Genomic DNA, 144179 nt, shown 5'->3' on the forward strand with positions numbered 1-144179 from the left:
TGATACAGATTGATTCCCCTAGCCCAACCACCAAGCAACTCACACATGTACAGTGTCTTCAGAAAGTATTCGCGCCCAATGACTTTTCCCACATTTTGTTGTTACAAAGTGGGGTTGAAATGGATTTCATTGTCCTTTTTGTGTCAACAATCTACACAAAATGTTCTATAATGTCAAAGTGGAAGAGAAATGATTCAACAAAATGTAAAGGCTGGGTGTATTGATATACCATCCAAAGCCTAATTAACAGTTTCACCATGCACAAAGGGATATTCAGTGTCTGCTTTTTAAATTTTTTACCATTCTACCAATCGGTGCCCTTTATGAGGCACTGGTCCCTGGTCTTTGTGGTGGAATCTGCTTGAAATTCACTACTCGTCTCAGGTACCTTACAGATGTATGTGTGGGGTACAGAGATTGGGTAGTCATTCAAAAATCATGTTAACCCCTATTATTGAGTCCATGCAACTTATTATGTGATTTGTTACTTATTTAGGCTTGTGATAAAGAAGAGGTTGAATACCTTTTGACTCAACTTTTCATTTTTATTTAATTTGTAAAAATGTCTAAAAACAAAAATCCACTTTAACATTATGGGGTATTATGTGTAAATCAGTGACCCAAAAACAGAATTTGGTACGTTTTATATTCAGGCTGTCACATTAAAATGTGGAAAAAGTCAAGGGGTGTGATTACTTTCTGAAGGCACTGTATGCATGCGCATGTACTATACAGGCTACTGGCCTACCTGAACATACATACAAACATTACATACTGTTATCTCACTGTGTTCCTTAGTCTCTCTCTGTCCCTCCCCTCTCGCTCTCTATCCCTCCCTCACTACTCTTCTTCCAGAGCTGGCACACTCATTTCCTTTAATATGAAACAATCTAATCTGAAGAATTAAAAAAGGAGAGCAAGGCTTCCAACTAATTCAAATAACTTGATTCCACTAAGAAGCTATTAATTGGCAACATTAAATATTTAACATTCCCCTGGGCCACTTTTAATGGCATTTAGAAAATGAATAGAAGACTGTTTAAAGTAAATAGGCCTTTGGTCATCTTGGGTTTCTTGTTCTTGTTATTCTATTCTTTGACCTTTGACCGGCCTCCGGTATAATGTCACAGATTGATTATGACAATGTACCATCTCCAACCAAATTAAGTATCTCTGATGTTACCATCCAAAATGTTGTTTCATTATCTGGAGACAATCTCCATATTAATTATGTATATAATAGCACTACTGAGATACATGCCTTGGAGAAAGAGGACACTATAATTACATGCCGAAAGCCATTGCTAACTTTTTCCTTCCCTTCTGGGTGCAGAGATTTCAAATGTTATTCGTCACATGCTTCATAAACAACAGGTGTGGACTAACAGTGAAATGCTTACTTGCGGGCCCTTCCCAGCAATGCAGAGAGAAAGCAAATAGAGAAATAATAGAAAAGTAAAACAAGTAATAATAAAAAGTAATAATAGATACACAATGAGTAACGATAACTTGCCGATATGCGAGGGGTACCAGTACCGAGTTACAATAGTGTGCCATGTAGTCTTTATTCCATCAGCAAAACAATGTATTTTTGCCCAGGAAATGACAATTATTTCATGTTAGAAACATTGTACTTAAGAAAATATGCATCCACAACACAATGCTGGGCTTATGTCTAAAGTACAAGTATCAAAACTCTCTACAAGTGCATTGAAGTAACCACTGCCCACTCAAGTCATTAAAACAGGATTATGCTACACTTAATATTGAGTAATAGACCGACAAGGAAAGGCATCATAAACGAAGATGATTAACTGGTCTTACCTCATCCTTTCTTTCAAGGATAATAAAGTAGGCTACTTGCAAACCACCAGCAGTTCTATGAACCCTTCCTGTCCCTTCATGTTTGTGGGGATATTTCAACAATTACTGTGATGATTAATCTAACAGTAATTTTATATTTTCAGTATCAAACTCTGCACATTGTGGCACACACTGGGACTGTGTCTTGGTAGCCAGCTCCTCTCTTTGCCCGGAGGCCTATCAATTACTACACTAATGTTATTTGTTGGTTTATATGAATCATTTTAAGATTACTTTGGATTTGATATTGTTTTAATTTAGTCTTGTTCCAAAATGGGATTAATAATACAGTTAAATATGCATTGAAGCACTCATAACCATTCATCACTGGGAAGTGACCAATCATGAAATGATCACGCCCACAATATGAATCTATGTTTAACCATGTCCAAATAAGCTAACTTCTCAATAACAGAGGATGTGATAAAAGTGAACCAATATTATAAGTATCTAGGATCCTCTTACCGTAAGTAGTAGCACACCTTGTGTACCATGATGTATACTCTGCACTTACACCCAACATCAAGAGTATTCTCATTGTAAATTTATGAGACTATAATCATCAGCAGATGTCCTCATCTCCTCTCTTCTTAATCAAGAGAGGAATTTATTACTTCCTAAAGATTGCTCCGACAGGTGGCATTTTATGCATATGGGAACCTTGCCTTTGTGACCTGAAAGCATTCCTTAAATAGCAGCAAACATATATTAGACATATTTGCCATATGATGTGTGTTATTTAAAGCTGCAATTTTGTTTATATAGATTTATGATGTGTTGGAGACTGAGGTCACTGGCCTATTGGAGATTTATTAAATAGCCATGAAGAGCCATTACCTAAACCCAATCAATCATGTGTGTTTTATTATTGTTGTGATTGGACCGTTACAACCTTTATCAAATGCATCTCAGGAGATTGGAGTTAGCTACACAATTTTACATAATATATACAATGTTGTATCACATATTAAACAGCTAAATAACGTGTCTGTTTGCCTGCCAACTACATGGCAATGTGTAAAACACATTTCAGCAAAAAAATGTAATTTTAACTTCTTCTTCTTCTATTCAAATTTTTTCCATTATTTTACAAAGAAACATCTTGGGTTGTATGGAAAAAACAAACAATCATATACAGTTTCTATGTGTCATACACATAATATGTCATTTCATGAATGTGAGGTCAGTTTTCAATATTGTAAGAACATTTTGGGAGTTATAAGAACTAGCACCTTGTGTTAGTGCTTCATTCTTATCAACACAATCTTTTCAGCTCCAGTGTGCAGCAACACAATTTAGCTTTTGCTTACGCTGTCACACCCTGATCAGTTTCACCTGTCCTCGTTGTCTCCACCCACTCTAGGTGTCACTTGTTTTCCCCAGTGTATTTATCCCTGTGTTTCCTGTCTCTCTGTGCCAGTTCGTCTTGTATGATTCCAAGTTAACCAGCGGTTTTTCCATTCTGCTTTTTGCATTCTCCTTTTTCTAGTCCTCCCGGTTTTGACCTTTGCCTGTTTCTGGACTTTGTACCCGCCTACCTGACCACGAGCCTGTCTGCCACTCTGTACCTCCTGGACTCTGATCTGGTTTTGACCTTTTGCCTGTCCACGACCATTCTCTTGCCTACCCCTTTGGATTAATAAACATTGTAAGACTCTGCCTCCTGTGTCTGCATTTGGGTCTCACCTTGATAAACGCGGCTATCTGAGTGGACAAGAATAAATGTTTTGGCAGCATTTTCACATCTTTTAATGTAGCTCTCCTTTTCATCGAGGCTGGTGGGTGTGTTTCGTTCTTGTGGGCAGGAACAGTTTATGTCCCAGATCTTCAGTATGAATAAAGTCATATTGTAAAGTGAGTGTTGGCAGATATGCTTGGCAGTCAACTCTGACAAGTAGATTAGTTCTCGCAGGGCCACCTCTGAATGGCATGCATACGACTCATGTGCGTTTTCCATCTCAACGCCATACACAGTATCAAACATCTAACACATGGCAACAAGGATGAAGGCACATCAAAACATTGAAAAAACGGCTGTATTTGATGTGGCTTCTCTATGGTTGTGATGGTTAACGTGACTGAAAATTTGCCATGTCTAAAGTGGGATAATGATTATAAATGTGACAGGCTGAAAACTAATTACAATTGTCTCACTGCGTTTTCCAATAATGCCTCTAACATTTCCATAAAACTAATTTAAATCTTCCACAAGTCCAAAACACAGTCTTGCTCTAAAGCCATTTGGCCCATTTTTCCTCAGTTTACAGTTAGAGGATTAGCTGAAGAGCTGAAAATAATCATGCCAGATGTCTTTTATACCAAGAAAACTGCCTCCCCAGTGGGCATTCCATTTTATTGTGTTTTTATCAATCTTAAGTGAACGCACACTTGGGTCCTTAGAATGCATAGCCTCATGTTGGTATGTCATGTAAGCAAATTGAATATCCTGTCACATTTTCTGATAATAGATTTTTTTTTTTCACCAGAAAGACTGCTCTCTGATGCAATTGTTCAGGGAAGGGTTAAAAAAAAGAAAGGCAGCAATTGTCTATTTATGCACACACTCCAATGAGACAGAAATAAACATTCAATGGCAGGTTTGAATACTTTTGTACAGAAACTTAACCACATCTGTAGAGTTTGTAAAAACCATACCATCTAGTCTCTCTACAAAAGGTGTGTGAACAATTTTAAAGACTGTAATTTCAAAGGCCTTACTGTGCCACTTTGTTTGGTAGGCTGAGGGATGAGTCTGGGGAAATGTAACCATTGTCAAATGACAGAGCTATGAATGCATGAACTGACTGTCCATGAGATTGACAGACATGGTTGTTTTAAACATATTTTGTTTTGTATTTAAGCAATATGTTATTTGTTTACAAAGAATCAATGACATAAAAAACACCCACAAGTCCTAAAACCCACAAGTCATAAAACAACCTCATAAATATTGAAACAAATAATGGGTATATCTGGCATTTGATTAGGACAACAATTGGAAAGTACTGCAAAGTAGGACATGCAGATTGTGGCTTTAGGAAAACATTTTATTGTGCAGCTGTCAATCATAAATAACATGCTGTTTAAAATGATTTGTTAGTTAGATTCTACACTTCGATGTGAGATTCCACATCAACTAACACTAACTGTAACTGTATTACCTCAATTACTTCAACTATTTCGTACCCCTGCACATTGACTCGGTACTGGTACTCGTTATTGTTTTTGTTGTGTTCCTATTTACTTTTTTATTTAGCAGATATTTGTCTTACTTTTAATTCTGCACTGTTGGGAATGGGCTCGTCAGTATGCATTTCACTGTAAAGTCTACACCTGTTGTACTCAGTGCATGTAACCAATAAAACTTTTCTTGATTTTGACAACTGTAAGCCACACTACAATTCTCACTTTACTGCAGATGAAGGCCCTTCGGTAAACACAGGCAGCTATTATGTTCCACATAATTGTTCCTCTGCTGACTACATAGTCAGTCCATCCTACAATGTTGTGACTGGTGCACTGTTTGTGGAAGTTATGTTTTAGCTTTAATTAGCCCGGCTGGAATGCAGTTTCTCCCACGTCTAGCAACGGGCGGAGCCATCTTATTGCTGCCACATGTTGGGCTCCTAGTGGCTCTTCCAGGCCTGTGTGGTCAGCCCAGTTCAAAGGCTCCAGCCTCATTTGTTATACAACTTTACGTAACAACGAACCGATGCTTCAGTGCGTCTGAAGAGGCAACAAAGGAATGCCGCCCTCTTGCCTCCTCCAAAAGTGGGCTTGGACTTTGAATCATCTGGTTCAGTAATTAACATGTTTGAAACACAAAATGTGGAGTGGGAGGGATTGAACTTTCAAACAGCTCAGGGGCTCTCTACCTTGAGAAGTTTTTTAGGATTTGAACTCCAAGTGATCATGTCAAGTCCATTGTGGAGATGATGGGGACACTGCACAGTAGTAGTTGATCACTGTCATTGTGTGAGCGGTGCTCCGTGCCACATATGGCAACAATCTGACATGGCAATCCAGTCTTGAGGTTATGAGAGACTGGGTATGGGCTCCCTGGATCATACAGACTCCATCAATTTTTCTGTTAGCCATTTTTAAGAGATAGAGGCAGGAACCCCTGGTAGTAGTTGACAGAAGAACTCAGCAGGAGCGCTGAGTCTGGCCTCAGTAAAGTCCCTCAATGCAGCTGTGATGCATTTAAAGTAACAAGGGAGATGGGTGAAAATAATATGTCACTTTTTAGATGTTGCCTACTAGGCTATTTTACTGGATGTTGAACTCATATACGATTGAAGTCGGAAGTTTACATGCACTTAGGTTGGAGTCATTAAAACTAGTTTCTCAACCTCTCCAAAATTTCTTATTAACAAACTATAGTTTTGGCAAGTCGGTTAGGACATCTACTTTGTGCATGACACAATTAATTGTTTACAATTGTTTACAGACAGATTATTTCACTTATAATTCACTGTATCACAATTCCAGTGGCTCAGAAGTTTACATACACTAAGTTGACTGTGCCTTTAAACAGCTTGGAAAATTCCAGAAAATGATGTCATGGCCTTAGAAGCTTCTGATAGGCTAATTGACATCATTTGAGTCAATTGGAGGTGTACCTGCCTCTTTGCTTGACATCATGGAAAAATCTAAAGAAATCAGCCAAGACCTCACCTCAGCAATTTCCAAACGCCTGAAGGTACCACGTTCATCTGTACAAACAATAGTACGCAAGTATAAACACCATGGGACCATGCAGCCGTCATACAGCTCAGGAAGGAGATGCATTCTGTCTCTTAGAGATGAACGTACTTTGGTGCGAAAAGTGCAAATCAATCCCAGAACAACAGCAAAGGACCTTGTGAAGATGCTGGAGGAAACAGGTACAAAAGTATCTATATCCACAGTAAAACGAGTCCTTTATCGACATCACCTGAAAGGCCGCTCAGCAAGGAAGAAGCCACTGCTCCAAAACCGCCATAAAAAAGCCACACTACGGGTTGCAACTGCACATGGGGAAAAATATCATACTTTTTGGAGAAACGTCCTCTGGTCTGATGAAACAAAAATAGAACTGTTTGGCCATAATGACCATCGTTATGTTTGGAGGAAAAAGGGGAGGATTGCAAGCTGAAGAACACCATCCCAACCGTGAAGCACAGGGGTGGTGGCATCATGTTGTGGGGGTGCTTTGCTGCAGGAGGTACTGGTGTACTTCACAAAATAGATGGCATCATGAGGAAGGAAAATTATGTGGATATATTGAAGCAACATCTCAAGACATCAGTCAGGAAGTTAAAGCTTGGTCGCAAATGGACAAGGACTCCAAGCATACTTCCAAAGTTGTGGCAAAATGGCTTAAGGACAACAAAGTCAAGGTATTGGAGTGGCCATCACAAAGCCCTGACCTCAATCCTATAGAAAATGTATGGGCATAACTGAAAAAGCGTGCGCGAGCAAGGAGACCTACAAACCTGACTCAGTTACACCAGCTCTGTCAGGAGGAATGGGCCAAAATTTACCCAACTTATTGTGGGAAGCTTGTGGAAGGCGACCCTGAAACATTTGACCCAAGTTAAACAATTTAAAGGCAATGCTACCAAATACTAATTGAGTGTATGTAAACTTCTGACACACTGGGAATGTGATGAAAAAAATAAAAGCTGAAATAAATCATTCTCTCTACTATTATTCTGACATTTCACATTCTTAAAATAAAGTGGTGATCCTAACCAACCTAAGACAGGGAATTTTTACTAGAATTAAATGTCAGGAATTGTGAAAAACTGAGTTTAAATGTATTTGGCTAAGGTGTATGTAAACTTCCGACTTCAACTGTATACTGTAGTTCCAATACATTCCTTCCAACCGCACCAATATTAAATGTGGATATTTTGTTTAAAAATGTAATCCTATGTCCCTTACATGCTAAACAGTGAATGTTTAATTTCATAACACACAGTATATTGGAGTGGAGCTGAGAGGATGTTAACTGTACACTTTGACCACCACTCTTGACCTTCAACCCCCTGAACCGCACCCTCACTGTAGCATACAGGGTTTCCTTTTTCGTTTTCACAGATAAGTCGGTACCGATAAGTCCCTAAGGAGTTTGAAGCATCTTCAGGGACCATGCAGGTACGCTTGCTGCGTGTGCTGGCTAGTACTCATTTGCAATAATCTCCTTTTTATCATTTAGAGGCTAATTGTGTAACATTACACCTGCCTCCCCGAGCCTTGGTTTTGGCATGGCGCAGAATGAGTTTCTTTTTTTCTCTCCTCATAGGGTGGTTAGAGTTTCTTAATGAGATTACCCTAAAGCCGAGATCTGCTTTGTGTCCCTGGTATATGGCGAGATTCTGGATCAAGTAAAGTGTGGGGGAATCAATGGAAGATGCAGGCGGCCGGCCTTGTTTCGGTATCCCCCCCTGCGTGTAACTTGGACAGGATCCGTCGCTATCACACATGACATTGTGTGCAAGCTTTGCATAGGAAATATCTTTGTCTCGCTGTCATGCATGCTTGCTGCAGTTTTCGTGCTTTTCCTTTATCTTGCCGTCCAGTTCATATTTATTGTTGGATCAAACTTCCTCAATAATCATTTTGCTGCCGAAAAGACAGATGGGTTGAATATTGAGCAAAATGAAAAGACAGCCTACCCATTGTCTGGCAAGTGGCATAAACTTGTTTAGTTGTGGTTAGGGTATACCGTATATTGCTCTCTTTTCTGTCTTTATTTAGTCACAATATATGGTATTGTACCACAACTTTTAAGACCTAGTCTATTAATTCTATTACTAGGGTGGTAGTACAGCCGTAATGTACAAGACAGAGTCATATAAAACACAGACCTACACACCCATAACAACCCATCTACAACTAAAAGCCTTTCTTCTACTCATTTATTTGGATTGTAATGTCCTTGTGAATTTCAACCCAGAGAAAGGAGCGGAAGCTGTCAACTGAACTGGGGCAAAATCATACATACACACCCACACAAACAACTGGAATGTAAAATTCCCAGACTGAGAGTGAATTCTCACTGAACATAGCGAGAACTAACATGTAAATATTGTTGCCCCTTTGCTCACGATATGATTTTGATTAAGAGAGTAAAGGTTAGGGTTAGGGAAGGGGCAAGGATTAGTACTGTGGACTGTGTCTAGGGTTACCATAACAGCCAGGCTAGTGGGACTAGTAATAACAACAGAAGTAATAATAATCACAGACTAATTGATTGAACCTTGTGGCTTCTTTGCAAGAGGGATATTTTGTCAAGCTGAATGCCTCTCTAAGAAATGTAGGCATCTTTCATTGTTATGTGTTAGGATATTTTGCACCTTGAAAACATTTATATTAAATCAAGAATATAGCTGTGTTGAGATTCAAAAGTGAAAACCACCGTTCATTTATGGAATATCTTCATTTCATAACAGTCTTCCGTTCAATATTTTTTGAAAGCGATCTGGACAACTATTACATATATTTGAAACATTCTAGGGTTTCTCTATAACATTGTAGTTGTGTTGAATGTACAAAGGACCCTAGAAGCCCTTGGGCTATATGCTGCTGCTACAGAGAGGTATTTGCACTGCGTCAGTGGAGTATCCTGTCATGGATAGAAAATCCTGTTTGAAGTATGGCCCCCATCTTTCACACTGACGATAATGCTGCTGGCTTTATCATGTCCTCCGTGCAAAGCCCATGTCTTCCCCTTTTGTCCGGCTCCCTCTCCCCCACTCCTGCGCACCCCCTGGCTTTCCTCTTTTGTGTCGCTCTCTGTCACATTGCCCACAGTTCACTGTGAGGAGAAGGATTCCAAACCTTGACGCATGCTGGGAAATGTAGTTGGAACATGGCTCGAGAATTCTAAGCTTCAGTCTTAGACTACAGTAGACTGAGATCTGCCGGTGCAGATGGATGATGGTTTAATATTGAGTGAAACATGAAAGACTGTTAGAATTACATGTATGGTGTAAATTGAGCTAAAATATATATTTCATTGCAAGTAAAGGAAATGTATTTTAATGTTTAGTACAGAAAAAATCTAATTGAGATGAATGGTTAAATACAAATGTCTTATGATCATACTCATATTTTAATAATGATCAAATTAAAAGATATGGTAAATACTTAGCATTTTAAATAAGATACATTCTTATTATTCATTATTCTCTCGCTGGTCCTAAATCCATCCATGGCTCTTCCATCCATGGCTTTGTTGGCCTCTCAGAAATCGTAAGCCGGCATCTTAAATAGGGGCCTCTCGTGGCATATGCATTTGCAGTACCTTATCTGGAGAATATCACAAACATTCTCTAGGACATTAAATATTTAAACAAGCCATACAAACAATAGACCGTGGAGAATGCTGGAAACACGCTATGAGGGGTTCCTTTGGGAAACAATTAATGTGCTACCAGACCCTCAATATTTTCATATTCAATGACTCTGTATGATCCATATGATCCCAACATAAAGTGGGTCTGCGAACCCTCTCTCTTAAACTGAAGCAGGCATATATTACCAGGCTTAGAGCTTGGCAAGCCCCGTATCCCAAAATAGAATTCAACAATACTCTACGAGGATGCATTAAATAAATCTCTGCTCAGCTAATCCGTGGAACAGTTCACATTTTCGAGAGAGACACTCCGGTTGCACAAAAGCATCCGCTCTGCTCGCCGCGCCTTCATCTGGGGACAGACACACATAAAGAGAGATATTTAGAGAGTGAGGATGGGGTTGGGGGGAGAGAGAGAAGAAGAAATCCTCCTCTAATGTGAGAGAGAATTCTCCCCAAAAATCAACATTGTGCTACTCCTGCACTGCAAAACAGATTTGATATCACTGCATATCTTTTTTTATTTTTCTGGGAGTAAGTGCAATACTTAATCTAGCGGCAAATATGGACATGAGGGCCATTTCGAAACATGTTGTACATAAATGTTAATCACATTAGCATTTCCTAGACTTCCGTAAATCTCCATAAATAGCATATTGAGGTTGATCCCTCCTTTTTTGCCCATTGAGAGAAAATTATAGTTGATGAATTGCTTTTGCCATGCATGTAGGCTAATGAAAGCTTTGCTCCTGGGCTTTCCTCAACAAAGGCTCATAATTTTTCTACTTTCCACTAAAATAAGAACCTGTTCCACTTTTAATTAATAGTTCCATTCAGTAGCACATGCATACTTTCAAATTGATTTTGTATAGGTGAGGCTTGGTTATTAATACTAAAGAAACAAGCCCATTGTGTTCAGGTGGGCGGTAGGTAATGTGATCCTGCAGGTTTATAGAGACTTTCTTCTGCCATGATCTACCTCACTGCACAATGAAGTCATAAAAGCTCAACCACCTTCAAACAAACGCTGGCATCTCCATACAATTCTTGACACCATTTTTTCAAAGGAAACTTTTATATGACGAAGTATTTGTTGTCTAACACACTCTCTTAACACATTTTGCTGGACCATATACTGTATGTGTCGTTACACAATGTGCAACATCCACATATTCTGTGATGGTGAGATAGGAAAGAGAGGATACAAGAGTTACCGTTCTCTTTTTTTATTGAAAGGTTGGAAACCTTGATTCTGAGACATGGCAAAGAAAGTGGCATTTTACTGATATATGGAAAGTGTGCTATATTACGACTGTTAGGCTTGGATCAGACACTGTATGTAGGGGCATTTGTAAGGTAGTTCCCCACACTTATCTGATCCGTTCATGAACAACTTGATGCTATCATGTGCATGGTGACAGTTACTTTAATTCATCCAGGAGATATGAAATACAAGCCAGAACTGTGCTCTCGCATAACACAATGAAAGTGTACTGCAAACGTCAATACAATATTAGAATAACTATTTCCAAAGAGAATATGGGCTTATATATGACAATATATTAGAAATATATGAGAATATGTGCAGCCTATTCCTCTGCGTTTTTCAGAAAATACAGTTTTGCTATCTTATTCCTGACCATGAAAACACAGGACTAGCAATTAGCCATTAGCATGCATAAGCTGTAGGTGCACACTGCCATGCATAATTCCAAGGCACTTGACTTGAGTATGATAACCCAGACTGCTTTGTGTTTGACTGAGCAAACATCCCCTGTCTAGCCATATGTATGTTGACGGGACAGCCTACCTATCCTTTGACACATCTAAATGAGCAGGGTTTTTTTGCATTGGCTCTCAGACCATTTCCCTTACTCTAGTGTTTAACCACTTAACAGATGCTTGTCACCATATTTGTTTTCAGAATGATGTTCATGGCCTAAGATGATAGTGATTGTCTGTCATTCCCTGAGTTCAACAGAGGTCAGTTAAATGTACATATATGGTGATTATTACATTATAAAACCTCTTTAGTTTATTCCTACAGTTAAATTTGGCCCATTCAGAGGCCTTCCCAAATCACTGCAGTTGAAGTCATTAATCATGTTTTTATTGCTTTTAGGTCTCATATTCATACATTTATTTGACACTGAACAAAAATTTGAACACAACATGTAAAGTGTTGGTCCCATGTTTCATGAGCTAAAATAAAAGATCCCAGACATTTTACATACGCACAAAAAGCTTATTTCTCTCAAATTCTGTGCACACATTTATCATCCCTGTTAGTGAGTATTTCTCCTTTGCCAAGATAATACATCCACCTGACAGGTGTGGCACATCAAGAAGCTGATTAAACAGCATGATCATTACACAGGTGCACCTTGTGCTGGGGACAATAAAAGGCCACTCTAAAATCTGCAGTTTTGTCACACAACACAATTCAACAGATGTCTCAAGTTTCGAGGGAGTGTGCAATTGGCATGCTGACTGCAGGAATGTCCACCAGAGCTGTTTCCAGAGAATTGAAAGTACTTTTCTCTACCACAAGCCACCTTCAACATAGTTTTACAGAATTTGCCAGTACATCCAACCGGCCACACAACCGCAGGCCACATGTAACCATGCCAGCCCAGAACCGCCACAACCGGCTTCTTTACTTGCGGGATCGCCTGAGACCAGCCACCAAGACAGCTGATGAAACTGTGTGTTTGCACGACCAAAGAATTTCTACACAAACTGTCAGAAACGGTCTCAGGGAAGCTCATCTGCATACTAGTCATCCTCACCAAGGTCTTTACCTGACTGCAGTTTGGCATTGTAACTGACTTCAGTGGGCAAATTCTTACCTTCGATGGCCACTGGCATGCTGGAGAAGTGTGCTCTTCACGGATTAATCCCGGTTTCAACTGTACCGGGCAGTTGGCAGGCAGACAGCATGTATGGTGTTGTGTGGGCGAGTGGTTTGCTGATGTCAACGTTGTGAACAGAGTGCCCCATAGTGGTGGTGGGGTTATGGCATGGGCAGGCACAAGCTACAGATAACGAACACAATTGCCTTTTATCAATGGCAATTTGAATGCGCGGAGATACCGTGACGAGATCCTGAGACCCATTGTCGTGCCATTCATCCTCCGCCATCAATTCATGTTTCAGCATAATAATGCACAGCCCCATGTCGCACGATTCTATACAAAATTCCTGGAAGCTGAAAATGCCCCAGTTCTTTCATGGCCTGCATACTCACCAGAAATGTCACCGATTGAGCATGTTTGGGATGCTCTGGATTGATGTGTACGACAGCGTGTTCCATGTTCCAGTTCCCGCCAATATCCAGCAGCTTTGCACAGCCATTGAACAGGAGTGGGACAACATTCAACAGGCTACAATCAACAGCCTGATCAACTCTACGGAAGGAGATGTGTCGCACTGCATGAGGCAAATGGTGGTCACTCTTGATACTGAATGCTTTTCTGATCCACACCGCAATCTTTTTTTTGAAGGTATTTTTTGAAGATGCATATCTACATTCCCAGTCATGTGAAATCCATAGATTAGAGCCTAATGAATTTCTTTCAATTGACTGATTTCCTTATATGAACTGTAATCTTTGAAATTGTTGCATGTTGCGTTTATATTTTTGTTCAGTGTAATTGCAAGATCAATGCAAACAATTCCAAAGAGAATCAAGCCAATGAGGAATCAATGCTGTTCTAAATCTGCTCCGCTGTACCTGTGAGTAAAGGTCTCGAAGTGGGCGATCCATATGGCGATTTGGTATTTGTATTTTGAAGCTGTCAGAACGAATTGGCCCTGACACTGAACAGAGCCAGCTTAACAGCAGCGGTAGCTGCACTTAAGCATGGTGGGTGATTTCATACCGATTAGCACAAATCATGGAGCACTTAACGTTATTGCCCTGTGAGTCTAACAACACTTTGACACCTCCTCTGGATCTGACCTCTCTCAGGTTTATTTCCCCGCATAGCATTTAGATTTCATCAAACTTAAAAGGAATTCATCCAGACCAGTTTTCAAATGCATTGTTGTTTAAATATGGCCCAAAGCGATGTATCTGGGTTCTCGCTGAGGCCAAGCTTCCCCTCTTGTTTGGAGAGGAGTGGGGGTTTATAGGAGGGTTGGGGTGAACAGGGACACCCTGGTGGCCCCCTCCTGCTGCCCCCTCATCTTGGGGCCTGTGCCAAAACTGCTCTGGCACGGAGCTGGAGCTGCAGTCTCCATGGTGACAAGCCACTTCAGCTCCACTAGCTTTGCCCAGTGCTACTGGGCTCTGATTCAGACTGATGCAAAACAAAAACATTACAATAAATAATATACATTTTCACCATTCTCCCTCCCTATTGTGTCTGCTACTAAAGAAAAGCCCAATGTGGGTGCATTTTGCTGCTGCCTTGTATTGTGGCTGAAGAATGTTGCACTAAATAGCTGATGTGATGGTGTAACAGGCTAATGGAGGAGCCTTTGGCAGCGTTGTACCCTAGTGTGGAAGGATAGAGAGAGGCAGTCCCAGTGGAGTGGATGTGGCTGCTGTGATAGTTCTGAACTCTCCCAGTGTTTGTGTGTCAGCCAGCAGCCTAGAGAAGGAGACTTGAGACATTCTCCACATCATCTTGCAGACGGGAAACATTCCCCTCAATTAAAATGAGTTAATTTGAAAGCATAAGCTTGTTCTTAATTAAGAGGAGCTTAGACATCTCCTGAAATTAAATTCCTGAAATGAGAGTAATGTTGACGATATATTCCTTTGTTCGTCTAGTGGTGCTCCTTCCCTCTTCCATTCTGGAATACAGTAGCCACAGCCCACCTTTAATGCAAAACCTAGATAAAACCTGAAAAGGGGATAACCTTAGCCATTTGTACGAGTACATATTTGAGGGGAGAAGTTTCCATTTCAAAGAAGATTCACAGTGGACTCCCACCATATCCTCCCTCTCACCACTCTCCCTGTCTGCCTGGCTCTCTGCATCCACGTAGCCAGAGAGAGAAGAATGAGAGAGGAGGAGAGGGAGAGAGGGAACGAGATTGTGGCATTAAGTAAATAATTTGTATGATAATTCATTACAGCACAGTCTTTTTCATCTTTAATTGGTCTAAATGAAGAGACATTTCACACCATTTAGATAAAAAAAGAAAAAGGAGGCCAGCGTAATGAAAAGGGGCCTGCCTATCGGACTTCAGAGGTTTGCTCTAAATGAAAATGTAATTGCAGGCGGAATGGTACAAGAGGAGAGACCTGCGCTGTAGATCCGGGGGTATCTTCAGACAGCCGAGCAAAAGCTAATGACTGAGCAATTTGGAACATTTACTCACCCCAAAGACTCTCATTAAGTCAATCACAGGCTTAGCCGAGACCCACTCGCAGAGACGGAGCGGGCCCCGCATTTATTCCAACATCAATCAGGAGGGGCCGGCTTCTTCTTTCAGAACCCCATGAAAAACGCCCAAGTAATTTATTCGGGATCTTTGAGAGGATAATGGCCAATTATTTGTTTATAACACTGGTTAAATTTTCATTAGGCAGATTAATGGAATATCATGTACCGTCAACACTGGACTGAGGGGTGGTGTGTCAGAGATAAACGGCCAAACAGATGATGTCGCTCTGTTGGTAAATTGGTTTTTCCGCATCCCCACTTCTCTCCATATGAAAATGTGAAGGTGGCCTAGGTGCTCAGAGGGGGACCCTTCAGCAGAGGCTGAGATGGGGTGAAACGGACAAAACAGGGGAGAGCTAGCAGGTCTTTTGGTTTTTGTTTGGTAATATGTAAATACATCTCAATGTATAAACAAATGTGTTATTATTCTATTTGTAATATTATTACATTTGCTTACAATGTTTGAGTTATATCTTTTTCCATGCTGTTCATCTTTAATTCAATACCAAACATTTTTATGATTGTGTGACGCCTGCACTAATGTTTATACTCTTTCGCTTCATTCCATCTCTTAAATGACCAGTTTTATCAAGCATTGGAAGTCAGCACATATACTGCATATCTCATATACTACCACAAGTTTGAAATGATAATTCAGGTGCGTTTTTTAACAGTTATCTTTTTTAATGAATACATGCAAAGATATATATTTTTTTGTGGTGACTCTGGGTGCTAGCATAATCTGCCATTATGCAGGCGACACCAGATACCTGTAAGTGACAGTTATGAGTGAAGTGGCTACTACAAGGTAAGCAGGTTGGCGAATTGCTGACCCCTTATGATGATAAAGATTATAAACAGCAGTTTGAACCTTGAGCTGCCGTTTCTCAGACCTCCACTTGAAAGATGTCTGAGAATTATCATTTTGAGTGCTGCATAGTTTGCCCTCAAATAGCCTCTTTCCTTTTGCCTTTTTCCAACAGAGAAAGACGTTTTGGAATTCAGTAGGCCTATGTACAAAATGTCATGTATTATAATTTCTAACTAATATTTGAAATATATAGTAATGTTCTCAAATTGCTACATAAATGTTCTTCCCAATCAATAAAAAATTGTGCACAAATGAAAGAGGTTGTGCCAGTAACTCTTGAAGGGATGCTGAGGTGGAGATACCGTAGGAGAGAGTGGCTACAGCTGAAACTACCCTGAAAACCATTACCAAAACAAGTAAACCTTTGTTCAAGCACTGCTCTATTGCTACACCAAACTAAAAAATATGCCACTTTCTCTTTGGAGAAGCAGGGATCTCTTCTGAAATATTGCAGTGCGCCTCGTCTGACCTTTGACGATAGTTCGGCAGTCTCTGCCGCTCTTTTGGCGCAGTGCGGGTGAAGCACGCCTCTGTTTCATTCAGCAGCTTGAGCAGTTCTTCCACTGTCGAAAAATGGTCATGCATATTAATATACAGTGCCTTCGGAAAGTATTCAGACCACTTACACATTTTGTTAGATTACAGCCTTATTCTAAAATTGATTAAATCGTTTTTTTCCTCCTCATCAATCTACACACAATACACCATAACGACAAAGCAAAAACTGTTTGTTTTTTTCTTGCTAAAAAAATATGAATAAAAAATATGAATAAAACATTTACATAAGTATTCAGACCCTTTACTCAGTACTTTGTTGAAGCACCTTTCGCAGCGATTACAGTCTTGAGTCTTCTTGGGTATGACGCTACAAGCTTGGCACACCTGTATTTGGGGAGTTTCTCCCATTCTTCTCTGCAGATCCTCTCAATTTCTGTCAGGTTGGATGGGGAGCGTTACTGCACAACTATTTTCAGGTCTCACCAGAGATGCTCAATCTGGTTCAAGTCCGGGCTCTGGCTGGGCCACTCAAGGACATTCAGAGACTTGTCCCAAAGCCACTCCTGTGTTCTCTTGGCTGTGTGCTTAGGGTTGTTGTCCTGTTGGAAGGTGAACCTTCGTCCCAGTCTGAGGTCCTGAGCTCTCTGGAGCAGGTTTTCATCAAGGGTCTCTCTGTACTTTGCTCCATTCATCTTTGCCTCGATCCTGACTAGTCTCCCAGTCCCTGCCGCTGAAAAACATCCCCACAGCATGATGCTGCCACCTCCATGTTTCACCGTTGGGATGGAGCCAGGTTTCTTCCAGACATGACGCTTGGCATTCAGGCCAAAGAGTTCAATCTTGGTTTCATCAGATCATAGAATCTTGTTTCTCATGGTCTGAGAGTCTTTAGGTGACTTTTGGCAAACTCCAAGTGGGCTGTCATGTGCCTTTTACTGAAGATTGGCTTCTGTCTAGCCACTCTAACATAAAGGCCTGCTTATTGGAGTGCTGCAGAGATGGTTGTCCTTCTGGAAGTTTTTCCCATCTCCACAGAGGAACTCTGGAGCTCTGTCAGAGTCACCATCGGGTTCTTGGTTACCTCCCTGAACAAGGCCCTTCTCCCCCGATTGCTCAGTTTGGCCGGGTGGCCACCTCTAGGAAGAGTCTTGGTGGTTCCAAACTTCTTCCAAACTTCACTGTGTTCTTGGGGACCTTCAATGCTGCAGAAATGTTTTGGTACCCTTCCCCAGATCTGTGCCTCAACACAATCCTGTCTCGTAGCTCTTTTGCACACCAGTATTTCTACTTGCACATCATCATCTGCTATTTATCACTCCAGTGTTCATTTGCTAAACTGTAATTACTTCGCTACTGTGGCCTATTTATTGCCTTACCTCCTCACACCATTTGCACACACTGTAAATATACTTTTTTCCTATTTCTTTTCTTCTATTGTGTTATTGACTGTACACTTGTTTATTCCATGTGTAACTCTGTGTTGTTGTTGTGTCGCACTGCTTTGCTTTATCTTGGCCAGGTCTCAGTTGTAAATGAGAACTTGTTCTCAACTAGCTTACCTGGTTAAATAAAGGTGAAATAAAAAAGATATATATATTTTTTAAATGGCTTGGTTTTTTGCTCTGACATGCACTGTCAAATGTGGGATGCTATTTAGACAGGTGTGTGCTTTTCCAAATCATGTCCAATCAATTGAATTTACTGCAGGTGGACTCCAATAAAGTTGTAGAAACATCTCAAGGATGATCAATGAGGCACCTGTGTTCAATTTCGAGTCTCATAGCAAAGGGTCTGAGTACTTAAAAAAAATTAAAAAATAAATAAATATATATATATATATATATATATATATATATATATATATATATATATATATATATATATATATAATATACATTTGCAAAAATATCTAAAAACCTGTTTTCGCTTTGTCATTATGGGGTATTGTGTGTAGACTGCTGAGGATTTTTAATTTATTTAATCCTATTTAGAATAAGGCTGTAACGTAACAAAATGTGTAAAAAGTCAATGGGTCTGAATACTTTCCGAAGGCATGTTATTTGCATGCAAATAAAGGTTGCTTCGCTACTAGACCCACAACGGAAGCACAATCATGGCCTCGGATTAGCAGGTGGTTGCGTTAGAACAGACCCAGTGTCTGTTTCTGTGGCGGTAGAAATGCTAAGGCTCATGGTTAGTGTCATTTTTGGTGCTCTTTGAAACCAGGAAATGATGGTAAAAATACGACTTCTCAACACTGAAATATTCATAACCGATGGGCACTACATCAACATATGAATTGTTTTGCAGTCTTGGGAGAAAATCAATGGTCTATGTCGCAAGTAGGCCTAATATTGGTGACAGATCTCAAGGTTTATATCAGGGATGAGGAGACTCTTCGTGATTCCTTAGTAAAAGGGAGTTATAAAATCTGAAGACAAGTTACTTTAACCGAGACACATTAAACCGATCATATTCACTGTTTCAAACATTAACTTCCGCGCTGCACTGGTGTGTAAATCGTCTTTATTTGTCTAGCTTTGTTGTGCTAACTGGCAAACGGCGATGCTAACTGTTTAGCTGGCGTTTGCTAGCAAGTGAACTAGCACAGGCAGTGTGGGATAATGGACAGTGAATTAAATGATGTCTTCATCATCTTGCTATATAGCTAGCTTGGTAAAGTATTTAGTGTTGTGTGCATTGTGCTGCACTTACCACCCCATTTGTTTCATATGATTTTTTCCCCCCTTTTTATTGTCTTCTGTTCATACTCCTTTTCGGCTCCCCCACGTGGGGGGTCCGTGCTCTCTGATTTGCTCAATGTCAAGTTGTCAGCCACTGAAGGGCATTTCGACTGTACATGAACAAATGGCAGGTTCGTTGGTACCAGGTCGATATGCAACAGGGGGTTGCATCTCAGGTTCCTTCTCAGGTTGTTCTACCAAGAGAAGGAACGGCCTCCTACTTTGCTAAGTACCTATCAACGGTCAGTCTTCTCCATGTGTCTGAGCTATAACACAAGAGGTTGCTATCATTCCTGAATTTGACCCAAAACCAAAGAGGAAGCCTGCAATGTTGAGAGCGATTGTATGGAACGAATCAGTACGTCAGGCAAAGCTCTCAACCGTGCCAGCCCGCTCTTAATTTCTATTCAGTTTGACACTGAATAAGTTCGTCATCTGAACTGTGCATAAGTGAGTGACAATTGAATCTGCACGCCCTCATACTGTAGTTAATGACTTAAAGCTCAGACTGGTAGGAATGTCAAACGTTTGCCTGCCAACAGTACTTAGTGCCTCTGAACAGTGTAGGCAGTCAATCTCTTTTGTGTTCACACAGCAAAGACCTTGGAAGTCGTGAGCAGCTCAACCTTGTTAAAATACACCAAACCAGAAGGTGGCATTGTGGCGTTGCTTGGCAATGCATGTCCGTGTGTTGCTAATGGTGTAGATTCCAAGCTAGCTGCACTAATGTTGCTATTTTGTAGAAATAAATTATTATCTCCATAATCCCATACTGCCAGTGCCAGCCCATAGCCAAAGTATATATATTAGTATGTTCGCAAGCTAGCACAACATAGCTATTTACCTAGCTAGCTAAGGACACTGCACAAACTTGGCAGCTAACACAGGCAGCTGTTTCATGGAAACTAGTTAACCCATTGTGATTTAATTATGTCTATACTAGCTGCAGTGGTTAGCTAGCTTGGAGGAAGTATTTAGTGTTGTGTGCATTGCGTCTGTGCACTTAGCTATCTACCATCCCATAGCCTACATTGCATATGAAGTGTGACTGGCTCATCCGTGGATGTACGGAGAAAATGCCCACTGGGCACACACTGGTTGAATCAACGTTGTTTCCACATAATTTCAATTAAATTACGTTTAAACAACATGGAATAGATGTTGAATTGACGTCTGTGCCCAGTGGGTGCCCCCCTTTTTTAGGACACCCCTATGTGGCTGTTCGTTCTCGTTGGCTCAAAGTCAAGATGTTGGCCACTGACGAGGGTTACGATTCTACAAGTAGAAATGGTATGTTCGTTGCTACCGGTCAGCACCCAGCACGTACCGCTTTTGTTCTAGCAAGAAAAGGAACGGCCTCCCACTGTGAAAAGTACCTATCAGCAGTCTATCTGCAGTGAGATTCTTGGTGTCTTTCATGCCTTTAACACTTGATAAAAGCAAAGTTTGGTCAAAACATGAAGTGTGCTAAACTTTATTTTGGTTCCTTTTTGACAGTTTCACATGATCCAACATGCAAGACTAGACAATGTAAGGTGTTCTCTCCATCTCAAAACAATTGGAAAGAGGGAATTTAATTGAAGACTGTTTATAAATGTATTTCAGCATGTAAAATGTAAGTCTGCTTGTTAAAATTGAAAATGACATACAAAACGAATCAGCTGATGACAAGCATGGCTGTGGGTTTTCCTACTTAGTCACCATCTAGGCTATCACTGTTGACAGACTTGTCATGAACTGTCACGCATAGTACCCCTACACTTAAACATTCCTTAGTATTCATCCATCATTGGCCTCACTTAGGACCAGGCGCTTTGGACGCAAATATTAATTTAGACTCCTGGGTCCCAATCTACCAACCTTAGGGTGCCTAACGTGCCCACTAGCTCCCCTATCAAAACAATCGTCAGCTAAAAGAGGTTGTCGTTGGGCCGAGCTATCTGACACCCGGCCACCAGTAGCCAGCAGGACACAAAGGCCATTTAATTAGGCCTACTGCTCCTCTCTGGTGTGAAAGACACTCAGGCCCGTTTGATTCCCCACCGCTCTCCCAGCAGGAAGTGGTTGGTGATAATTGACACAGGATTTCCTTGTTAACCAGCGGCAGACTGTGGATTAAAGTGACAGAGATCTCCAGAAGAAAGTGGGGATCAGATAAGAGGGAGGGGAGACGGGAGGGGGTGCAGGGGAAGAAGGAATGGAGGGGGTAGCCGCTATTTACCGCTCTCGAGAAACCAGGAAGGAAATAGCAATAACAGAGCGGAGTGCGGTCCTGCCGCGAGATGTAGCTCCCACTTATCTTAGCCATTCAGCTTGGCTGATCAAAGATTGGCTTCCCTTAAAATAACCTGGGCCCAAGGTTGACTACATGCTTCCACGCCATGGGTTTTTTGGCAAATTATCACTTTTTTCCAATCCTCCCTATAAAGATGGATTGCTGTTTGTGGAGGACTAGAGGACTAGAGAGATAATCTCTTTTCAGTTGTACAATTATACACTATCATGGAATGAAAGCACATTTGCAAATGATGTAATTTCCCGCTTTGTACCAACTGGGTCATGAGCCTTGACAAAAGCTATTATCATACAGACAGGAGACATACCCAGCCGGCTGTAGGGCAAAGATGGAGGCTTTCAGAGTGCATAATCCATTTGATTTATTATTAGGTTCCTCTTCAACTTATTCAGCTACTACAGAGCTTACCAACAGACATTTTACAAGTGCTCATTGGTAGGGTTTAGGGTTTAGCATAGGTCCTCCAGTGATCCAGTGAGGATAACAAATGGCTGTACTCGTTGGCTTTCTTAAAGTCTTTACCAACAGGCCTTTCCATAATTTATTCCCATTACATTCCCTTTTATTTGTATTGAACATCCCATGATGTGTTCCCATTAGGAAAGGGAAAGGGGGACACCTAGTCAGTTGTACAACTGAATGCCTTCAACTGAAATGTGTCTTCCGCATTTAACCCAAACCCTCTGAATCAGAGTACCATTTATTTGCATTATTTAACTTAAAACAAATGGTGATTTCTGTCAAGGCTCAGGAGAAGACCCAGATGCAGACACTTTCGAAGTAACAAAAGTTATTACTCAAACAGGGGGGCAGGCAAACGACAGGTCCGAAAGGTACAGAACAGCAGGCAGGCTCAAGGCAGGCAGAGGTCAGTAATCCAGGGTGGTATGGCAAGGTACAGAACGACAGGCAGGTAGAATGGTCAAAACCAGGAAAGCTAGAAAACCAGACAGACAGACAGACAGACAGACAGACAGACAGACAGACAGACAGACAGACAGACAGACAGACAGACAGACAGACAGACAGACAGACAGACAGACAGACAGACAGACAGACAGACAGACAGACAGACAGACAGACAGACAGACAGACAGACAGACAGACAGGAAAAACCGCTGGTAGGCTTGATGAAAAAAACCGAATTGGCAACAGACAAACAGAGAACACAGGTACAGTGGGGGGAAAAAGTATTTGATCCCCTGCTGATTTTGTACGTTTGCCCACTTACAAAGAAATGATCAGTCTATAATTTTAATGGTAGGTTTATATGAACAGTGAGAGACAGAATAACAACAAAAAAATCCAGAAAAACGCATGTCAAAAATGTTATAAATTGATTTGCATTTTAATGAGGGAAATAAGTATTTGACCCCTCTGCAAAACATGACTTAGTACTTGGTGGCAAAACCCTTGTTGGCAATCACAGAGGTCAGACGTTTTTTGTAGTTGGTCACCAGGTTTGCACACATCTCAGGAGGGATTTTGTCCCACTCCTCTTTGCAGATCTTCTCCAAGTCATTAAGGTTTCGAGGCTGACGTGTGGCAACTCGAACCTTCAGCTCCCTCCACAGATTTTCTAAGGGATTAAGGTCTGGAGACTGGCTAGGCCACTCCAGGACCTTAATGTGCTTCTTCTTGAGCCACTCCTTTGTTGCCTTGGCCATGTGTTTTGGGTCATTGTCACTCTGGAATACTCATCCACGACCCATTTTCAATGCCCTGGCTGAGGGAAGGAGTTTCTCACCCAAGATTTGACAGTACATGGCCCCGTCAAATGATGCGGTGAAGTTGTCCTGTCTCCTTAGCAGAAAAACACACCCAAAGCATAATGTTTCCACCTCCATGTTTGACGGTGGAGATGGTGTTCTTGGGGTCATAGGCAGCATTCCTTCTCCTCCAAACACGGCGAGTTGAGTTGATGCCAAAGAGCTCCATTTTGGTCTCATCTGACCACAACACTTTCACCAGTTGTCGTCTGAATCATTCAGATGTTCATTGGCAAACTTCAGATGGGCATGTATATGTATTCTTGAGCAGTGGGACTATGCGGGCGCTGCAGGATTTCAGTCCTTCACGGCATAGTGTGTTACCAATTGTTTTCTTGGTGACTATGGTCCCAGCTGCCTTGAGATCATTAACAAGATCCTCCCGTGTAGTTCTGGGCTGATTCCTCACCGTTCTCATGCTCATTGCAACTCTACGAGGTGAGATCTTGCATGGAGCTCCAGGCCGAGGGATATTGACAGTTCTTTTGTGTTTCTTCCATTTGCGAATTATCGCACCAAATGTTGTCAACTTCTCACCAAGCTGCTTGGCGATGGTCTTGTAGCCCATTCCAGCCTTGTGTAGGTCTACAATCTTGTCCCTGACATCTTTGGAGAGCTCTTTGGTCTTGGCCATGGTGGAGAGTTTGGAATCTGATTGATTGATTGCTTCTGTGGACTGGTGTCTTTTATACAGGTAACAAACTGAGATTAGGAGCACTCCCTTTAAGAGTGTGCTCCTAATCTCAGCTCGTTACCTGTATAAAAGACACCTGGGAGCCAGAAATCTTTCTGATTGAGAGGGGGTCAAATACTTATTTCCCTCATTAAAATGCAAATCAATTTATAACATTTTTTACATGCGTTTTTCTCTATATTTTTGTTGTTATTCTGCCTCTCACTGTTCAAATAAACCTACCATTAAAATTATAGACTGATAATTTCTTTGTCAGTGGGCACTCGGGATAAGTACACTCGGGATAATGGGGAAGGTGGACGACACCTGGAAGGGGGTGGAGACAAGCACTAGACAGGTGAAACAGATCAGGGTGTGACAATTTCAATGTTATGTGGTTTGTAATTGGATTATTGTGATGATTTATGACTGCCATTAATACTCTGTTGCCATTAGCATGATCTGTGAACTTTTAAATGGCTTAGTGCAAGGTGGACAGCAGAAGGTGTCGTCCCATTCAACTCCACAAGTGAGCCCACCCACCAAACACCTTCCACAAACCATGTACTGTTGAAGTCGGAAGTTTACATACACTTAGGATGGAGTCATTAAAACTCACTTTTCAACCACTCCACAAATGTCATGTTAACAAACTATAGTTTTGGCAAGTCGGTTAGGACATCTACTTTGTGCATGACACAAGTCATTTTTCCAACAATTGTTTACAGACAGATTATTTCACTTATAATTCACTGTATCACAATTCCAGTGGCTCAGAAGTTTACATACACTAAGTTGACTGTGCCTTTAAACAGCTTGGAAAATTCCAGAAAATTATGTCATGGCTTTAGAAGCTTCTGATAAGCTAATTGACATAATTTGAATCAATTGGAGGTGTACCTGTGGATGTATTTCAAGGCCTACCTACAAACTCAGTGCCTCTTTGTTTGACATCCTGGGAAAATCAAAAGAAATCAGCCAAGACCTCACCTCAGGAAAAAAATTGTAGACCTCCACAAGTCTGGTTCATCCTTGGGAGCAATTTCCAAACGCCTGAAGGTACCACGTTCATCTGTACAAACAATAGTACGCAAGTATAAACACCATGGGACCATGCAGCCATCATTCCGCTCAGGAAGGAGATGCTTTCTGTCTTCTAGAGATGAACTTACTTTGGTGTGAAAAGTGCAAATCAATCCCAGAACAACAGCAAAGGACCTTGTGAAGATGCTGGAGGAAACAGGTACAAAAGTATCTATATCTACAGTAAAACGAGTCCTATATCGACATCACCTGAAAGGCTGCTCAGCAAGGAAGAAGCCACTGCTCCAATCCGCCATAAAAAAGCCACACTACGGTTTGCAACTGCACATGGGGACAAAGATCGGACTTTTTGGTGAAATGTCTGATGAAACAAAAATAGAACTGTTTGGCCATAATGACCATCATTATGTTTGGAGGAAAAATGGGGAGGCTTGCAAGCCGAAGAACACCATCCCAACCGTGAGGTATGGGGGTGGCAGCATCATGTTGTGGGGGTGCTTTGCTGCAGGAGGGACTGGTGCACTTCACAAAATGGATGGCACCATGAGGAAGGAAAATGATGTGAAGCAACATCTCAAGACATCAGTCAGGAAGTTAAAGCTTCGTTGCAAATGGGTCTTCCAAATGAACAATGACCCCAAGCATACTTCCAAAGTTGTGGCAAAATGGCTTAAGGACAACAAAGTCAAGGTATTGGAGTGGCCATCACAAAGCCCTGACCTCAATCCTAAAGAAAAATTGTGGGCAGAACTGAAAAAGCGTGTGCGAGCAAGGAGGCCTATAAACCTGATTCAGTTACACCAGCTCTGTCAGGAGGAATTGGCCAAAATTCACCCAACTTATTATGGAAGGCTACCCAAAACGTTTGACCCAAGTTAAACAATTTAAAAGCAATGCTACCAAATACTACTTGAGCATATGTAAACTTCTGACCCACTGGGAATTTGATGAAAGAAATAAAAGCTGAATAAATAATTCTCTCTACTATTATTCCGACATTTCACATTCTTAAAATAAGTGGTGATCCTAACTGACCTAAGACAGGGAATTTTTACTAGGATTAAATGTCAGGAATTGTGAAAAACTGAGTTTAAATGTATTTGGCTAAGGTGTATGTAAACTTCCGATTTCAACTGTATTCCAAACAACAACCAAGTCAAGAAATGTGTGTCTAAATATGTCCTCTGAACTATGAACTTTTCTGAAGCCAAAGGCCAAATATGAAACAATACATTTCCTCCCAAGCTCCATAATTTCAGCAAGGCAATATAATGTGAGTGCTTCCTGTCAATGTTGAGTGGTGCAGCATGGGAGTGTGACAGATTTACTCACACACCTGATGTGAGGCCCTCCACTTCTGAAACACCCAACACGCCCAGCATGAACCAAACCCAGTGTAAAATGCTATCTGGTCACCTTTAACAGCAAACTAATAACTGCCACTGTGATGGCATGCATTCAGCACATACGGTTGGGTTAAAACCAGGTCCATCATATAAATCAGAACAGGAATTCCACTCCCCACATCCCACAGACAGTGCATGCAGCTGTGGATAGGTGAGAAGGGAAAGAATAAGAACGGAGTAGTTTATGAACATTACAAAAACTATAAACCGAGTGGCTGTCACACAAGTTAGGATTTGGAATCTGAGAACTTTTTTGATCGTTTCTGACAGTGGCAGCTGGTGACTTTAAAAGGTGAGGAAGAGGAGCAAGTGTGCACAGACACAAACTGCATTTATTAGTGGCAGTTGCAATGATGCCTCACTCCCAGAGAAATAACAACAGAAACAATTGCAATTTATCCACCATCATCAGTGAGTAAGACAGAATGTGTTTGACTTTGCAGTGCAACTGATGAATGGAAAAAGTCCTCAGCACCTAAACAGCTTTGTGTTATACTTAGTCCTTACATCCACAAACTCTACAGCCAATATACAGTATGCCTGGGAGGTCATAAATGGCTTGATCTGGATGAAATATGTTCTACAGACTGCACTCACAACATTCAAGGTGCAAATTCCAAAGAGGAGTCAAATCACCTTTTAAGTGATTAAACGCAATATTACATGAACATGCACTGGAGAAACTTGACATCGCTGTTTACTCCTTCTTATCTGTGTGTTTCCTCATAGGTACTGTATCTTAACCATGCTGTAAGACTTCAATATGTGAGCATTAACACGCTTCAGGGTCCTTGACTTCTCCTCAGGAATTACTGTATGGCAAAACAGTGAGAGAGGCAAGACACAGGGCTGAAGATTTGGTGTTCCATCAGTCTAAAGTAAATAGGATAGGCAGGGAAGCAATCACACAACCAACACATGCTCTGCTATCAAGAAAACACAGGAGTCTAGATTAAGATTTTGTCATGAACAAAATCCTTGCTGGTTAATTTAATCGGTCTTCAGATAAACTATTTTACCATTTCCACCCTGGAGTGATAAACAAGTTCAATAAGAATTATATGAAGACGCATTAAGGATCTCTCTCGCCACTTTTTGGCACTTCTTAGACACAGCTTTTTTTAAAACAAGCAATATGCCTATAGATTCACAAATGAACCATGAATAATCATCTCTCATTCTCTCAGTGTAGAGAAGGGTCATGGTGTTCTGAGTATGTCAGTCCATTGTGAGTCACCACTCAGAGAACAGGAGAGGCATCAGCATAGGAAAATGGAGTGCAAATGACTGACATACACATTTAGAGAGGGATTAGTAGGGGGATAGCAGATGACCCTGACCATCAAACTGCTACTCAGAAAACTATATTTTGTTGGAGTCATGCTTTGAAAAACATTTGAGTTACATTTCTGTAGCCCTTTCCTGCAGTCAATGACCAAAAGCGCCCTCTTTGGCCTCATGGGTGGAATGTTATTAATATTTTTAATAATTTCATAATTAATAACAATTATTTAAAAAACAAAATGATGAAAATCTGGTGTTTCTATGTCAAACAGTTTCGTTATATTTCAGTCTGCTGTGATGTATATAAAATCTAATTAGTTCTTTATTTTACTAGGCAAGTCAGTCAAGAACAAATCCTTATTTACAAGGACGGCCTACCCCGGACGACCTGGGCCAATAGTGCACCGCACTATGGGACTCCCAATCAAGGCTGGATGTGATACAACCTGGATATGAACCAGGGACTGTCGTGACCCCTCTTGCACTGAGATGCAGTGCCTTAGACTGCTGCGCCCCTCAGGAACCCAATATTGGATGTAAACTCAAAATGTAATACATTTCATATATATATATCTGACACAGTCGTGAAGCAGGCACGACAACACTTCTTCCCCCTCAGGAGGCTGAAAAGATTTGGCATGGGCCCACAGATCCTCAAAAAGTTATAATGCTGCACCATTGAGAGCATCTTGACTGGCTGCATCTTCGCTTGGTATTACAACTGCTTGACATCTGACCGCAAGGCACTACAGAGAGTATAGTGCGTACTGTCTAGTATATCACTGGGGTCAAGTTCCCTTCCATCAAATCAAATTTTATTTGTCACATACAACAGGTGTAGACCTTACAGTGAAATGATTACTTACAAGCCCTTAAACAACAATGCAGATTTAAGAAAAAATACCAAAAAAATACCAAAATAAAAGTAACAAATAATTAAAGAGCAGCAGTAAAATAACAATAAGGAGGCTATATACAGGGGTTACCTGTACAGAGTCAATGTGCGGGGGGCACCGGTTAGTTGAGTTAATTGAGGTAATATGTACATGTAGGTAGAGTTATTAAAGTGACTATGCATAGATAATAAACAGAGAGTAGCAGCAGCGTAAAAGAGGGGGGGGGCAATGCAAATACCTGGACTTGATTTGGTATTCCGGTACTGCTTGCCGTGCGGTAGCAGAGAGAACAGTCTATGACTAGGGCGGCTGGAGTCTTTGACAATTTTTAGGGCCTTCCTCTGACACCACCTAGTACAGAGGTCCTGGAAGGCAGGAAGCTTGGCCCCAGTGATGTACTGGGCCGTACGCACTACCCTCTGTAGTGCCTTGCGGTCAGAGGCCGAGCAGTTGCCATACCAGGCAGTGATGCAACCAGTCAGGATACTCTCAATGGTGCAGCTGTAGAACCTTTTGAGGATCTGAGGACCCATGCCAAATCTTTTCAGTTTCCCAGGGGAAATAGGTTTTGTCGTGACCTCTTCACAACTGTCTTGGTGTGCTTGGACCATGTTAGTTTGTTGGTGATGTGGACACCGCCTGGTACTTAATGATGGTGTTGGAGTCGTGCCTGGCGTGCCTGGCCATGCAGTCATGAGTGAACAGGGAGTACAGGAGGGGGCTGAGCACGCAGGACCTCTATACCAGGCAGTGTCAGAGGAAGGCCGTACAAATTGTCAAAGACTCCAGCCACCCAAATCATAGACTGCTCTCTCTGCTACCGCACGGGAAGCGGTACTGACGCACCAAGTCTGGAACCAACAAGACCCTGAACAGCTTCTACCTCCAAGCCATAAGACTGCTAAATAGTTGGTTAAATAGTTAATCCAATGAGATCCACCATAACACTGGTTCATTTTGCACTTTTAAACATTATGTGCTTGAGACTTCTGGGTTTTACCATTGGATTCAGCGATTTCTTCTGCATCCGCACATACCAACCACTAGTTTATGTGATTAACGAGGGCTGAGCTGGAGCGGTGTTTGTGAGAAAAAAGCGGCTCCCGAAGCCCTGGGCTGTTTTTTTTTACAAAAACATCTGTGAGTCAGAATGGTTTGAGTTACAAACTATAAAATGCTATTCATAAAAAGCTGAGATGCTCATGAACATGCACATTTACAAGAACATGTCTTGCTCTATGACACGCACAAGCTACACAAGAGTCAGTAGAAGGTAAGTAGTTCTTCTACATAGAAAATCATAGGAAATCCCAGGACATAGTGTCTATAATACTGTAATAAAGTCATATCATTGCTGTCACAAACTACAAACTCCACACAGTTGTCATTGACTAGTTGGATATTAATTTCCCACTGATCAAAAATGTCTGTATGTACAGAATTCATTTCAATTATTTTTGTCAGGTTTTTGCATTGGCAGACCTTGTTTTTTTGTCAGTAAAACTCATAAATACATCTGTTTATGTCAAATTGTTTTGACCTGGTTGTCCTCAAAAAAAATGTGTAAAAACATTTCATAATGAGGCTGAATATAAGGGCTGGATGTTCAGATAAATGAAAGTCTGATAAATGAAAAGCCGATTTTTGCCGGGGTCTTGGGACTGATAGGGTTAACCAATACTTACCCTGACAATCTGCATTGCCCTTTTTGCAATTTGTAAATCGGGAGGTGCCGGAACAAAAAGTGAGCGCAAGAGGAGGGTGGCCTGGGGAGTTCTGAGGTACTGTAATGCATTTTTGGCCTTTTATAAACACATTTCATGCAATTCTACGTCATTTTACATGACAGGAGACTTTGGCACAAACAAACTGAGATTATGAGATCAATAAAAACGACCTTGTCTTAACTCCATCAATAGCCTAGGCCTAGGGGTGTGGATATACATATTGTAGGCTACAATATGAGGAGGAAATTATAGTCCTAAAATTGCTTTCCAGTTTCACTGACTCACCCAATGATGCGTAGCTCACTCGCTGGTGATGGCTGATGCGCTCATGCCAACATAACTCTCTTGTTTTATTTTGTAAAACTATTTTTGGAAGTTTATCAAATATTTTGGTAGCCCGTGCAGCATAGTCTTCTCTTTTCAGCAGGAGCCATTTGCTTTCCAACCTGTAATTTCCCTCGATTGTATTTGAAATATTGCGAAAGGCATGTTCTGTCTGCATGTTGTTTTTTCACTGACAGATTTGCTGCGCGTTCCCGACTGTAGGCTATTCGTTGTTATTGGGCTACAATCCACAGCTAGGCTATATATACACTGCTCAAAAAAATAAAGGGAACACTAAAATAACACATCCTAGATCTGAATGAATGAAATAATCTTATTAAATACTTTTTCCTTTACATAGTTGAATGTGCTGACAACAAAATCACACAAAAATGATCAATGGAAATCCAATTTATCGACACATGGAGGACTGGATTTGGAGTCACACTCAAAATTAAAGTGGAAAACCACACTACAGGTTGATCCAACTTTGATGTAATGTCCTTAAAACAAGTCAAAATGAGGCTCAGTAGTGTGTGTGGTCTCCACGTGCCTGTATGACCTCCCTACAATGCCTGGGCATGCTCCTGATGAGGTGGCGGATGGTCTCCTGAGGGATCTCCTCCCAGACCTGGACTAAAGCATCCGCCAACTCCTGGACAGTCTGTGGTGCAACGTGGCGTTGGTGGATGGAGCGAGACATGATGTCCCAGATGTGCTCAATTTGATTCAGGTCTGGGGAACGGGCGGGCCAGTCCATAGCATCAATGCCTTCCTCTTGCAGGAACTGCTGACACACTCCAGCCACATGAGGTCTAGCATTGTCTTGCATTAGGAGGAACCCAGGGCCAACCGCACCAGCATATGGTCTCACAAGGGGTCTGAGGATCTCATCTCGGTACCTAACGGCAGTCAGGCTACCTCTGGCGAGCACATGGAGGGCTGTGCAGCCCCACAAAGAAATGCCACCTCACACCATGACTGACCCACCGCCAAACCGGTCATGCTGGAGGATGTTGCAGGCAGCAGAACGTTCTCCACGGAGTCTCCAGACTCTGTCACGTCTGTCACATGTGCTCAGTGTGAACCTGCTTTCATCTGTGAAGAGCACAGGGCGCCAGTGGCGAATTTGCCAATCTTGGTGTTCTCTGGCAAATGCCAAACGTCCTGCACGGTGTTGGGCTGTAAGCACAACCCCCACCTGTGGACGTCGGGCCCTCATACCACCCTCATGGAGTCTGTTTCTGACCGTTTGAGCAGACACATGCACATTTGTGGCCTGCTGGAGGTCATTTTGCAGGGCTCAGGCAGTGCTCCTCCTGCTCCTCCTTGCACAAAGGCGGAGGTAGCGGTCCTGCTGCTGGGTTGTTGCCCTCCTACAGCCTCCTCCACGTCTCCTGATGTACTGGCCTGTCTCCTGGTAGCGCCTCCATGCTCTGGACACTACGCTGACAGACACAGCAAACCTTCTTGCCATAGCTCGCATTGATGTGCCATCCTGGATGAGCTGCACTACCTGAGCCACTTGTGTGGGTTGTAGACTCCGTCTCATGCTACAACTAGAGTGAAAGCACCGCCAGCATTCAAAAGTGACCAAAACATCAGCCAGGAAGCATAGGAACTGAGAAGTGGTCTGTGGTCACCACCTGCAGAACCACTCCTTTATTGGGGGTGTCTTGCTAATTGCCTATAATTTCCACCTGTTGTCTATTCCATTTGCACAACAGCATGTGAAATGTATTGTCAATCAGTGTTGCTTCCTAAGTGGACAGTTTAATTTCACAGAAGTGTGATCGACTTGGAGTTACATTGTGTTGTTTAAGTGTTCCCTTTATTTTTTTTAGCAGTGTATATATTTTAAACGATTGATCCTATTTGGCTAAATTATAGGCCTTCTCATGTTGTAGTAGGCAATTCTGAATTATTTAATTTATATCTGAACAGACAGCAGTGATTATATAACTGGCAAATGTATTTAAATTCATCAGGGGTGCTGCAGTTCCTTCAGAACCCTTCGCAGAACCCTGATGAAGTGCAACCCTGGAAAGATGAGAGTTGCAGACTCATGTCTATCAGAGCAGGGAGGGATCATAGAAAGTGAATCTCATTCTAGTTATGTGAGAGATACTGGCGCGCTTCTCACACAGCCACCCGTTGGTCTCAAACATAGGTTACAATGTTGCGCAAACCATAAACCCGGGCCTGCCCAAACCGAATGAACTCTTAGAATATTAGGCATGGGCTGAAAATGGACTTTTTCACATGACTTTTTTTGTGGGCGCTGGATAAATAACGAATTGTCAACTCGAATGATCTTTGATCTCTTTTGTTCGAATTTTTACATTGCAAAATGAGAAACAAACGTTATGCCAGGAGAGGTACCGGATCCGGTCAAATAGGTTCAGGAACAAAACCGTCCAAAATGGAGAAGTGCCGGATCATGTTCTGGCAGGATCCGACTCATATTAAGCACTGGCAACTCTTTTGACTCATCACATATGCTGCGGCTACTGTTTATTATCTATCCTGCTGCCTAGTCACTTTATTCCGACCTATATGTACACTCAATATCTACCTCAACTACTTCGTACCTCTGCACATCGACTCGGTAGTGGTACCCCTTGTATATAGCCAAGTTATCAATACTCATTGTGTATTTATTCCTCGTGTTATTATTTTGGTTTTATTTGTCTTTTTTTCTCTCTGGATTGTTTGAAAGGGCCAGTAACATTTCACTGTTAGTCTACAACCGTTGTTTACGAAGCATGTAACAAATAATATGTGATTGGATTTGATTTGATTTGAATGCACTCATGACTCCATTATATGTGCACCAGAATTAGGATCTGCTTCTCCGAATTGCCTAGTGAAAGTCTAATACTGTAAGATTGTATTTTATAATTTAGCTACTGTAGTCATGTTGGCAATAGAACAAGCTATGAAATTATGGCCACCTGACCCAGATAGTGATTTATAATGGACCGTTTTTGGATTGTGTAAACAACAACAGTAATTGTGTTAAAGACAGGGATGCAGGGCTGTGTTCCAAAGAAAACAACTACAAGTGTGCTTGCTCTAGCTCCTCAACGGCACAGCTAGGAGAGAAAAAAAAAAGAAAAGCACCTTATAGCTGTAGACTCTTCTTTGAGTCATAAAAGTGCATTGAAATTACTTAGGAACTGTGCACACTTTGGAGAGGTGTGTGGCACCTTGGAAACACCAGTTAGATCTCTCACTTAAACCCTTCAAATTTTTTGGTCTGATGTTGCACCTATCCCAAATGTTCAAAAAATATTTTTTATCATATTAGTGAATGTATCCAGAGTATTTTCAGATTTCTTTATCAACAAATGCAGCGAAAAGTACAATAAATGTAAAACGCACATAAAATCAAAAACAGTGTAGTGTTTGGATTCAGTATTGTGTCAGGTGAACTGTTGTGTCCTCACCTTTAGTCTAATAATTTCCCCATAATCTATGTTTGTTCCCTTTTAATTGCTACCATGATTGTGCATATGTTTTCCATATTTCTTCTGTAAGAAACATTTCGATTTAGCCCTATCCATATAGGCCAATTCCCAAGGGTCTAAGGGGTTCAGGTTTGGGATAGGGTAAAAAAACTACAAAAAAAGTGTCCAGTATTGGGATTGAATAAGCAACCCTCGGAGCCGGAGCTCGTGGTTTGGGATAACGTTAAAACAAATTAACTTGTTGGGGATAGGGGGCAGTATTTACACGGCCGGATAAAAAACGTACCCGATTTAATCTGGTTACTACTCCTGCCCAGTAACTAGAATATGCATATAATTATTGGCTTTGGATAGAAAACACTCCAAAGTTTCTAAAACTGTTTGAATGGTGTCTGTGAGTATAACAGAACTCATATGGCAGGCAAAAACCTGAGAAGATTTCATGCAGGAAGTGGCCTGTCTGACAAGGTGTCGTTCTTCTTGTCTCTGTTTATTGAAGAGTGAGGATCTTAGCTGTCCCGTGACACTTCCTACGGCTGCCATAGGTTCTCAGAAGGCGGCAAAAAGCTGAATCGTGGCTTTGCAGGCTCTGGCTGAAACAAAGTAGCGCGTTTGGGTAGTGGCTGGTTACAGTACTGTGAGACTCAGGCTCGTGCCCGCGTCGACCGAAAGCTTTGTTTTCTTTCCTCTGTTAAGCTAAATGGACATTCACGGTCGGAATATTATAATAGTAAATTTAATATTGGTGAGTGCTAAACTTGCCGGGTGTCTAAATAGCTAGCCCGTGATGCCTGGGCTATGTACTTAGAATATTGCAAAATGTGCTTTCACCAAAAAGCTATTTTAAAATCGGACATATCGAGTGCATAGAGAAGTTCTTTATCTATAATTCTTCAAATAATTGTTATGCTTTTTGTGAACGTTTATCGTGAGTAATTTAGTAAATTGTTAGCAAATTCCCCGGAAGTTTGCGGGGGGTATGCTAGTTCTGAACGTCACATGCTAATGTAAAAAGCAGTTTTTTTATATAAATATGAACTTGATTGAACAAAACATGCATGTATTGTATAACATAATGTCCTAGGTGTGTCATCTGATGAAGATCATCAAAGGTTAGTGCTGCATTTAGCTGTCTTCTGGGTTTTTGTGACATTATATGCTAGCTTGAAAAATGGGTGTGTGATTATTTCTGGCTTGGTGCTCTGCTGACATAATCTAATGTTTTGCTTTCGCTGTAAAGCCTTTTTGAAATCGGACAGTGTGGTTAGATAAAGGAGAGTCTTGTCTTTAAAATGCTGTGAAATAGTCATATGTTTGAAAAATTGAAGTTTTTGTATTTTTGAGGAATTTGTAATTCGCGCCACGCCTATCATTGGATATTGGAGCAGGTGTTCCGCTAGCGGAACGTCTAGATGTAAGAGGTTAACTCCATGGTTAAGTTTACGTATTTATTCGGAATAATTAAATTAAGAATTAAAGACATGCTCCGGTTGTCACGTCCTGACCAGTAAAAGGGGTTATTTGTCATTGTAGTTTGGTCAGGGCGTGGCAGGGGGTGTTTGTTTTGTGTGTTTCGGTGTTTTTGGTTTAGGTTCTATATTTTCTATTTCTATGTGTATATCTAGTTTTCTATTTCTATGTTGGGTTTTGGCAATGACCTCCAATTAGAGGCAGCTGGTTGTTGTTGTCTCTAATTGGAGGCCATATTTAGTTGGGTTTGTTTTCACTTGTGTTTTGTGGGTGGTTATTTTCTGTATAGCCTGGGAGCCTTATGGAACTGTTTTTCGTCATTTGTTTATTTTGTTTAAGTGTTTTCTTTAAATAAATGAAAAAGATGAGCACTTTACCCGCTGCGCCTTGGTCCAATCCTTACAATGCCCATGACAGAACCACCCACCAAAAGAGGACCAAGCAGCGGAAGAAGGAGCAGCAAGAATGGACATGGGAGCAAATATTGGACGGCAAGGGATCCTGGACATGGGAGGAGATCCAGAAGGGATTGAATCGCCGTCCATGGGAAGAAGTGGAGGCAGTAAGGGCAGAACGACGTTTCTGGGAGAGGGAATTAAGGGAGCTACTTGAGGCCGAGAGGCATCCCCCAAACAAATTTGGGGGGGGCACACGGGGAGTTTTGCAGAGTCAGGATGGAGACCTGAGCCAACTCCCCGTGCTTACTATGGGGAGCGACGGATCGAGCAAGCGCCTTGTTATGCGGAGATACGCACTGTGTCACCCATACGCACACACAGTTCAGTGCGGTCAATAAGGGCTCTGCAGCGTTGCCGGGCGAGAGTTGGCCGGCAGCCAGAGAGAAGTGCGCCGGCGCAGCGCATCTGGCCACCAGTGCATCTTTGGAGGCGCCAGACTAGTAACATGCACCTCAGGGCTAGTGCGGGGAGCAGGAACAGGACGTACTGGACTGGGCAGGCACACTAGATGCCTGATGCGTGGGGCTGGCTTTGGAGGCGCCAGACTAGTAACATGCACCTCAGGGCTAGTGCGCGGAGCAGGAGCAGGACGTACTGGACTGGACAGGCGCACTAGAGGCCTGATGCGTAGGGCTGGCTTTGGAGGCGCCAGACTAGTAACACGCACCTCAGGGCTAGTGCGGGGAGCTAAAAAGCGATAATATTCCGACCGGGAATCTGCGTTTAGGTAAAAAGACGAAAGAAAATAAAGCATGGGGTCAATTCGGGCAAGAGCCTGAGTCTCACAGTACTGTGACCAGCCACTATCCAAACGAGCTACTTTTTTTCAGCCAGAGCTTGCAAAGCCACGATTCAGCTTTTTGCCGCCTCCTGAGAGCCCATGGGAGCCGTAGGAAGTGTCACGTCCGATTTCAAAAAGGCTTTACAACGAAAGCAAAACATTAGATTATGTCAGCAGAGTACCCAGCCAGAAATAATCAGACACCCATTTTTCAAGCTAGCATATAATGTCACATAAACCCAAACCACAGCTAAATGCAGCACTAACCTTTGATGATCTTCATCAGATGACAATCCTAGGACATTATGTTATACAATACATGCATGTTTTGTTCAATCAAGTTCATATTTATATCAAAAACCAGCTTTTTACATTAGCATGTGACGTTCAGAACTAGCATACCCCCCGCAAACTTCCGGTGAATTTACTAAATTACTCACGATAAACGTTCACAAAAAACATAACAATTATTTTAAGAATTATAGATACAGATCTCCTTTATGCACTCGCTATGTCCGATTTTAAAATAGCTTTTCGGTGAAAGCACATTTTGCAATATTCTGAGTAGATAGCCCGGCATCACAGGGCTAGCTATTTAGACACCCACCAAGTTTAGCCCTCACCAAAGTCAGATTTACTATAAGAAAAATGTTATTACCTTTGCTGTTCTTCGTCAGAATGCACTCCCAGGACTTCTACTTCAATAACAAATGTTGGTTTGGTTCAAAATAATCCATAGTTATGTTCAAATATCCTCTGTTTTGTTCGTGCGTTCAAGACACTATCCGAAGTGTAAATAAGGGTGACGCGCCCGACGCGTTTCGTGACAAAAAATTTATAAATATTCCATTACTGTACTTCGAAGCATGTCAACCGCTGTTTAAAATCAATTTTTATGCCATTTTTCTCGTAAAAAAGTGATAATATTCCGACCGGGAAACCGTGTTTACGTTCAAAGAGAGAGAAAATAAAAACATGGGGTCGCCTCGTGCACGCGCCTCAGTCTCATTGTCCTCTGATAGACCACTTACCAAAGGCGCTAATGTTTTTCAGCCAGGGGCTGCAAAGACATCATTCAGCTTTTTCCCGGGTTCTGAGAGCCTATGGGAGCCGTAGGAAGTGTCACGTTACAGCAAAGATCCTACATTTTCAATAAAGTGAGTCAAGAAGCCCAAGGAATGGTCAGAGAGGGCACTTCCTGTACAGAATCTTCTCAGGTTTTTGCCTGCCATATGAGTTCTGTTATACTCACAGACACCATTCAAACAGTTTTAGAAACTTTAGGGTGTTTTCTATCCAAAGCCAATAATTATATGCATATTCTAGTTTCTGGGCAGTAGTAATAACCAGATTAAATCGGGTACGTTTTTTATCCGGCCGTGCAAATACTGCCCCCTACCCTCAACAGGATAAATGGGGTGAAAAGGAGACTGGAGTGTGTATATATACATATTTTAATGTCATGTACTCAAGAGCACTTAAAGAGATTCTCCGGTACTTTTGTGCACTTTTTAGCAAGTTGTTCTGAAACTAGTGCTCGCGAGCCAAAAGTGGTCCCCAAAAATTGCGTACTCACATATGTTCAGATATGTGCACCACGTCATTACTCTCTCTCTCTCTCTGCTGAGTGTGCGTCTTGCTCGCTGTCACTCATATGGCGATGGGCTGAAGCTCATTGGCTGGAAATCGAATTGCTAGGGGCCTATTACACGAGGGGGAAAATGTGGGGAAAATGCTTCCAGTACACAGTCACTTTCAAATGACAGATTTCATTTTAATTGAGGTAAGACAGTAATTCTGCTCATTGATTATGCATGAACTACATATTGATACATCCAGCCCAAAGCGAGGGTTTAAAAACTACTGCTAGTCGCCAAAGCTCCCAGAGTATGTCTTCAAGAGCAATAACATATACAGTGTATTCATATGCAAAGTATTTAGAACCCTTCATTATTTAAAAAGGTTGTTACGTTACAGCCTTATTCTAAAATGGATTAATAAAAAAAACTAATCAATCTACATAGTTTTTTTGAATTGTTTGCATATATATATATATATAAACAGAAATACCTTATTTACATACTGTAAGTATTCAGACCCTTTGCTATGAGATTCAGAATTGAGCTCAGGTGCATTCTGTTTCCATTGATCATCCTTCAGATGTTTCTACATCTTCATTGGCGTCCACCTGTGGTAAATTCAATTGATTAGACATGATTTGGAAAGGCACACACACCTGTCTATGTAAGGTCCCACAGTTGACAGTGCATGTCAGAGTAAAAACCAAGCCATGAGGTTGAAGGAATTGTCCGTAGAGCTCCGAGACCGGATTGTGTTGAGGCACAGATCTGGGGAAGGGTTTGAAGGTCCCCAAGAACACAGTGGCCTCTATCATTCTTAAATGGAAGAAGTTTGGAACCAGCAAAATTCTTCCTAGAGCTGGCTGCCTGAGCAATCGGCAGAAAAGGGCCTTGGTCAGGGATGTAACCAAGAACCCGATGGTGACTCTGACAGAGCTCCAGAGTTCCTCTGTGGAGATGGGAGAAACTTCCAGAAGGACAACCATCTGTGCAGCACACCACCAATCAGAAACCAGACACCACTCATCCCCTGTCCAATACCATCCCTACGGTGAAGCATGGTGGTGGCAGCATTATGCTGTGGGGATGTTTTTCAGCGACAGGGACTGGGAGACTAGTCAGGATCTAGGGAAAGATGAACGCAGCAAAGCACAGAGAGATCCTTGATGAAAACCTGCTCCAGAGCGCTTCCAGTCTGATGCGTGTAGAATATCCACATCTCAGTAAATCGTTTGCGAGCTGATGTTTGATGGCCCGAATGTCTGGCGAATATCGAAACTCAAGCCAATTTTAGCACTTTTTTTCAACAAGTTTTTCGCTTTGGACGTTTTTATCTGCTCTACCATGCACCTGTCGGGTAAGGTTGAACGCCGCCTCTCCTCCTCAGCCTCCCGAAAAAGCTTCTCCCAAGCGGGTGTGACACCTACTCCCGTTGCCTGTTGCGCTGCTGATCCCACCTGGCAATCTGTTCCCTGGCCTGTCTCCCCCTGTCTGGTACAGGTACCCCCGCCACATTCCCCCCTCTCTCCCAAGCTTTTGCTCGTCTCCAGCACACACGCACATACACACACACCGCAGACTTTAGACTGACTTGTGACCTGTGGCTGCTTCACATGATGTATTGTTGTCGCTATCTTATTGCTCTTTGTGCTCTTGTCTGTGTCCAGTAATGTTTGTACCATGTTTTGTGCTGCTACCATGTTGTGCTTCTGCCATGTTGTGTTGCTACCGTGTTGTTGTCATGTATTGCTACCATGCTGTGTTGTCATGTACTGGTGCCATGATGTGTTGTTGTCTTCGGTCTCTCTTTATGTAGTGTTGTGGTGTCTCTCTTGTCGTGATGTGTGTTTTGTCCTATATTTTAGATTTTTAATCCCAGCCCCCGTCCCCGCAGGAGGCCTTTTGCCTTTTGGTAGGCTGTCATTGTAAATAAGAATTTGTTCTTAACTGACTTACAGTGAGGGAAAAAAGTATTTGATCCCCTGCTGATTTTGTACATTTGCCCACTGATAAAGAAAGGATCAGTCTATCATTTTAATGGCAGGTTTATTTGAACAGTGAGAGACAGAATAACAACAAAAAAATCATGAAAAACGCATGTCAAAAATGTTAGAAATTGATTTGCATTTTAATGAGGGAAATAAGTATTTGACCCCCTCTCAATCAGAAATATTTCTGGCTACCAGGTGTCTTTTACACAGGTAACAAACTGAGATTAGGAGCACACTCTTAAAGGGAGTGCTCCTAATCTCAGTTTGTTACCTGTATAAAAGACACCTGTCCACAGAAACAATCAATCAATCAGATTCCAAACTCTCCACCATGGCCAAGACCAAAGAGCTCTCTAAGGATGTCAGGGACAAGATTGTAGACCTACACACGGCTGGAATGGGCTACAAGACCATCGCCAAGCAGCTTGGTGAGAAGGTGACAACAGTTGGTGCGATTGTTCGCAAATGGAAGAAACACAAAAGAACTGTCAATATCCCTTGGCCTGGGGCTTCATGCAAGATCTCACCTCGTAGAGTTTCAATGATTATGATAATGGTGAGGAATCAGCCCAGAACGACACGGGAGGATCTTGTCAATGATCTCAAGGCAGCTGGGACCATAGTCACCAAGAAAACAATTGGTAACACACTACGCCGTGAAGGACTGAAATCCTGCAGCGCCCGCAAGGTCCCCCTGCTCAAGAAAGCACATATACATGCCCGTCTGAAGTTTGCCAATGAACATCTGAATGATTCAGAGGACAACTGGGTGAAAGTGTTGTGGTCAGATGAGACCAAAATGGAGCTTTTTGGCATCAACTCAACTCGCCGTGTTTGGAGGAGGAGGAATGCTACCTATGATCCCAAGAATACCATCCCCACCGTCAAACATGGAGGTGGAAACATTATGCTTTGGGGGTGTTTTTCAGCTAAGGGGACAGGACAACTTCACCGCATCAAAGGGACGATGGACGGGGCCATGTACCGTCAAATCTTGGGTGAGAACCTCCTTCCCTCAGCCAGGGCATTGAAAATGGGTCGTGGGTGGTTATTCCAGCATGACAATGACCCAAAACACACGGCCAAGGCAACAAAGGAGTGGCTCAAGAAGAAGCACATTAAGGTCCTGGAGTGGCCTAGCCAGTCTCCAGACCTTAATCCCTTAGAAAATCTGTGGGAGCTGAAGGAGCTGAAGGTTCGAGTTGCCAAACATCAGCCTCGAAACCTTAATGACTTGGAAAAGATCTGCAAAGAGAAGTGGGACAAAATCCCTCCTGAGATGTGTGCAAACCTGGTGGCCTACTACAAGAAACGTCTGACCTCTGTGATTGCCAACAAGGGTTTTGCCACCAAGTACTAAGTCATGTTTTGCAGAGGGGTCAAATGCTTATTTCCCTCATTAAAATGCAAATCATTTTATAACATTTTTGACATGCGTTTTTCTGGATTTTTTTGTTGTTATTCTGTCTCTCACTGTTCAAATAAACCTACCATTAAAATTATAGACTGATCATTTCTTTGTCAGTGGGCAAACGTACAAAATCAGCAGGGGATCAAATACTTTTCCCCCCTCACTGTACCTAGTTAACTAAAGGTTAAATAAAAATAAAAAGACCTCAGACTGGGGTGAAGGTGCACCTTCCAACAGGACAACAACCCTAAGCACACAGCCAAGACAATGCAGGAGTGGCTTCGGGACAAGTCTCTGAATGTCCTTGAGTGGCCCAGCCAGAGCCCAGACTTAAACCCGATCGAACATCTCTGGAGAGACCTGAAAATAGTTGTGCAGCGACGCTCCTCATCCAACCTGACAGAGCTTGAGAGGATCTTTAGAGAAGAATGGGAAAATCTCCCAAACTCCCAAAGGTTCTTCAACAAAGTACTGAGTAAATGGTATGAATAATTATGTAAATGTTATATTTCATTTATTTTTTGCAAAAATGTCAACAAACCTGTTTTTGCTTTGTCGTTATGGTGTATTGTGTATAGATTGATGAGGGGGGAAAACAATGTAATAAATGTTAGAAATAAGGCTGTAACGTAACAAAATGTGGAAAATTCACTGTATGACTCATTAATTGTGGTACGGTAGGGTAGCCTAGTGGTTAGAGTGTTGGATTAGTAACTGGAAGGTTGCAAAATCGAACCCCCGAGGTAGGTAAAAATCTGTCATTCTGCCCCTGAACAAGGTAGTTAACCCACTGTTTCTAGGCTGTCATTGTAAATAAGAATTTCTTCTTAACTGACTTGGTCTAGTTAAATAAAGGTAAAAGAAAAAAATTGTTCACTACACATTGCAGCTGAAATTAAACTATTACAATTTTTCTGTCAATAGATTGACATCTAAATTAAATATGCTTCATCCTGTGCACCCACAGGGAGAAAATTAACAAAAGAGAAACCACATTTAATACAAGTATAAACTTAAACAAGGTATATTGGTTATTTGGCAAACTGCAATAAAGTTGTGGAATAAACAACAAAAACGTAGCCTAATTTTTACAAGAAAGGACTTCTAACAGCGGTCAAAACGGCTAGCCGATTGAACCAGCCAAAAGGAGCCTAGTCCAGAGCAGAGCCAGCGGGTGAGTTTATTTCAACAGCAGCCAGAATCAAATGATCAGAAGCTCCTTTTCTTCTCTAACACTTCGCAATCAGGAGAAGGGGGTCCATTTCTGGTCTTTGTGTAACGATACAGCCAGACGTTGTGGTCTAATCTAGTAACGTCAGTCTTAACCTCATTATTAGTATACAAAGCAGGCTGCTTTCCTGTGCTTTCTATACCCTTTGTGCCATTGGTTTATGTTTTGGTGAGATACAGGGGGAAAAGCCCAAGTCTCCTGCAGGGGTGGAGTATTAACTTATGAAACAGTCCCTCTGGGAGCTTTGGGGTTCAACAGAGGAGGTTGTCAACTTTCCTCAGGCTCTTTTTTGCGTTTCTAATTCACATTGATATTGCGTAAAACAAATACATACTCCACAGTGACTGCCTATTGACACTGTAAGTAACCCATGACATATTTCATACCATATTCAGGATTACTATGAGTAAATGTTCACAGTCATTAATGATTTTATCTCTTTTCATAATAATCTACTTGGATAATGATGATTTAAATTGGCGTAAATTTGTATTAGGCCACTCACATAAAAAAAAATATGTAGAGGAATGCTTTCTTGTCACTACAGCTGTACATAAAACATTTTGACGTAATACATCTGGTTAATTCAAAAAGGAAGTAATGGCAACAGTAAGAGGCCTACTCAAAAACACCCAATTAAGATTCATTGGCAATAGCAAACCAATCACAAATGTACAAATATGTGCCTCCAGCTTCACTTCAGATTACTGCAAGGATAAGCAAACAAAAATGACTCGGGTAGGAGAGCAGACATCCCAAGGGCTGCAGACCTCAGGACAGCAGTCCAGGGAAAGAGAAGAGAACAGAGAGAGGAGGAAGGCATAACCTCTCCCAGACAGGCCAATTTGGCCAAAGGATTAACCAAACAGCGGCAACTGATAAAGATCAGGAAACAAGAACCATATGCTCAAAGGGAGGTGCACTGAGGTGCTTATTTGGTTTTGCTAAATTGATGGCGTCTAATTGATAATACCATTACATCATGGGAGGGGCACAGGGGAGGGGAGGAGGGAACACAGAGGAATGTTGCCAATCAATCCGCTTGGAATACCACAGATGCTGGGCCCAGTCCACCCTCAGAAAAAGATTTGTCCTGCTAACCAAGAGCAGACCTGCCAGCCTATTATGTTCATGACACTCCATCCCATTCCTTTTCTCCTCTAAGTAGGGTGTGAAACAGCCTCAGTTGCAATCTGACACTTCAGACTAACTGATATCTCCTATATCGCTAAAAACATTTTACTGAGTTATAAACCTTCATCTAAAATGTTTTATTTACTGTATATGCTAGGACTTCAAATCATTGTAAATATTGGTTGATGATTGGTTGATGATTATTACACCTAGGTTATTCATCAAATATGACATTTCTGTGCACAATTTCTCCTAATTTGGTCAGTTTAGTAGTGCTCAGACCAAGTTCAGTTCTATAGTGTATGGATTGGACGCTGCTCCTGCAGCAGAACGCTGTAAGGCGCCCATAGCTGAGTGAAAGAGAGAATGGTGGCCAGTTCGCTGAAGCCGTGATTTAGATGACAGCTAGGGCTTTAGAAAAGGCAAACAAGTTCATTACACTTCTACATACTTCCCTATCACTCCCCGAGGACCTGTCAATGAAGACAGTGAAGAAATGAGCAGACCCTGTCCTCTTCTCCAAAACCTATTAGTGGAGGCCCAGGGGTAAGAATGCCATTTACAATCCTCACACCCTTGACCTCCTCTCAAAAGGGTCAGCTTCTTCTTTCAACTTCAACTTGTATTAATTTGTGTTCCCCAAAGCGCAACTTTGATGCTTCTTCTCTGACAAACAGATGAGGAATGGAAAATGGTGTGTGTATGTGTGTGTGTGTGTGTGTGCGTGTGTGTTGGTTGGGGGAGGGGGGTTAGTTGGATGCTTGGTTGGATGGATGGCGAATGATTACAAATGTCCCCGTTCTAGCATAATTGGATCAAGCTGACTCACGGATTATTGAACAAGATGTTGCTTGTCTCAATGCAGATAGATTAACAATTAAATTTGTTTGGTAATTCGGCAGAATATACCTCGAACAGAAAATAAGGCGCATTAACATGAATAAATTAACATTCTTCCCACAGGGAATATCATTAGCAGTGAATTTCATCTTATTGCCTCCCCCTAAGACTTGGCAACACATTTCATATTTCAAAGAGAAGAAAAATATCTAATACTCTTTTACAATGCCTTCTCTGTCAAAGTTTGTGTATTTGCATAGAGGTAATCAATTTCACAGTGCGTGCTCTGGATAACATATCCTCTTAATTGCAAGCTAAACATCCCAATGAAAGGTAGTGGGGTCACTAATATAAAATGTAAAATGTGAGCTACTTGCATTCATATAAGAATATAATTGATATGTTATTCTTGATTTATGCATGAAGGATCAACTTAGCACTGAATGAGTGACCCTGAAAGTGATTATCTTCGTCTGCCTGTCTGACAGTCTCCAACCAAAAAACTGGGGGTGCCTTCCAAGTTGATAAAACCAGTCGTCTTGACCGAGAAAATGAGCCAGCTCAGATAAATACCATACCAAGACATAAGTTTGATTTGTGTGTGAAGAACCAAAGTAATAGAAGTCAGCTCTCTCGCGGAGGCTAACCACGCACATAAAGAGGTTGTTCTCATAAAAAAATCAACTGGCAAGCCATTAAACTAGTGCAGAGCCTCCCCAAAATAACTTTCCATTGCACTGTATCACCCACTGGCCAAAGATAAAGCCTCTGTCTCTGCGCAGCCTTGCCTGCAGTTGGTGTTTTACTTTGACAAAGGAAAATAATTTGTCAAAACCGTATTTTAAAGCACCATGAATGTCATCCTGTGCTGTCGCTCTTAATTGAAATGTAGTTGGCGAGTGGGGGCAATAATGGGCACACATGGCTGGTGTCGGCAGAATGGTTTATGGTGATGGTGACCACACCTGTTTTATATTAGCATCCTCCCTACTGTATACTTTACATTCCACATGTCCATTTTACTTTGATTTATCCAAAGAGAGGTTAGCAGGAGATAAAACGTATGTTTTATGTTTAATCATATTGCTGATTTTCCGATAGCTCGCACTAAATAAATAAACATCTATATTTTACAAATGATATTTGCTCAAGGTCATTTCTAAGACAACTGTGAGCATTGCAATAATATCCTGATAATGATTTACGGGCAGCCTCTCGAGATTTGTCATCTGCAAATGATTCAAACTCAGGAATAAGCCATTTCACGTGACTAAGATCGTCAGAGGTACATTTAATCCGTGGAGGCTGGGTTGGAAGTCCAACAGCTGCGCCACAGGTAATAATTGACTTGGTCTGTGCTCATCTTTAGTGAAGTTATCTGTCATTCCGATGGCTCAATTAAATCTCTGTTAATCACCAACCTTAAATATCGCAATGGAAAATTCTCAACCTGTGTAGCCTATACTCTCCAAATACAACATGGAACATGGTTTCTCTTGATGTTCTGATCTGAGATGAGCTTTTCCGAATGAACAGCAAATTAAGTGCATTCTAGATTACGCGGAATGAAACAATTCTCACCATCTGTGCACACAAACACACCCATGCTTACTCTCTCTCTCTCTCTCGCTCTCTCTCTCTCTCTCTCTCTCTTCAGACACAGAAAGTTAATATGAGAAAGGGGTTGATCGCCCATCCCCCCTCCGTCAACCTTGCCACAACCCTGGGCTCCTGAACTCACTTGTTCATTTTAGACCTGATAATAAACCAACATCTGCAGAACTTACAAGTGCTTTACCAGAGTTAATTGAGTAAATTGAAGCAAGCTGCAGCGCAGTGGTGATCTATGATCCCCGGTTGAGGGCCCAGAAGGGAGACAACAGATTTACTGCAAGGACAGTGGGCGGCCTTTTGTTCAGGCCCTGGTTCATGGGAAGTTTGAGGTCAGTCGGGATTAAAATATCTCCAGGAACAAATGAAGTAATTTGAGTGTAATATAAGGAGCCCTGTGCCAGTTTCTACCACGGATTCCAGGTGTGATTTATTTGATTTTGAGCCCCATGTCCCTTTTTGATCTTTCCCCCCCTCAACCTATTATTTTGGATTTATAGATAAGAGGAAGATTGGCCCTTATTAACTGTCCCTTTAGTTCTGGTTGACATAAGCGAAAGAGAGGGAGTCGTGCATTATCAACACAAACAAGTACCAAGAAGGGAAAAGTCAGGCAGCCTCCACTTCGGGGGATGCCGCTACTAGTGCCTCTAACTTTCGCTTTAAGAGTCTCGGTGAGATTGCAGTTCTTAGTTGTTCTAAACTACGTACAGGGTCATAACTAGGCACATTGGGGACTGGGGTTGTGAGAGGACTGAGCCAGCTGGCCAAGGTGGAGGTGATCCTATCGTGTGGTGATTGCGTTAAATTGAGACCTCAGAGGAACCACTCAAGAATCCTGGTAAAATGTGAATGTGGAGATGTGATTGACAATGATAGGGCAAAAAAACCCTGTGTGTGCTGGAAGAACCGGTGTGAACAGATACTCCTCAAAATGCGACTGCTTATTTTCTCTCCTTAGCCCATATTTACATTTAGGACATGAATTAAACCTTGCCTGTTTTTAAAGACATATCAGGAGTTTAGTGTGTCTAAATTATGTTGGAACTCAGACAATCTTTGTCAAATGTTTGCCTGCTGACAGTACTTAGCACCTCTGAACAGAGTGTCGGCAGTCAATCTCGTTTATGTTCACACAGCAAAGACCTTGATGTCGTCAGCGACTCAGCCTTGTTAAAATACTCCAAACCAGAAGGTGGCAGTAGCGTTGTTTGGAAATGTGTTGCTTTATGGTCTAGTCAATGTTAGCTATCTAGCTAGCTGAGCTAATGTTGCTATTGTTGTAGAAAGCTCTTGTATGTACTAGCCAGATGGCCACAGCGATATAACTAGCTAGCAAGATGACAGAGAAACTATTTAATTCACTCTCCATAACCGCATACAGCCCATAGATACATTTTAGTTAGCTGGGTCATTCCTACTGTGCAGTGCCTTTTGGACCTCATAACCTTTGGGGAAAAAGTATATCTTTAAAAAGAAAAACATATTGGTCAAGCGAGGGCATTTACATTTTTTTGGGTGCATTTTCCAACCTGTTAGGTGCATAATCCTAACAGGGTGGAACCTAACAGGTTAGACTTTTGGAGCCTAAATTAGCCATAGCTCTGTGAGTGAGCAAGATTGAGCTAGCATAATAGTGAAAACTTTAAACTTCCCTTTCAAGTATTTAAATCTCCCTTTCAAACATATTTACATTTTCTCTATAATGTAGCCTAACAAGGTGGAGATTTATGAGATTTACAGACTAACAACATGAAACATGGAAAAATAGATTAAACTGAGTGTTTATATTTATTTATCTTTGCACCATTGTTTTCCCACCAAAGAAATGATGACACTTCCTGAATGTGGTGTCACTGGGTGCATTAGTAAATTCACTCTGGAGTGCCAGAGCGCGCTCAGAGTGTGCTCTGGGCGTTTGTAAATTCAGAGCGTTGTCATATTTTCCGTTCATAAATTCAAAGCGTTTCGCTCTCGGGGCGTTCAGAGCGCACATTGGACGCTCTGGCCCAGGAGTAGGGTTGATCCGAGCTTTCTGACCACACAATGGCAGTCAAGCACCCAAGCTAACTGGCTAAGTTTGGCTAGCTTGCTAGCTACTTCCAGACATAAATGAAAGAACACCTCACTCTGACCATTTTACTCATCCTAGCAGAGCATGTTATCTAGAGCATTGGTGACTGTAACTGTGCTGCTGGAAACTTTTTAAATACGCTTTTTTGCCGACGTTTACTGACACCGGCCATATTCAATGGGTGTTGAGCATTTGTAAATTCATCAGTTATTCTGCGCTCTGGCATACTCAGACGAGAGTTCTCTGAAATCGGAGTAGATAGCCAGAGCGAACTTACGAATTTGACCATTGTAGGAAGGGGTTGTTTTCTTAAATGGAGAATTACAACAAACTAACAGGATGGAAAATTAAATAATAACAATTAAAAAACATTGATGAGAGAGAATTTAAGTAGCACAATTTTTTTTATTTAACTAGGCAAGTCAGTTAAAAACAAATTCTTATTTACAATGACGGCCAACCCTGGCCAATTGTGCACCGCCCTATCGTACTCCCAATCACAGCCAGATGTGATGCAGCCTGGATTTGAACCAGGAACTGTAGTGACACTTCTTGCACTGAGATGCAGTGCCTTAGACCACTGCACCACTCGGGAGCCCACTATAAAGTTATAAAGAAAGATTTAAAACATTGTATTATTTTGTGGCTTATATTTCTTGATGAATAACATCCGGGGACATGGCAAAAACGCTTACATCCACTGACAAAAAGTTAAGGTAAAGGATACCTGACCTTGTATTTAAAGCCTTTTGGAATCCACATTTTACACTAAATAAGAAGAGATATTTCCTGGGGACTGAAAAATCACTGCACAGTAGGAATGTCCCAGTAGGAATGTCCCAGCTGGCTAACGTTAGCTAAATGGTTAGCATGATTCGCTAGCTAGCTGTTCTGCTAGCTAGCTGTTGTGCTAGCTAGGTAAAATAAAAACAGTGCATTGACTCTCAGCAGCTAGCTACAGCTGATTCATGGAAACAAATCCATGATTTAATTATGATCTTAGTAGCCAAATATCTAGCTTGGTAAAGCATTTAGTGTTGTGTGCATTGTGCTGCACTTTCCACCCCATCCATGTGTGTGACAGCTTTGCTCATTTAGCAAGCAAATGTTAGCTAACTAATAAGCTAGTGCACGTTATCAAACCTTACCAAAAAAGCCTGCAAGCACAAAATTCCTCAGCTAGACGTAAAAGATGTAAAGACTTGCTTTCTAAAAAAAAAAGTTGTAGACTGATGCAGCTTTATTGTTTTATTTAGAATAATTTTGATGAAAAGGTGGTTTATTTCCCTTTTTCTTGTCACTCCTGTCGGCTCCTCCACGTGAAAGTTTGTGCTTTCTGATTAGCTCAAAGTCAAGTTGTCGGCCGCTGCAGAGCATTGCGATTCTACAAGTAGAAACGGCAGGTTCGTCGGTACGCAGTAGGTACGTCTGTTCTGGCAAGAGAAGGAACGGCCTTCTACTGTGATAAGTACCTATCGGCAGTCTATCGTCCAGTCTATCGGCTGTCAAATTCTCGGTGTGTTTCATGCTTTACACACCTTCTGTGCATTTTGTTTCTACTGAAAGGGAAAATCTGCAGTTCAAACTATGACAAAGCGGATTACCCCTCAACTGTTTTGGTAATCGACTGAGGGATTGAGCTGGAGAAATGAAACCACTCTCAAATTCATAGAAAGTGTTATGAATGCAAGGACTGACCATCCAGGGTATCAAAAGTATAGTTTTGAAGCTGTACAGTGTTTGTTTACGATCACATTGTTTACAAACAATGGACTAAAACAAGCTTATATTTTAGGTTCTAATGGACTACGACAGTTGAACTAAGCTCATGAGGCATTTAAGTTATATTATTCAAGAATTAATGGGTACATACAGTACATCATTCATTCATTTAAAAGTACAAACAATGGATGTAGCAACAACAGTTTCTCCAAACATACAAATCATCTTTATGTTTCCTCTTTCTTGTCTAATGTCATAAAGTAGCCTCCTTGACATATGTATATGCAGTGTGCATTGGCATCTGCACCAAATGAAGACTACTCATTAAGTGGTGATATAGTAATGCTTGATTCATCCAAAATGAATGCAGCTCCTCTCCTTCCAAGGGTTAATGGAACACACACAGATAACAGAGAAAAGGAAAGACAAAAGCTTCATCCAGTACAGAATAATCAAATTACAATTATGATTGAATTACATTAATTACTTTCCCTCTTCCCCCTCCCCCCCCCCCCCCCACACACACACACACACACACACACACACACACACACACACACACACACACACACACACACACACACACACACACACACAAACCCCATCTGTCTAATAAGGGCAGACGCAAGCCCAAATTGAAGCGTATGCTATCATCATTGAAGATGATTAAACATTTATGTCAAATTTGGCTCTATTCCCAGCTCGACTTTACTTCCAGATCTTTGCATGTTTCTCGTCATTTAATGTGAAGGCACAAAAGGATCATTATCTTGCATCAAATGAAAGCCAGTGTAGGCTGCACCAATAAACTAGTCCATGAGTGGCTGCTAAAGATAATTAACCATGTTGTGCCAACCAACATACCTCTGACTCTATACGCAGGGTCACACAAATGGAGAGAGAGAGAGAGAGAAAGAGAGAAAGGAGAGAGAGAGGGAGGGAGAGGGAAAAGAGAAAGGGAGGGGGGTGGAGAGGAGGAATAAATAGCGGGCCAAACTCGTTTTCCGCTTGATGGGTTAGCTGCAGAGAATGCGCCTCCACTAGGTGAATGATTAAGGGGGGAGAAACCTTTGCTACTCTGCCATTATGTACTTCAAAGGCAGGTTAAATGAAAAGCAAATGTGTTGCCCTGCTGCTCAAATACCTAAAATGTTTTAGCAGGTGCAAGCAATAAAGAGGTGGGCAGTGACAGCAGTGCAGTGGCTGCACCTTGCTTGGGAAAGCCTCCAGGAAATGTTGACTGGTGTCCTGTGACTTCCACGTTTCTGTTCAATGTTCTCACCACTCTGACTGACCTTTGGATAGACTCTGGTGAAAAGGCAGTTAAAGGTCCAACGCAGCCGTTTTTATCTCAATATCAAATCCTTTCTGGGTAAAAATTAAGTACTGTGATTGTTCTCAATTAAAATGGTCAAAAATAAACAAAAATACCTTTCTTAGCAAAAAGCTATTTCTCAAGCAAGAATTCTGCTAGGACTGTCTGTGAGTGGGGAGGGAAAAACTGAAAGCTAGCTGTTATTGGCGGAGAGGTTATGAACTCTCTATCTTATTGGTCTATTAACTCGTGATGTCACCAGGCAGGCCAAAACTCCATCCCACCAAAGCAGGCAGAAATTTCAGACAGTCTTCTCAAGCAGCGCTTACACTGAAAGAGCATTATCATCATTTTCACAATTTCAAAGTATTATTCTGACGGCATAGTGTGGAAACTGGAAATATATATAAAACACAGAAAAATCACATTTTTGACTGCACTAAGCCTTGAAAAGGACATTCAGCAGTTATTTTATATTTTTTTACCTTTATTTAACTAGACCAAGTCAGTTAAGAACAAATTCTTATTTACAATGACAGCCTAGAAACAGTGGGTTAACTGCCTTGTTCAGGGGCAGAACGACAGATTTTTACCTTGTCAGCTCAGGGATTCAATCTAGCACCCTTTTGGATACTGGCCCAACACTCTAACCGCTAGGCTACCTGACGCCCCGCTACCTAAATTGTTGTTAATGATATGTGCCCATTGATTCTTAAAGAATATAACTTATGAATGCTTTATGAGCTTAATTCAACTGTCGTACCCCATCAGAACCCAAAATATAAGCTTGTTTTATTCCAATGTTTGTAAACAATTTTTTTTTAAACAAATACTACAGCCTCAAAGCAAGGTTAAAACAATAATTTTGATATCATGGATGGTTAATCCCTGCATCCATATCTCTGTCAATGAACTTGACAGTGGTTACATTTCCTTTACCCCATCCCTCAGCCTTTTACCGAAACAGGGACGAGGAATCGCTGTTATTGCTGTTACTCTTACAAGGGGTGCCTTGTAAGAATTCGCTGACAAGTAGGTAAACCACCACTTCCCTCCGAATTAGTGGCCCAGCATCGTCCGGGTTTGGCCAGGGTAGGCCGTCATTGTAAATAAACATTTGTTCTTAACTGACTTGCCTAGTTAAATAAAACATTTCAAAATGTAAATGACGAACGTGCAATCATTGGAAAACAAATTGACGATCTACGATTAAGACTATCCTACCAACGGGACATAAAAAATTGTAATATCTTATGTTTCACCAAGACGTAGCTGAACAATGACAAAGATAATATAGAGCTGGCTGGCTTCTCCGTGCATCGGCAGGACAGAGCAGCTACATCTGGTAAAATGAGAGGCGGGGGTGTGTGTCATTTGTCAATAACTGCCGGTGCACGATATCTAATATTAATTAAGTATTGAGGTATTGCTCACCTGAGGTAGAATACCTCATGATAAGCAGTAGACCAGCACTATCTCCCAAGAGAGTTCTCATCTATATTATTCGTAGCCGTCTACTTACCACCACAAACAGATGCTCGCATACAAAGCTCTCCCTCACCCTCCATTTGGCAAATCTGACCATAATTCTATTCTCCTGATTCCTGCTTACAAGCAAAAACGAAAGCAGGAAGTACCAGTGACTCGCTCAATACGGAAGTGGTCAGATGACGTGGATGCTAAGCTACAGTACTGTTTTGCTAGCACAGACTGAAGTATGTTCCGGGATTCATCCAATAGCATTGAGGAGTATACCATCTCAGTCTTCGGCTTCATCAATAAGTGCAATGACGACATCATCCCCACAGTGACCGTACGTACACTTCCCAACCAAAAGCCATGGATTACAGGCAACATCCACACCGAGCTAAAGCCTTGAGCTTCCGCTTTCAAGGGGCGGGACACTAATCTGGACGCTTATAAGAAATCCCGCTATGCCCTCAGATGAACCATCAAGCAGTTAAAGCGCCAATACAGGACTAAGATTGAATCCTACTACACCGGCTCTGACGCTCGTCAGATGTAGCAGGGCTTGAAAAATAGTACGGACTACAAAGGGAAACCCAGCCGCGAGCTGCCCAGTGACGCGAGCCTGCCAGATTGAGCTAAATGCATTTTATGCTCGCTTTGAGGCAAGCAACATTGAAGCATGCATGAGAGCATCAGCTGTTCCGGATGACTGTGTGATCCCGCTCTCCATAGCCGATGTGACCAAGACCTTTAAACAGGTCAACATTCACAAAACCGCAGGGGCCAGATGGATTACCAGGATGTGTACTCAAAGCATGCATGGACCAAGTGGCAAGTGTCTTCACCTACATTTCAACCTCTCCCTGACTGAGTCTGTAACACCTACATGTTTCAAACAGTCCACCATAGTCCCTGTGCTCATGAAAGTGAAGGTAACCTGCCTAAATGATTACCGCCCCATAGCATTCACGTCGGTAGCCATGAAGTGCTTTGAAAGGCTGGTCATGGCTCACATCAACACCATTATGTCGGAAACCCTAGATCCACTTCAATTCGCATACCGCCCCAACATATCCACAGATGACGCAATCTCAATCGCACTCCATACTGCCCTTTCCCACCTTGACAAAAGGAACAGCTATGTGAGAATGCTGTTCAAATGTTTTTGGTCACATACTCATGGTTAGCAGTGTAGCGAAATGCTTTTTAAAAAATGCTTAATTGACTACAGCTCAGCGTTCAACACCATAGCGCCCACAAAGCTCATCACTAAACTAAGGACCTTAGGACTAAATACCTCCCTCTGCAACTGAATCCTGGACTTGCTAACGGACCACCCACAGGTGGTAAGAGTAGGCAACAACATATCTGCCACGCTGCTCCTCAACACTGTGGCCCCTCAGGTGTCACGCCCTGACCTGAGAGAGAGGGTTTGTTTCTCTGTGTGGTTAGGTCAGGGTGTGGGGTGGGCAGACGTTACAGAAGATCCCACCACCAAAGGACCAAGCAGCGTGGGCCGATGGACTGGACATGGGAGGACATCCTGGATGGCAAAGGATCCTGGACGTGGGAGGAGATCCAGGCCGGAAGGGATCACCTCCCATGGGAACAGGTGGAAGCAGCGAGGGAGGTACAGCGACGAGATCAACAGGCAAGGCAACAACGGAAGGGGGGCACACGGGTAGATTGGCTAAGGCGGTTTTAAGACCTGAGCCAACTCCCCGTGCTTACCGTGGGGAGCGAGTGACCGAGCAAGCACCGTGTTATGCGGTGATGCGCACTGTGTCGCCAGTGCGCAATCACAGCCCGGCACGCTCGGTGCAAGCTCCTCACCGTTGCCGTGCTAGAGTTGGCCGTCAGCCAGGAAGAAGTGCGCCGGCTCAGTGTATCTGGTCTCCAGTGCGTCTCTACGGCCAAGGTTATCCTGCGCCTGCTCTACGCACGGTACCCCCCGTTCACCAGCGCAGCACAGTCCGTCCTGTACCAGCGCCCCACCCTTGCTGGGCTACAGTGACCATCCAGCCAGGACGGGGTGTGCCAGCCCTGAGCTCCAGACCTCCGGTGCGCCTCCACGGCCCAGTGTGCCCTGTGCCTGCTCTGCGCACCCAGTCTCCTGTGAGTCTCCCCAGTCCGGTGAGACCGGTTCCAGCTCCATGTAGGAGGCCTCCAGCGATGCTCCCCAGTCCGGAGCCTCCAGCGACGAACCCCAGTCCGGAGCCTATAGCGACGCTCCCCAGCCCGGAGCCTCCAGCGACGTTCCTCAGCCCGGAGCCTCCAGCGACGCTCCTCAGCCCAGAGCCTCAAGCGACGCTCCTCAGCCCGGAGCCTCCAGCGACGCTCTCCAGTCCGGAGCCTCCAACGACGCTTTCCAGCCCCGAGTCTTCAGCGACGGTCTGCAGCCCCGAGTCTTCAGCGACGGTCTGCAGCCCTGAGTCTTCAGTGACGGTCTGCAGCCCCGAGTCTTCAGCAACGGTCTGCAGCCCCGAGTCTTCAGCGGCGGCCTGCAGCCCAGAGTCTTCAGCGGCGTTCGGCAGTTCAGAGCCTCCGGCGCTAATCCACGGTCTGGTTCCTCCGGCGACACAGAAGCGGGGGGATCAGCGGGCGGTGTGGGGGCTACGCCCCGAATCAGAGCCGCCGCCAAGTATAGATGCCCACCCGAACCCTCCCCTATAGGTTCAGGTTTGCGGGGCGTAGCCCCCACACCGCCCGCTGATCCCCCCGCTTCTGTGTTGCCGGAGGAACCAGACCGTGGATCAGCGCCGGAGGCTGATGAACTGCCGACCGCCGCTGAATACTCTGAGTCCGCACCTTTGGGGGGGGTACTGTCACGCCCTGACCTGAGAGAGAGGGTTTGTTTCTCTATGTGGTTAGGTCAGGGTGTGGGGTGGGCATTCTGTTTTATTTTCTATGTTTTGGCCGGGTATGGTTTCCAATCAGAGGCAAGTGTCTATCGTTGTCTCTGATTAGAAGCCATACTTAGGCACCCTTTTTTCCACCTGTGTTTGTGGGATCTTGTTTTTGTATTGCTGTTAGTAGCCTGCAAAACTTTTCGTTCGTTGTGTTGTTCATTGTTTTGTTTGTTGCCGGTTCACCGTTAAATAAAATATGATGAACCCAACCCACGCTGCGCCTTGGTCTACCTTTAACGACGGACGTTACATCAGGGGTGTGTGCTTAGTCCCCTCCTGTACTCCCTGTTCACCCACGACTATGTGGCCAAGCACGACTCCAACACCATCATTAACCCTTGTGTGGTGTTCATGTTTTTGTTATTCAGCCAATGTTTGCGGGTCTGATGGACCCACAACATTATTGGGTTTTTAAAACAATACAGCCATAACAATTTACGAAAAAATACTTAATACTAATATGTTGACTTATATCAATTACAAGCAATATAGACAGCATACATGGTTAATATTATTTGAAATAAAATGTGTAAACAAAAAATCTATCATAATCAAGACATGGGTAGAATAAATCATGTTTATCTTGAACAAATATTAATGTAGCAAGATTTTCATTACTATTGATGTTTATTGCTTTGAACTGGACAAATTGGAAGGACACATTTTACATACGGTAATTCATGGAAATGATAAATGAGCCCCATTGAACACAAATTAAGGCCGGTCTACACACCACATGAGGGATAGAGGTTTACTGTGTATGTGTGTTGCAAATGTGTTTCTTGTACTTCTTGCATGTGTACTGTGTCTTCCTGTCCTTCTTTGGTCCACACACATCGCAGCGCTTCTTCTTGTTGCTACCGGCTGCAATCTAGAATGATGAAAACACTTTTACTAACAACTCACTCACTCACTACTCACTCACTCACTCACTCACTCACTCACTCACATACATACATAGTCACCCAAGGCCAAGGTAGGAGAGTCAGACACACACACACAAGCAACATCATCACTCACACTTAAATCCGGTATTGGAGTTATTGGTTCTGTGGGTCGGGCGGATGGGCGGATGTGGCAACAGCATCCTCCTCCTGAATCCTCCACACGATGGGGAAGCTGGGGTCCTTGAGATATGTTGCCGCCTCTGGATTGTAGGTCTTACCAATGCCCTGCCCAGCTCCTCGAGAAAGAGCCTTTCTCCTCTGGAGCTTCCCTCGTTTCCAATCTGGGTTCAACGCCGTCCAGATGACAAACGTGTTGTACGCTGAGATGTCCAAGATGTTGAGGAATATCACAAGTGGCCAGTGTAGGGTTCTTCTTTTGCAGCTGTAGCCAGTCACCAGCTTGTCTAAATTGTCCACCCCTCCTTTTGTGGCATTGTAATCCATTATAATTTCAGTTTTTTGATGTTCCTGGCCACAGATTCTCCCATCCCTATGCAGAGTAATCATGAGTACCACATTTTTTACTTTTTTTGGCACATGGGACAATAAAGAGGTGTCGGCCATGAACACAAACTTAGAGGAATTGATGGGCCTGTCCCGTTTATTGAACAGCTGAGGTGGGAGCTCTGGCTTGTTTTTTCGTACTGTTCCTACCATCGTCAGCTTCGTCTTGTGGAGCTCCTGAACCAGTTTGTGCAAAGTAAAAAAGTTATTGCACGTCCAGGACAACCAGCATCCCTTTGTTTTTCTTAGTGGCTCCTCCATCTGGCTTCCTCGTATACACTTGCAAGTTCCACGCATATGATGAAGCAGCATCACAGGCAGCCCAGATCTTGATTCCATATTTTGCGGGTTTAGACAGTATGTACTGCTAGAAAGGGCAGCGGCCCCTAAATGGCATAAGCTGCTCTTCAACCATAACGTTGGGCCCAGGGTTGTAAAACAGGGGAAGGCGGTCCACCCACTTGTCCCACACTGACCTGATTGCAGCTAGCTTGTCTCTCTGCCGCCGAGCTGGTCTGGAGTCTAGGTTATTGAAGTGGATAATCCTGGACATAACGTGGAAGTTTTCCAGAGACATTGTTGTACGGAAAAGTTATCCGCCAGTTTCTGCATCCCACAGGGATTCAGTGGATTCCCCATTGGATCTGAAAACACCAGCAAGGATAAGCACCCCAAAGTATGCATGTAAATGAGTTTGGTCCATCTCCTTCCATCTCTCTCCAAAAACACACCTTCCCTCCAAATTAGTGCAGTCCAGAATGATTTTCTGTATGGTGTCTGAACAGTTTCTGAACAGTTCAAAAGAAGACTTTATGTCCTCACATGAGTAACCGCCATTCTCATTGGTCCTGGTTGCATCCTTATCATATTGGCAGCAATGCGATGTGGCTCATTCCTTTGGCAAGAAGACCATTACATTTCACAATTTTTTGACATCCATATTTCTCCTCCTGCAGGCTGCTGATGAGTTGGTCCTGGGGCTGGCTGCTAACTGGCTGGTCCTGGGGCTGGCTGAGGGTTAATCTCATCCTCTTTTTCCCACTCACTGTCAGACTCCGAATTGACAGAGACATGATCCTCATATTTTGAAAATTCTTCATCTTCCAAAGTGGAAGAGGCTCCTTCCACACTAGCTTCTCTCTCTGCAAAGATTATTTGTAAGGCCCTCTGAGAAGAGGGCCTTTCCTGTAGCTCAGTTGGTAGAGCATGGTGTTTGCAACGCCAGGGTTGTGGGTTCGATTCCCACGGGGGGCCAGCACAGAAAAAATATGTATGAAATGAAATGTATGCATTCACTACTGTAAGTCGCTCTGGATAAGAGCATCTGCTAAATGACTAAAATGTAAATGTAAGAGATTATTTTTGCCATACTGATTGATTGTGGTAAGGAGCCAAACATGCAAAGCTATTTATTTGTTGTGTCCCTCCCCCAATTTGCACATGGCTGGGGTAGAGTGTGGGAAAATACAGAATTTTTTACAATGTATCAAAATAATGAACTGTAATTACATTGTGCAGGTTCCTGCAAGACATTGTGTAGTTTCACACACTTCAAAGGGTAAAGAGTGCGAGAAAAGCGGGACACGGGCAGACAGGCAGGGAGACAGACAGGTTCTTGGTTCTATGTTGAAACAGCAGGCCCAGGGAGGAGGAAGACAGAGTGAAGGCACACAGTAAACCTTTTTGTTTCATTTTTACTTGTTTTCACCTACACACACACTTTTCCACACTTTTATTACCCTCAGGTCCAGTGGATCCGAACACCACACATGTAATAAAAATGTGTAGGGGGGTGCACAGTGTGCACTCAATGAAAATGTGTTATTTTACATATTCATCACAGAAAATGAGCCAAGGCCAATGAGTCTCAGGTTTGAAAAATAATTAATCGAATCATTTTTCTTTTAGTAAACATTGAAAATGGGTCCCACAGACCCGAACACCACACAAGGGTTAAGTTTGCTGACAACACAACAGTGGTAGGCCTGATCACCGACAACGATGAGACAGCCTATAGGGAGGAGGTCAGAAACCTGGGAGTGTGGTGCCAGTACAACAACCTCTCCCTCAATGTGAGCAAAACAAAGGAACTGATCGTGGACTATAGAAAAAGGAGGGTCGAACAGGCCCCAATTAACATCGAAGGGGCTGAAGTGGAGCGGGTCGAGAGTTTCAAGTTCCTTGGTGTCCACATCCCCAACGAACTATCATGGCCCAAAGACAGTTGTGAAGAGGGCACAACAACACCTTTCCCCCCTCAAAGATTTGGCATGGGTCCCCAGATCCTCAAAAAGTTATACATTTGCACCATCGAAAGCATCCTGACCGGTTGCATCACCTCCAACTGCTCGGTATCTGACAGTAAGGCGCTACAGAGGGTAGTGCGTATGGCCCAGTACATCACTAGGGCCAAGCTCCCTGACATCCAGGACCTATATACTAGGTGGTGTCAGAGGAAGCCCCAAAAAATTGTCAAAGACTCCAGTCACCCAAGTCATAGACTGTTCTCTCTGCTACCGCACAGCAAGCGGTACCGGAGCGCCAAGTCTAGGACCAAAAGGCGGGACAGTTGTAAATCATGCAGCGCCTTGTGTCAAGATCGCAGATTTTAGAGAAACAACAAATGTTGCTACATATAAGTGTCTTATATTCTTGTTAATATAACTGCACTGTCCAATTTACAGTAGCTATTACTGCGAAGACATGCCATGCTATTGTTTGAGGTGAGCTCCAAACAACAAAACACTTTTGTCAATGCGATAGGTTTGATAAATTCACCTCTGAAGGTGAAATGTGTACTTACATTCCGAAATCTTGCTCTGATTTATCATCCAAAGGATCCCAGAGATAACATGAAGTGTCGTTTGTTAAATAAAATCATTTTTCATATCCTAAAAAGGTCCATATAGCATGCACGATCAATTTTGTATTTCCACTCGTTCAATTTGCAAAGAAAGGAATCTGTGAAAATCTAACCCTAAACGTTGTTTCAACCAGTCAAATCACATTCGTATGTATTCCTCAGAGATCCTAGAACGTAACCAGACTTCACTATATCATTAGGAGTGTAGTATATCCTATAGGACACCATATTTGGTCAGAGAGCAACGCCTTCATGGCACGCCGATGACGCGGGCAGTCTTCACTTGAACAGCTCTAACTTTGTCAAATAAGCACCAAAGCTAAATAGCCAATGATCTGGGCTTTACGGGAACTTATAATATGGCTACTAATACTGGAAAAGCTAAATCAAAGTCCATGTATACAGATTTGACGATATTCTTGAAGAGAAAATGTATATGAATGCAAATGTCTCCTTCACGATTGCCTAAATGTACCTGGGTGACTTTATTTAACTAGGCGAGTGAGTTAAGAACAAACTCTTATTTTCAATGATGGCCTAGGAACAGTGGATTAATTGCCTTGTTCAGGGGCAGAATGACAGATTTTTACCTTGTCAGCACAGAAATCTGATCTTGCAACCCTTTGGTTAATAGTCCAAAGCTCTAACCACTAGGCTACCTGCCACCCCACTTAACACTAAATGTCATGTAGTTCACTCATACTTCAAGTTATCAGTCTGAAACTTTGCACATACACTGCTCCCATCTGGTGGACACCATCGGAATTACAACCAGAGTGATGGCTAGAACTGGGACCTTTCTGTTGCATTTCAAAGATGGTGGTAGAAAAAAAAAACGCTTGTTTTTTCTTTGTATTTTCTTCTACCAAATCTATTGTGTTATATTCTCCTACATTCAATTCAGATTTCCACAAAGTTCAAAAGTGCTTCCTTTCAAATGGTACCAAGAATATGCATATCCTTGCTTCAGGGCCTGAGCTATAGGCAATTATGTATTTGTTTTGTGTTATTTTTTAAATATTTATATTTTTTTCACTTTAGTTTATTTAGTAAATATTTAACTCTATTTCTTGAACTGCATTGTTGGTTATGGGCTTGTAAGTAAGCATTTCACGGTAATGTCTACACTTGTTGTATTTGACACGTGACAAATAACATTTGATTTGATTTTCTTTGATTTACTGCTGATTGCCATGTTAAGTGAGGCAGCAAGACAAGTGTTCCATGTTATCTTTTATGATCAAACCAGATTTAACCAGATTCAACCTTGCTAAATTCAACCTACTTTTTTTTAGAAACAGCGATCAATATTATTTTCATTTTATTAAGTGAAATTCCACATTTGAAATCTTGACAATATGTAATGTTTTTTTTTCTTGGAAAGTGAAATGCGTCTAACTTTTTCACTGTAATATCAAATAGGATTTAATATGAATTACATAGATTTTTTTAAAGTGACATACTGCATAAATGAACCTAGCAGTTCACCAACAGTTGTCACTGTTTCTCAAGTCTAGCACAAATCCTCCAAGTCCATTTTAGTTCACCTGTTCCATATCAGCATTGTTCATTACATTATCACACCATTACTGTTTTTTACAATCGCTAACATCCTTTTGTCTAATCTGTAGTCACATTTTCAAAACTCTAAACACTATTAGCACAACATCCATCTGTTGTGAACCACACCATTAAAACAATTTGTGTTTTTTTTCACAGAACATGCAGCCAATTAACAAGTTTCTAAAATGCTTACATTTTCTTTACATACAAGCTTACCCAATACCAAAATTATGGATCTTTCTTGTCTTATTTACAAATGCTTGCACACAGCATGGCGGAAATGAAGACTTAATATTCAAAACCTTAAATATAGTATAAAGCCTCTAATTCTGCAACAACAGCAGCTCAAAAGCTATATTGAAACAGCTGATAAGCATTTTCGAATGAACAGATCATTGAAACATTGAGAAAGAGCTGATTTACTGTAAGTTGTGTAAAATAGACCAACCACAGCTGATTCCAATCTTAAATCGGCGACATAGCCAGGTGTTGAAGTTCTTTCAATTACATGGACATACACAGTGAAAAGGGACTCTGGATTGATTTTGTTCAATGTGGATACAGAACAACACAAAATATGTCTGGACAAGGGAGAGGAATAGTTGGACCAGGGAGAGGAGCAGTTGGACCAGGCAGAGGAGTAGTTGGACCAGGCAGAGGAGTAGCTGGACCAGGGAGAGGAGTAGTTGGACAAGGGAGAGGAATAGTTGGACCAGGGAGAGGAGCAGTTGGACCAGGGAGAGGAGTAGTTGGACCATGCAGAGGAGTAGCTGGACCAGGGAGAGGAGTAGTTGGACCAGGGAGAGGAGTAGTTGGACCAGGCAGAGGAGTAGTTGGTCCAGGCAGAGGAGTAGCTGGACCAGGCAGAGGAGTAGCTGGACCAGGCAGAGGAGTAGTTGGACCAGGACAAGGGAGAAGGAGAGGTAGGGGGAGAGGAGTAAGAATGCATGGTGATGTTCAAAGGAGAGTAAGAGCTGTTGTCACTGATGAAATAAGAGCCACCATCATAGACCATGTTATAAACCATGGTCTATCACTGAGAGAGGCTGGTGAAAGAGTCCAGCCTAATACCATGTTCTATCACTGAGAGAGACTAGTGAAAGAGTCCAGACTAATCTCAGACGGTCAACCGTGGCTTCCATTATCCAGCATTTTCAACAAACCAACCGGTAAGTAATGTATTTCACAAGGGCTTCTTCTATCATTACTGTTGCTATGTCCCACAGTAACTGTAGGCCACCAGTCCAAATGCAAATACATGTGTTGTATTTTTGTTCCTCTAAAGGACGCAACATCTTCCTCCCTCTGGGGGAAGAGGAATGCTCCTCAGTGAAGACCAAGAGCATGCCATTGTAGGATTGGTCATTGCTGACAATGCAATAAAACTGAGAGAAATTCAGATTATAATTGTAGAGGACAACCTGGTATTTCACAATGTGGAAAGCATCAGCCTGACTACCATTGCTCAGACTCTGACCAAACACAGAGTTGGAATGAAACAGTTGTACAGTTGTGAGCGGGTCAGGGAACTCCAGCACCAATAAGTCCAGGTATGGTGTCTATCCAATATGTCTTGTTCTATAGTGAGTTTTACACTATGCTACTCTACATGTTAACATGGGTTACAGTACATACAGTAGGACATACTGAAAAGCATTTACACATACTGTGTTTGATTTCTTTCAGAGAGTCATGAAGTTGGAAGCTATTCAGACACCACATGAAATCGTTTATGTAGACGAGGAAGGGTTTAACCTGGCAAAAACACATCGGCGGGGAAGAAACGTCATCAGGAGAAGGGCCACCGTTGATGTGCCAGGTCAGAGAGGAGCAAATATCACAATGTGTACTACAATCTCGAGTGCTGGTTTGGTCCTGCAGAAATGCCAGATGGGTCCCTACAACACTGAGCTCCTTCTTTTGTTTTTAGATGACCTCCACCAACAACTGGTGCCAGAAGCAGAAAGGGAACAGGTGGGATGAAACATGAGGATATTTGTGATTGCATGGGAAAATGTAACATTCCACCATTCATATGCAATCACAAACTGGTTTGCAGCACATCCAAGAACGGTTTCCCTTTTCCTCCCCCCCTACTCGTCTTTCCTCAATCCCATTGAGGAATTGTTTCCTGCCTGGAGGTGGAAAGTGTATGATCAACGGCCACATGACCAAATGTCCCTCCTGAATGCAATGGATGCCGGCTGCAGAGACATCTCAGCTGAAGACTGCCATAAGGCATGCCAAGCGTTTCCATCCAAGGTGCATAGCGAGAGACGACATAAGATGTGATGTGGTTGAGAACATGTGGCCAAATACTGAAGATCGTATAGATTCAAAAAGGACTGTGCATTTTTTTTTTTTCCTTCTGTGCCTTTTTTTTTTACTGTAATTGTGTTTTATTTTTACACATTTGGAACCAAAGGCCATGTATGCTAGATTTTTTGTTGATCATTGGCAGGAATTTCATGTTGCTAATAAAGCTTTTACTGCAGCAATTCTGTCAATTGCTATTTTTTTCAACTGTACATTCTATAAAGTAAAGATGACTCATTCACTTTTAGATAGTATGTTGCCAAAAATGCACATAAACAACACTCAACCAAAAACATTTAGAGTGGTTTACAGTAAAAGGAAACTGAATTATAAAAAAAACTATGGCTTTCATATTGTCTATTGTATGCAGGTAGAACTTAAACATGAAAAGTAATGCAGTTTTTGTAATGCCATCAACTGTTAGTATTTTGAAAGTCGTTGTGCTATGATTGACTATATGTTCCTCTTGGACAGAAAATATGTGCTAGTGTTTTGACAGAATGATTAGATATTGAGTCGGGTTTGCCATGTTTTGATCGAGTTAGTGTATGTAGAGAAAGTTTTTCAGCATTTTGAAATGTAGAGGTGGTATTTAATGAACAAAATGTGGTTTTGAGCAGAAAATTAACTATTTGGCCAATTGTGTGATGTAGGTGTGTTGCTGTTTTAAGAGTTTAGAAAAAGTATCTTAAGTATAGGTAAACGCTTGTTAGCAATTGTAAGAAACTGTAATGCTAATTAGTGATAAAGCTCAGTACAGTCTCACAAAATCTTGTCACGTCATAGATGTCCAAACAACACATTTGTATGCATCAAGTCAGGAGACCACTTTCGTGTTCCAGAACGTTTAAAAAGCACATTACCAGAGGTCCATTGATGTGGATGGCTAAATCTATTTCAGTCTCAGTCCTTCACATACAGTACATTCCATACACATTAACTTTAGTAGTAACCGGTGCACTGACATCTCCTTGCAAAGATGACAAAAGTCCAAAAGTCTGACAAACAAACCTTTCCCTTGCAATGTATGCCGCAGCAAATTAGAGTAAAGTTTACTCACTGCATCTATCTGCATATGATGAATAAGAGGAGGTGGATGCTGCTGAGTTTGCTCTTTGTTTACCTTTCCTTCATTCCCTTCCTCTTAGTCTATCTGCCATTTGTAAATCCACATCCGTGCAGTGCAGGTGTTGATTAATCCTCTCGACATTTCCCCCAGACATTCTTTCACTCTTATTGACATTCTTACTGCCACCAAGCGAGCACAGGGAAAATAAAGAGTTGCCCTGGTATTTTGGAAGCTCCTCTGTAGTCCAACTTACACGGGCTAGCTGCTGTGATGGCTTACATTATGGCGTTTATGGGCTGGGGGGGTGTGGGTGTGTGTGTGTGTGTGTGTGGTGTGTGTGTGTGGTGTGTGTGTGTGTGTGTGTGTGTGTGTGTGGGTGTGTGTGTGTGTGTGTGTGTGTGTGTGTGTGTGTGTGTGGTGTGTGTGTGTGTGCGCATACAGTACCAGTCAAAAGTTTGGACACCTCTACACATTCAAGGGTTTTTCTTTATTTTTACTATTTTCTACGTTATAGAATAATAGTGAAGACATCAAAACTATTAAATAACACATATGGAATCATGTAGTAACCAAAAAAGTGTTAAACAAATCAAAATATATTTTATATTTGAGATTTTTCAAAGTAGCCATCCTTTCCCTTGATGACAGCTTTGCACACTCTTGGTATTCTCTCAATCAGATTCACCTCGAATGCTTTTCCAACTGTCTTGAAGGAGTTCCCACATATGCTGAGCACTTGTTGGCTGCTTTTCCTTCACTCTGCGGTCCAACTAATCCCAAACCATCTCAATTGGGTTGAGGTCGGGTGATTGTGGAGGCCAGGTCATCTAATGCAGCACTCCATCACTCTCCTTAGTCAAATAGCCCTTACACAGCCTGGAGTTGTGTTTTGGGTCATTGTCCTGTTGAAAAACAAATTATAGTCCCACTAAGCGCAAACCAGATGGGATGGCGTGTCGGTGCAGAATGCTGTGGTAGCCATGTTGGTTAAATGTGCCTTAAATTCTAAATAAATCACAGACAGTGTCACCAGCAAAGCACCCCCACACCATCACACCTCCTCCTCCATGCTTCACGGTGGGAACCACACAAGTAGAGATCATCCGTTCGGCTACTCTGCGTCTCACAAAGACAGGGCGGTTGGAACCAAAAATCTCAGATTTGGACTCATCAGACCAAAGGACAGATTTCCACCGGTCTAATGTCCATTGTTCATGTGCCTTGGCCCAAGCAAGTCTCTTCTTCCGATTGGTGTCCTTTAGTAGTGGTTTCTTTGCAGCAATTCGGCCATGGAGGCCTGATTCACGCAGTCTCCTCTGAACAGTTGATGTTGAGATGTGTCTGGTACTTGAACTCTGTGAAGCATTTATTTGGGCTGCAATCTGAGGTGCAGTTAAGTCCAATGAACTTATCTTCTGCAGCAGAGGTAACTCTGCGTCTTCCTTTCCTGTGGCGGTCCTCATGAGAGCCAGTTTCATCATAGCTGTAACGGTCGTCGTGAACACAGGACCAAAACGCAGCGGGAATATGAATGCTCATCTTTTTTAATATTGAGAAAATGTAACACTTACAAAATAAACAAAACAACGACTACACAGTTCCATAAGGCAAAGTAGCTATACGGAAAACATCTACCCACAAAACCCAAAGGAAAAACAGGCTGCCTAAGTATGACTCCCAATCAGCAACAACGATATACAGCTGTTCCTGATTGAGAGTCATACCCGGCCGAAACAAAGAAATCCCAAACATAGAAACCCGGACATAGAATGCCCACCCAAATCACACCCTGACCAAACCTAAATAGAGACATAAAAAGGCTCTCTCAGGTCAGGGCGTGACAATAGCTCTTTATGGTTTTTACAACTGCATTTGAAGAAACTTTTAAAGTTCTTGACATTTTCCGGATTGACTGACCGTGTCTTAAAGTAATGATGGACAAGTATTTCTCTTTGCTTATTTCAGCTGTTCTTGCCATAATATGGACTTGGTCTTTTACCAAATAGGGCTATCTTCTGTATACCACCCCTACCTTGTCATAACACAACTGATTGGCTCAAACACATTAAGAAGGAAAGAAATTCCACAAATTAACTTTTAACAAGGCACACCTGTTAATTGAAATGCACTCCTGGTGACTACCTCATGAATCTGGTTGAGAGTATGCCAAGAATGTGCAAAGCTGTAATCAAGGCAAAGGGTGGCTACTTTGAAGAATCTCAAATATAAAATGTATTTTGACTTGTTTAACAATTTTTTGGTTACTACATGATGTGTTATTTCATAGTTTTGATGTCTTCACTATTATTCTACAATGTAGAAATGAGTAAAAATAAAGAAAATCCCTTGAATGAGTAGATGTGTCCAAACCTTTGACTGGTACTGTATGTGTGTGTGTACGGGGGATTGGGGGTGGCTGCTATCTCCTGCACAATGGGATAGTAAAATACCTTCCCCTGTCTGGCTTAGCCACATGCCAATCTCGACATTAACTCTTTACACTTTTACAGCATGTCTGTCAGACATGATCCAGCATCACTACATCTGCCTGGTGAGAAAATCAATCTGTGTCTTTGCCGAACCAGCATCCTCACACACCCATACCCAATGCTACCTTACCATTGTTTGTGCAAAAGATGACTGTACAGACCTGCTGAGCTACAGGGCTTAAACATTACAAGTACACCTTGAGTACTTTTAGAGTTACTTTATTTTGTATGCAACATAAGAGGTCATAACTGTGGACGTACAGTATTTGTGAATCGTCTCTGAAATCCCACTATGTGTAGGTGTATGGGATTGCTATGTACATGGGATGGATGTTTGTGTTTGTATGTGTGGCACTGGCACAGCAGTATCGAGCAGCAATGTGTGCTGCCGTTGTGACTTTACTGTGACTGTGATACGCCTGACTGTGGTTGACTCCACTAAGGAGCTGAAATGAATTTCATGGTGGCAGTTCAGCCACAGATAAAGGTTTCTGTTCATTAAAAAATAAATAAGTGAAAGGGGGAAGAAAATGATATGTCAACACGTATTTTATGTAAGGCTTTTTTTTCTGTCTCATTACAATTTCAGAGCGGTGTTTTTCCCCCCCAAATTCAGATGGAACATTGTGCTCCAACTAATCAAACTAAAAGTTTGATCGTATTTTGTAATGGGTGCTTTGAACTTCTGAGAACTCCCTGACGCACAACAGATGCATGTACGTACGTGTACACACACACACACACACACACACACACACACACACACACACACACACACACACACACACACACACACACACACACACACACACACACACACACTGTGTGCGGAGTACTTCAGACTATTCTTTCATGTTATTTACAGTGCCTTCAGAAAGTATTCACACCCCTTGACCTTGTCCACACAGCCTGAATTTAAATTTGATCACATTTAGATTTTGTGTCACTGGTCTACACACAATACCTCATAATGTCAAAGTGGAATTATGTTTTGAGAATCTTTTACAAATGAATTCCAAATGAAAAGCTGAAATGTCTCGAGTCAATAAGTATTCAACCCCTTTGTTATGGCAAGCCTAAATAAGTTCAGGAGTAAACATTTACTTACTAAGTCACAGTTGTATGGACTCACTCTGTGTGCAGTAATAGTGTTTACAATGATTTCTGAATGACTACCACATCTCTGTACCCCCCACACACAATTATCTGTAAGGTCCCTCAGTCGAGCAATGCATTTCAAGCACAGATTCAACCACAAAGACCAGGGAGGCCTCGGCAAGGGCACCTATGGGTAGATGGGTAAAAAAAGCAGACATTGAATAGACCTTTAAGCATGGTGAAGTTATTACACTTTGGATGGTGTATCAATACACCCAGTTACTACAAAGACACAGGTGTCTTTCCTATCTCAGTTGCCGGAGAGTAAGGAAATTGTTTATGGATTTCACCATGAGACCAAAGGTGACTATCAAACAGTTTAATGGCTGTGATAGGAGAAAACTGATGACGGATCAACAACTTTGTAGTTGCTCCACAATACTAACCTAAATGACAGAGTGAAAAGAAGGAAGCCTGTACAGAATAAAAAATATTCCAAAACATGAATCCTGTTTGCAATAAGGCACTAAAGTAAAACTGCCAAAAATGTAACAAAGAAATGAACTTTATGTCCTGAATACAAAGCGTTATTATGTTTGGTGTCACGTGTGCTCCCTCTCCGGCCTCTAGGTCACCAGGCTGCTTGTTATGGCGCACACCTGTCACCATCGTTATGCTCAGCTGGACTCCATCACTTCCCTGATTACCTTCCCTATATATGTCACTCCCTTTGGTTTCTTCCTCAGGCATCATTGTTTCTGTTTCAGTTTCCTGTCTGTGTGTTGTTCGTGTTTCTTGGTTTGTAATATGTTTCATTTATTTATTAAAACACTCACTCCCTGAACTTGCTTCCCGACTCGCAGCGCACATCATTACAGAATGACGCCTCAACAAAGGAAAGCATTAGGGAGTGTTTTTTTTTCTTTCGGTGGGAATGACGTCGGGTCCGGGAGCAGCTACAGGCTCTCATACCTCCGACAGATCGCCAGGCTCCCCTGCCTCCGCCGGTTCGTCAGGCTCTCATGCCTCAGCCGGATCGCCAGGCTCCCCTGCTACAGCTGGCTCGTCGGGCTTTCATGCCTTCACCGGATCACCAGGCTCCCCTGCTTCCCCCGGCTCGTCAGGCTCTAATGCCTCAGCCGGATCGCTATGCTCCCCTGCCTCAGCCGGTCTGTCAGGTTCCCACAACCCAGCAGGCGACAGGTTCCTGCGCATCAGCAGGGGTGATCGGTCTGCTCCTGATCCCTGGGATCGTCCCATTGGTTGGCGTCCTACGGCTGGAGCCGAACGCGTCGGGGAGGGGATACCGTCACGTGTGCTCTCTCCGGTGCTCTAGGTCGCCATGCTCCCGCGTCTCAGTCGGACTGACAGGTTTCCCGTGCCTCAGCAGAGGTGGCCGGTCCACTCCTGATCCCCAGGATTGTCAGTTTGGTCAGCGTCCTGCGGCTGGAGCCGCGCATCAGAGAGGGGGTACTGTCACGTGTGCTCCCTTTCCGGTCTATAGGTCACCAGGCTGCTCGTTATGCCGCACACCTGTCACCATCGTTATGCTCAGCTGGACTCCATCTCTTTCCTGATTACCTTCCCAATATATGTCACTCCCTTTGGTTTCTTCCCCAGGCGTCATTGTTTCTGTTTCAGTTTCTTGTCTGTGCATTGTTCGTGTTTCTTGTTTTGTATTATGTTTAATTTATTAAAACACTCACTCCCTGAACTTGCTTCCCAACTCTCAGCGCACATCGTTACATTTTGTGGCAAATCCAACACAACACATCACTGAGTACCACTTTTCGTATTTTCAAGCATGGTGGTTGCTGCATCATGTTATGGGCATGCTTGCCATTGGCATGGAGTAGGATGTATGGAGTGGCGCAGCAGTCTAAGGCCCTGCATCTCAGTGCTAGAGGCATCAGTACAGGCACCCTGGTTTGAATGCAGGCTGTATCACAACTGGCCGCGATTGGGAGTCCCATAGGGCGGCGCACAATTGGCCCCGCGTCGTCCGAGTTTGGCTGGTGTAGGCCGTCATTGTAAATAAGAATTTGTTCTTAACCTACTTGCCTAGCTAAATAAAAAAACTGAAAAACAATAGAGCTAAGCACAGGCAAAACCTTAGAGGAAAACCTGGTTCAGTCTGCTTTCCAACAGACACTGGGAGACAAATTCACATTTCAGCAGGTCAATAACCTAAACTACAAGGCCAAATCTATGCTGGAGTTGCTTACCAAGGATGACATTGAATGTTTCTGAGTGGCCTACTTCCAGTTTTGACTTAAATTGGCTGAAAATCTATTGCAAGACTTGCAAATGGCTGTCTAGCAATGATCAACAACCAACTTGACAGAGCTTTAACCTGTTAGGGCTAGGGGGCAGTATTGACACAGCCGGATAAAAAACGTACCCGATTTAATCTGGTTACTACTCCTGCCCAGTAACTAGAATATGCATATAATTATTGGCTTTGGATAGAAAACACCCTAAAGTTTCTAAAACTGTTTGAATGGTGTCTGTGAGTATAACAGAACTCATATGGCAGGCCAAAACCTGAGAAGATTTCATGCAGGAAGTGGCCTGTCTGAGAAGTAGTGTTTCATCTTGGCTCTTTTTATTGAAGACTGAGGATCTGTGCAATAACGTGACACTTCCTACGGCTCCCATAGGCTCTCAGAGCCCGGGAAAAAGCTGAACGATATCGAGGCAGGCTCTGGCTGAAACACTTTATCGCTTTTGGCAAGTGGCCGCTCAGAGTACTATGGGCTTAGGCGCGTGCCCGAGTCGACCGAATGCTTTCTTTTCTTTTGTCTGTTTACCTAAACGCAGATTCCCGGTCGGAATATTATCGCTTTTTTATGAGAAAAATGGCATAAAAATTGATTTTAAACAGCGGTTGACATGCTTCGAAGTACGGTAATGGAATATTTAGAATTTTTTTGTCACGAATTGCGCCATGCTCGCCACCCTTATTTACCCTTTCGGATAGTGTCTTGAACGCACGAACAAAACGCCGCTGTTTGGATATAACGATGGATTATTTTGGACCAAACCAACATTTGTTATTGAAGTAGAAGTCCTGGGAGTGCATTCTGACGAAGACAGAAAAGGTAATAACATTTTTCTTATAGTAAATCTGACTATGATGAGTGCTAAACTTGCTGGGTGTCTAAATAGCTAGCCCTGTGATGCCGGGCTATCTACTGAGAATATTGCAAAATGTGCTTTCACCGAAAAGCTATTTTAAAATCGGACATATCGAGTGCATAGAGGAGTTCTGTATCTATAATTCTTAAAATAATTGTTATGCTTTTTGTGAACGTTTATCGTGAGTGATTTAGTAAATTCACCGGCAGTGTTCGGTGGGAATGCTAGTCACATGCTAATGTAAAAAGCTGGTTTTTGATATAAATATGAACTTCATTGAACAAAACATGCATGTATTGTATAACATAATGTCCTAGGGTTGTCATCTGATGAAGATCATCAAAGGTTAGTGCTACATTTAGCTGTGGTTTGGGTTTATGTGACATTATATGCTAGCTTGAAAAATGGGTGTCTGATTATTTCTGGCTGGGTACTCTGCTGACATAATCTAATGTTTCGCTTTCGTTGTAAAGCCTTTTTGAAATCGGTCAGTGTGGTTAGATTAACGAGAGTCTTATCTTTAAAATGATGTAAAATAGTCATATTTTTGAAAAATTTAAGGTTTTGCATTTCTAAGGTATTTGAATAACGTGCCACGGGATTACACTGGCTGTTGAGTAGGTGGGACGCAAGCGTCCCACCTAGCCCATAGAGGTTAAGAATTTGAAAAATAATCATTTGAAAATATTCTACAATCCAGGTGTGCATGTAATGGGTTTCGTCAGAAGGAGTGGACCAAAGCACAGCGTGGTAAGTGTTCATGATTTTTATTCTCAAAAAACACTCAAACAAAATAACATACGGGAAAAACGAAAGCGCACAGTTCTGTCAGGTACAGATAACAAAACAGAAAACTACCCACAAACACAGGTGGGAAAAGGCTGCCTAAGTATGATTCCCAATCAGAGACAACGATAGACAGCTGCCTCTGATTGGGAACCCTACTTGGCCAAAACAAAGAAATAGATAACATAGAATGCCCACCCCACATCACACCCTGACCTAACCAAATAGAGAAATAAAGCGGCTCTCTAAGGTCAGGGCGTGACAGTACCCCCCCCAAAGGTGCGCACTCCCTGCCGCAAACCTGAACCTATAGGGGCGGATCCGGGTGGGCATCTATCCTTGGTGGTGGCGCCGGTTCGGTGCGTAGCCCCCGCTCCGCCCGCTGATCCCTCCGCTTTTGTGTCACCGGACCGTGGATCGTCGCCGGATCCACGGCGACGATCCACGTCACCGGGGGGTACTGTCACGTCCTGACCATAGAAAGCTGTTATTTTCTATGCTAAAGTAGGTCAGGGCGTGACGGGGGGGTTTTCTAGTTTAGATTTTCTATGTTGTTATGTTCTAGTTTGGGTTTTGTTTGGGATGATCTCCAATTAGAGGCAGCTGGTCATTGTTGTCTCTAATTGGAGATCATACTTAAGTAGGTGATTTTCCCACCTGGGTTTGTGGGAGATTGTGTATGTTTAACCTTGGTGACTTTCAGGTTTAACTGATAAAATGTCCAATTATAATCACATGGCAGGCAAGTCACCAAATGATCGATGTTCAGCGGTCATTTAACACTTCAAACCAATGCCCAATACTACTGCCACACTCTTCGTCACAGTTTGTTGTTTTTGTTCATTCAGTTTATTTTGTATGTATTGCATAGTTTCACAGTTCAATAAAATATGTGGAACGATAATCACGCTGCACTTTGGTCCGCTTCATCCTACGACAACCGTGACAGTGCAAAGCTATCAGAGACTTACCCAGAAAGACTCACAGCTGTAATCGTTGCCAAAGGTGATTCTGACATGTAACGACCTAGGGGTGTGAATACTTTTGCATATTAGATAGTTCTGTATTACATTTTCAAAACATTAGCAAACATTTCTAAAAACATGTTTTCACTGTGTCATTGTGGGTGAGAAGAAACAAATATTTAATACATTTTGAATTCAGGCTGTTACACAATAAAATGTGGACTAAGTCAAGGGGTATGAATACTTTCTGAAGGCACTGTAATTCCACTTGAATTTATGTTTTTAGCTTTCATAATTCATATCTCGAAATTCATAACAAACCAAATGCCTCTGTAGCACATTTTTTAGCATAAGCCTATTTATTTCTGCAACAACACACTTACTCATCATCACAAATTGTAAGCAATCTAGTGGTGGTGCCTCTTAAAGAAATTGACATTGGGAAAAGGTGGGCTATCAGCTAATCATTGATGTTGATGATTGATGTAATCTGCTAGTTAGCTAGCTTCATTTCTTTTACTGGTTGTAATTTACCTCTATGTCTTTCTGCCTGTTTCTGCTATGCATATTAGCCAACCAGACCAAATACTGATGATGATGTAGGCTAAATCAAGTGTTATCAAGTGTTAATACAATGTTATGCTGCTGTGGCAGTGCTGTTGATATTTAAACTAGGTAGCTAGCTATGCATGCTTGACCGGTGACCGTATCTCTCGAGCCATGTACATTCGGATACTGTACGTGTGTAATCTCCATACAGGTCAGACTGGGAAAAAGGCGTACAGGGCAGATCAACAGGCGCAACCAATGGACAGGGTGGAGGGTGGCGAACTTGACGACAACTTGAGGGCAGTGGGTTCCAAACAACAATGACCAAAAATAAACTATTATGTGGAAATGATACCAGTACCCAAAAGGGCACTTTGGAGACTGAAAGGGCACGTGCGTGCCTAATAGCATGCAATGTAATGTACACGTATTGGGCTTCTGAGAATGGTTATTAGGGAGTGTGGGTTTAAGCTTGACAAGAAATCGCAAACAATACTTGAGCATGTGTAAAATCTCCATGTAAGCAGATTGTAAAGCACTAATGTTAAGGTGTTTATTACATTTGTTTTGGATTTCCGTAATGGAAAACCAGATAATTTCTGTTCCACACTGCTGGAATCATGGTGCAAAGTTAACTTCTGAAGTTCGATTTGAATCCCTTCTCCCCAGGATTGCTAAACACAGTGCAGTGTTCAGTCTTATAGTTCAAGACTATTTTGAGAGGGATCGATTATATTTAATTCCTTAGAAAATTGTTTGCCGTACCCAACCAAAGTTTTTTTTTAGGGTCAGGTCGAGAGCTTACTGATGGAGTAGTGTGAGGAATCTTGGCTTCGGCACTTATCTGGTGTGTGGAGCGTGGGGCACTTTCCTCCCTCTCTCCTCCATTTATTATTATTATTTATCTCTGGCACCAAACTTATCAAAATAATGTGGTGTAAGATCATTTTTTGGCTTGCGCCTGACAAACTGATATAAATTTCAATCTGACTCTGACAGAAGTTTTCGTTTTGCCAAGAGTGCAAAAAAAAAAAAAGGCATGGGGATGGGGGGGTACACACGTCTTGTGAACACAAGTTAAAATGTTACCATGGGAAAAGAGTAGTTGGCTATCGCGTTCTAACAGACATGATTTTGACTTGATTTGTGAAACTTCAATTCTTTACTAATTGCATCTACTACTGCCAACATGTTTCCTCTCCATTACTGGTCCGCGAATCACCAAATTTAGATCACCATTCTATATTGTTTACATTTGATCATTATTACCACCTGTTGTGAACTCCAGTTCACAGTGTGGTGAGAATATTCTGTGAATTAGATCCAGGCCCTCTCTAACATGATACAGACTCAATGTGTTTCAGACTGGGTCTCCTCGGAGCTCATGAGAGCTCAGAATACCAGACTGAGCTAAACCTACCGAGGTGGCAAACCCGTCTGGCTGGGATGCCAGTCCATGGTGTGTGCCATCTCCAACCGGGTCCAGTTTGGCACTGGAAATAGTGAGGGGCAATCTTGCACCCTCATTACACCTCAGCCACTCTAATTAGAACCTGCTCAAGAGCTGTTATCCTACACCTCACGGTGACAATGACAGCGCCTCCTCTTAGGAGCCCGCTTCTCTCGGCTTTGTGACAACCAGGGACGGGGTCCGTGACGCAACACACACCCCTGCAAATAAATGAAGGGACTCCTGCCTCCTGGAAAGTTGCCTCAGCAGGGACTGACTAAACGGTGATCTGTTGAGGGCATTGGTATGGATTAGTAATAGCATTTGTAGTAGTAGATTAGTAGTAGTAGTAGTAGTAGTAGTAGTAGTAGCTGCAGTTGTTGCTGATGATGAAGATGATGACGATAATGAGGAAGATTATGGCGATGATGATATAGTTCATTCTGTCAGAGGTTAGTTAAACCAGTGTGAGTCATACTACAGAGAAATCCATTTGTACAGCAGCAAGCAAGGTGTTCCATGGTCTCCTATCACACACACACAGTATTGTTTGAGATCCTATGTTATGCTGACAAATCCTCTTGTGGCAGCAATCACCTAAGCGTCTTCCATGAAAGGGATGTACTTACTCCACTTATTTCAGAATTGATTGTGTTCATCACTAATCCAAAGATGTTTTTTTTTAATGTAATACCCACCATCTAATCATTCTTCGCATACCAGGGGCTTGTTAGACAAGATATAACAGAATGTAATTGTTTTGTCAATTGATCGTGTAGAAAAGCCTAGATAACTCCTGGAATAGGAAACAAAATCAATGGCATGCAATTAGAACGAGAGAAATTCACTCATACACTCCAATAAATAACCAGATTTGATCATAATAAATGTTGTTAGTACATGCAATTGGAAAATCTATGATAGATAATTCTATGATAAAGTCATAGATAATAAATATATAATTCAGGGAGTTGAATTTCTAAAATCCATAAGCAGCTCACGTGAATTCTCATAAAATAGACGTGTGTTTAAGTATATTGTCCAATAAATAAAGTCCTTGAGAACTATAGCGTGAAGCGATAGCTTCCTCAGTCCTTGCTGAACATAAACATGTTACACAGCCTAATGTTTTTATGGGAGGTCACATTAGGCTGCTCAGCTCTTAAAAGGTTTATGATGACCATTTAGCATCACGAGAGCGAAGCTTAACATGGCCATGTCAAGATAACATGCAAGCATCAGTGTTGTTTTCATTGGCTGTCAGAATAGATTCTACAGTGGCTAGTGGGAAGAGGGGGATATTATTCTCCAGCTAGGGCTGCCACTGCTGGAGAGGGAGGACAGGGACAACAGCCTCAAAAATATAACATGAAAAGGAAAGAGTCTTTGTGTCCAAAAAGACGACGAGGAAGTGTACCAGACAGAAGATAACCCACAGAAATAGAATTACTAGAACATGCATCCCTATTCAAGTCAATGTAGCCATGACAAATTGCAGTGGTCTGCAGGGCTTTTCCATTCCAGTATTTATATTTCTATCGAAAAACTACCCCAGAGTAAGAGGATGATGAGGGCTGCATTCTATTACAGACGATTGTTCCCTCCGATCTGTCCCTGTTTACTTTCCTTTGCAGCGCTGATGGGAATGGATAGGGCTGAAACTAGGTGGAGCTATTGCTGATACATCTTCCCAGGCGTTTGACATTTGCGAAGGGGAGTGTACACGAGCAGAAGAGAAGTGTACAAGAGGGGAGGGGACAATGTTTTGGAATGAAATGTGGGCTAAGAGGCGGGGAAACAAGTGTAAAGGGAGAGAGGGTATGGGGGGACTGGGTCAGAATAAGATGTTATGGGGAAGTAGTAAGAAGCACCTGTCCTACAGAGTTAGGAAGTGGACTCAGACAATGAATTTAGGCCTGGATATAGCCTAAAAGTTCAAATATGTCATCTTCTCTGTAGTCTCATTATCTTACTCGTGGCCCTTTAGTCTCCTGAAGATGACACCCAACAGAAAATAATCTCAGGGGAGATTGTGTAGCAGTAATGCTGAGTTGAAATCTGCGGACTAAATGATTACTCTTTGCCTCTATCGCCCCTATCATCCATGCATACATAATAAATTAAGGCTGGGGTTTGGGAGAGATGAGTAATCTGGTTTCATTGCGTCTCTCGCCTCTCTCTCTCTCTCTCTCATCCACTCACCCCACCACACAATTGTCAGATGGCGCAGGCAGCTTAGTCAACCCTTAGCTATAGGCCAGGATAATAATTGCTGTATTAATTGGTGTTGTCCAGGCTAGACAGAATATAAGAGATCCCACTGGGGCTAATAATTCATGTTTTTTTCCCCCCTCTCTCCCGCTCTACTCTCCCGCTCCTTCTTTCCCTCCCTTTTCACCCTCCCCCTCTCCCGCCCGCTCTCCCTGTGTCTGCTGTAGTGTCATTAAGAAAGGGCTTCTTCCAAGAATCGAGTAGTTAGCTATCAGAGTCTCACTAGAGTATTTTTAGTTAAGACATGGGCAACAAGAGTATTGCCTGTGCTCATTATGTTTATTTAGATTCTGTAATCTTGTGCATTCAGAAGAAGAAAAAAAAACAATATGTGGATATCATGTTAGCCCTACCAGTTCACAGTTGTATATAGGGATGAGGCGGTCTGATAAAGCCTGCTGTAGAAGCCTGTACTAAATAAATGACGTAGCCTTGATGAGAGCTTGACTCGACTGTAGTCCGGTCAGTTACAAAGCACTAATGCCAAGGAAGCCTAATGTACAGCAGACTTTACAGCTTTAAGTCTGATCCTCATCCTTTACCGCCCTCAGTTATGGGTTAAACACTGCTGTTTCTCAACGGTTTTCACATCCACTCTATTTATACAGGCATTCTGTACAGTTCTGCTTTTACAAATAGTAGGCTCATGACTAGATTGTCTGTTTATAGAGAGTGGTTTAGCTACCGGTGTCCTTGCTGGTGTGAAGCTTCTTAATTTGCTTAGGTAAGGATCCAGCTGGGTAAATGGGTAATGTGGAGCTATAAGCTCTGTGAGTCAGTCTGTAGATTTGACTGCCAAGCAAACATTATGAAGCGCATAGAGGAGCTCAGAGCATTTTCATACAGCCACCTTCAGGAAATGGATAATTACATACTGTATTATGTCGTATCATGTCTAAAAGCACAGTAACTGGCTGCACAGTGTTAGTGAATACACAATATTTTCCCCTCTAACAGGAAAATAGTAATAACAACAGAGAGTAGGCATGGTCTCATACTTTTCACTTGGATACCTATATTACTCAAAAGTGTCTGTCTCACAAATTGAAAGAACAAGTTGAGTTCATGTTGAAATTTCTACATTTTCTAACCTTTTAATAGCATGAAACGTTTGTCTTTGTTGACCATAAGCCGGATATGGAAGTACCACTGGCTTGAGTGACTTTCCAGCCTAAAGCCAGCATTAGCAATAGATAAACATCTCTCCAGAGCAACCCGCTTCATTAAAAGGACATTTGTCTGGCATAAGGAAATGTAATACATATATAGGAGAATATGATTTAGCATACCTTCTATAACTTGTTATGGGGTAGTTAGTCCCGAAACAGAAGATATTACAATTAACAAGCTTCTCTAACAGTAATTTGAGGTTATATCTGGCATGTTAGCAAGACAGCCGAATAAATGTCTTCCCTGATGTCCTCTCCCAACAGTATTTACTATACAAGGTAACTGTACCCACAGCCATAATAAGACAGAATCGAAGCCCAGCAACAAACAACTTCACTGTAACAACGTGCTGAGGGAATTGGCCTGAGGAACACAGGTAAGCGAAGCTTTTCTTTTGCAAACAGACAGGGAATTAGGAGCTTGTTCAGGCCTCACTTTGTTAACCGTCTTGACAGGGTCATTTGACCATCTGGTTTAATTACAGGTACTGACACACTCCCAGGCTAATGCTTAGGTGTCACCCATGCAGAGGTGCAAATTACTTTCCACTTTAGAGAAACGGGGTTGTGCCACAAATCAAACTAATGGCATTGATCGCCCCCAAGCTATAGCACAATGAACTTAAGTGACCATGCTAATCAATTTCTAGGGTTTCCTCTTTTTTATTCTGTTCGGTCACCCAGATGCCCCCTGTTAAGTTGTATTGCTTCATAAGCATGAACATAAAATACTGTGGATATGATTATAGTGTAGCTTTTAGGACATAAAGGATAGGTGATCAAATTTGAGGAATGGAATCCTATTTCAGTGTATAAAACTGTAGAAACTTTGAAGACTTGAATGTAAACATAGCTTTGTGTCCCTTCCACGTGTCAACACCCTGTGAAAATCTGTAGTTGTAGTAAGTAAGTGCCTCACTTGACTCCACATTACATGTGTACACATGTACACAATGTAGGAAAGAATGTTCCCTTACAAAAAAACACATTTGAAATCGCATTTTCACATTTCAAATTTAGAGTTCACATGTTAACACCACCTTTTCACGTGAGAAGAAAAACACGTATTTGCATGTGACTTTCAGTTGCACATGTAAAACATGTGAAAAAGTTTCTCGTGAAAATCTCACTTTCACATGTGGAGTTGCAAGTTCACATGTGAAAATCAGTCACGTGAAAATCAGTCACATGTGAAAATGTAGTTTGCAGTTTCACATGTAAGAAAACTCCACATTGCAAGTTCACATGTGGTGGTGAAATAGTGTTATTCTCCTCACATGTGAAAGGGTGTTGTTAACATGTTGCAGTAGCAATGTTTCCACATATGGAATTGCAAATTCTGTAATGCTATTCTGTAAAAAAGTAACTTAGCCTACCTGAGTATAATAAAAATAATACTTGTTTATTTCTGAGCCATCCATCCGGAGTGTTACTGCTGCAGGCGCATGCTTCTCTTCTTCTTACATTGGTCAGTGATCGTTGGAAGAAGCTAGCGTGCTCCTTATTTACCCTTTTTTTCATGTTCAAATTTGTGCTGTCAGAGTTATCAGTTAACTAAATTTAACTTTTAGTCATTTTAGAGCACACATTTTTTATTGCATTGTCTGAAAGCATTCAAAATACACTGAAAACATCCAAAATGCATTATCTGTACAGCTTAAAACAACAATTTGATGTCAAAACAAGTTGCCTTTGAGGTTAAAGAACGTGCGTTTATCAATTCACCTGTTCTTTTCACATGCTTTTTTCACATATTTTTCTGTAAGGGTTTCCACCCGCTTCTTATTTTCGAGGCAAAGGTTTATGAAGCCGTAAGGCAAATTCAAACAGCTGCATTCTCAACATACCTAGCTTGCAACACACTGGCAGTTAACTTGGATTGTAGTGAATGCTTGATTCTTGGTATGTGTTGGTGGTACACCCTTGCGGGTCTAACTATCCCTCTTTCTCTCCCATTTCAGTTGACGTGGTGACAAAGCCACAGTCATACTGCACTGTCTGTTGACTCCATCAGAACCTGTTGAAAGAGAGTCCTTCACTTCTTTATTCATAAAAATACATCCCTCCAAGACAAATGGAGTGACTGAAATGCTTTCTTTCTGTGGTAGGTTGGTTTCAGTTAAAATGGAGTTGTAACCTCACCGTCGTTCAGGTCTAAACCAGTCGTTATAGCGTATGAACAGAATGTCCTTTCTTTCAGCTCTTCTGTCATTCAGATTAACAAGCCTGAGCGCTGATACACGATCCCTTTAACACACACACAACCTGTCCTAAAGGACTAAGGGGACCAATGGTAATTAGGGAGGAGTCACATGGAGGCATCAGTGTCACATGCCAAATGCCACATTATACAGTATCCTACACTCTAGACATGAATCCCACTTATTAATCTATAAAAAAAAATGTATACAAATATGAATATTTTAGTAGACTGTATGGTCTCACTTGAAATGAACAACAGCTACAATGACATTTTTAAATTTGACTTTCTTATTTGCACTATAAGGTGTTGACCAGGGTCCCACTTTAGATGAACAACAACCTTAACGGCTTTATGGCCTTCATAGATGCTTCACTATTTATTTATTAGCACATTTCCCTCAACATACAGGCCTAAATAGGCCTTATAAAGGGTATACAAGGCTTGGATTTGAGAACGGTGAACTGAAACTCAAATCAAAAAGATGTGCCTTTTCACATGGGTACACAGTCGTTTTTTTTATCCAAGCAGAACGGTGGCTTACTGATCTGTTCCTGCAGGAGCCTGGTGTGCCGTCAACCACCCAACCCAGGCAATAACTGTCATTAATTAGTCTGATAAATTACGTTCAAAACAATGACATGTTTAAATAGTCCAATTTAGCTCAAATCCTAAATGAGATATTACATCAAAAGCCAGCCATTTCTCACATTTTTTCCCATTTGAAAAGCCATGCTGCCTTCCTGAAAGCATTTTAAACGTTACGATTTCCTCAGATGATAAAGAGGCACCTTTTAATGAAATTCTAATTAGTAATTTCATGGACTTTGTAACTAACCATATCTGATTAGTGCACATTTTCACAGCCCTGCTTTAATTAAGAACACTTATAGTACAGTTTCAAACAATTCCCCTTTCAAAGATCAAGCAAATGTATTGGAAACTTACTTCGTAAACAATGAATGTTGCAATTTTGGAGTGTTAGATTTTACTTTCCTTTTTTCGCTCCATATTTGGTTTGTTGTTCTTTAATGCTTTTTGTCCATGTGCATGAAAAAAAAACACATTAACAGTCTTGCAGAAATGATTTAGTTCTGCTGATGAGGAACAAAAATCTTGTTCCTCATCATCAGTTCTGCAAAGATTTGACTATATGTAGTCTTCTTTTAAACTTTACAAAGGAAGAAAGCAGGGTTCCCCCGCCATGGCGGCCGGCCCGCGGGTGGTTTTATTTGGCTCCTGAAGTTTTCGGAGCAAAAAAATACGAAAAAAAACCCAACAGGAAATCATCTCCAAATAATTTTAATTTAAGAAATCTGTTCCCAAGTATTCCATTCATAATAGAGAAACACTTGTGATCATATACAAATGTAAGCAAAGTTTGAAATGATAATGTTTTTGTCAAACATTATATCTGTTTGGGCTTCTTGGGGTCAATCTGCAGTCTATAAATTATGTGTAACTATTTTCCGGCCCCCTGACCATCCTCTCAATAACAAATTGACAGAATCTAGTTGATTATCCCTGGAATAAAGGCTAATAAACTTTGAATTCTTATTCACTTGATTTCATCAGACCATATTTGTCTGTCTACACTCAGAGTATGTGATTTTACTCACTGTTCCTTTAGGATATCATAGGTCCTTAGCTTTACATGTTTTCACATTTTGTAAAAAATTATTATGCACTGGTCTGTAGTAGAAACGTACAAACTGTTGACCAGAGCCCCAAGAAAACATAATATGATTTCACTTCCATTTAAATATTTTTGTACTCGAGAAATAAATCTAGGTTCTTGAATTTGAACTTTGGCCCGGAGTATGAACTGGACTGGAATTAGTATTAATGTTCATCAGGCCTCTGTGTGGGAGTCTTTTCCTCACAATGTAGTGCTTTTGACACAGACTTTACCCAGTGGCCCTAGAGTCGGCCCCAGAGAGGGCCCCTGTGGAACCTCTCAGGTCCCTAACCACTGAAGTGTTTCCACGGTGGTGAACTGTTTCAATCTGACTGACATCCCAGCATTGGAGAACACATTTAACCATGCACCGAGCGTGACAGACCCCCTCACCCCCACCCTCTGCGAGGTCGATAACAACCGGATGACGTGGTTTCCGCTTTTGGACGATAACAAGGCGACACTCCATCTTAACTCTTCCTCCACATTTACTAGATTGGTTCAACAGTGCAGAAAAGGACCAGACAGAAAGAAACATGGCTCAGGCATTTTTTTTACGTCTGCTACGTTAGGTTACCTCACCCCCTACCTCCTTGCCCCATCCATCTTTTTTAAACATGGAGTTCACCTTGTCAAGTCAAATGCCGGACCCGTAATTTGGACTAATAATTACCAGACATCACCACAATGAAACATCAGTGTCTGAACTTCTTTGGGCCAAACTGAATTTTAATACATTTGGAAAAGGTTGGCCAGAGGCAGGAACCCTGCACACTGGGAAAAGGAGCGCACATGTGGAAGCACTTTAGGAAGTGATAAATGATTTGAAATCCACAGCTTTCCACAGAATGGAAATTAGGGCGAACAGGTGTTAAATGTGGACCACTGGTGCATTTTTAATCTGAAAGAAAACGTCCCAGGTCTTTGGGGCCAGATGTTGGGGGGCTGGGGATGGGAATCGGCTGGGGCAATGGTGAGTGTTCATGGCCTGAGGTGGATGATGTGCGGAGGCCCTATTTGCATGACCTCTCTCTCCACTGAGAAATAACGGGTCGCTTGTATCAGCTGTTCTCCTATAGGGAAAAATAACTTTCATTTTGCCCGATCGGCGACCACACTGCACCTCTGCTATTCCAAGACAAGACAGGCTTTTTTTCTGTAGAGCTTGGACAGATATAATTCAAAATAGTGTTTTAGGGCTGAAGTAATATAATAACATCCAAACGTCCACAGCAGAACATTTCCAACACTTCTGGCAATATTACAAATTTGTATTGGTCCATAAAATGGATAACTGCCATAAATTGGGCTTTAGTCAGGAAATGGTCAAGCATAATATCCATCCGAAATGTCTCTGTTTTCCCATCGGAAATTTTCAGCCAGGAGTCAAACTTGACTATTACCTAAATGCCCATGATTAAATTAACCTTAGGTGTTCACCTAAGAGAGAGAGACATGTTGGATGTGATGAGTCATTTACATTGTCAGAGATAATGAATGAATAACAGAAAGGCAAATACAACCCCGGCTCCACAGAAAACAACTCCAATACAAGTGAAGAGAAGGAGAATGGGATCATGTTTAATTGTTGGAGGCACAATACATTGCCTCTAATTTTGGATAGCCTCAATCTGAGCATTATGCCAGTATGCCAGCCTCCCCATAATTTCCACGGATTATTTGGTGGCATTACACCATCATGTAATTTTCAAGGATCTCTCTCACTCAATTATATACCCTCAACACCCCCCCCCCCCCCTTTCTCACACACACGTACCGTACACACAAACACTAAATCATGTGCTGTATGCAGGTTGACGCTTATTGTCATGAGTCTTGCCCTGGAGGCAGAACTACATTTCATAAAAATGCATGAAAATAACAATTTGCTTTTTGGTCTTAATAAAAGGTTAAGTTAAGGCATTAGGGTTAACAGTGTATTTAAGGTTAGAGGTAAGGTTAGGGTTAGCTTTAAAATCAGATTTTATGACACCGCACAGTATACTAAGCACTCTGTTCTCCGTTTCTCTCTACCTCCCTTACCTTCCCTCCTCTGTCAATCTCACTTTCACTATTGATTTCATGGAAAGTTTCTCAGACACACATGGATTGTCCACTTGTTTTCACTTGAAACACTCTCAGGTTGTTTTGTCCCAGCTGTCTAAACAAGGACATTAGGCACGTTTTGAGGCTGGAGTGATGTTGATGCGTTCTATATTTTCTTCGTCCTGAGAGGATCCCACAGTATGCCTCATTCTGTGGTACTATGGTACTTTATATAAAGCTGACATTCTGGAGGGAAATAGACAGCTGCTGAGACTATCTGCTGTAATTCAAGTGAATTGACATCATACCTGTAGGATGGCATGGTGCCCAGATAGAGCTTAATGTAATACTATCTTGACTCCAACCATTTCATTAGCAGCGTGTGACCCCTCTTCTCCTATAGCCTCTGCAAAGGTAGGCTATAGACCAGCATTGTTTTGCCATGATGACAGTGCTTTCCGGGAGTCTAATTGGCTGTTGCATTAATAACATGGACAAACAAATTTAGCAGAACCTGTCCTCTTTAAAACTGAGGGAACAAAGAGGTGGGTGGAAATCAATCTTGGCTTTGTGCCTGAGCCGCTGACCCTTTCACGCTTTGAAGATTGTTGCTATAAAAAAAACAGCATCTGAGAAGTTATTTAACTACAAACAGAGTCCTACCTTCCCCATTCCAGCTGCATAATCAGGCATAATAAGTGGCTGCAAAGGTCCACTTAATGTATTTCTAACACTGGAGACCTGCTAATCTTGTCAGGGGAATGAGATGGAGGGAGAAACGTGTTGGAAGCCCCGGCTGGGCATGGAGCTGAGCGTTTAACTCCATAACCATGCAGGCAAATGCCTGGGCGCCTTTTCACAGAAAAAGAGAAAGGAGAGGGGTGGAATAAGCCCCAGTTTCATATTTCAGCCCAAAGTGGGGTTCCATTTTTCCGCTTTAGTTGCCATCGAGGAACAGTGGCAAGGACAACAACAGCAGCCCCTGCAGTAACAGCCTGCCTCAGCAGGCTGAAGCGTCATAAACCGGAGCCATTATCAGTCAGTATGAGCCTTTAAATAGAGAGCCCTTCACATCAGGCATGTGTGTGTGCTCTGTTAGGTGAACATCAACCCCTTCCTCATTCATGGATGGAGTATGTATGGCTGCAGACCACTGTATGTGATTATTGGACAGTATTTTCTTTTTTTTTTAAGACATGTCCTTTAAACTGAAAGAACATCACATTTTTTGGGCTCTATAACACAATTTTAAAGTTTCCTAGTGTATTGAAACAAATACTGTGTTTGTCTGATTTTGTCCATTACAATATTAGCACGTAATGTTGTTTGTGGCTGGTCAATATTGTTTAATGGCCATCTGCTTGGAGTCTGCTCCAAATTCATGCTTTGTATAGGCCTATTTGGCACTTCCAAATGTGCAAAAAAATAAGTTGCATTACAGAATAGGCCTATCAAAATCACATGTGATATATGAAGTGCAATTATGCGCTACATTTCAGGACAGATTGTATAGTATCCTGCTTTTGATCCAAATGAAACTATTAAAATGACAGCTTAGTATACCATCATACATGCCCAGTGAAATCACTTCTGAAACACAAAAGCAAGTGAAGCCAGAGAAAACACAAAAGGAAGATGAAACAAATAAAGACTTTCAAAACAACACTCAAACTCATCAGATATCCCATTCCCTCCACTGTATTTGTCAAAACACCTTTATGGAGGTCTTTAAAATGCAGCGTTCCCATTAACAGCTCAAGCATATAATCACTACGTAATGAGGTATTAATTAAGCAAAGGGCATCTATTGCCCTCACTAACAGCCTCATAAACAACTGACAGGAGATTTGTGATTTTTGACTCCCTGACACCATTAAACAAATCAATATTGGGTTGTGCAGCCGTGTACTTTGGCTGGCTCTTCCTAGTCTTAGCCAATCAGCCATGCTGAATACTAATGAGGGAATTAACTGCCTCATATTCGGCATGTGTCCCATCAAACAGATCCTTATCACGGGGGAGATGAACGTCTCATTTGCATGGAAAAAGACTGCTTTGTAGGTAAAGATTTCACAAAATGTCACTCATTATGTACCCCACGCACCTCCTTTCTCTCCTTTCTCCCTTGTTTCCCCTCTCACTCACACACGCACGCACAAACACACACACACACACACACACACAAACACACAGCCACCACCGCACTACATTACATAGTTGTCTGACATTCAGCATCCACTACAGTGGCTTACATGTGCCGTGGGGGAGGGGCTTGAAGATGCATCTTACAATAATGCATTACCATTCATGCCAGCACTGTGTTGAACATTCTTCATTTATTTTTCCAGACACATTCTTTTTCTAATCACGTCTGTGATTTATTTGAAATATTTCTGTCTGTGTGTTGAGACAGACAACCTCACTTGGCATTCTGGTCCTTTTGATTGTTGCAGTAATCTTATTTGATCAATATTGCTCTCAGTGTACTTAATGAGGTTTGCTGTTCAAATCACAATGGTGAGCCTTCCAAGCCTGTCAGGTATAATACCATTTAAAAGAGTGTCAGATAATACGGAGACTGCCGTGTTGTATTGGGTAAAAAGCATACTATGTGTAAAATACAGGCACTAGCTTAGAGCTATACAGTAGGTGCCATTCCTTCCTATAATGCATGGTCCGTCGAGCCAGATTCGAACCGATGGCTATCAGAAACACAGGTTATACCAGCCACAGATCCAATACAAGTTTGTTAGTTGCTGGTTTATTTTCATTGTTGATCAATTTATCAACGTCATATAGAGTAATATCCCAAATAAGAAACAGTAGTTTATATAATTAAATATAAACATTTTCTCTCCAGATCATAAAAACATATCTTTTCTCTAGGCTGAAGTTTGACGAAGAGAAGCCCAGAATGCCAGAGCATCGTCTAATTTAGTCCCTCTCACTGATCAGCCCAGTGAAATGAATGACAGGGGGGACGGCCTGTTGTCTTTGTTCCGTGTGTGTGGCCGCGGGGCGGCGAGTTAATGCAGGAGATTGACTCTTAATTGCACTGGGGGAACGAACGCTCATCTTTTCTCATTAATGAGACGCAGCGAGAGCCCGGAGATTTTCTCATCACACAAATACGTCTCCTCCATCTGTCAGGTTAAGTGCAGTTTAGATTATTGCCTTGAACTTCCAGAACATATCATTTCTCTGTGCACTTTGTCTTCAATTGTTGAACTTTGGGAGAGTAGGTGGGGCCTAGAGAGTCAGATCGGGGTTAAGGGGTGGACCTCTGAAGTGAGGCAGCCGCATATGTGATAGGAGGGCAGAAGGGGCAGAGGTCAACCTACAGTCCATAGTGAAACCTCTTCACAGAGCCTAACGAGGCAGATGAGAAGGCCATTTATAAGATCAGGTTTCAATTGCGTTTTGTCCATTCTCCAGATCAAAAGACAATCTTAATTTGAGTGCTGTTCCAAAAGAAAAGTTGTCCTATTGTAATACAGATGATGAGGGTGAAATGGATAGAGAGAGAAGGAGAGGGAATGAGAATGGAGTAATGTCGGGCTTTCTGGAGGTGTGAGCTGACCTCTGTCTGAGGAAATGACCATTGCCTCCTCATGAGCACAAAGCAGCAGACTTTTTTGGTGTAGCACTAAAATGTGCTCCTCTGGGGCTCATTGAAAAATGATAGCCGAATAAGTGTTTGAAGTCTGCCAAAGAAGATTCTAGTGGGATGGCGATGAAACTCTTATGCAGGCAATTTTCCCTCTCTTTTTTTCCCACTAACTGTACCATGGTGCGTGTTCTCTTGTCGCGCCTGGAGTGGAGGTTGCCAAACTCATTTCACCTCTTGGACCTCAGCTTGACTAGAAGCCAGACAACCAAAAGTGATAAGGCTGAATTAAGCTGCTACTCTCCTGTGGGAATGTTATTATACTGCCAGAAATAGGCATTGATTTCCCTATTAGAACAACAGGTAATGTTGTATAAAATAACTCTGAGCCCTCTTAAATGGCAGGTAATACTGAGTGAATAAAGACACAATTATGTTTATGGATATAAAGAGGATTATACCATACCCTCCAAGGTCCATTTAAATATGAAAAATTCGCACATCACAATGTTTTGAGAACCATAATCATCATCCTGTCTACTATATTCCACTATGGAACCACTATGTAAATGCTGCTGAAATAAGTCTATTTTTGTAATTTATTGAACTTTTTTGAATTTTTTGGGGTAGTGTAAAAAAAATATTTGGGCTGGAGACAATGTGTAGACAGTGATGACAAGCCTAGCTTAGTGTTTCCATGGTTGCACCTCAATTCCCTCGAAACTGCAGCCCTCCCCGATATACGATCATGTTACACTCATTTGTTTTCATTATTGCATCAAAGACGAACTGGTCGTGAAGCGGCCATTTGCCTCTGCACCACAGCGCATGCAGGCCCGAAGAACAAATGTGATTCTGAAGTCACTTCGGGGTTACGTAAGCAATAAGGAATCTGTACTTTAATAAAAGGTTAGAATCACATTCTTATGTTACGACCTAAAGAGAGGAACAGCCACTGAACTTTTAGGAAATAAATCCTGTATTACCCCTTATTAAAGCTGGTTGATTTTAAAATCCTGATCTGGAGTTAAAGTTCATCCGTGCCACACTGTGTAACTTTTATGAAATAAAAGACAAACCTCTTCTGTAAAAAAGTCAAATTCAACAAAAATGGAGCTTTCCCACTCAAAAAATAATAATTCTCCTCAGAATGACAAGTGTTGGTAAACGACGTTGATATTTGGTTTAAGGAGCTCAGCAGGGTATGTTAAGTAGTCTGTGCCGTGAATCACAAAAGAGCTGGAGGGTAAGGGGTGAAGGGAAATTCTGACCCCAGTGGACAGGTGGAGGTAAACTGAGACCCGTACCACCCGAGGGGAGGATGAACTTAAGACGTGTCCCTCACCGTCCTTTCGAGGTGGTCAGCAGACTTCCTTCGCTGATCTTCCAAACTGCTCTAATCAGAGGTCAAGACCACCCCTTTTTCACCAGATGAAGTAGAACCAATCACCAGGGCAGGGCAGTCACAATTAGGAGTCATAAAATATAATAAAAACCTCAAAAACCGAGCTGTAGTAACTGGGGTAGTCAGAGGAAGAACAGAGAAGATCTTTGTACAGGGAAAAATATGAATCATGAATGAAACAGACACACCTTGTTCAAATGACTAAGATGTGTCTTAGTCACTCTCGCCATCACAAGGGAACTCACCATCTTCGCCAGATGGAATACAATCCCCTCACATTTATACTTCTCAATCAATAATAATAATAAAAAAGATCAATTTATATCATAAGTATACACTGGTGAAAGGGACACAACGCATGCACTTTGACCCTTCAAGTCTTCAAAGTTATGATTGCATGAATCTACATTCACAAAGACGTAAGGATGTAAAGATAACTGTCTGAAATCACACAGGGTGTTTGTCTTTCCACGAGCATCTCTAAGACAGTGTTATTGTTTGTTTTTCGAAATCCTGTAATTAAGACAGCCGCAAATTTGTATTTCTGTTGTCTGAGGCCTTAGGCCAGGCTTAACAGTATTTATAGCATTGTAGAGTGTACCCCCCATCCAATAGGATAGATCAAAAACAGGGTAACAAGGAGAAAAATAGCATGTGGTCTCATAATCCACACAGTGAAATTGCAGACATTTTGTAAGCATGTATTATATACAGTAGGTCAAAAGTATTGATGTCATACAAACTTAAGGGGCACGGCAATAAACTTTTGCTCTATTAATGTGTATTCACTACTCATTTATAGAAGAAAGTCAACATTAGTATCACACTAGTCATTTGCTGGCACATTTTTACCAAGAAACCAAGGTATGGGTATAGATATTGGGCATTTCAACTGTGTAGCGTACCTAGAGTGAGTCTGCCCCTTTAGTAATAATGTCAGCTCTCATCACTGAGTCTAAGATTAGCTAGACTTTGGCCAAACATTACCTAATGCAGACATGAACTATCTGACATCACTACTTCAACCTTAACAGAAATATTTACTGATTGAAGCCAACGGGAATTACAATGTCTTATTTCATACAATCAAAGCCAACTCACAGACAACTCTAACACACAACCTCTACTCAACGTAACAATGTTCCTCTTACAGCTGGTTGGGTTGTCAGCTTGACACAGAAAGTGATAGATGATGCCAAAAGGTATTTGGAAACGCCTTGAGTTCTTGACACTCATTACGTTGGGATTACAAGATGTCAAGCTTGAACATAATTCTCATTTCTAAAGTATACCTCGAACAAAGAGTTACATTACAGGCCAGGAATCCTCAGGTACCCACCAGGTTGTGTTTGCACAGGGCACTGCTCACGGGTGATATCTCAACTCCCAACGTTACTGAACCTGGCCATCACCCGTCAGGTCCCAACCACGACAAACAAACCATTAGCTGTCAAAGTGTGACCCGCCTGCAATATCGACCGCTCATAAGTTTACACACAATACACTAACATACACTTCAGTGGAAGTTTTCTGTCAACATAGACAAATACTTTGAGTGCTGATCAAGGGATACTTCTTCTTTGAGCTGGTAATGAATTTGATTAGCTTGTAATGAAATATATTGTTTCAGAGAGATTCTTGTATATTGATTTATTTTCTACTTTCATGTAGTGGGTTCCACAAATTAAACTCCTAAGATACAGATAGCAGATATAGAGAATGGCAATGTATCCAGCTTGGTTCAGGTGGATATCAGTGCACTTTAAAAGTGCCTTGCTTCCTCTGAGTCTCAATCATCAGTCAATCCACACCTAATGTTTCTTGCTTGTGCAGTCAAACATTTAACTATGTTACAGTGCATTGCTGTGACTTCATCACTTCAAAACTTCACTGCATGTCAAAACAGGGCTGCTAAGGGTCTGTCTGTGGTAGTGTTGTGAGATATCTGTGACATCGCTAAGGGAAAGGCCTGGCAACACCCCCCTGTGTTTGTGTCTTCGAGGTTGCTGCTTCCTTCCTCCTTCAGAAGGATATTGGTGAGGATTTGTTACATTCCTCCTCAACGCTGCTTGCATCCAATCAGCACATTTTATTTTCTCGTTTTTCGCAGTCCCCGCCCTTTTGAACTCAGGAAATGCCGCAAAGAGCAGGAATAGCTGCCCAAGGGGTCAGTGGTTGGATGACGTGGGAGGGAGTGTGGGTCTTGCTCGGCGGGAGGTGGGGCACTCAATCCCTGATTTGCCTGTAGTACTGAGACGGATGGGAGATGGAGAGATGTGGAGTGTGGGAGTTTAGCTAGAGCTAGACCTTTGGTATGCCCTGATGGTCCTGTAAAATCACAGCGGAACCATGTGTTAACTACAAGAAAAAGTCAGATGTAACCAGGAATGAATGGGAATTAACTATCTTAAGGAACAGCGGAGGGCACTGACTGAGATCAGGCCTAATGCAGCACATACAGTGTCTTCTGAAAGTATTCAGACCTCTTTACTTTTTCCACATTTTGTTACGTTACAGCCTTCTTCTAAAATTGATTGAATAGTTTTTTCCCCTCATCAATCTACCACAACACCACATAAAGACAAAGCAAAAACAGGTTACATTTTTTTGTTGCTAATCTATTAAAAAAAATGAAATATTACATTTACATAAGTATTCAGACACTTTACTCAGTATCAAATCAAATCAAATCAAATTTATTTATATAGCCCTTCGTACATCAGCTGATATCTCAAAGTGCTGTACAGAAACCCAGCCTAAAACCCCAAACAGCAAGCAATGCATGTGAAAGAAGCACGGTGGCTAGCAAAACTCCCTAGGAAAAACTCCCAAGAAAGGCCAAAAACCTAGGAAGAAACCTAGAGAGGAACCAGGCTATGAGGGGTGGCCAGTCCTCTTCTGGCTGTGCCGGGTGGATATTATAACAGAACATGGTCAAGATGTTAAAATGTTCATAAATGACCAGCATGGTCAAATAATAATAATCATAGTAGTTGTTGAGGGTGCAACAAGCACGTCCGGTGAACAGGTCAGGGTTCCATAGCCGCAGGCAGAACAGTTGAAACTGGAGCAGCAGCACGGCCAGGTGGACTGGGGACAGCAAGGAGTCATCATGCCAGGTAGTCCTGAGGCATGGTCCTAGGGCTCAGGTCCTCCGAGAGAAAGAAAGAAAGAGAGAAAGAGAGAATTAGAGAGAGCATATTTAAATTCACACAGGACACCGGATAAGACAAGAGAAATACTCCAGATGTAACAGACTGACCCTAGCCCCCCGACACATAAACTACTGCAGCATAAATACTGGAGGCTGAGACAGGAGGGATCAGAAGACACTGTGGCCCCATCCGATGATACCCCCGGACAGGGCCAAACAGGCAGGATATAACCCCACCCACTTTGCCAAAGCACAGCCCCCACACCACTAGAGGGATGTCTCCAACCACCAACTTACCGTCCTAAGACAAGGCCGAGTATAGCCCACAAAGATCTCCGCCACGGCACAACCCAAGGGGGGGGGGGGGGGGCAACCCAGACAGGAAGACCACGTCAGTGACTCAATCCACTCAAGTGACGCACCCCTCCCATGGACGGCATGGAAGAACACCAGTAAGCCAGTGACTCAGCCCCTGTAATAGGGTTAGAGGCAGAGAATCCCAGTGGAGAGAGGGGAACCGGCAAGGCAGAGACAGCAAGGGCGGTTCGTTGCTCCAGCCTTTCCGTTCACCTTCACACTCCTGGGCCAGACTATACTTAATCATAGGACCTACTGAAGAGATAAGTCTTCAGTAAAGACTTAAAGGTTGAGACTGAGTCTGCGTCTCTCACATGGGTAGGCAGACCATTCCATAAAAATGGAGCTCTATAGGAGAAAGCCCTACCTCCAGCTGTTTGCTTAGAAATTCTAGGGACAATTAGGAGGCCTGCGTCTTGTGACCGTAGCGTACGTGTAGGTATGTACGGCAGGACCAAATCGGGAAAGATAGGTAGGAGCAAGCCCATGTAATGCTTTGTAGGTTAGCAGTAAAACCTTGAAATCAGCCCTTGCCTTAACAGGAAGCCAGTGTAGGGAGGCTAGCACTGGAGTAATATGATCAAATGTTTTGGTTCTAGTCAGGATTCTAGCAGCCGTATTTAGCACTAACTGAAGTTTGTTTAGTGCTTTATCCGGGTAGCCGGAAAGTAGAGCATTGCAGTAGTCCAGCCTAGAAGTAACAAAAGCATGGATTCATTTTTCTGCATCATTTTTGGACAGAAAGTTTCTGATTTTTGCAATGTTACGTAGATGGAAAAAAGCTGTCCTTGAAACAGTCTTGATATGTTCTTCAAAAGAGAGATCAGGGTCCAGAGTAACGCCGAGGTCCTTCACAGTTTTATTTGAGACGACTGTACAACCATCCAGATTAATTGTCAGATTCAACAGAAGATCTCTTTGTTTCTTGGGACCTAGAACAAGCATCTCTGTTTTGTCCGAGTTTAAAAGTAGAAAGTTTGCAGCCATCCACTTCTTTATGTCTGAAACACAGGCTTCTAGCGAGGGCAATTTTGGGGCTTCACCATGTTTCATTGAAATGTACAGCTGTGTGTCGTCCGCATAGCAGTGAAATTTAACATTATGTTTTCGAATGACATCCCCAAGAGGTAAAATATATAGTGAAAACAATAGTGGTCCTAAAACGGAACCTTGAGGAACACCGAAATTTACAATTGATTTCTCAGAGGACAAACCATTCACAGAGACAAACTGATATCTTTCCGACAGATAAGATCTATGGTATCGATGGTATCAAAAGCAGCACTAAGATCTAGGAGCACAAGGACAGATGCAAGCTGTCAACCAAGCTCTGTACTTGGTTGAAGCACCTTTGGCAGTGATTACAGCATCAAGTCTTCTTGGGTATGATGCTACAAGCTTGGCACACATGTATTTGGGAAGTTCCTCCCATTCTTCTCTGCAGATCCTCTCAAGCTCTGTCCTGTTGGATGGGGAGTGTTTCTGCAAAGCTATTTTCAGGTCTCTCCAGAGATGTTCAATCGGCCACTCATGCGTTGTCTTGGGTGTGTGCTTAGGGTCCTTGTCCTGTTGGAAGGTGAACCTTCGCCCCAGTCTGAGGTCCTGAGTGCTCTGGAGCAGGTTTTTATCAAGGATCTCTCTGTACTTTGCTTCATTCATCTTTGCCTTGATCCTGACTTGTCTCACAGTCCCTACTGCTGAAAAACTCCCTAAAACATTATGCTGCCACCACCATGCTTCACCGTAGGGGTGGTGCCAGGTTTCTTCCAGACATGAAGCTTGGCATTCAGGCCAAAGAATTCAATCTTGGGTTCATCAGACCAGAGAATCTTGTTTCTCATGGTCTGAGAGTCTTTAGGTGCCTTTTGGCAAACTCCAAGAGGGCTGTCATGTGCCTTTTACTGAGGAGTGGCTTCTGTCTGGCCACTCTACCATAAAGGCCTGATTGGTGGAGTGCTGCAGAGATGGTTGTCCTTCTGGAAGGCTATCCTATCTCCACAGACGAACTCCAGCGCTCTGTCAGAGTGACCATCGGGTTCTTGGTCACCTCCCTGACCAAGGCCCTTCTATCTGACTGCTCAGTTTGGCCGGGTGGCCAGCTCTAGGAAGAGTCTTGGTGGTTCCAAAGTTCTTCCATTTAAGAATGATCGAGGCCACTGTGTTGTTGGGGATCTTCAATGCTGTAGACATATTTTGGCACCATTCCCCAGATCTATGCCTCGACACAATCGTGTCTCAGAGCTATACGGACAATTCCTTCTACCTCATGGCTTGGTTTTTGCTCTGACATGCACTGTCAACTGTGGGACCTTAGTCCCGAAGGCCAGTTTTATTGCTTCTTTAATCAGAACAACAGTTTTCAGCTGTGCTAACATAATTGCAAAAGGGTTTTCTAATGATCAATTAGCCTTTTAAAATTATAAACTTGGATTAGCTAACACAACTTGCCATTGGAACACTGGAGTGATGGTTGCTGATAATGGACCTCTGTACGCCTAAGTAGATAATCCATGAAAAGTCTGCCGTTTCCAGCTACAATAGTAATTTACAACGTTAACAATGTCTACACTGTATTTCTGATCAATTTGATGTTATTTTAAAGGAGAAAAAAGATGCTTTTCTTTCAAAAACAAGTACATTTCTAAGTGACCACAAACTTTTGAACAGTAATGTATGTGTGAAATAACGCAATGGAAGATTGTGCCATTTAAGTATGCCTGATGGATTAGGCACCATGGCATTAAAAACGGTTATACTGTGGTCTTATTGCTTTTATTACCCTTCAGTGGATGATACACTATCATCTCTGCCCATCTTTTCTGATAGTCTAGTACATTGCCTTGCAAAAGTATTCATCCCCCTTGACGCTTTTCCTATTTTGTTGCATTACAACCTGTCATTTAAATCGATTTTTATTTGAATTTTATGTAATGGACATACACAAAATAGTCCAAATTGGTGAAGTGAAAATAAAAAAATAACTTGTTTCAAAAAACTCAACAAATAAAAAAAGGAAAGGTTGTGCGTGCATACATTTTAAGTCGGAAGTTTACATACACATTAGCCAAATACATTTAAACTCAGTTTTTCACAATTCCTGACATTTAATCCTAGTAAACATTCCATGTCTTAGGTCAGTTAGGATCACCACTTTATTTTAAGAATGTGAAATGTCAGAATAATAGTAGAGAGAATGATTTCTTTCAGCTTTTATTTCTTTCATCACATTCCCAGTGGGTCAGAAGTTCACATACACTCAATTAGTATTTGGTAGCATTGCATTTAAATTGTTTAACTTGGGTCAAACGTTTCGGGTAGCCACAAGCTCCACAAGCTTCCCACAATAAGTTGGGTGAATTTTGGCCCATTCCTCCTGACAGAGCTGGTGTAACTGAGTCCGGTTTGTAGGCCTCCTTGCACGCACACGCTTTTTCAGCTCTGCCCACAAATTTTCAATAGGATTGAGGTCAGGGCTTTGTGATGGCCACTCCAATACCTGGACTTTGTTGTCTTTCAGCCATTTTGCCACAACTTTGGAAGTATGCTTGTGGTCATTGTCCATTTGGAAGACCCATTTGCGACCAAGCTTTAACGTCCTGACTGATGTCTTGAGATGTTGCTTCAATATATCCACATATTTTTCCATCCTCATGATGCCATCTATTTTGTGAACTGCACCAGTCCCTCCTGCAGCAAAGCACCCCCACAACATGATGCTGCCACCCCCGTGCTTCACGGTTGGGATGGTGTTCTTCGGCTTGCAAGCCTCCCCCTTTTTCCTCCAAACTTAACGATGTTCATTATGGCCAAACAGTTCTATTTTTGTTTCATCAGACCAGAGGACATTTCTCCAAAAAGTACGATCTTTGTCCCCATGTACAGTTGCAAACCGTTGTCTGGCTTTTTTATGGCGGTTTTGGAGCAGTGGCTTCTTCCTTGCTGAGCGGTTATGTCGATATAGGACTCGTTTTACTGTGGATATAGATACATTTGTGTCTGCTTCCTCCAGCATCTTCACAAGGTCCTTTGCTGTTGTTCTGGGATTGATTTGCACTTTTTGCACCAAAGTACGTTCATCTCTAGGAGAGAGAACGCGTCTCCTTCCTGAGCGGTATGACGGCTGCGTGATCCCATGGTGTTTATACTTGCGTACTATTGTTTGTACAGATGCTACAAATGGTACGTGGTACCTTCAGGCATTTGGAAATTGCTCCCAATGATGAACCAGACTTGTGGAGTTCTACAATTTATTTTTGGAGGTCTTGGCTGATTTCTTTTGATTTTCCCATGCTGTCAAGCAAGAGGCACTGAGTTTGAAGGTCGGCCTTGAAATACATCCACAGGTACACCTTCAATTGACTCAAATTATGTCAATTAGCTTATCAGAAGCTTCTAAAGCCATGACATAATTTTCAGGAATTTTACAAGCTGTTTAAAGGCACAGTCAACTTAGTGTATGTAAACTTCTGATCAAGTGGAATTGTGATACAGTGAATTATAAGTGAAATAATCTGTCTGTAAACAATTGTTGGAAAAATTACTTGTGTCATGCACAAAGTAGATGTCCTAACCGACTTGCCAAAACTATAGTTTGTTAACAAGAAATTTGTAGAGTGGTTGAAAAATTAGTTTTAATGGCTCCAACCTAAGTGTATGTAAACTTCCGAATACAACTGTATGTATTCAACCCATTTGCTATGAAGCCCCTAAATAATATCTGGTGCAACCAACTACCTTCAGAAGTCACATAATTAGTTAAATAAAGTCCCACTGTGTGCAATCTAAATGTCACATGCTCTGTCACATGTTCTCAGTATATAGACACCTGTTCTGAAAGGCCCCAGAGTCTGCAACACCACTAAGCAAGGGGCACCACCAAGCAAGCAGCACCATGAAGACCAAGGAGCTCTCCAAACAGGTCAGGGACAAAGTTGTGGAGAAGTACAGATCAGAGTTGGGATATAAAAAAAATCTGAAACTGAACATCCCACGGAGCAACATTAAATGCATTATTAAAAAATGGGAAGAATATGGCACCACAACAAACCTGCCAAGAGAGGGCCGCCCACCAAAACTCACAGACCAGGCAAGGAGGGCATTAATCAGAGAGGCAACAAAGAGACCAAAGATAACCCTGAAGGAACTGCAAAGCTCCACAGCGGAGATTGGAGTATCTGTCCATAGGACCACTTTAAGCTGTACACTCCACAGAGCTGGGCTTTACAGAAGAGTGGCCAGAAAAAAAAACATTGCTTGAAGAAAAAAATAAGCAAACACGTTTGGTGTTTGCCAAAAGGCATGTGGGAGACTCCCCAAACACATGAAAAAAGGTACTCTGGTCAGATGAGACTAAAATTGAGCTTTTTGGCCATCTAGGAAAACCCAACACCCAACACCTCTCATCCTCCTGAGAACAACATCCCCACAGTGAAATTATGGTGGTGACAGCATCATGTTGTGGGGATGTTTTTCATCGGCAGGGACTGAGAAACTGGTCAGAATTGAAGGAATGATGGATGGTGCTAAATACAGGGAAATTCTTTAGGGAAACCTGTTTCAGTCTTCTAGAAATTTGAAACTGGGATGGAGGTTCACCTTCCAGCAGGACAATGACCCTAAGCATACTGCTAAAGCAAAACTCGAGTGGTTTAAGGTGAAACATTTAAATGTTTTGGAATAGCCTAGTCAAAGCCCAGACCTCAATCCAATTGAGTATCTGTGGTATGACTTAAAGATTGCTGTACACCAGCGGAACCCATCCAACTTGAAAGAGTTGGGGCAGTTTTGCCTTGAAGAATGGGCAAAAATCCCAGTGGCTAGATGTGCCAAGCTTATAGAGACATACCCCAAGAGACTTGCAGCTGTAATTGTTGCAAAAGGTGTCTCTACAAAGTTTTGACTTTAGGGGGGGTGAGTTGTTATGCACGCTCAAGTGTTCTGTTTTTTTGTCTTATTTCTTGTTTGTTTCACAAGAAAAAATATTTTGCATCTTCAAAATGGTAGGCATGTTGTGTAAATCAAGTGATACAAACCCCCAAAACATCAATTTTAATTCCAGTTTGTAAGGCAACAAAATAGGAAAAATGCCAAGGGGGGTGAATACTTTCACAAGCCACTGTAGGTGTCACTTTTTATGGGTGGATATGTTTCGTAGACAAGTTACACATTTGGATCATAACCAATGCATTGAAATTACAATTGGACTTGCAGACTTGCATACATCAGAAATCGGGACAATCACATTTGTTTTACTCTAAATAGCTTTACTTATAGAAATGCATGAAACCTGGCCATATCGTGAACCTGCTAAGGTATGAGAGAAAATTAGTTTTCCCTCATATATCCCTCCACCTTAGCACTGTCATAAGCTATTTTCTGCTCTACTGCAAATCCTAATTGATCGCTCTCAATCTTAGCTTTACATTACATGGGGAGATGACATCATTTGATACCAGTATTTCGTGCCACTCTTGCAGCCTAATGTTGTTTTGCCAGCTTTACCGCAAAGCACTGTCTAGACAAAAGCATATGTACACAGAAACACAGAGTGGATAAATGTTTAGACAGTCATTATCATTTTTTTTGTTTAAATGGACTGACTTACCTCTTGGAGAGAGCACCAGTCATTGTTGAATTGCAGTTTGGCAAGTGTTCTGCAAAGGCCTCTTTGCTCTCTTTCAAGCGTAATGCTCACATGCTTCAGGGGAGTAAGCCAAATATGAAGAGACAATAGTGTAATTTATGAAATAAGTAGAGATAAGGTCTTGCTGTCAGTCCATTTCCACCCAGGACGGTAACAGTGAATATGTATCCTATCCATTGACTGTTGCACTTTTGAAGCTCAATGTGCACCTTTTGCCTCAATGATGAATCATGTTTGTTCCTATTCACCTGTCGATCGAAAAAATAGTAGCGGTCATTTGAATAAAAGGGATAGTTCCTTTCAAAACAAAGAGTGTGGTGTGTTGTGAAGAAAGGAACTGTGTAATGCAGACATACACATAACAGCCAGGTAGAATTTGTATTGATTTATACTTATCATGGTAAGCACTCTCTTTTATCAGAACAATTATGACACCCACATACATCAGTCACGATCATGTTCTATTGTTGCTCATTTCTTCAGGGTACAACAGCAGCATCCCAGTAGGCCCAGGCCCCGTGCCCTAACCCCTACTCCTTTCCTGCCTCCTCCTTCTCCTCTCACAGGTCGTCCTCACTCATGCGCTTACTAAAAAACAGATCAACACCTGTGATGGCAGGTGATTTATATGACACTAAACCGCCATGAAGAGAGAGCTGTAGAGAGGGAGGGACAGAGAGCCAGCAGACACACTAGCTAGCTGCAGCCCTGGAGGCCTGGAAGTCAACGCCCCCACTGTAAACCACTTACCGCTTGCTTCGTTCTGCTTCTCATGTGACTGTTTTCTTTATTTCCTCAGCTAAAAGACGGCTGAATCATTGCCATTCATCACCATGAGGTCATAAAAAGCCCGGAGGATGATATAATCATGTCTATTGAGGGGGTGTGGTTGGCTGATGTCCCCAGTGTGTGACATCACTGAACCTGGGTCCAGCCCCCAAGACCACAGGCTTTGGCCCCCTCACAGTCAGGGCATATTGGGCCACCATGCCGCGGACCAATGGCTGAGGATTAAAGCATGTTTCCCCTGCGTCTGTCCATTTGATTGAGCTGATCAGACAACGCACAGTGCAGGATGTTGTCCAAGGACCTAACGAGAGTAGAATTATTGAGTAACAGGAAATGAAAAAATTCCTGCAATGCCGATCCACCACTCAAAGCAATTCTATCGCAATCTGGCCTGCCCCCTCTCTGAACTCCAGCCATTGAGGTTTCTTTCTTTCTTTTTTTTCATCCTTTAATACAGAGACTATTATGGGGACAGAAACTACAATACAGGCTTGATTCTCTCTCACTGGTTTCCAGTCAACAAATAGCTTTTGATGTTAGATGTGTAGTTAATAAAGCTGTATTCTTTACCTTTATAAGGATGTATGTAATACTGTGTGGGCCTGGATAAATCAAACATCCAGGCCTCATGCTACTGTTACTCATGTCACTGAAGCCTTATAATCCCAATAACTACCTGTCTATAAAGAAATGGAGTTACCCAGTAACAGTATTGAGTCGAGTAATTTACAAAGGACACATAACCATCGGGGGGGGGGGGCAGTATTCACATTCACTGTCTGTCCCAAATCAGCGTAGTATTAAATGTGTACATGGCACTGTGTTTGGCTGTGTTAGTGGTCCAATATGTTGTAACACTTGGAACATTTGGAAATCAGCTAGTGCAATGAGAGGAACAGCTGGATTACCGAAAAGCCTGGCCTAATGGTCCTGTTTAGGATATTGGAAGGGCCATGGCATTGTAAGTACCTTGTGTAACAGGACCTTTCCTACAGCAGCATATTAATACCTGTGAAGTCAAGCAGAACTATTACCTTCGTGTTGGGATGTCAACCAACATCACATGAACAGCCTTACCAGTCCAGAGTTCAAAACATGAACAGTAACGCATTTATACAGTTGATTACCAACCAATTTGATTTAAAAGTGAAAAATAACACAACCCAAAGAGAGGAAGGCACAGTGTCTGTAAAATCTGTGGTGATTATCGTAAATAACTTACCTGAATAAGTAAGTTAAGCAAACATCGATATGTAAAAGAAAGTCTGTTTCTGTCAAACTGTAACCACGTGTAGACGAAAAGTGAAGGGAGGTATCAAACTGTGACCACACAGCCGCCAACCCACCAGAACCTTTATGACTCAGTAACACAGACTCACACTCGTGCTAAAGGAGCGTGTAAAATATTAGCGAGTAGAGGAAAAATGACAGGTGCATTATTTTAATATTTCAACCGCATGTGGGAATGTGTAACGTGGCACCGCTAATGTGGCCCCACATGGCTGTTCTCGTTAACAGGACGGCTGGAGCAGGAGCTAGAGGTCACTGGGTGGCTGAGAACATTTGTGCCCATTAGTCAAATACCATTCGGGGGTTTGTTAAAACTTCAACACGGCTTAGAGCCATGTTTTGTGGTTTGTGAAACACTTCCTGTTCTATATGAGCTTCATTGCGTCACGACTCTAGGGGCTGCACAGGTAATGATGCAGGACTGGAAAACACATCTAGTCATTTATACTATTGCACTGTATCAGACGTACTAAATACTAACTGAACACCAGTTCTGTTACTGGGGTCCATTCACTTATACTGTATGGTTATGAATCAACCAAACATGACTATTTCTGCATTCTCAAATATACCCAAATCTGTCTCTCAGACAGAGAAAATGTGACCAGGTGATTCTTTCAATGATTCCCGATTCATTTACATTCTTCATTTACATTCCTCAAATACTTCAATTTGATCAAAAAGAACAACCATTAACCCCTGCGCTCACATATCAAACCTGGGTAGACAGAACACTTAGATAGTGTCCAAAGAAGTGATTTTTGACACCACTGATCAACTACCTGCTGTGATGGACCCGAAATACGTATCTAATCTAATCAAATCAAATGTAATTTGTCACATGCGCCAAATAAGGTGTAGACCTTACAGTGAAATGCTTACTTACAAGCCCTTAACCAACAATGTAGTTTTAAGAAAAATAAGTGTTAAGTAAAAAAATAGATAAGTAAAACATTTCAATTAAAATAACAAATAGTTGAAGAGCATCAGTAAAATAACAATAGCGAGGCTATATGCAGGAGTACCGGTACAGAGTCAATGTGCGGGGGTACAGGTTAGTCGAGGTAATTGAGGTAATATGTACATGTAGGTAGAGTTCATGTGACTATGCATAGATAATACCAGAGAGTAAAAGCAGCATAAAAGAGGGGGACGACGACAATGCAAACAGTCTGGGTAGCCATTTGATTAGCTGTTCAGGAGTATTATGGCTTGGGGATGAAGCTGTTAAGAAGCCTTTTGGACATAGACTTGGCGCTCCAGTACTGCTTGCCGTGCGGTAGCAGAGAGAACGGTCTATGACTGGGGTGGCTGGAGTCTTTGACAATTTTTAGGGCCTTCCTCTGACACCGCCTGGTATAGAGGTCCTGGATGGCAGGAAGCTTGGCCCCAGTGATGTACTGGGCTGAACACACTACCCTTTGTAGTGCCTTGTGGTCGGAGGCCGAGCAGTTGCCATACCAGGCAGTGATGCAACAAGTCAAGATGCTCTCGATGGTGCAGCTGTATAACTTTTTGAGGATCTGGGGACCCATGCCAAATCTTTTCAGTCTCCTGAGGGGGAATAGGCTTTGTCGTTCCCTCTTCACGACTGTCTTGTTGTGTTTAGACCATGTTAGTTTGTTGGTGATGTGGACACCAAGGAACTTGGAGCTCTCAACCTGCTGCACTACAACCCCGTCGATGAGAATGGGGGCGTGCTCAGTCCTCCTTTTCCTGTAATCCACAATAATCTCCTTTGTCTTGATCATGTTGAGGGAGAGGTTATTTTCCTGGCACCACACAGCCAGGTCTCTGACCTACTCCCTATAGGCTGTCTTATTGTTGTCGGTGATTAGGCCTACCACTGTTGTGTTGTCGGCAAACTTAATGATGGTGTTGGAGTCGTGGCCGTGCAGTCATGAGTGAACAGGGAGTATAGGAGGGGACTGAGCACGCACCCCTGAGGGACTCCCGTGTTGAGGATCAGCGTGGCGGATGTGTTGTTACCTACCCTTACCACCTGGGGGCGGCCCGTCAGGAAGTCCAGGATCCAGTTGTAGAGGGAGGTGTTTCGTCCCAGGGTCCTTAGCTTGGTGATGAGCTTTGAGGGCAATATGGTGTTGAACGCTGACCTGTAGTCAATGAATAGCAAAAAAGTGATCTGGTCACATCCCTACAGACCATCGAAAAAAGTTATCTGCTCGTCCAAAGATGTGATCTGGGACGCCCCTGTGGATTGTCCAAGAAAAAGATAATGGCCAGCCCTATGAATCTTCCCAAAAAATTGGTCTGGGACACACACCCTGATGGTCCAAAAACTTAAACAGGAAGTCCAATAAAGTTATCTGGAAGAGAGTCACCTGTGGTTCAAGTAAGTTAACCTGTGGTTGGAGGAAGTGATCCAGAGTACTCCACCACTCCAACTAGTGATGCAATGCTGTGCTTGAAGGGGATCATCCATGGGTTTGTAACTTTATCTAGAGCCTTGGACATTTGCGCCGGATAAATAACTACATTATCTTCCCCATTTAAAACATCCCCCAAAAAATGCTAACTTGAACCATTTTGGGGTTCTTACCGAAACTAAACCCAAAAGCTAATGTTATCATTTTGACAAGCCAAGTGAGTGAACAAAAAGTTAGAATTGAATGATTCTGACAGTGTTCATATCAGACGTCTGAGATAAATAGAAAAGCCATCACATATTGTACAGTATACTCACACAGAAGGAACTCCTGTTGTCGCTTTCTTCTCAAATATAACACAGAGGTAACTAATGAACAATCATTTGTCTCTGTCACTAACGTAGGGAGTTGAGTGGAATGTGTTTTTCTTTTGTGTGTAAACCTGCCAATTCCGAGGCTCTTTCATTCCACCTCTTCATGCACATGAGGGACGGTTCAAAGGGTGACTCTCTGACATGGCGTGTGATCACTCCTCCGTCCTTTATCTGCCTCCCCACATTAGCACGTAAATGAGGCTGCACTTTGAGTTTCTACGAGCTGCAGCGCGCTCAGTGTGAACAGGAGTTGCTCCGTTGTCGTTATTGGACAGATTTCTGACATTCTAACACTTCAGTTTCATTAACATTCAAAATGGCTGTGTATTTGACACTGTTTATGTTCAGAGGATTTTTGTATGCTTTCAGGGGTTTTCATCTACGAAACCAACCTGAGTAACCAAAGTTATACGCCTCAGTTTATAGTATTATAATGACTTTTCATCGGTGTGCTGCTCCCTGTAAGTTTATAATTACTGCAATCATTTATCAATAATACTCAGCAAAAAAATAAGCCAGTGTTCTTTTCAGAACTCCTGAGATTCTGACATGAATTAGTATTTTAGGCTGTAATATAGCTAATGAACAGCATTGTGATACTTCTAGTGGGTCTGGATATCCGTGTTGACGTGTCTGCAGCCGTAGTGTGTGTACCTAGGCCTGCGGTGGGGCGACTGTGAGGTCCTGAAACGCCATTGTGATTCAAGCGGAGCTTATCACATGGGATAGAACTGGCAGCCTCTTAAAAGGTATTATATGTACTCTCCCTCCTTCTTTCTGACAGGAGTCCTTGGGATGAGAGTGGGAAGCACTGGAAAAAAGAGACATTGTTTCCATGGAGAAGTCTTTGTTTCTATTCTCTCCATCCCGAGTCTCTCCAGGAATCCTCATTTCCACCATTCAACCACCCATCCTCAGATAAAAGATGGCCGAAGGCGGGTATTTTCTCAATGGGGACGGCTTGTAACCAGTCTGCAGAAGGGAAGTGGCACAAAGCTCAAGACTGAGAGAAGGTTGGAACACAGCTTTCAGACCTCTTTGAATTCGCTCGCACTGTGTAAGGATGCTGGCTATAGAATAATTTTCAAGGGGTCTAATCAGACAGTGAGCTGCAGACAGGTGCCTTGGCTGAGGCCTGATAAAGGCACAAAATACAATCTAAATTGTTGCATTCATATGAAAACTGATCGTGGAAGGGGATAATGATACCACAATGTTTATGAGTCCATTTCAATCCAGGACCCCCCCTTTTATGCCTGCGTTGGTTTGTTCAGGGCTCTAATAATTAAGCCTGTGTTCTTTTGGGGGGTGGCGCTTGGTGATGTCCAGGTTTAGAGAATGCCAGACTTGGCAGCTGGCGTTCCTAAAGCGGGCGCTTGGCATTGAGACAAGGGAGGGGAGAGTTCATGCCAGTCCCTGGGGAGTGGGAGGTGTTAACTTCTAATGGCTTTCTCCACCACAGCCCTGACATCTGCAGGACTCCCAGAAAAGAGAGCGAGACGTTTTTTGAAAAATTAATGGAGCTGAATGCATCTCACAGTGAGGAGAGGGCTGGATTAATCAGCACATTAAGGGCTAGCTCCGGATTGGAAATAATTATGGGAGCTGACAAGGTGCTGAGGTGCCAGAGCGAGCTCCTTTCAGGAATGCATTTTAAAAAGCAGTTTAAAAAGCCTTCAGATGTTGGCATTATCTTGCGTGACCAAATTAGGGGCAAATGAGAAAAGTTTATCTGGCATTTTGGAGTATTGAAAGAGCTTAGGCTTTATAAATTATACAGTGTGTGTGTGTGTGTGTGTGTGTGTGTGTGTGTGTGTGTGTGTGTGTGTGTGTGTGTGTGTGTGTGTGTGTGTGTGTGCGTGTGTGTGTGTGTGTGTGTGCGTGTGTGTGCGTGTGTGCATGTGTGTGTGCGTGTGTGTGTGTATGTGCAAAGTGGGGGAGGGGATGTCAGCAAAGAGAATTGTGGGTAAATCCTATTTTTCTGAAGAAAAAAAAACAGCATTCGGTAGATTAAAAGTGGGTGGTTTGTTTTTCTTTGAGGGGCGGAATAAAACTTAAAAGAGAATTAATTCAAATGGGTGCTTGAAACTATCATACTATTTCTACAAATGAAAAGTGGATGTCTTAACACCCAGAAAGAGCCAGACGGTAAACGGATTATAGTTGACCACCCATGAAAAGCATGAAGAGGGGAAAAAATAAATGATTTAATAAGCAGCATGTTTTGCTCCCTTTCAGGATTAATCTCCTATAATTTTTCCAGGAAAGTGATTGGTCATGCGTTCTGCTTATCACTGACATTCCTTCACATTTGAAACATAATTTGTGTGATGATAGCCGTTTCCATCAGAACAGAATCAAGGTGATGTACACCATGTCACTGATAAGACCTAGAGTTCTGTCAAACTGCGGGGTATTGGAAATATTTATCGAATATTGAAACACATCGCTTAGATTCATTTCTTTGTCACAGTGGTGAGCATTAGTTGAGAAACAGAGCTGCAACAATATATCTTAGTCATCCTGGTCCCCTCTATCATCAGAGACATGTGATACTGAGGCCCTCTATGTATTTGCAAAATACAACAAATTGTATATCCACGTTGTATTAACACTCAATGTTTCTCAGTGTTGTGGTGTGCATTACTCAGAATATCAGTAAATGATGATATAACTTTCATTGTATGACATAAATGGTGCACAAAACATAAAACAGCAGATTCTTGCTGGATTTTGATATGGCACGTATTGTTTGCTACAAATCAGTTTCACTCAAAGTACTATGAGACAATGTATTTCCATTACTCATACAGAGACGTAAACACTTTTTATCAACAAAGCGATGAGCGGTCAATGATCTAACGCTCACTAAGTTTGGTCCATTTTGAATGAACTGAAGAAATACAGCATGTCCTGCATGCAATCAGAATATGCCTATATTGATTACAGGTCATAATGTTTATGTATTTATGGCAATGTGAAAACAATAGCTTTGAAGAGGTCCAGTGATGGACATCAAAAGAGAAATGCTTGTGTGAAATGCCAAATGTTTGGCTGGACGTTTGATCTTTAAAGGCCCTGATCAGATATGTAACCTTGGATAGAGATCTCCATTATGGCTATTGTTCTCTTTTAACACAACTGCTCGCCGGGGTAATGTCAACATGCCCAATGCCCAATTGGAGAGGTTCAAAAACAAACAGCAAACTGCTTTAGCCTACAGTCTAAGCTACACAGCAACTGTGTAACAGTACAAGAGTCATGATTGGTATGTATTGGTAAGACAACTTTGTCATAAATAATTGCAGAAAGGGCTTGGAGTATCCTCTAAAACTGCACGTTATTGTTCAAAGTGTAATTCTTCTTTCTCTTACCATTGCCCATGTAATAATATGTAATAATAATAATCTCTTATATACTCCAATTTGAGCAGCAGCAGCTGAAAAATGAGCTCCTACAAATATTGAAATTTACATGGTTTTTAGAGTGAAGTACATCGGAAAAAAGCAAAAGAAAACTGCAAGACTGAATAGGAGAAAAAACAAGCAACAAACAAAGAAGATAGGCTTTTGAAAAATAACTATTTTTCATAAAATTGTAGTTATCTTAGCAAGCTGAATTGTTTACCAGTTGCTAAGCAGTTGCTAGGGACTCTTTTTGGAAGAAGCTAGCTAGCTAACGAAGAACAACAAAGAATATCTAGTTAACAGAAGAAAAGAAAGAGAAAATCAGGACAGAAGAAAAAGGATATCAAAGTGAAACAGTTCTCTAAAGACACAGGAGACAATAATACAAGAAACAACACTTCTGTAGCTTGTCAACTATGTGTCTGTCTATCCCTGTTCTCTCCTCTCTGCACAGGCCATACAAACGCTTCACACCGCGTGGCCGCTGCCACTCTAACCTGGTGGTCCCAGCGCGCACGACCCACGTGGAGTTCCAGGTCTCCGGCAGCCTCTGGAACTGCCGGTCTGCAGCCAACAAGGCTGAGTTCATCTCAGCCTATGCTACCCTCCAGTCCCTAGACTTCCTGGTGCTGACGGAAACATGGATTACCACAGATAACACTGCTACTCCTACTGCTCTCTCTTCGTCTGCCCACGTGTTCTCGCATACCCCTAGAGCATCGAGCCAGCGGGGTGGTGGCACTGGAATCCTCATCTCTCCCAAGTGGACATTCTCTCTTTCTCCCCTGACCCATCTGTCTATCTCCTCATTTGAATTCCATGCTGTCACAGTTACCAGCCCTTTCAAGCTTAACATGCTTATCATTTATCACCCTCCAGGTTCCCTTGGAGAGTTCATCAATGAGCTTGATGCCTTGATAAGTTCCTTTCCTGAGGATGGCTCACCTCTCACAGTTCTGGGTGATTTTAACCTCCCCACGTCTACCTTTGACTCATTCCTCTCTGCCTCCTTCTTTCCACTCCTCTCCTCTTTTGACCTCACCCTCTCACCTTCCCCCCCTACTCACAAGGCAGGCAATACGCTTGACCTCATCTTTACTAGATGCTGTTCTTCCACTAATCTCATTGCAACTCCCCTCCAAATCTCCGACCACTACCTTGTATCCTTTTCCCTCTTGCTCTCATCCAACACTTCTCACTCTGCCCCTACTCGGATGGTATTGCGCCGTCCCAACCTTCGCTCTCTCTCTCCCGCTACTCTCTCCTCTTCCATCCTATCATCTCTTCCCTCTGCTCAAACCTTCTCCAACCTATCTCCTGATTCTGCCTCCTCAACCCTCCTCTCCTCCCTTTCTGCATCCTTTGATTTTCTCTGTCCCCTATCCTCCAGGCCGGCTCGGTCCTCCCCTCCTGCTCCGTGGCTCGACAACTCACTACGAGCTCACAGAACAAGGCTCCGGGCAGCCGAGCGGAAATGGAGGAAAACTCGCCTCCCTGCGGACCTGGCATCCTTTCACTCACTCCTCTCTACATTCTCCTCTTCTGTCTCTGCTGCTAAAGCCACTTTCTACCACTCTAAATTCCAAGCATCTGCCTCTAACCCTAGGAAGCTCTTTGCTACCTTCTCCTCCCTCCTGAATCCTCCTCCCCCCCCCCCCTCCTCCCTCTCTGCGGATGACTTCGTCAACCATTTTGAAAAGAAGGTTGACGTTATCCGATCCTCGTTTGCTAAGTCAAACGACACCGCTGGTCCTGCTCACACTGCCCTACCCTGTGCTTTGACCTCTTTCTCCCCTCTCTCTCCAGATGAAATCTCGCGTCTTGTGACGGCCGGCCGCCCAACAACCTGCCCACTTGACCCTATCCCCTCCTCTCTTCTCCAGACCATTTCCGGAGACCTTCTCCCCTTCCTCACCTCGCTCATCAACTCATCCTTGACCGCTGGCTACGTCCCTTCCGTCTTCAAGAGAGCGAGAGTTGCACCCCTTCTGCAAAAAACCTACACTCGATCCCTCCGATGTCAACAACTACAGACCAGTATCCCTTCTTTCTTTTCTCTCCAAAACTCTTGAACGTGCCGTCCTTGGCCAGCTCTCCTGCTATCTCTCTCAGAATGACCTTCTTGATCCTAATCAGTCAGGTTTCAAGACTGGGCATTCAACTGAGACTGCTCTTCTCTGTGTCACGGAGGCTCTCCGCACTGCTAAAGCTAACTCTCTCTCCTCTGCTCTCATCCTTCTAGACCGATCTGCTGCCTTTGATACTGTGAACCATCAGATCCTCCTCTCCACCCTCTCCAAGTTGGGCATCTCCGGCGCGGCCCACGCTTGGATTGCGTCCTACCTGACAGGTCGCTCCTACCAGGTGGCGTGGCGAGAATCTGTCTCCGCACCATGCGCTCTCACCACTGGTGTCCCCCAGGGCTCTGTTCTAGGCCCTCTCCTATTCTCGCTATACACCAAGTCACTTGGCTCTGTCATATCCTCACATGGTCTCTCCTATCATTGCTATGCAGACGACACACAATTAATCTTCTCCTTTCCCCCTTCTGATAACCAGGCGGCGAATCGCATCTCTGCATGTCTGTCAGACATATCAGTGTGGATGACGGATCACCAGCTCAAGCTGAACCTCGGCAAGACGGAGCTGCTCTTCCTCCCGGGGAAGGACTGCCCGTTCCATGATCTCGCCATCACGGTTGACAACTCCCTTGTGTCCTCCTCCCAGAGTGCTAAGAACCTTGGCGTGATCCTGGACAACACCCTGTCGTTCTCCACTAACATCAAGGCGGTGACCCGATCCTGTAGGTTCATGCTCTACAACATTCGCAGAGTACGACCCTGTCTCACACAGGAAGCGGCGCAGGTCCTAATCCAGGCACTTGTCATCTCCCGTCTGGATTACTGCAACTCGCTGTTGGCTGGGCTCCCTGCCTGTGCCATTAAACCCCTACAACTCATCCAGAACGCCGCAGCCCGTCTGGTGTTCAACCTTCCCAAGTTCTCTCACGTCACCCCGCTCCTCCGCTCTCTCCACTGGCTTCCAGTTGAAGCTCGCATCCGCTACAAGACCATGGTGATTGCCTACGGAGCTGTGAAGGGAACGGCACCTCCATACCTTCAGGCTCTGATCAGGCCCTACACCCAAACAAGGGCACTGCGTTCATCCACCACTGGCCTGCTGGCCCCCCTACCTCTGAGGAAGCACAGTTCCCGCTCAGCCCAGTCAAAACTGTTCGCTGCTCTGGCACCCCAATGGTGGAACAAGCTCCCTCACGACGCCAGGACAGCGGAGTCAATCACCACCTTCCGGAGACACCTGAAACCCCACCTCTTTAAGGAATACCTAGGATAGGATAAAGTAATCCTTCTAACCCCCCCCCCCCCCCCTTAAAAGATTTAGATGCACTATTGTAAAGTGGTTGTTCCACTGGATATCATAAGGTGAATGCACCATTTTGTAAGTCGCTCTGGATAAGAGCGTCTGCTAAATGACTTAAATGTAAATGTAAATGTAAATGTAATAACTTACAATAGCTTGATTTACAGATCTAATCACAATTCTGAAATACCCAATCTGAGGGATACACATTTGTATTTAACTACTTCTACTGTTGTTGTATTAGAAAAGGTCATACTGAAAAGGTTCCTCAATTGAAAAAATAAATGGGTATGAAATTAACTTAATTGCCTTGAAATGAGACTCATATTACATGGTTTGGATTCTAGAAACTGACAATAAGTTATAGGCTACTGCTCGCAAAATGTTGAACAATTCAACATTGGAAAATATAATTGATTTAGTGACATAGATTGTAGATAAGAATGAGTTCATATGAGTGAAATGATATTCCTCCGTTCAAAATGTAACAAGACAGAATAGAACTGAACAAATAATAGCCCACTCTGTCGAATGGAAGTTAGTTAGGCCTACTCGTGTGTGAGGGAGAGAGTGTCTGCATGTATGTCTTTCCCCGCTCATAGCCTGTGGGTGTAATACTTAAGCTTTCACATTTGCAAAATCCGACAGGATATTTACCACATGTAAATGCTTACATTTACTTGGAATTCTAATTTCCCCTAATCTATGTGTGTGTGCATAATTGTATTTCTCAGACCTCACCTTAGCCACACTGCTCGAGGGTCTTGGCTGGATCATCGTTATACTCTACATTACAGACACTAAACTGGACTGATTTGGATTATTTTGTTGCAGTACAGTACTCATCATAGAGCAGCGGTTATAAATAAATCAAACATGAAGTAAAGTGGTGCAAAACGTTGTTGACTTATGAAACACTTAATCATTTATCTAACTTTTTCCTTCATCAAACAACACAATTTGTCTTTGAACCAACTTCCCAAAGGGGGAGTTCCAAAAGACATCCATGGCTGCTCATTAAGGCCTGCCCTACCTACTATTTGGCCTCAGCTCTCCAGGCCTGGGGGACACTGAGTCAGGGTTTGGTGTTTGAACACACCTCTACCTCCTCTGTAAAGATGGCTGATCAGATGAGAGGAAGCAAAGGTTGTTATTTATTAGACCCCTTTAGATATGCTTTTACTACCAACCACCTCCACCTCCAAACACGCACATGCGCGTGTACACACACACACAGTCAGTCACGCACATGCGCGCGCCACACACACACACACACACACACACACACAGCAGTCAGTAGGTTTGTTACTATTCCTGTGTAACTAGTTTTACAAAGACGAGAGCACATGGAGAGCAGTTCTACTGCACCCAGGGCCACGATCATTGCGATGACAACATCCGAACAGAAGAGAACAAATGGATCCAATTTACTATACTCAACACCTGGTGTGTTAGTCGCTAGGATTTTAATGAACTCTAAAGCTATAGCAGTCATCCCTATTATCTGGATGATTTCTCACGAGAAATTACCATTCGTCCCTTTATTACACATACTTACTCATTAGGTGATGGTAGCAAGGGGAGTATTAAGCAGGGAAGAAAGAGCAATCTCCTTTCTGGATTCATTTTCTTTGCAAACCCACACAAATAATGCTTTTTAATAGAGTCGACAAGCACTGAATGAACACTCAGTATAACTGATGCTGTGTAGTATGCTAAAGAGCAGTGATTGGTAGTATATTACAACCTCACCATCCAATGGAGTGCCATGTAACAGGTCTAACTGTTCACTCACGTAGTGAGTCTTGTAACGATGCCTTTCATTTGGTGTTTGACATGAAACAGATTGTTTCGAAAGTAGCTTGGCTCCCAAAAGGGCAACAAAAAAATTGGTTCTCAGAATTGATTGGGCAATCAGTGTAGGCTACTCAAAATTATTGCAAGATAATTACTAACTAAAGGGTCTTTCTAGCACTGAGGTCAGAGGCCACAGACTGGCACCTCTCTGCTGGCCTCCATCATGCAGCACAGTAGCTGGCATGGGTGGTTAGGGGTGTGGATGATAGGAGGGTGGTGAGGCCATTAACCAATCACAGTCTAATGAGGGGGAGCTGAGATAAAGGCCAGCTCCTGGTCTTTTTAATGAGGTAACTGAGGTAACCGGAGGCTCAGTGACACAGGCCGCGATGGCGACTCACAGCCGCTTAATGACACCCCTAATCCCTGCAGAGACGGCGCCACACACAATTGGCTTCCCCTCCATGTGGTGAAATATCCCAGCAACACCTTCTTGATCGCACCCTGTGACGCCAGTTAGCAGTCCGATGGCATTGGAAAATAGGACCTAATACACTTTTGAAAAAATACGTGTGGATCAAGTAACAAGAGAGATCTCTGAAGTCTGAGGAGTGTTCTTGGGGTAGTAATGCGGTCGGTTTAAAGAGCTGACCACAATCAGACACTTCCAGATCATTCTTGTTACCATTGTCCTTCTTCACAACGTTTAGAGCTGAGAACTGACTTGTTGTGACAGGAAGTGTAAAGACGTCTCGCCATCACCTACAGCCACCAAGTCTGGTGAAGCCCTGTGTCATTAGTGCTTCACATGATTACTGAATTTTCTGAACATAGATGATGTTACAACAATGATCACAAAATGAAGGACAAGCCATGGCAGTCAATATTATGTTTGAGAGTAAGGTTTCAGTGCATGTGGATCCACGGAACTCCAGGTGATGAAGATGCTGAGCTTTCGTGGTAGTAATGCATTTATATATTCATCCAAAATAAAGTATTTATTGTTATTCAAAATAGAACTATCCTTTATTCATTTTAATATACAAGCTTAATTAGCTTCAACCCAATGCTAAGCTGGTCTGTATAATGAGTAGCTTGAAATAGGCTAGCTTTTTGCAAACATTGTTCAATTCCACATTTTATTCAAAGCTAATGCTTTACAAAACAGATTACAGATTTTTTTTGCATATTCATGAGTGCATTGCAAAAGTATTCATCCCCCTTGGCGTTGTTCCTATTTTGCTGAATTACAACCTGTAATTTAAATACATTTTTATTTAGATTTCATGTAATGGACATACACAAAATAGTCCAAATTGGTGAAGTGAAATGTAAAAAATTACTACTTAAAAAAAAAATAATCAAATTGGTGTGCATATGTATTCATCCACTTTGCTATGAAACCCCTAAATAAGATCTGGTGCAACCATTTACCTTCAGAAGTCACATAATTAGTTAAATAAAGTCCACGGGTGTGCAATCTAAGTGTCACATGATCTCAGTATATAGACACCTGTTCTGAAAGGCCCCAGAGTGTGCAACACCACTAAGCAAGGGGCACCACCAAGCAAGCGGCACCATGAAGACCAAGGAGAAGTACAGATCAGAGTTGGGTTATAAAAAAGATCTGAAACTTTGAACATCCCAAGGAGCACCATTAAATCCATTATTAAAAAATGTTAAAGAATATGGCACCACAACAAACCTGCCAAGAGAGGGCCGCCCACCAAAACTCACAGATCAGGCAAAGAGGGCATTAATCAGAGAGGCAACAAAGAGACCAAAGATAACCCTGAAGGAGCTGCAAAGCTCCACAGCGGAGATCGGAGTATCTGTCCATATGGCCACTTTAAGCCGTACACTCCACAGAGTTGGGCTTTACGGAAGAGTGGCCAGAAAAAAGCCATTGCTTGAAGAAAAAAATTAGCAAACACGTTTGGTGTTCGCCAAAAGGCATGTGGGAGACTCCCCAACCATATGGAAGAAGGTACTCTGGTCAGATGAGACTAAAATTGAGTTTTTTGGCCATCTAGTAAAATGCTATGTCTGGCACAAACCCAATACCTCTCATCACCCTGAGAACACCATCCCCACAGTGAAGCACGGTGGTGGCAGCATCATGCTGTGGGGATGTTTTTCATTGGTAGGGACTGGGAAACTGGTCAGAATAGAAGGAATGATGGATGGCACTAAATAGAGGGAAATTCTTGAGGGACACCTGTTTCAGTCTTCCAGAGATTTGAGACTGGGACGGAGGTTCACCTTCCAGCAGGACAATAACCCTAAGCATACTGCTAAAGCAACACTCGAGTGGTTTATGGTGAAACATTTAAATGTCTTGGAATGGCCTAGTCAAAGCCCAGACCTCAATCCAATTGAGAATCTGTGGTATGACTTAAAGATTGGTGTATACCAGCAGAACCCATCCAACTTGAAGGAGCTGGAGCAGTTTTGCCTTGAAGAATGGGAAAAAAATCCCGGTGGCTAGATGTGCCAAGCTTAAAGAGACATACCCCAAGAGACGTGCAGCTGTAATTGCTGCAAAAGGTGGCTGTACAAAGTATTTACTTTGTGGGGTGAATAGTCATGCACGCTCAAGTCTTATTTCTTGTTTGTTTCACAATAAAAAATATTTTGCATCTTCAAAGTGGTAGGCATGTTGTGTAAATCAAATGATACAAACCCCCCAAAAATCAATTTTAATTCCAGGTTGTAAGGCAACAAAATAGTAAAAATGCCAAGGGGGTGAATACTTTCGCAAGCCACTCTATATGACATGACAGTTTTTGCCAAGTGGATTCTGTCTTGTATTCCTTTCCACATATATCCTACAATTGCCTCAAATCCCATCTAACAATGCCAACATACATGTGTTTTAGTGCAATCATCAAAGACAATGACTCCAAAACTCCTTTTTTGTTTAAATATGGTGGATGCAATTCTCTTGTTTATATTTAAACAGTCCGTTATTAGAGCGAGTGGGAGAACTTGGATGGCTTGAATTCTTGATCCTCTCCCCAGACTCAAACTCAATGCTTGCTGTGCAGGAGAACAGCAGAACATATGGAAAAGGATTTGCAAGTATAAATTCAAAAGCATGCGACTCAAAAACCGCACTCCACAAAAACATTCCATTCTTGAGATTGGTGGTCTGAAGAAGAGAGTATTTGCCGCATCCCACTCAGCAACAGCAGATTCTGAGAAGTTATGAATTTAGCTAGGAATCTCAAAACAAATACATTGCCTTATAGTGAGACACCTCAATATGCTGTGTTGAAATTAACATAGTTCAGCTGAGATCTATAGACCTACACAAGGAGGACTACAGTCAGCTTGCCTATTGTCTGGACAATATACATATTTTCCTTGTCTGGATAATAATGTATAGATTTATTCTCTCACAGAGCATTTTCATACTTAGTTAAGTAACTACTTTAGTCTCAGCAAGACATCAGGGCTATGTTCCTGCATATGCTCTTGTTTATAAGTAGCTTCCTATACCTGGCTCCCGAGTGGCGCAGAGGTCTAAGGCACTGCATCTCAGGCATCACTACAGTCCCTGGTTTGAATCCAGGCTGTATCACATCCGGCCATGATTGGGAGTCCCATAGGGCGGCGCACAATTGGTCCAGTATTGACCGAGTTTGGCCTATGGGTAGGCCGTCATTGTAAATAAGAATTTGTTCTTAACTGACTTGCCTAGTTAAATATACTGCTCAAAAAAATAAAGGGAACACTTAAACAACACAATGTAACTCCAAGTCAATCACACTTCTGTGAAATCAAACTGTCCACTAAGGAAGCAACAGTGATTGACAATAAATTTCACATGCTGTTGTGCAAATGGAATAGACAACAGGTGGAAATTATAGGCAATAAGCAAGACACCCCCAATAAAGGAGTGGTTTTGCAAGTGGAGACCACAGACCACTTCTCAGTTCGTATGCTTCCTGGCTGATGTTTTGGTCACTTTTGAATGCTGGCGGTGCTTTCACTCTAGTGGTAGCATGAGACGGAGTCTACAACCCACACAAGTGGCTCAGGTAGTGCAGCTCATCCAGGATGGCACATCAATGCGAGCTGTGGCTAGAAGGTTTGCTGTGTCTGTCAGCGTAGTGTTCAGAGCATGGAGGCGCTACCAGGAGACAGGCCAGTACATCAGGAGATGTGGAAGACGCCGTAGGAGGGCAACAACCCAGCAGCAGGACCGCTACCTCCGCCTTTGTGCAAGGAGGAGCAGGAGAAGCACTGCCAGAGCCCTGCAAAATGACCTCCAGCAGGCCACAAATGTGCATGTGTCTGCTCAAACGGTCAGAAACAGACTCCATGAGGTTGGTATGAGGGCTCGACGTCCACAGGTGGGGGTTGTGCTTACAGCCCAACACCGTGCAGGACATTTGGCATTTGCCAGAGAACACCAAGATTGGCAGATTCGCCACTGGTGCCCTGTGCTCTTCACAGATGAAAGCAGGTTCACACTGAGCACGTGACAGACGTGACAGGAGTCTGGAGACGCCGTGGAGAACGTTCTTCTGCCTGCAACATCCTCCAGCATGACCGGTTTGGCGGTGGGTCAGTTATGGTGTGGGGTGGCATTTCTTTGGGGGGCTGCACAGCCCTCCATGTGCTCGCCAGTGGTAGCCTGACTGCCATTAGGTACCGAGATGAGATCCTCAGACCCCTTGTGAGACCATATGCTGGTGCGGTTGGCCCTGGGTTCCTCCTAATGCAAGACAATGCTAGACCTCATGTGGCTGGAGTGTGTCAGCAGTTCCTGCAAGAGGAAGGCATTGATGCTATGGACTGGCCCGCCCGTTCCCCAGACCTGAATCCAATTGAGCACATCTGGGACATCATGTCTCGCTCCATCCACCAACGCCACGTTGCACCACGGACTGTCCAGGAGTTGGCGGATGCTTTAGTCCAGGTCTGGGAGGAGATCCCTCAGGAGACCATCCGCCACCTCATCAGGAGCATGCCCAGGCGTTGTAGGGAGTTCATACAGGCACGTGGAGGCCACACACACTACTGAGCCTCATTTTGACTTGTTTTAAGGACATTACATCAAAGTTGGATCAGCCTGTAGTGTGGTTTTCCACTTTAATTTTGAGTGTGACTCCAAATCCAGACCTCCATGGGTTGATAAATTGGATTTCCATTTATTATTTTTGTGTGATTTTGTTGTCAGCACATTCAACTATGTGAAGAAAAAAGTATTTAATAAGATGATTTCTTTCATTCAGATCTAGGATGTGTTGTTTAAGTGTTCCCTTTATTTTTTTGAGCAGTGTATAAAATATTTGAGATTCCACCCTGTCCTACAGAAAGTCTGTTTTCTATTTGTGGTCAAGACTGATTCCAAAGATAGCACATGATTGAGAACAGACACAGTATAATAATAATAATACAAATGTATTCAACTTTTATAGTGCTATTCATTGCATAAAAATTCTCAAAGCAATTTAAAGCAAAACAAAAAAGACAAGCAATTTAGAAAACAACAACTACATCATTCATGAGATGGAAGGTCATGTGGAAGGTTGGGAAAGTGCATGGCTTGAGTGGTCGACGGAGGGAGGTGGTCAAATGGGGAGAGCAAGCAAAGATGGTCTCTGGAGCAAGTCCGGGGGCAGGCAGGCATCAACCTCAACCTATACGCGGTAACACATGTAGTGTTACCACGTATTTCCTCATTATGTGATTTATTTTGTTTCTGTGTACTCGTACAAGTGTTATCTTCAAGGTTCCAAGACATATCAACAAACTGCTTCCACACTGTACAGACAAATATGTCTCTCTCACACACACACACTCCTTCTTTCTCACCATCCTTCACTCCGAGCCCCTGATCCAGATGTGCTGTGCTACCGGCGAAGTCTGAGGTGCCAGCTGAGGCGAGAGCGTTACCCTGGCGAGGAGAGACAAGGCGAGATGAAAGAGACAGAGGGAGACAGTGGACGGATCCTTTTCTCCCTAACGTCTTTATTGGGAATCCACACTAGGAGCTCATCATGACACTAGGAGCTCCAGCCCATTGAGTCAGTCGCTCCAGGAAGCTGACCCCAAAATGCATTATTACCCTGTTTAATATCAGCGATTGCTCACTTACAGTTTCATTACTGACATATGCCACATGTTCATCCCTCGACTAAAAGTTTGTGGAAACCACACATACAGTTTATTCATGTAAATTACTCTTTATGATATCAGTGGTAGGGTAGAGTGTCAGTGGTAAAGTGAGATGGAGTTGAGTGCATTCATTGCAAGGAAACATGTACTGTCAAGTCCTCCTCTTGTTCACCATCCAAAGGACACAGGGACAACTCCATTTTCCAACTCAATCTTTTTTATTTTTAGTTTACCTTCAGTTGATTGGTCTGTCCAGTAATTTAGCCAGTAAATTAGCCAGTAAATTAGGTTGTAAACCTTTAAAGACAGAACAAAAAGTTACCATCTTAATTAAACATTTTAATGAACTTAAATTAGTTTAAACATTTAAATAACATTCTAAATAACTAAGATGAATTAACCATTTAAGCCTTTTACCATTGGCGTCTTTGGACTGAACCTGTGAGTGAACTTGGAGTTTTCCCTCTGAAGTTTGTTCTTCTGAATGACTGATGCCCTCCATGCCTTCACAGGTGCTCCAAATAAGTGAAAATGATTGATCAGGTGGCAAGCAGCCGGTTTGCTGCTGCTGGTGCACTCTGGGAAGTGTAGTTCTTTGACTCACTCCTGATATTCAGCTCAACACCTCCCACTTGAGCTCCTGGTTTCTTTTCAAATCCAGAGAGGTCACAAGCCCTTCACACCTCTGTTTGTTCTTCAATAGGTAGTAGAATGACAAGTCACTCACCACTTCAGTGTGTATGGCTCGGGAAGCCATGCAGCAGAAGACTATTCCCCATACTTTGAGTCTAGTTCTCTTCTTGACCTCATCTTTCACTTCATAAGGGCCGAACAGGTCCATGGCGGTGAATTCAAAAGGTGCAGCTGGGCCTGTTCGTTTTAGAGGCAGGTCAGCCATGATTTGTTGACACTGTTTTGCCTTGTTTTTCTTGGAGACCACACCGCTGTCAACCATTTTCTTGGCAAGTCTACGGCCTTTTATTACCCAGGCTTTCTTCCTCATCCGGAGAAGGGTTACCGCCACTCCCTCGTGGTTTGCTGTGTGGGATTCTTGTGCCAGCAGTGTAGACACCCATGCTTCAAAGGGTAAAACTGGCACTGCTGTCTTATCTTCATTGAATGTCTGAATTCTGCCTCCACAAACTAGCAGCCCAGACTTCACATCTTTGTACACTGTCAGTCTGCTTAGAGTTGTGTCTGAAAAATCTGTACCTTCTTGAGCTGCGAGAAAAAGGTCTTTGAGTGCATCTTCATGTTCTTTGACAGTCGGCACAGCTTGCTTGGGTGATCTTACCTCCCTCTTTGCCTGTTTAGGGGCCCGGCCCTTCCTCTTCAGCCACTGCTTGGCTGCTAGACAAACCCAGGCAACGACTCTCACCAGTTTGGACAGGCTACTGAATCTTCTTACTTCCACAAGATCTTTAACCCAACCAGTGGGCTTCCTTCTAAGAAGAGTTGGGTTCACCACAGGTATTCCCTCTTGAGTTTCACTCTTTGGACTTTCCTGAGTGCCTTGTAGGTCTTCTTTCTGCTGACTACTTCTCGCTTCAGCTCTTGTCAATGCACCTGAGAATGCCTTCCTCTGGAGCTTGTTTACACTCTCCCTGGCATGAGCTGCAACCTCTCCAGCTGATTTTAAAGGCCACTCCTCCACTGGCCACTTTAGGAACTCTGGTCCCTCTTGCCATGTGGAATTCTCCTTCAAATCTTCAGGAGCACCCCCTCTTGTTATGATGTCAGCTATGTTTAGATCCCCACGGATCCACCACCAGTCTTGCACTTGTCCAACCTTCTGGATTTCACCCACTCTGTTTGCAAAGAAGGTTTTGTACCCATAACTGACTCTTTGATTGGCTCCCAAGACCGTTTGACTGTCAAGTAGATGGAACCATCTCTCGATCTTCATTCGAGCATGCTTTTCCACATACTTCCTGATCCTGGCTGCGACAACAGCACCACAGATCTCAGCTTTTACAACGTCTCCCTTCTGATCCAGGGGTGTCAGCTTGGCTTTTGATTGAACAAATCGAACTTTAGTGCCTTGACTTGTCTCCCATCTTAAGTACATCACAGCTCCATAGGTTTTATCACTTCCATCAGAGAATGTGATGCCCCACGGTTTCCCTTCCCAGCCAGCTGGTGTGAGGCTCCTGTGGAATTTCGCCTCTCCAAGCTGCACATATTCTTCAAAAAGCTGGATGGCTTCTTCCCTGAGGCTTTCTGAGAGAGGTTGGTCCCAGGTTTCTTGGGTTAGTTTCCCACCCCCTCCTTCTTGGAATGCTTTTCGAACAAGAATTGCTCCCTTCTGTTTGGCAGGTGTAACTAAGCCAATTGGGTCGTACAGTCCAGCCACTTGGCTTAAGAGGGCCCTCTTAGTCAGTGGGTTAGGTGTCTCAGTTCTCACCTCCTCCTTGAGAAGATTTTTCCCAACTCTCATCTTCTTTTTCCTTTTTGAAAAGTTAACTGAGGTTAACATGTAGAGCTTGTCTTCATCCATTCGGTAGCCGATACCCAAGGCTTTGTTGTCTTCATCCCTCATTTGATTTGGAAGAATTAAGGTTTTACTTTGTGCCTTTGATAGACCCTCCACCTCCATTCCTTGCCTCCCACTTTTCCCTGACCGGACCCATGGTTTGAGGAAGAACCCTCCAGCTTACAAGATCTCATCTACATTTGCTGTGATTTTGTCAAGTTTATCCACGGCCTTTTTGGCAGGTTAAGAGGTCATCCACATAACTGTCCTCTTCAATGACTCTGCGCTCATCCTCCAAGTGAAGAAAGTTGGGCAGGCGTGCTGTTTCCCTCATAGCCAACTGAGCAATGCAACCAGCAGGTCTGTCCCCAATGTTGACTCTGGTTATTGCATATTCACTTATCTCTTCAACTGGGCTGTCCCTCCAGAGGAACCTGTGAAGATGCATCTCACGCTCCTCCAGCCATACAGAGTTGTACATCTTTTTGATGTCTCCTAGAGATGCATACGTCCCCTCTCTGAACCTCAGCAAGACAGCTCTTATAGGATTGAGAACGTCTGGTCCTTTCAGAAGAAGATCATTCATACTCACGCCTTTGTATTTCTGGCTACTATTCCATACAATACGAACCGGTGTTGTTACCAAATGAGGGTTTGGTGCCACCAGGTGGCTTACGTACCACACTGGTCCATTCCACTCGTCCATGATTTTGTTGGTGAATTTTATGGCTGCGCCTCGCTCGACCATTTCATGGATTTGGGTTGCATATGCGACTTTCCAGTCTGGCTCTCTGCTTAGTTGTTTTTCCATCCTTAAGAAACAAGCCTGGACTGCACTTTTGTTATTCGGGAGAGAGGCTGGATCTACCGTCCAAGGATACTTTGCTTCCCAATGTGGAGCCGGTGTGTGAGCATCCCCCTTCTCGTAGGTGAGGCCTCCTTTAATGAACTCCAGTTCCCTCTCCTCTGCCAGGGTAATTTATTTTCCTCCCGGTGGACAGTTTCCACATCGGCATCCTTCACATCTTGGCTCACATGCAGCTCCAATGCTGTCCCAGTGCCACCACTCAAGGAACTCACGGTTACTGGCAGCTGTAAATTTGGTCAGAGTCACATCCTCCTGCTGTAGCTGGGCTGTGTCAGTTGTTGGACTTGTGATTTCTTGATATTTGACAGCTGCTGTCCTCATGGAGCGAGCAAAGTGTGTTTTGGACTCATAGTGCAACCTCCACTCCTTCAAATAAGTCGGGATGTGCTCCACCCACTGTTTTCCCCAATGGACCCTCCCACAAGACGAGGTCTCCCATGATTTTTACCCTCTGGGGAGCGAGTCTTCCCTCTCGGTGGCTAATGAGAAGTTCGACCTCTTCTGGCCTTTCCAATTCTGTAAGTTTGACTTCTGGGAAGAATGTTTTCAACTTCTCAGGTTCAATTACTTGATGCACTCTGGCGATTTCATCCAAGCCGTAGCAGACCATTTCATGCACTCTCTCTGTCCCTTTAGGTGTCTTGACTCTGACTTTGAGGAGATACCTTAGTGTGTTCACTTTCATGGTCATACCACCAACCCCATGAACAACTAAAGTTATCTTCTCATGTCTTAACCTCAGTCTTTCAGCAGCCTTATGGGTAATGTAGTTTGTGTCTGAAGCAAGGTCAATTAAAGTCCCAATCTTCTGCCCTGCGTTCGCCGTGACTTGCATCAACATCATGATGACAGGAAGTTCAGTGAGCCCATTTCTCTGCAGTAGCTCAGACTGGCCTTAAGCATCGAGTGTCACTGCGGTTTTGTTGGTGTTGGTGAAAGCCTTTCTGCATCGATCTGCCATTTCCTGGGAAAGTTCAGACAAGATCTTCTCTTGTTCCTCCGTTAGCTTGCTTTCACCTTTGCCGTCTCTTCCACTCTTTCTCTCTTCCCCTCTTTTGACTTCTCCTTTTGGGCAGAGGAAAAAGTGGTGGTCTGGGGCACCACCTTCCCTTTTACAGTCTTTGTTTCTGCATAGGAAAGTGTCTCTGCAGTATCCATCTTCATCATGGCATCCGAGACATTTTCTGCATACCCCCAGCTTTCTTAATACAGTTTTCTTTTCAGGTAGCTTAAGTCTTTTGAACTTTCTACAGAAGAATATCTTGTTGTTGTGCCCACTATCACCACATACACCACATACCTCATCAAGCTCTTCTTTCCTTGTGGTTTTTGTTGAGGCAATCTTTCTGTCATACTTCTTGTCCAAACAATCCGATTTTTCCACCTTCTCCTCAGTTCTGAGCTGTTCGAGTCTCTCCAGTATTCCTTCTTGACTTTTCAGGAACTTCAAGAACATGACAAAGTGGTTGTCTGATGTGACATCGTTTCTGGGTTCAACCATGAACATAACCCAGTCTCTTTTAATGAAGTCAGGCAACTTGCTTTCAATGGATCTAATTACCAGTGGGTTATTTATGGCTCCAGAGTTTCCTAACTCTGTGAGATCTACTAGAGCCTTCTCCACTGACTGTATGAGATCAATTACCTTTCTTGGTTGGTTCCCTCTCACATGTGGCATCTTCTCCAGCTCTTCCAGGATTTCCACTATGATGGTTGACTTGTTGCCATACCTGTTCTCCAGGACTCTGAACATGTCATCGGCAGTGGTGTAGGTTGAAAGTCTGAGGTCTTTTGAGATTTTGTCATCCACACTCTCCAGGAGTTGAATTTTCTTAACTCCAGTTGATCCGGATGGCTCTCCCTGCTTTTGCAGGCTTTCCCAGTCTTTCCTCCATCTGTGATATTCTCTCCTGCTTCCATTGAAGATAGGTAGAGAGATTGGCTTGATTCTCACTATTGGTGTGGATGTTGCCGGTTGGGGTAGTAGTTTCACTCCTGTGCCTCGCTCATTGGTCGTCCGTGCAGTGGCAAATTCAGGTCTCCTTAACTCAAGCCTGAAGTAGAATGCTCTTACGTCCTTGACTCTTCCATCTAATTCGTCCTTTAATTCTACAGGGTTCCATCGCTCCCATGATGACATTGCTGAGATGGCCTCTTTTATCCTCTTGTCCAAGAGAGCGAGGTGCACTTCATAGCCCTCTAAATTGGCACTTTCCACTGGTACATAAGCCGCTTTATCATTGGCTTTTTCTGCTTCCAGGATTGCCACAAGAAGTTCACTCTTTCCATACCTCGACCACAGGTTTGTTTGAACAATGTCTCTTATTTCCGCCAACTTTGTTTCACCTTCATTTACAGATCTATCAATGTCAGCCTCTTGCTGTTCATTAAGACCTGGTTCCTCATCCTCAGTCATGTCAGCCTCCAGTCCAATCCTGTAGTCATCGTTGGCATCGAGAATCTTTCTGAAACAATCTGAAAGCTTAACGAATTCCTCCTTTAACTCCACTTGAAGCATGCTGCTTGCTCCTCTTGAAATGAAGTTGGCTTGTCTGGTGAAGCTGCTTTTTGCAGTGGTCCTCTCCTTTTTGAGCTGCTGGACCGACTTCCCCAGGACATCTTCCGCCATCTTGACTTCCTCTGCGTCAACAGCTTATTTCTGGATCTGAAGCCGTTTATCCTCAGGGCCAGGCCGCTCTGCGTGGTTTACAACTGTCAAGTCCTCCTCTTGTTCACCATCCAAAGGACACAGGGACAACTCCATTTTCCAACTCAATCTTTTTTATTTTTAGTTTACCTTCAGTTGATTGGTCTGTCCAGTAATTTAGCTAGTAAATTAGCCAGTAAATTAGGTTGTAAACCTTTAAAGACAGAACAAAAAGTTACCATCTTAATTAAACATTTGAATGAACTTAAATTAGTTTAAACATTTAAATAACATTCTAAATAACTAAGATGAATTAACCATTTAAGCCTTTTACCATTGGCGTCTTTGGACTGAACCTGTGAGTGAACTTGGAGTTTTCCCTCTGAAGTTTGTTCTTCTGAATGACTGACGCCCTCCATGCCTTCACAGGTGCTCCAAATAAGTGAAAATGATTGATCAGGTGACAAGCAGCCGGTTTGCTGCTGCTGGTGCACTCTGGGAAGTGTAGTTCTTTGACTCACTCCTGATATTCAGCTCAACATGTACAGTGATATGGAAAGTATTCAGACCTCTTGACTTTTTCCACATTTTGTTACGTTACAGACTTATTCTAAAATTGAATAAATTGTTTTTTCCCCCCTTATCAATCTAGACACAATACCCCATAATGACAAAGCAAAAACAGGTTTATAGAAAAAAATATCACATTTACATAAATATCACATTTACATAAGTATATTGTTGAAGCACCTTTGGCAGCGATTACAGCATCAAGTTTTCTTGGGTATGACGCTACAAGCTTAGCACACCTGTATTTGTGGAGTTTCTCTATTTCTTCTCTGCAGATCCTCTCAAGCTCTGTCAGGTTGGATGGGGAGTGTCTTTCCAGAGATGTTCGACCGGGTTCAAGTCCGGGCTCTGGCTGGGCCACTCAAGGACATTCAGAGACTTGTCCCGAAGCCACTCCTGCGTTGTCTTGGCTGTGTGCTTAGGGTCATTGTCCCGTTGGAAGGTGAACTTTCGTCCCAGTCTGAGATCCTGAGTGCTCTGGAGCTGGATTTCATCAAGGATCTCTCTGTACTTTGCTTAATTCATCTTTCCCTTGAGCCTGACTAGTCTCCCAGTCCCTGCTGCTGAAAAACATCCCTACAGCACAATGTTGCCACCACCATGCTTTGCCGTATGGATGGTGCCAGGTTTCCTCCAGACGTGACGCTTGGCATTGAGGCCAATCTTGGTTTCATAGTCTGAGGCCAATCTGGTTTCATCAGACCAGACCAGAGAATCTTGTTTTTTATGGTCTGAGAGTCCTTTAGGTGACTTTTGGCAAACTACAAGCGGGCTGTCATGTGCCTTTTACTGGGTAATGGCTTCTGTCTGGCCACTCTAACATAAAGGCCTGATTGATGGAGTGCTGAAGAAATGGGTGTACTTCTAGAAGGTTCTCCCATCTCCACAGAGGAACTCTGGAGCTCTGTCAGATTGACCATCGGGTTCTTGGTCACCTCCCTGATCAAAGCCCTTCTCTTACCCAAATGCTCAGTTTGTCCAGGCGGCCAGTTCTAGGAAAAGTCTTGGTGGTTCTAAACTTCTATTTAAGAATGATGGAGGCCACTGTATTCTTGGGAACCTTCAATGCTCAGAAATGTTTTGGTACCCTTCCTCAGATCTGTGGCTCGACACAATCCTGTCTTGGAGCTCTACGGACAATTAATTTGACCTCATGGCTTGGTTTTTGCTCTGACATGCACTTTCAAGTGTGGGACCTTATATAGACAGGTGTGTGTCTTTCCAAATCATGTCCAATCAGTTTAATTTACCACACGTGGACTCCAATCGAGTTGTAAATCAATGAAAACAGGATGCACCTGAGCTCAATTTCGAGTCTTATAGCAAAGGGTCTGAATACTTATGTAAATACTGTATTTCTGTTTTTAATTTTTTTATACATTTGTAAAAATTCTAAAAACCTGTTTTTGCTTTCTCAATATGGGGGTATAGTGTGTAGATTGATGAGGGAAACATTTTAATTTAATCCATTTTAGAACAAGGCTGTAACAAAATGTGGAAAAGGGGAAGTGGTCTGAATACTTTCGGAATGCACTGTATGTAGGAGTGTTTTGTGATTCCAGGTACAAGGGGTTTTATCATTCTTGTGTTATCAGCCCACTGTAAGCCCGTGATGATGGCACGGAGGAGGTTTTAGTGCAAGGAGTGAAGAAGCAGACCAGGGAGGTTAAACCTCTAAGGGCGGTTCCTCATATGACAATCCAAGAGGATTATGGGGATTTTATGCATAGTCACCAATCCGAACCAAGTAGAGGTCACAGTGAATCAAATATACAAGTCAATGAGAGAGAAATATGCTATTCATTCGTTTTTGTTTCATTTTGTATGCTTTTAAGAATGTTGTTTTATAAAATGAATAAAGCTTTCAGAATTGAATTGTTTATTCAGTCTCGTTTTCAAATAGTCAACATTGAAACATCCTAAAGACTCTAACAAGAGCACTAGTCCAGTGTCACTTTGATTATTCCTGCACATCGTAGTTCACGAGCAGCCCCAAACATCTAAAGAATAAGCTATAGACTAGGGTTGAATATTTTCCTGGTATTTTACAAATGTTCCATCCCGAGAATAACCCGCTATTGTTCCAGGTAACCCGCTATTTCCCGCCCAAACTGGAAAGGTCATTCTAAAGCATACAAAGCATGTTAATATGTCTGGATTAGAGCTTTGATCGGCATGAAAAGTCAAGTCTGATGCTACCTAAGCTTGATGAGCCATACATTAAATATAATTTATTAGCCCCAACAACAACAAAAAAAGCCCAAATGATTGTGCCGTTATACAATAAATAGCCAATTATATACAGTATTCAGACCCCTTGACTTTTCCCACATTTTGTCACGCTTCAGCCTTATTCAAAAATTGGTTAAATAAAAAAAAATCCTCAGCAATCAACATACAATACCCCATAATGACAAAGCAAAAACAGGTTTTTAGACATTTTAGCAAATGTATTTAAAAAAAAAACAGAAATACCTTATTTACATAAGCATTCAGACCCTTTGCTATGAGACTCAAAATTGAGCTCAGGTGCATCCTGTTTCCATTGATCATCCTTGAGATGTTTCTACAACTTGGTTGTTGTCCACCTGTGATAAATTCAATTGATTGGACATGATTTGGAAAGGCACACACTTGTCTATATAAGGTCCCACAGTTGACAGCACATGTCAGAGCAAAAACCAAGCACTGAGGTTGAAGAAATTGTCCTTAAAGCTTCGAGACAAGATTGTGTCAAGGCACAGATCTGGGGAAGGGTACCAAAAAATGTCTGAGCAAATGGGGGAGAAAGGCCTTGGTCAGGGAGGTGACCAAGAACCTGATGGTCACTCGGACATAGCTCTAGAGTTCCTCTGTGGAGATGGGAGAACCTTCCAGAAGGACAACCATCTATGCAGCACTCCACCAATCAGGCCTTTATGGTAGAGTGGCCAGGCAGAAGCCACTTCTCAGTAAAAGGCACATTACAGCCCGCTTTGAGTTTGCCAAAAGGCACCTAAAGGACTCTCAGACCATGAGAAACAAGATTCTCTGGTCTGATGAAACCAAGATTGAACTCTTTGGCCTGAATGCTAAGCGTCATGTCTGGAAGAAACCGGACTCCATGAAGCATGGTGGTGGCATCTTCATTCTGTGGGGATATTTTCAGAAGCAGGGACTGGGAGACCAGTCAGGATCGAGGCAAAAATTAACAGAGCAAAGTACAGAGAGAACCTTGATGGAATCCTGCTCCAGAGCACTCAGGACCTCAGACTGGGGTGAAGGTTCACCTTCCAACAGGACAAGGACCCTAATCACACAGCCAAGTCAACGCAGGGGAGTTTTCGGGACAAATGTCTGAATGTCCTTGAGTGGCCCAGCCAGAACCTGGACTTGAACCCGATCGAACATCTCTGGAAAGACCTGAAAAAAGCTGTTTAGCAACGCTTCCCATCCAACCTGACAGAGCTTGAGAGGATCCGCAGAGAAGATTGGGAGAAACACCCCAAATACAGGAGTGCCAAGCTTGTAGCGTCATACCCAAGAAGACTTGACGCTGTAATCGCTGCCAAAGGTGCTTCAACAAAGTACTGAGTAAAAGGTCTGAATACTTATGTAAATGTGATATTTAAAAATATATATTCTAATAAATTAGCAAACATTTCTAAAAACCTCTTTTTTTCTTTGTCATTATGGGGTATTGTGTGTAGATTGGTGAGGAAAAAAATAAATGTAATACATTTTAGAATAAGACTGTAACGAAACAAAATGTGGAAAAAGTCAAGGGGTTCGAATACTTTCCGAAGGCACTGTACGCTACTACACATTACACACGACAGAAAAACCTAAAAGTCCATAGAAGGAGCTATGTTAAAAAATACGGTGACCCCGAAAGCAAGATGGAGATGTGTAAATTAGACGTGCATTCAGTCCTAATATTATGGTTGCATATGCTGCAGCATATGTAGGGACCACAATGGAAATTAGTCCCCGACTGTCTTGTGCAATCCCGGTCACTTTTTTTTATTATTTGTCTATGTACTGACAAATAAAATCAATCCAAACTGTGCAGAGGCATATTGATGAATGGAAAGAGACATCTGTTAAAAAACACCAAAAAGTTTAATGACGTTCAGAGATTGTCAACCCAAGCCTTCGATACTGGGTAAGCCTACAAGTTTGGGAGGTAGGGATGTGTTTTCTGTTTGTCGAGATTGACATAGTCTATTTATTGTGGTGTTGAAAACGCAAACCATGTCGGTATGTTTTCTTTATTGGTTGTGTGGTGCATTGGCACAGAAACCTGTTGGTGGAAAATAAAATGGCATACATTTTATATAATTATAAATATGGCATCAAAATGTTGAAAATCTGACTTCAACATTTGAAACAGGCAGGTAGAGTGAGCTCCTCTGTGGTGGTCGTCTAGCCCTGCGTGGCTTCGACTGTGCCACAAAGGCTAGGTAGATATCCATGTTTAGAAACACAGGGTGAATACAGTTACTGTCATTTGTGATTGTAAATATTATTTTGAGTTAATTATATGAGGGGGGAGGGTGTTCCATTTATTTTACAGTACAAGGGGAGGTTCGTGTGACGAAAAAAGAATATGTTGGGGAAGAGGGGGGTGCATTTCGATCTGCCCCTTAATACTCTCCCCTTTATGTACCTTCTGTTCACAGAAGGCCACCATCTCATTTGTAATGTGGAATTGTCCTTAGGTTTATTGCTTTTGGAAAAATATCACTATATCCCTATCTAAAATACTTGGAGTCAATGTACTTTGCTCTCTTGTTGTGTTGCTGTTGAATTACAGTGCGTCAGTATCAATGTCATTAGATCACAAAATGGTGTGGCTAGCAGACCTAACCACTGCAAAAGAAATTGTGCTTGCCTTAAGGAAGCCCCCACTCGCTGGCAAGGCTGCATTGGGTCTTCTCATTTTTAGATATTGTTATTCTGGAATTGTCCACTGCTTGTTCTCATGGTGCCAATGAAAGAACTTTATTAATGTGGTCAAATGCAGCTGAAAGTGTAAGATTTCTTGAACGTTATTAATGTGGTCAAATGCAGCTGGAAGTGTTTGATCTCTTGAACCTTATTCATGTGGTCAAATGCAGCTGGAAGTATAAGATCTCTTGAACCTTATTAATGTGGTCAAATGCAGCTGAAAATATACGATCTCTTGAACCTTATTAATGTGGTCAAATGCAGCTGGAAGTGTTTGATCTCTTGAACCGTATTAATGTGGTCAAATGCAGCTGAAAGAATATGATCTCTTGAACCTTATTAATGTGGTCAAATGCAGCTGAAAGTGTACGATTTCTTGAACTTTATTAATGTGGTCAAATGCAGCTGAAAGTATAAGATCTCTTGAACTTTATTAATGTGGTCAAATGCAGCTGAAAATATATGATCTCTTGAACTTTATTAATGTGGTCAAATGCAGCTGGAAGTATAAGATCTCTTGAACCTTATTAATGTGGTCAAATGCAGCTGAAAATATATGATCTCTTGAACTTTATTAATGTGGTCAAATGCAGCTGAAAATATATGATCTCTTGAACTTTATTAATGTGGTCAAATGCAGCTGGAAGTATAAGATCTCTTGAACCTTATTAATGTGGTCAAATGTAGCTGGAAGTATAAGATCTCTTGAACCTTATTAATGTGGTCAAATGCAGCTGAAAGTATAAGATCTCTTGAACCTTATTAATGTGGTCAAATGCAGCTGAAAGTATAAGATCTCTTGAACTTTATTAATGTGGTCAAATGCAGCTGGAAGTGTTTGATCTCTTGAACCTTATTAATGTGGTCAAATGCAGCTGAAAGTATAAGATCTCTTGAACCTTATTAATGTGGTCAAATGCAGCTGAAAGTATAAGATCTCTTGAACCTTATTAATGTGGTCAAATGCAGCTGGAGGTGTTTGATCTCTTGAACTTTATTAATGTGGTCAAATGCAGCTGGAGGTGTTTGATCTCTTGAACCTTATTAATGTGGTCAAATGCAGCTGGAAGTATAAGATCTCTTGAACTTTATTAATGTGGTCAAATGCAGCTGGAAGTGTTTGATCTCTTGAACCTTATTAATGTGGTCAAATGCAGCTGAAAGTATAAGATCTCTTGAACCTTATTAATGTGGTCAAATGCAGCTGGAGGTGTTTGATCTCTTGAACTTTATTAATGTGGTCAAATGCAGCTGAAAGAATATGATCTCTTGAACCTTATTAATGTGGTCAAATGCAGCTGAAAGTGTAAGATTTCTTGAACTTTATTAATGTGGTCAAATGCAGCTGAAAGTATATGATCTCTTGAACCTTATTAATGTGGTCAAATGCAGCTGGAAGTGTTTGATCTCTTGAACCTTATTAATGTTGTCACAGGCCGGCTCATAGCCTGTGGCAAAAATGAGAGGACATCAACAACCGGTATAGGGCAATTCAAAAAGTTCTTTATTATAAAACAAAACTATTAACTCTACACAAAGAAAAAGGAATGAGGTGTGGAAATGTCATAATGGAAGGTGTATGTAAGGTGCATGGATGCGTGAATATGTGTGTGTGAACACGACTGAGTGGAAACTAAATAAACCAACAAAGGAAATAAAAATAAACAGATACCAGTCCCGGCTCCTAGTAGTAGCCCCGTCTCCCCTAGCTGACTGTCCGTCCTCAAACTCAGCAGCCCTGGTACCTGGGGAGCAAATTAAGAGGAAAGAGGCGCAGACAGCCCGCAGGGGTCAGCAGAGAGAAAATACAAACTAGGTTAAAGGAGCACGGGACAGAGCATCAGCAATGATATCATCCTTACCCCTAATGTGTCTAACATTGAGGTTGAATGGTTGCAAGAACAAAGCCCAACGCATCAGGCGCTGGTTGGGATTTTGCAAGGACTTCAGAAAAGTGGGTTGTGGTCCGTGAACACAGTTAAAGGGGTTAAACCAGAACCGACATAGACCTCGAAGTGCTGTAAAGCCCAAATGAGACCTAAAGCCTCCTTTTCAATTACAGAATAGTTTCTGATACTTCTTAAATTTCCGGGAAAAGAAACTTACAGGACACTCAATATTGTCATCATTTTCCTGGAGAAGCATAGCCCCAGCACCGATTTGACTGGCGTCTACCTGCAATTTGAAAGGTTTCTCAAAATTTGGTGCTACCAACACGGGTGATAAACACAAAAGAGCCTTAACTGCATCAAATGCCTCTTGACACTGGGTGGACCAGAGAAATTCAGCCTTGGCCTTCAGCAGACTGGTCAGGGGGGACACTACTACTGAAAAGTTTTTACAAAAACCACGGTAGTTCCCCGCCATTCCCAGGTAGCACATCAGTTCTTTCTTTGTGGAGGGCTGTGGGAACTGCTTCACAGCCTGAACCTTGGCTTCCACGGGACAGACAACACCCTGACCAACAACCTTGCCTAGGTATGTGACTGTAGCTTTGGCAAACTCACACTTGGCCAAATTGATAGTCAACCTGGCCCACACCAGTCTTTCGAACAGGGCTCGCACTCTACAGACATGCACCTCCCAGGTGTCTGAGTAGACGACCACGTCGTCCAATTGCAGTCTCTTCTCCTCAGATACACAATAAAATCTCTGTTTAATAGGCTTAGCATCTCCGATGTCTATGTCATGCTCAATTAAGTGGGTTTTCGATAGAGTGTCAGAAAACAAAACAGGGTAGCTTCTAATAAGAGCTACCAATTCATCACGTTTCTCAGAGTCTAAATGATTTACCAAAACCCCAAGGTTTTGCAAAGTCTGGGAGTTTTTCAACCAACCTTGTAAGACCTCATCCGAAACCCTAACTACCTCCTCTTCTCCCCCCTCCACAAAGTTAAAGCCACAAGATGCAGTGACTGGAGCAGCAGTCAACACTGACCTCACTGCTGGAGTGCCTTCCACTTTGCTTAGATCACGGGAGTGATAACATTTTAACAGGTTCACATGGCATAATTTAGAGGACTTCCTATGACCAGGGGTTTCAATAAGATAGTTCAAATCTGACACTTTGCGCAACACAGTAAAAGGACCACAGTATTTTGCCTGAAAAGGTGAACTTACAAGAGGCAAAAGAGCAAGTACACGATCACCGGGACTAAACTCACGTAGCTCAGCCTGTCCGTCATATTTCAGTTTCATTTTCTGTTGAGAACATTTTAGTTTTTCTTTCGCCAGTTCACCAGCCCTATACAACTTGAACCTAAAACCATTTACATAGTCAATAAGGTTCCGATGTGGTTCCTCAGGCAAACAACCATCCTGCAGCACTGCTAAAGGCCCACGCACCTTATGACCAAACACTAAGTAATTTGGGCTAAACCCAGTGCTTTCCTGCACTACTTCACGAGCAGCTAGTAACAACCAAGGTAACCCCTCCTCCCAATCTGCAGACAGTTCTGTACAGTATGAAAACGTTCCAAAGCTCCCTGACTCTGAGCATGGTACGCAGTAGACTTATTTATTGTGTTTAACTTTAAGCTGTTTGAGAACCTGAGCAAATAAATGGGAGGTAAAGTTAGATCCCTGATCTGACTGGATGATTTTTGGAATCCCAAATGTTGATATGAATTGAGTTAACGCTTTAACTACTGATTTTGAAGTTATGGTACGCAAGGGAAAAGCTGCTGGATATCTAGTTGCTTGACACATAACAGTTAATAAGTAGCTACGACCTGATTTGGACCATGGTAAAGGCCCAACACAATCGATAATAAGATGCTCAAAAGGTTGCCCTACGGCTGGTATTGGATACAAAGGTGCTGGCTTTACAACCTGATTTGGCTTGCTTGTGCGCTGACACGTATCACAAGTTTTAATAAACTGAGATACATCCCACTTTAAACGTGGCCAGAAAAAAATAACGGAGTATGCGATCATAAGTTTTACGAACACCCATATGACCTGCCACATCACCATGTGAAGTTTGCAACACTTTATTTCACAAAGTAGTAGGTACAAGTATTTGAAAGTCTGGTTCTCCTAGACCCTGATCATAGTGTGGAACCCATTTCCTAACCAACAGACCATCAAGAAGAAAGTAACACTGAGCACTATTCCTCACCACTGAATCAGGAACAACTTTCTCAAACAGATCATCCAAAGTAGTATCAGCCTTTTGCTCAGCTATCAATGAATCTCTAGAACTAGTCAACTGTTCTGTCTGGAGTTTGACTGGCAACTCAAGACTTTCTGGCTTACTCTCAACCTTATTATGAGAGGCAGCGCGGGTAACAGCACAAACTGGAAATATCTCAGGAGATACACAGTTGCTATCTGGAGATACCCTTGCTGGGGACACTGAAGGTTGCTTCGTAAAGATGTTTACTTTTCCATCTGCCCACACCTTACTACCTGCCAAATCATTTCCCAAAATCATGTGGACTCCCTCTACTGGCAACTGGGGTCTAACCCCAACATCTACATCACCCTCTACCAGACCACATTTTAAGGTAACTTCATGTAAAGGAGAAGAAAATGGAACTAAACCCATACCACGTACCATTACACAACTGCCAGTATCAGACTCCTTAGAGAATGGCAAAACAGATTCCAGAATAAAAGAATCTAAAGCTCCAGGGTCTCTTAAGATCTTGATCGAAACATTTTGGTTTCCATCTTTCAGGGACACTACACCATCTGAAATAAAGGCTGAAAAATCACAGTGGGAAGACTGAGAATCAAACTCAACTAGTGGCTGAAAAAAACTCACCCTGGTGGTCAGAGGCTGAAACAGGAGTTGCCATCACAGCAGGTTTAACTTGACCGGACTTTTTTGATTTAAGTAGAGGACAATCTTTCTTCCAATGTCCTTCAACTAAACAGTAGCGACAGGTATTAGCATTAACTGGTGCTTTAAGTCCTCCAGACCCAAACTTCTGCTGAGGCCTTTGGAAAGAAGCTACAAAAACATTTGACCTACTATTCCTGGAAGTAAAGTTATTTTTATGGTACATGTCACTGTTTGACTCAAAATGGCTTTTATGTGTTAGCCTGTACTCATCTGCAAGGACTGCTGCATCACTTGGAGACTTAACTTTACGTTCATTCATGTATGTAGCAACCTGGTCAGACACAGAATTTTTGAACTGTTCTAACACAATCAAATTAGACAGATCCTCAAAAGTACTAACTTCTGAAGCTGTACACCAACGATTAAATGCTGAAGTCAAATCACGAACAAACTCAGAATAGGTTTGTGAATCTAGCTTTTTCCTGTAACGAAAACGCTGACGATATGCCTCCGGCACAAGTTCGTAAACCTTCAGAACTGCTGATTTAACTTTAGCATACACTTTACTGTCAGCTACACTCAGTGCTGCAAAAGCCTCACGTGCTTTACCTGTAAGTACACATTGCAACAACATAGTCATGTCCAAATCAGACCAAGCTCTAGCTTCCGCAATACGCTCAAATAAAGTAAAGTATGTATCTGGATCTGACTCATCAAATTTAGGCAACAAACGAAGATTCTGTGTAACATCAAACTGTGGTAGTCCTTCTGGTCTATTAGCATGTCGCAATCGCTCTATCTCCAACTGCATTCCCAACAGCTCCCGCTGCTGCTCAAAAGTTAATGAAGTACTAGACTGAAAACTTGTACCTTCACTACTAGCAGATTGACCCGAAAAAACACCTATTTCCATAAGACCCTGCTTTAATTTAGCTTTAATAGTCTCTTTAATTTTTTTTATCAACAATCTCAATCTGATAATGTTCAGCAATTTCAATTAACTGCTCCTTAGTACACAACTCTAAGGCTACCTCTGAAGGAGCTTGAACAAAACCACTCAGAATGGAAGACATTTTCCTCAACCAATACAACTATTACAAATGCTCAAACAAAATACACAACTCACCTGCAGTCAGTCTGGGTTCAAGGACAGGAGCCACACCCCACTATCCTCCAAAAACAACTACCTAACTGGCCCTGGTCTTCGTGCAGTCACATGTGGTGGGGTTTTATGCACACAAAACCAGCGGAGTGGAAAAGACAACCAGAAACTGGCGGCCCCCCCATAACCACGGAGGTGCTCCCGAGCCGATGTAGGGGAAAGGAAAAGGGAAGCTCTACCCACGTTCACTGCCACCTAAAACAAAACACCACGAGCCTCCTATTGACACTCGCTGATAAGCCTGAACAGGAGAGGACTCCCACTTGAACAAAAAGGCAGAGGAGGAGCCGTGACAATGTGGTCAAATGTAGCTGGAAGTATAAGATCTCTTGAACTTTATTAATGTGGTCAAATGCAGCTGGAAGTATAAGATCTCTTGAACCTTATTAATGTGGTCAAATGCAGCTGGAAGTATAAGATCTCTTGAACCTTATTAATGTGGTCAAATGCAGCTGGAAGTGTTTGATCTCTTGAACCTTATTAATGTGGTCAAATGCAGCTGGAAGTGTTTGATCTCTTGAACTTTATTAATGTGGTCAAATGCAGCTGAAAGTATAAGATCTCTTGAACCTTATTAATGTGGTCAAATGCAGCTGGAAGTATAAGATCTCTTGAACTTTATTAATGTGGTCAAATGCAGCTGAAAGTAGAAGATCTCTTGAACCTTATTAATGTGGTCAAATGCAGCTGAAGTGTAAGATCTCTTGCAGTGAGGAGTTAAATCAAAAGGTTCACTCGGGTGGGAGGGGTGGGTTTTATTTTGGAATGAATAATGAATCTTGTTTTATGTTTTACTTGTAATGGTGGAATCAATTAGCGTATTATTGCTTGGTAGGTGCATGTACTATAAATGTAACTTATGTTATTGATAAGCATGTAATGATGATCATGTGTTATACAAGTGGTGGGTCTAATCCTGAATGCTGATTGGTTAAAACCACATTCCAGCCGGTGTCTATTCCACAAGTTACCACCGGCTTAAGCTATGACGTTAAAATGCCTATTTACTCTGTTCCATCTGACTGCGCAATCCACTGTGTCATCAGACCAGTCAGGCAATTTATAAACTTTATCTCCTATAAAAAGCATCTAGACATAATCTCACATTTCTTTTAGACTTACATTTAGTTTTCAACAGGGGAGATTTGTATAAACTTTGATGTCTGTCTCTCTGACATTTGCAACATTGTTTCAATATTCAAATTCGATCTCCGGCTGTCCCATAGTAATGAACGTGTCGGGGTCGGGAATCGGGACGAGACAAGCAGGCGGCGTTTCTCAACCAGTCAAAATCATGAATCATCTGGCATCATTTTTATGGATGTATACAAAGAAATGTAAATTGAAAAAAGGTAAAGCAAAACGAAATGCTGCTAGTTAGCAGTCTTTCCAGCTTCAGTTTGAAGTGATTGTTTTAGCTGTGTTGTTGGCTAGCTCCTCTGACAAGTGAGCACATTTTCTATGCCAGGCAAAATTGCGCCTCATTAACTCATTGTTATTGATGTATCCAAATAAATATCAGCTTAAACAAATGCAAATGCAGTTACTTTGCGGTTATTCTGGCTGCACTTTTTGATGTGACTGTGAGTTAGCCGTAGTTGGCTAGCTAGCAAGCAAAGGATAAGAATGTTGCCAGCCAGTATGGCAATGGAACATTTAGAACAAACGACTGGGTTGCGTCCAGAGATACAGAACAAAAAGACTGAACGACTGGGTCACGTCTCTGGCAACCAAACCGATAGAACGAGCAACCAGCCGGCTTGGGTAGCAACCCTAGATTTGTGACGGAACTATATCTTGTGGAAGGATGAAATTGTATGAATAAATTGATCAAAATAACGTTTTTAATGAAAATATGTCAATCATTATTTGAAAATGTTGATAACCCGTTGTATAAAAGTGATAATGCCCTCGAGGCCGGTGTTTGGAGGATATATTGCTGGCCCTCGAATTCGTCTCGGGCCTAACAACACATTGCCAATATATCCTCCAAACACCGGCTTCCCATGCATTATCACTTAAATATGGTCGTGTGCTGACAAGGTATTTGTCATTTGTCCAATGCTGTTTATTCTGCCGATTGATTGAATACGATTGATTGGGTGCCATTTTTTTTCATTTTGAGCACCTGCCCCTTGAAAGGTCTGTGCATGGCACTACATATGATGAACCACAAGTTAAAACAGAAATAGGTTGAAGCTCTTGCTCTCTATTGCCCCCATCACTCTTGACAAATGGACCACTCATAGAGAGCCCTCTTTGAGTGAGTTGTAACTTTAAGTGGCCCATCGCAGGTGAAGGTGATTTTTCTCTTACTGCTCCACCTCAGCCTCCGATCTCTGGCCTCCATCAAAGGTGAACGTGCCGCCCCAGGTTCAGATTAACTCCACTGACAGACCAAAGGCCTCCCCTCCTGCCCCTTTCCACCTCAACTCACACATCTCCTGCAACAGGGGAAATTAAGGCTAGTTTACACCGCCCCAGATCGCTGACAGATTGACTGGCTGGCTCAATCCATTGTCACACTACTTGACTTATCTTTGCCTCTGGCCAAAAGCAGCTTCTCCAGGCCCACTCCCATACTCTCTTTCTCTCTCTCGCTCTCCTTCTTTCTGTCTGTCTGTCTATCTCTCTCACTCATACCAGGGGTGAAAGTAAACCAGTAAGTTCCAGTACGGCGTCCTGGCAAAATAAACAGTAGGGGTACACCGTACTGGTAAAATGTGAGCCTATCACAATCACCCAATGTCATTACACTTTCAGAGGTTTTTTTTGTAACAGATGTGTCTTTCTACCTTGAAAGTAGGATAAAACTTAAATACATTGACTTAACCTGACTAGCAGGTTGTTATAGCAATCTAATTCCAACCTAATCATCAGAACTATGTACATGTTGAAAATGCGTCAAAAGTTCCAAGTAAAAATGTTACAAATCTTTTTAATCATATTTTCAAAATTAAAATTATGTTGAATTTCGTATTTGATTAGACATATGTTATTTGACCTTGTTTCAATATTGATAGTAAAATAGTATGTTTGAATCAACGTCATTGTTTCAAAGTCATGCCATTAACCTAAATAAAGAGGTAAATTGCAATAAAAGGTGAAGCCACAGTCTAACGATTCCTGCATGAGCAGTGGCTCCTACTGGTATATGAGGGGTAATGCACTTCAGTGAGAACAAGTCTACCATCCAGAGCCTCGTTTCCCAGAGCCTTTTGTAGTCTTAAGATCATCGTTTGAACCATCTTATGATATACACTACATGACCAAATGTATGTGGACACCTGTTCGTCAAACATCTTATTCCAAAATCATGGGCATTAATATGGAGTTGGTCCCCCGTTTGCTGCTATAACAGCCTCTACTCTTCTGGAAAGGCTTTCCACTAGATGTTGGAACATTGCTGCAGGGACTTGCTTCCATTCAGCCACAACAGCATTAGTGAGATAGGGCAATTAGGCCTGGCTTGCAGTCTGCATTCCAATTCATCCAAAAGGTGTTCGATGGGGTTGAGGTCAGGGCTTTGTGCAGGCCAGTGTAGTTCTTCTGCACCGATCTTGACAAACCATTTCTGTATGGACCTTGCTTTGTGCACAGAGGCATTGCCCATGCTGAAACAGGAAAGGTCCTTACACAAACTGTTGCCACAAAGTTGGAAGCACAGAATCGTCTAGAATGCCATTGTATGCTGTAGTGTTAAGATTTCCCTTCACTGGAAGGAAGGGGCCTAGCCCAAACCATGAAAAACAGCCCCAGACCATTATTCCTCCTCCACCAAACTGCCAGATGGTGAAGCATGATTCATCACTCCAGAGAACATTTTTCTACTGCTGCAGAGTCCAATGGTGGCGAGCTTTGCACCACTCCAGCCGACGCTTGGCATTGTGCATGGTGATCTTAGGCTTCTGTGCAGCTGCTCGGCCATAGAAACCTATTTCATGAAGCTCCCGATGAACCGTTCTTGTGCTGATGTTGCTTCCAGAGGCAGTTTGGAGTTTTGCAACCGAGGACAGACGAATTGTATACGTTACGGGCTACAGCAATCGGTGGTCCCGTTCTGTAAGCTTGTGTGTCCTACCACTTCATGGCTGAGCCGTTGTTGCTCCTAGACTTTTCCACTTCACAATAACAGCACTTACAGTTGACCGGGCAGCTCTAGCAGGGAAGAAATCTGACGGACTGACTTGTCGGAAAGGTCGTATCCTATGACGGTGCAACATTGAAAGTCACTGAGCTCTTCAGACGGGTCATTCTACCGTGAATGTTTGTCTATGGAGATTGCAAGACTTTGTGCTCGATTTTATACAGCTGTCAGCAACGGGTATGACTGAAATAGCAGAATCCACACATTTGAAGGGGTGTCCACATACCTTTGCATGTATAGTGTATCTTTAGTAGTCGAGCTGTTTCCCAGAGCCTTTGTAACTTGGCTTTTAAAAACCTTTGCACATCTACAAATGATCCAGTCCATAGAGACTCGTAGGGCAGCCAAAGTGCATCGCTAGATGCTTTTTTGCTCTTCCGCATCACTTTATTCACAGAAGATCTCCGCTAAACATAGACTCAAGATGTTTAATGCAAGGAAACTTAAATCAGTTTTACCTAATTTCTATCAGCACGTTAAATGTGCAACCAGAGGGGGAAAAAATCTAGACCACCTTCACTCCACACACAGAGATGCATACAAAGCTCTCCCTCGCCCACCATTTGGCAAATCTGACCATAATTCTATCCTCCTGATTCCTGCTTACAAGCAAAAATTAAAGCAGGAAGTACCAGTGACTCGGTCTACAAAAACGTGGTCAGATGAAGCAGATGCTAAGTTACAGGACTGTTTTGCTAGCACAGACTGGAATATGTTCCGGGATTCTTCCGATGGCATTGAGGAGTATATCACATCAGTCACTGGCTTTATCATTAAGTGCACTGAGGACGTCCAGAAGCCATGGATTACAGGCAACATTCACACTGAGCTAAAGGGTAGAGCTGCCACTTACAAGGAGCGGAACTCTAACCCGGAAGCTTATAAGAAATCCCGCTATGTCCTCTGACTAACCATCAAACAGGCACACTTAATGCTAGTCATTGACTACAGCTCAGCGTTCAACACCATAGTGCCCTCAAAGCTCATCACTAAGCTAAGGACCCTGGGACTAAACACCTCCCTCTGCAACTGGATCCTGGACTTCCTGACGGGCCACCCCCAGGTGGTAAGGGTAGGTAACAACACATCCGCCACGCTGATCCTCAACACGAGGCCCCCTCAAGGGTGTGTGCTCAGTCCCCTCCTGTACACCCTGTTCACTCATGACTGCACGGCCAGGCCATCACTCCAACACCATCATTAAGTTTGCAGATGACACAACAGTGATAGGCCTGATCACCGACAACAATGAGACAGCCTATAGGGAGGAAGTCAGAGACCTGACCGTGTGGTGCAAGGACAACAACCTCTCCCTCAACGTGATCAAGACAAAGGAGACGATTGTGGACTACAGGAAAAGGAGGACCAAGCACACCCCCATTCTCATCGATGGGGCTGTAGTGGAGCAGGTTGAGAGCTTCAAGTTCCTTGGCGTCCACATCACCAACAAACTAACATGGTCCAAGCTCACCAAGACAGTCGTGAAGAGGGAACGACAAAACGTATTCCCCCTCAGGAGACTGAAAAGATTTGGCATGGTTCCTCAGATCCTCAAAAGGTTTTACAACTGCACCATCGAGAGCATCCTGACTGGTTGCATCACTGCCTGGGTATGGCAACTGCTCGGCCTCCTACCACAAGGCACTACAGAGGGTAGTGCGTACGGCCCAGTACATCACTGGGGCCAAGCTTCCTGCCATCCAGGACCTCTATACCACGCGATGTCAGAGGAAGGCCCTAAAAATGGTCAAACACACCTTAGTCATAGACTCTTCTCTCTGCTACCGCACGGCCAGTGGTACCAGAGCGCCAAGTCTAGGTTCAACAGGCTTCTTAACAGCTTCTACCCCCAAGCCATAAGACTCCTGGACAGCTAATCAAAGGGCTACCCAGACTCCTCTTTTATGCTGCTGCTACTCTCTGGTTATTATCTATGCATAGTCACTTTAACTCTACCTACATGTACATATTACCTCAATTACCGCAACTAACCGGTGCCTCCACACGTTGACTATGTACCGGTACCCCCTGTATCTATCTATTTTTTACTTAACACTTATTTTTCTTAAAACTTCTTAAAGCATTGTTGGTTAAGGGCTTGTAAGTAAGCATTTCACTGTATTCGGCGCATGTGACAAATAACATTTGATTTGATTTCAAGTCTCTGAATG

At 42.5% G+C, this 144179-nt stretch overlaps 1 long non-coding RNA gene across 1 annotated transcript; it reads right to left on the reverse strand.

Annotated features, from left to right (window-relative positions):
- Window positions 1-9875: 9875 nt before the first annotated feature.
- LOC123743248 (uncharacterized) lies at window positions 9876-66137 on the reverse strand. The gene is made up of 2 exons (XR_006770056.2): window positions 65919-66137; window positions 9876-10559 (listed from the first exon to the last, which is right to left on the reverse strand). It is a non-coding gene; the product is annotated as an uncharacterized LOC123743248 (long non-coding RNA).
- Window positions 66138-144179: the final 78042 nt, after the last annotated feature.

The sequence above is a fragment of the Salmo salar genome, chromosome 01 (genome assembly GCF_965601325.2).
Source record: "Salmo salar chromosome 01, fSalSal1, whole genome shotgun sequence".
Classification (NCBI taxonomy): domain Eukaryota; kingdom Metazoa; phylum Chordata; class Actinopteri; order Salmoniformes; family Salmonidae; genus Salmo; species Salmo salar.